The sequence below is a fragment of the Eretmochelys imbricata genome, chromosome 2 (assembly GCF_965152235.1).
Source record: "Eretmochelys imbricata isolate rEreImb1 chromosome 2, rEreImb1.hap1, whole genome shotgun sequence".
Classification (NCBI taxonomy): domain Eukaryota; kingdom Metazoa; phylum Chordata; order Testudines; family Cheloniidae; genus Eretmochelys; species Eretmochelys imbricata.
In genome coordinates, this window is record NC_135573.1 from 32891725 (window position 1) to 33035903 (window position 144179).

A 144179-nucleotide genomic window follows, 5' to 3' on the forward strand; every position below is an offset into this window, starting at 1 on the left:
AAATACCTGGAGTTTTAAGCTGCAAGCAAGAGCAGCTTGCCTTCAAGAACCTCTGCAATCTGCCTAACACAACATTTAGGGTGAAAAATTACTACTTGTAACCAATTTCTTTAGCATTAAGCTTAGCTTGCATGTTTGTTTCATTTTCTGGATAATCTGCTGTGATCTGTTTGCTACCCCTTTTAATCACTTAAAATATATCTTTTGTAGTTAATAAACTTGTTTTTGTTTTCTCTGTTTTGTTGGGGGGGCAAAAAGCTGTGCATATCATCCTCCACATTGAATGAGGAAGTGAATTTTATGAGCTTACACAGTACAGTTCTCTGTGCAGTGCAGGACAATACAATTTTGGGTTTACACTCCAGAGGGGGTGTGCACTTGAGTGCTGGGCAATTCCCTAGATGAGTCTTCCCATGCAGAGCTGATTTCAGTGTCTGTGTCTTTCTGTAGCTGGTTGTGTCCCTACCTGTGTGTGTTCTGGAGGAGGCTTGAGCGCCTGACTCAGCAGGACAGTGTAAGGCAGCCCAGGTTGGTGGAACGGGTTCAGTGGTACCCCAGTACATCAGGTGGCACCAGGGGGGAGGTAATCCATCACAACTAGTTTATAGTAATCCAAGGAATTACTGGAACACTGCAATTAACAACTCCAATACATACAGGCAGGTTTTAACTTCCTCATAGTCCCTCTTCTCCACCCAACATAACGATGGAACGCCACCTACTGACATGTTCATAGATTTATAAAGCAATGGAACAGGTAAAGAAAAATGTCCAGCAATGGACCTTCTTAAGGCATGAAGAAAACTGATCAGTACGTCAGAAGGCTTCAACAAAGGCCTCATTACAAATGGAGTCTACTGTTTATAAAGGTAAGTAACATGGGTGCGTTTAGTTTTCAAATCTGTACACGATTGCGGAAATGTACATCAAATTGAAATTTTAAAGATGTAAAATTAGAACAGCTGATCTTGACTAAATCATTTTCAAAATGGATCTTATGAAAAATCTGCTTGAATTTTTATACGGTCTCTGTTATTATTCAGAGAAAAGTCAATCTTTGCTGCATATGTTTTTTGAGCTCATATGAATAGCTTTACTAAATAGGATGTGATAGTTTGCTACTCCATTAACAAATCTTATTGCTGGCACAATTATTGGCTGTCAATAGAACACCAACAATGAATATTTAATAAGGAGAATACCCCTTACCCTCTCCCTCTAGCCAGGTCTATTAAACTAATTTATTTCAATAAGAGGAATTCAATTCCCATTAGTTCCTTTTCAATGCAATCCCTGGTTGCAAGACATCTTGTTTTGCTTTAAGTAGGTTTTTGAGGTGGTTTTTTGGTTCACTAGCACTTTGTACTTGGCTTCCTTGTGTTTCTGCATTGCACATGAGTGCATATACGTATTGTGGTTAGGATTGCTAATGTAATGCAACAGCTCTGGGTGGGTTGTTAGCAGTCAAGAATGAACATCGAATCTCTGGATCTAAAAGTATGAACCTGTGGCCCCTGTGGTAAAAGACTGCAATCTCTGTGATCCAGCCACTAGAGAGGGCCAGAGAGTAACACTATAAGTGTGGATAACACTAAGGGCTACTCTACACTTAAAATGCTAAAATGGTACAGTTGCATTGCTGCAGTGTGTCAGCGTAGATGCTACCTATGCTGATGGAAGGGGTTCTCCTATCAGTGTAGGTAATCCACCTCCCTGAGAGCTGGTAGTTTGGTCAACAGAAGAATTCTTCCATTGACCTAGCACTGTCTACATGGGAACTTAGGTTGGCTAACTATGCTGCTCAGGGGTGTGCATTGTTCACACCCCTGACTGACAGTAAAACCGGCTTAATTTTCTAGTGTAGATCACGCCAAAGAGAGCATATTATGGCTCAATTTTTTTTAGCTTTTGAATGCTGTGTATATACATGAAACCTTCCTGTCACTGGACTTTAATTTTATGTCCATCTTTCATCTAAAGCAGTGGTTCTCAATCAGGGGTACGCGTATCCCTGGGGGTATTCAGAGGTCTTCCAGGGTGTACATCAACTCATCGAGATATTTGCCTAGATTTACAAGAGGCTACATAAAAAGCACTAGCTAAGTCAGTACAAACTAAAATTTCATCCAGACAATGACTTGCTTATACTGCTCTATATACTATATGCTGACTTGTAAGTACAAGAATTATATTCCAATTGATTTATTTTATAATTATATGGTACAAATGGGAAATTAAGCAATTTCTCAGTAATAGCGTGCTATGACACTTTTGTATTTTTATGTCTCATTTTGAAAGTAAGTAGTTTTTAAGTGAGGTGAAACTTTGGGGTACACCAGACAAATGAGACTCCTAAAAGGGGTACAGTAGTCTGGAAAGGTTGAAAGCCATTGATCTGAAGGTATCAGGTAGCCAGAGGATAAGGCAGTGAGCATAGGGCACCCCCACAAGATAAACCGAACTGACTAGCTCAATGACATCACTAGCAAAAGGCTGTATTTATATTCTTATAACATTTTCCCAGAATTTTTTGGTGGAAATTAACAACTGACAAAGCACCATAGGCTGAATTAAACTTAATAGTTAATAACTGTACTTTAATGTTTGGACAGTGAATGGAAGATGTAATCTCACTATCTATCTTCAGTATTTAGCATATTAGAGTACTGTCTGGAGTATTTAGAGCCCTTTCTAACAGCCAACAGGAAGTGTTTTATGAAGATCTCAGCAGGGTGCCACACCGGGACATATTCATTGTCTCAAGACTTTAATGCTCATGTGGGAGCTGACTCTGACACGTGGATCAGGGTTCTAGGCCGTCACATCATTGGAAGGTGCAACTCCAACTGCCAAGTACTTCTCTCCAAGTGTGCCATGTTCAATCTCAAAGTTACGAACACAGTCTTCCAACTGGCCAACAAATATAAGACAACATGGATGCATCCCAGGTCAAAACAGTTGCACATGCTGGACTATGTAATTGTGTGGTCTAAAGACATCAAAGATGTGTACATTACCCGCTCTTTGAGGTGCCAAATGCTGGTCAGATATTCGGTTTGTGAGAAGCTCATGTCACTACACTTCTCACCAAAGCACCCCAGAAGATGCCTCAAATCCCGAAAGAAAATCAGTGTGACTGCCATGAAACGCCCCAGCAAACAAGCAAAGTCAGAACAGACCCTGGAGACTGCATTAGCTGAGGTCCCAGAGAATTCCACAGACACTAAGGCAATCTGGCAGAAGCTCAGAGATGTCACACATAATACAGCATCCAAGGTTCTTGGCTTTGTAAGGTGGAAACACCAAGACTGGTTCCACTCAGGTCAAGAGGCCCTGTATGTGCTCAGCACCTTTTAAAACATCAGACCACTTTTATTTATGAGCCTAACTCCAGGCACTCAGAGTGACATTGACCCCATTGCTTTCAGAATTCCGATTGACTTCAGTAGGACCAAGATTTAACTCACAGATTTTAAAACTTTGTCCTAAGGATTCATCCACACTTCAAATAAAAACCTCACGGGGTCTCAAAGCCCAGGCTCCAGCTCATGCAGGAACATCTACGCTGCTATTCCTAACCCTGCAGCCTGAGACCCGTGAGCCCGAGTTAACTGACACAGGCTCTGAGGATTGGGATCATGGGCTTTTTTTTTTTTTTTTTTTTTTTTTTTTGCAGTGTAGACCTACACAGGTGACTTATCTAGGCTACACAGCAAATCACTAGTTTAGCTGTGTTTGAGTGCTAAGGAGAACCAAGAGTAGTTTTGATTCTACTGCTCTGTTGGTTAGACCATCCCAACCCTCAAGAGGCCTCTCAAAACTTCTATTCAGAAGACATCTGAGGAGCTCTCTCCCAAACAATTATTTCACTCCTCTATCACAGGCATACTTTAAAAACCTTCTTCCTCACCTATTTAATTGGGCCAGGCAAGTCAGGTACTAACATGCATTTGTACAGACAAGCAGTAAATTCCCTTTTGTCCCTGTAAGACATCATAAGAGTTGGGAGTTGATAAGTAGATGACAGAAAAGTCTTGCTTATTAACCCAACCTGGCTTCTTGTGATAATGTTTAACCACCTATATAAAGGAAAGAAAAAAAGTATGGACAGTTAGTAGGGCTGTCAATTAATCGCAGTTAACACTTGCAATTAACTGAAAACAAAATGAACTCATTTTTTTTAATGTGTTAATTGCATACCTTTGGGTGGGGAGGAGGCTGAAGCCCCAGTCTGGAGCTGCGGAGGCAGCTGCGTCTGGAATGGGCCGAATCCCTGCACCCCACGCCCTGAGGGGGGCTGAATCCCAGAGATCCAAGCCCAAAGCCTATATTTGAAAATATAGAAAACTGTGATTAGCTACGATTAATTTTTTTAATCTTGTGATTAATTGCAATTATTTTTTTAATTGCTTGACAACCCTAATAATTACGAAACTAAGAGTTAGTTGCAATATATTGTCATGAATTTGCCATTCCATAATGCTTAGAGGGCCTTTAAAATAAAACCCCTTAGACTGTCTCACTTTAGCTTTTGAAATTTCACTCAAGTTTTCAGGTGTCATAATACTACACAGACTTTGGCAAACTGTTTATTGTGCACACATGGAAGCTGCAATTTCAGATTGACACACTAATATTTTATTGACCTACAGAATTTATTGCTATGGAATGGTTAAAACTACTGTTTCACCTGAGGTAACTGCATTTCAGTGGTGCATGAAATAATTTCTATATATTTTGTAAAATATTTAGGATATTTCATCCCAGAGAATCCTACCTAAATGTAAGATATTGCAGTCTAGATTCGTTAGTCTTATTCAGGCAAAACTCCCAGTGACTTCAAGGCAGATTTAAAGGTCTTATGAATAAGAATAGCTGGATCAGGCCACATATTCATTATATTATTATTTATTATTATCCATCACATTGGAGCCCATTTGTGATCATAAGAGTAACATGAGACATTGTTTTAACTGATAAGAAAAGTAAAATGGCAGTTGTGGCTAATTTTGGCAAATATTGCTATTAAATATGTGAATTTGCCCATCATACAGTTTCTTCTTAGCACATCTCACATGCAGCTGGAGACAGTGGGTGAAACTGTCTTCACTTATGTTGGTGTCAATTGGAGTAATTCCTCTGTAGCTAGTCTGGAGTTAATGGTCTTACTCCAAATATTCATTGGGATAAGTGGGCTATAATGATTCATTGAGCAAACTATCCCTGTTCCAGAAATGTGGAGCATCCCCTTTAACCAGAATTAAATTTCAGGGGAAAATGCCTAATTCTAAGTGGCAATGCTTACATAAGGATCTGACTTTTGATAATTTGATAGCTCGAGTAACAAATATTTGTGGGTAATTAGATAAATAACCCACCAAAAGCAAATAATTCCTACTCACCCCCCATATTGGTATAAGCAGGTAGAGGAAATTTTCATTCATGTACCTAATTGAAACTTTATTACACAGGAAGGATTTCTGCTAAAATATATATTAAAATATAGAGCCCTAAGGTACACTCTTATGGAAAAACCTGCAGGAGAGAGATAAAGGGCCAAGGATACTCTCTGTGAAGTTCATTTTTTGGAGACTCAAAGGAAAAGGGCTGGAGGAGGGCACAGAAGGTGCAGTCTCCAAGTTCAATGGATCCCAAGGAGCTGCAGGGAGTGGAAGCAATAACCCAGCTGAGAGTGTCCCCCAACAAAGCTGCCTGTCCCATACCCATGTCAATGTAGCTCCCTTAAAAGCATGTTCGCATTGGCTTGCCCACCTGCAAAAACCCACTTTCCTCTTCAAAGGGAGTGCAGATGCAGAGTAGGAGATAATGCCTTTTGGAGCAGTATTAATCTCTGCCAGGATATATGCCTGGAGTCTGTAATATGAGGAGGGAAACATGCCACCTCTAGACCCGTGGAGGTTGATAGAGGAGGGGCATTGAGGATTAGAGAGAAGTAAAACGTGCAAGACATTTCCTCCTACCACCCCAGTTTGGATGGCTTTTGCACTAGTGCATAGAAGAATATAGGGCTGATATTTTCTTGGAAGTGAAATGCTCATCACTTCATCACTGATTACTAGAGCTTTCCAAAATCCTCTGAAGCAAACCTCTATATGCTGCGTGAATTATTCAAAAGTATTTAATATGCAAAGATCTATTTTTGCTATTAAAAAAATCCTTGGGTTTCTCAGAACGATTGTTTAAATCAAATCTCTTGCCATCATGTTCCCATACACTGCTTTGACATTTAGATCAAATTTAATAAATATAGAAAACCAAGTTAAAGGTCAAAAAAGCATCAGAGAGTTTGAGAGACAAGGTGGGTGAGGTAATATCTTTTACTGGACCAACTTCTGTTAGCAAAAGTGTTGGGATCTGTATCAATATACACTGTGATTCATATATCCATGCAATATGTTATAGGACATTGAGGCCTGGTATGAATGACACGTGTTTGACATGAATACGTGCGTTGCAAGTTAGAAACCAAAGCAAGAACTTAAGGTCAAGGACTATTAGAACTATTTGTGCAAAAACAATCTTATGTTCTGAGAAAAATACGGAAAATCAGCAGAAAAGGAAACAACACCAGCTGGACTGATATAAAATTGTATAAGAATTGGAGCAAATGGCACGCCTTGGATCATGGTGGCCCACCCAGGATTCTCTCTTTAGAATTCTGTGGGTAGAAGGCCTAGTAAACAAAGGCAAAGAACTGATGACGCAATGAAAAAGACTATAAATGGTTGCCTATGATTTCTGCAAATCAGAGTAGTTTATTGATCCAGAGTCCCATGTGGATATAGACGTGGTTTTCGCCAGCTCCCTGCATCTTATGATCAGAAGGAATCTCGACTGGCCATCAGGACCATTCTGACCTTTGGACTCTGGACTATTGGAAAAAGGTAAATATAGTGCCCATATTTAAAAAGGGAAAAAAGAGAACCCGAGGAACTACAGACCAGTCAGCCTCACTTCAGTCCCTGGCAAAATCATGGAGCAGGTCCTCAAGGAATCCATTTTGAAACACTTGGAGGAGAGGAAGGTGATCAGGAACAGTCAACATTGATTCACCAAGAGCAAGTCATGCCTGACCAACCTTATTGCCTTCTATGATGAAATAACTAGCTCTGTGGAAATGAGGAAAGCGGTGGACGTGTTATTCCTTGACTTTAGCAAAGCTTTTGATATGGTCTGTCAAGGTTCCTCCCCCACTCTGAACTCTAGGGTATAGATGTGGGGACCTGCATGAGAAACCTCCTAAGCTTATCTTTACCAGCTTAGGTCAAAACTTCCCCAAGGTACAAAATATTCCACCCGTTGTCCTTGGACTGGCCGCTACCACCACCAAACTAATACTGGTTACTGGGGAAGAGCTGTTTGGACGCATCCTTCCTCCCAAAATACTTCCCAAAACCTTGCACCCCACTTCCTAGACAAGGTTTGGTAAAAAGCCTCACCAATTTGCCTAGGTGACTACAGACCCAGACCCTTGGATCTTAAGAACAATGAACAATCCTCCCAACACTTGCACCCCCCCTTTCCTGGGAAATGTTGGATAAAAAGCCTCACCAATTTGCATAGGTGACCACAGACCCAAACCCTTGGATCTGAGAACAATGAACAAGCATTCAGTTTCTTACAAGAAGACTTTTAATAAAAATAGAAGTAAATAGAAATAAAGAAATCCCCCCTGTAAAATCAGGATGGTAGATATCTTACAGGGTAATTAGATTCAAAAACATAGAGAACCCCTCTAGGCAAAACCTTAAGTTACAAAAAAGATACACAGACAGAAATAGTTATTCTATTCAGCACAATTCTTTTCTCAGCCATTTAAAGAAATCATAATCTAACACATACCTAGCTAGATCACTTACTAAAAGTTCTAAGACTCCATTCCTGGTCTATCCCCGGCAGAAAACCAGCATATAGACAGACACAGACCCTTTGTTTCTCTCCCTCCTCCCAGCTTTTGAAAGTATCTTGTCTCCTCATTGGTCATTTTGGTCAGGTGCCAGCGAGGTTACCTTTAGCTTCTTAACCCTTTACAGGTGAGAGGAGCTTTCCCCTGGCCAGGAGGGATTTCAAAGGGGTTTACCCTTCCCTTTATATTTATGACATGGTCTCCCACAATATTCTTGCCAGCGAGTTAAAGAAGCATGGATTGGATGAATGGACTAAAAGGTGGATAGAAAGCTGGCTTGATTGTCAGGCTCAACGGGTAGTGATCAATGGCTCGATGTCTAGCTGGCAGCCGGTATCAAGCTGAGTGCCCCAGGGTTGGTCCTGGGGCCAGTTTTGTTCAACATCTTTATCAATGATCTGGATGATGGGATTAATTGCACCCTCAGCAAGTTCACAGATGACACTAAATTGGGGCAAGAGGTAGATACACTGGAGGGTAGGGATAGGGTCCAGAGTAACCTAGACAAATTGGAGGATTGGGCCAAAAGAAATCTGATGATTCATAGATATTAAGGTCAGAAGGGACCATTATGATCATCTAGTCTGACCTCCTGCACAATGCAGGCCACAGAATCTCACCCACCCACTCCTGCGAAAAACCTCTCACTTATGTCTGAGCTATTGAAGTCCTCAAATCATGGTTGTTCACCAAGGACAAGTGCAGAGTCCTGCACTTGGGAAGGAAGAATCCCATGCACCGCTACAGGCTGGGGACCGACTGGCTAAGCAGCAGTTCTACAGGAAAGGACCTGGGGATTACAGTGGATGAGAAGATGGATATGAGTCAGCAGTGGTGCCCTCGTTGCCAAGAAGGCCAACGGCATATTGGGCTATATTAGTAGGAGCACTGCCAGCAGATGGAAGGTAGTGATTATTCCCCTTTATTCAGCACTGGTGAGGCCACATCTGGAGTACTGCATCCAGTTTTGGACAAATTGGAGAGAGTCCAGTGGAGGGCAATGAAAATGATTAGGGGGCTGGGGCACATGACTTACAAGGAGAGGCTGAGGGAACTGGGATTATTTGTCTGCAGAAGAGAAGAGTGAGGGGGGATTTGACAGCAGCCTTCAACTACCTGAAGGGGTTCCAAAGAGGATGGAGCTTGGCTGTTCTCAGTGGTGGCAGATGACAAAACAAGAAGCAATGGTCTCGAGTTGCAGTGGGGGGGAGGTCTAGGTTGGATATTCGGAAACACTATTTCACTAGGAGGGTGGTGAAGCAATGGAATGGATTACCTAGAGAGGTGGTGGAATCTCCATCCTTAGAGGTTTTTAAGGCCCGGCTTGACAAAGCCTTGGCTAGGATGATTTAGTTGGTGTTGGTCCTGCTTTGAGCAGGGGATTGGACCAGATGACCTCCTGAGGTCTCTTCCATCCCTAATATTCTATGATTCTATAGTATGTTTGGGGTGTAAATGTGGAGTGAGTAAGGTTTGTTTTGTAATCAATGAAGAGCATTTCGAGTATTATATACCAACACCGTCTGGTATCCTCCTGCTCCCCATCCCGTAGGGAGACTTCTATCGTGGGACTAATATGAAGCTTTTGAGCTACACAGAGCTCTTCAGGTCTTTCACCAATAGAAGCTGGTCCAATAAAAGATATTACCTCACCCACCCAGATAGTATTTCTGCTATCTTGGGACCAACACAGCTACACAACAATGAGACAGTCTGGTCATACAGGGGTTGTAGAATTTGGGCACAAAAGAGTTGCTTAAATATATGTTCAGTAGCCACAAGAAAATGATACCATTATTCAAGAGGTATATTTTATTGCTCGTTCAGACTAGCTAGTCTAGATTTTTCTGACCACCTGCACACAAAGGGAAAGATCTTCAAAAGCTTGTATGGGACGCTTGGATGACCACCTCCCATTGACTTTCAGAGAACATAGGACTTCCCTCAATTAATTCCTTTTTGAATAGATTGTATCTTTCAGAAAAACATCCAACCGTGATTTAAAGATTGCCAAAGATGGAGAATCCTCCATGACCTTTGGTAAATTGTTCCAAAACTTAATTACCCTCACAGATAAAAAGGTGCACCTTATTTCCTGTCTGAATTTGTCTGGCTTCATTCAAAATCCAGTCATTGGATTTTGCTATGATTTTGTCTGCTAGATTGAAGAACCATGTCATAGGGCACTGCCCTCCAGCATGCTCTCATGTGGCCCCTTGTGGCCCTGCAGGTGCATTGTATTCAGCACCCCCTTTGGTTCTTTCAATCAATTATCCACACTGAGGTCAGTTCAAAACAAGTACCCACTTCCTGGGGGCTGATTTATTAAGTCTTTCTACAAAGTAACTTACTTCATTAGTTGCCCTAGGTCACCCTCCCTCTGAGGCTCATATATGAGTCCTGGTCATCTCTCTCCCCCGTTTAGGAGACCCCGCAGCTCCCTTTTCCTGGAGCTGGGGTTGTACTTCCGATGGTCACTTTCTCAAATGGGGAGTCCCTCTTCCTTGGAGCTGGGTTATAATTTAGGCTAGCTATAGGGCCTTCACTAGCTTCTCCCTCAGCTGTCCCCCTTTCCTCCCTATTATCAGGCTCAAAGGGTTCAACAGGCCAACCCAGACTTCTCCTTCCACTGTCTTTCCTGCTATGAGGGAGGAGGCAGGATCTTCCCTTCTCCCAGCTCGTCCCCAATTGTTTGGGAGAGAGGGGAGCTTTGCTCCCCCACCACTCTGCAAGGTCTTGGCCCCAATCCCTTAAATACACAGTGATGGGATTGTCTCCCAAGTACCACTTATTCCTGGGACTGTTTCCTCTCTGTCATTATCTCCTAGCTCCTTGTGTGTATATATATCAGACCTTCCAAAATATTAAAGGGCCACGCAATATGATGGGGTGGCCTGACCACTAAACATTACTACCCTTAGGGAAGCAGACTACCCTGTCACAATCGTGCCCCTCTTCCCCCCACCCCAGAGCCAATTTATGCCCCAAAAGATGGGCTTGACCACAGTTAACACCGGTCATGACCTCCAGCCAGGGCGTTCTTCCTGCCCAGCTGCTGCAAGAAAGTCCATTTGCTTCTTAGCAATGCCCTTGTCTTCATCACCAAAATAAGAAAACCAGGCCCAGCTTCCTCTTTGCTACAGGTACCTCATCTGGTGAACATAGTCCCCTGTAGTCCTTGGCAAATAATAATTTATAATATGCAGGGCCTCCAGACTATCTAATCCTACAACCATTTCTAACGTCCTCAAAACTGGCACTTCATGCTGCTTAATCTGTGTTAAGACTACCTTTGATCTTTTGGAGAAGAGTGCTCCTGGTATGCCTACACACACACACACCTCTGAAATGAGGACATTTTAATCTATGTTCAAACTACTTTTGGGGTCCTAAAAACTAATCATTGCATAGTATTGCCTAAAGCTCTTAGTAGCTCACTCAGCAACACTCATTTTGTTCCTTTTGTATTCACAGTAGTTGGTGAATGATGTTCAGTATAGTGGGGATACTCTTATCTTCCTTTTTCTTTGGGGTATTTCTCATCATCTCCATTGTGCCCAATTAGGGCTTTTCACAGTATCTTACAGCCCTCTGGTCATTAAGGGCTTTTCTGTTTCCTTCTCATTCCATATTCCAATTCTTGGTCACCTGATGTTTCTGCACCCACCGTCACATCACCCTTGTCCTTAGCCAACTGACATACTTTGGTGCCTTGCTGATTCTTTTTCTGACTAGCTTTGCTCCCTCTTCACAGAATTCTTCCTGTTCATTCCTTGGGGCCACCACATCAGTGAAATTATTAATGTTTAATTTTGAACTAAATCAGAATATTTATTTTTCTATAATCTGCAGTGATATTTCTTTTTTAAAAATCTGAATAAAAACATAAAACAATGAAAATTACTGAGTAGAGGACACAAATAACTAAAATTGGTTATGCAAAACTGAGATACAGAGTTGTGGTCAAAGCTATTCTACAGCTGTTCCAACTGATTAAAAACAGAATAGGCAAAGCTTATCTTGTGGAGCTTTGAGCATGGTTGTTTATTAGCCAGTGTGCAGTATCAATTTAATCTATGGATCCTACTTCAGACTCTAAATTAGCCTTTAAGCATTATCAGTCTTAAAAAAGAACAGTGTCAACGAACCAATGCATTCAATATGATCATATTAGTAAACCACAAAAAAACATTAACTTTTAAGGGAGAAGAACTTTGAAAGCCATTTTGCATGCAAATTTACAAGTAACTTATAAGGCATCATATGGTACATGGGAAATTTGCAAACTAAATCTGAATGTAAATTTTGTGAGCTTAATATCTGTAAAATATTTGGGTCTGTTTCCTATGTATTTATGTTACCAGGTAGAGCAATCATTTTATTGTCTTGTATACAAAAAGCATTTCTATTTATGTAAACATTATGTAAATCAGTTTGCATAAAGTTTGTATTAAAGGTTATCATCAAACTCTGTGTATATATGTAGAGGTTTGCATGGGATTCAAATTTTACATACCATTATCTCAAGGCAATGTGAAGCAGTGTAGTTTATATTAAATTCTGTAATAGAACAAGGCAGGTTACGTCAGCCTGACTTTATTTCTGCTCAGGAGATGTAGTTACAGATTTTTTTCCAGTTTTTATAGCAACAGCTGTGATCACTGGACACATTTTGCCAATGGGAGGACAAGCAGTTTCCTCTGAGACCGTAACTATCCCACACAGAGGTGTGAAAGCTAGAGGCATGCATCTCCTCCCTAAGGAAGTGGAGAGTCACATTTTTGTTATGCTCGCAACTCCAGCTCAAGGGATCAGGATCTCAAAGTGTCACTCTCAGATAGCAGTGCACATACCTCTCCACTGAGCCATATGGCTGATCCAATATAACAGTTAACTTAGTGGATTTCAACACTATGGAAAAACCTAAATGAACTAGTCCACTTCCATCCTTATGATTTCCCATGTTGTTCATAGTTCAGCAATTCCTGAAGTCAGAGATGGATTACCAAATATTTACTTGAGTGATAGAGTAGCTGCTAGTAAAATCAAGATATTTATTAATCCCCTGGAGAGTGTCTGTCTTTTTAATAGAAGTGCTTTCATATTATTATTTTTCACTACAAAAACCTGTTAAGTTAAATAAGCATTTACAGTAAGTTCCAGACAAAATAGCAAGTATTTGGAATTTCAGCACAGAGGTTCATGTAAACAGCAGCAAGATATACACAGATTTCCAAGTGCATATATATCAAATATTTTTAGCCTATGGAAAGAGATTAGATTTTAGGGACTCTAAATATCCCTAAATATATTAGGGGCTCTAAATATCAGCCATCAGCACCCATAGCATATGTTTAGGAATATATTTGGTACATTTCACTGGCTACTTCAACTATTACTCTCTAGAACCAGAAAATATACTGCAATGCTGTGATGAAGATCTTAAAAAACTGTGTGCTCAGGACCCACTCCAGAGCCTTCAACTATCTGTATATGTCCATGTTCACACAAAGAGGAAGAAAAGTTCATTTTTGTTAAAGAGCTCTATTCTCAGAAAGGGGATCTTGAACACACCGTATGGGGTGTCCTGCTCTTCTTGTATGGGTCGCCCTTCCTGAGACATACATTACTATTTTAGGGCCCAATATTGCAAAGATTGAAGCATACAAGTAACTTTACTAATGTGAGTAATCTCATTGACGTAAGTGGAACCACTCATATGAGTAAAGTTACTGGTATGCCTAAGTTTGTGCAAGATCAAACTCTTAGAAGGTAACACTGTCAACAGTAGTGGTTCTATTTTTTGATAATTTACCTAGGATCCAATCCCACAGTTCTACACCCTCACAGAAAAATGAGACTGCACAGGGGTCCACATCTGCAATCAAATTGTAGGATTGGGGCCTGAGTAGTGGGTAACAACCACACATTTGAGGATCTATCTACAATTGCTAATAGTCCATGTCTGTAGGATGAAAAGGGATAAATAAAATAAATCCCCCCTGTATGGAGTTATTGAAATCCCTATAGTAGAACATTTCCCATAAAGGGCCCCAATCATTTAAAAACAATTCTTTGCTTTAAATGAAAGACATCTGCTTGAAATGGCCTCTGAGTGTAAGGGGGGAAAAAGACAAATTTAAAAATACAATCCCACCCAACAGGAAATGGTAAGCAGCCATTAAAAAACTCCAGTGAAAGAAGGCTCTGTGTGTGTTTTGGGTTTGTTTAAAGTATATGGCATCAACCAGATTTCATACTGCAAGTTCTGTGGGTTTGTGAATGTCAAAAAGAGGGAATGGAAAAATTCAGAACTCGAGAATCTCTAATATAATCTCTCTAGCAGCACTGGAAAGTGCAACCTCTTGTGAAATCCAGCCTGTGCTACTGTATGTATGCCATTTAAGAAAAGGGTATGGTAATCACCTACAACTAAAAAGTTAGGAAACCTAAAACTGCAGTGTTATATTCCTTCAGCAGAAGCTTTAGTTATGCAAGCAGTGCAGGGTGGATCCCATTTACTTTATGCTATTTAGTAATGTCAAAAGCAATTCACAATATTTTCAAAGGAACAGTGGAGCCAGTCCAGCTCCATTTCAGTCATTGAAAAAGATTCCTGTTGCCTTCAGTGGGCGTTGAATAAGAACCTATATGAATGCAATTATAATATATCTTCTGTAGACTCACTTGGGTTTTGTGCCAGAGTTAAACAGAACCAAAATCCCTAACCACCACAAAATGTACTAGAACCTACTTCTTTTCATTTTATATCCAGATATTAATCTTAAATAAAAGGTATACAATGATTATTAATATTGTATTGGCATTTTTTACCTTTTAACTATTTAACATACTTTTCCAACATTTTAAAAAAGAATACTAAACACTTGTCTATCATTTGTCAATGAAAAATTAAACTGGAGAAAATAGCTGATAAGAATACAAATATAAAACAGTAAAGAACATTTTCTCCACAAAAAGGTCTACTATAAAACCAACAAAACAAATCCATATCAACTGGCAGGGATCAGACACTAAAACTACATATTAGTTTCAATATTTAGTTCATAGGCCAAAACAGGTCTCGTAACATAAAAGGAATTCCATTCTGATTAATTGCAAATTATTCACTTTTCTCAGAAGTGCAAATGGTGAAATTCACCAAGCAGTCTATATACAATAGAAGGCCCCCAAAACAGAGGCACTATGATTCATACAAGGGGGGTGGCTGTGGAACAGACTCATGATGGACTCCACATCCCTTGTGCATAGCAGAACTAGACTTTGCAGCAGCTCCCAAGAACTAGTGCATAGGCAGGGAATATTTTAAGGTAAACCACAGGAGGGGCAAATCTGTACTTTTAGCTCCATGAGTACATGGGAAGCAAACCCATGGGCATAGTTGGGAAAGAGGTGTTGCCCCCCACCCTAACTGCTTGCCTCGGAGAGACATGGAATTTGCCCCCCTACCTGTGGTCCCATGGCCTGACTGGAGCTGCCACCCCCCAGAAATATAGACGTCAAACTATGCCTATGAGCAAACCCCTGCATTGGGGGTGCACATTGGTTGTATCCTACATACCAACCCAGGGACAGCAAATGTGTCTGCATCCTCCCCTTGGGTGGGGTAGATGCCAGAAAATGCTGAATTTAATCCAAGTCAATAAGCTTGTGTTACTCTTAACAGATAAAGAGCTTAGTAACTTAAATTAAGATTATAACTATGAATGATTATTATCACGAAGGGTTAGTTAAGAATCTAAATATTTAAAGGTATGGAAATGAGCAACTAAGAGAAGGTTGATAACCATTCCAACATGCTTCATGCATTTTCTTAAATAAATGTACATGTGTGAAATATATTGCACATTACAAAGAAACATCCTCAGCTAAGCATCAGATCAGAAATTTCCTTATACCCACCCCACATCATATGTATTTTCAATACGAGCTAAAAACCCTGACAAATCCCCACCCACCATGTGGCCCACAAACCATTCTCCAGTTTACTAACCACCAGTTATTAGCCACCATATATCGATTCTCTGCCTGCCATATTTAAGTATGAACAGTCCTTTACATTGTATTTAACACTGTGTATTTTAGTGTATGTGATGAACACCCAGACTACCATATCAGTTCACACAGAGATTTATATAAATAATGTACAGACCAGAACATCAACCCTCTCCGATCACACAAATGATCACAAAGCAGCAGATCTGATTCCGCACACTTCAGTACACACACACAATCTAGAAACAAAATCTATTTATTGTATGTCACAGTCTACTCTCTCTATCTGAACCAGATATTTCACCTTCCCTATCAACCCTCTAACAGTGTGTCAGAGACTTCCTCCTCCTCCTCCTCCAGATATAAACCATGGGCCTGATTCTCCACTGCTCTGCATCTTGTGTAGTTATTTATTATTACTCCTCCAGGCCCAGTGCATTGCACAGCTCATGAACTCCACAACATCCCTAGCTTGCTCACCTTTCTAGATAAACAAATAATATAATAAAGACATGATGGGGTGCCAGAAGGGTTTAATGGGTTTAATTACAAAGCAGTGCAATTTGTTTGCAAAAATAAATAAGGACGTATAACAGCACTTCTTTCTTGGTGGATTAACACTGGTAAGAATCAAGGAACAAGCTTCTCATCAATTATATTAAACTGAGGACCAAGAGTATGATTTTTTTTCTCCAAGAATGTGAATTGTTTCAATATCTTAAGATGTCTTCTATCCTTTACTGAAGAAACAACTTCCGTAGACTCAGTCACTATGACATGCCAATCTCTCCAGAGAATTAAGTGCTGAAAGAGAGGAGAGAAGTATGGAGCTTCAAGTCCTATTAATTCCAGCTCTCTGAGGAATCACACCAGCTGAGTTTTACAGTCTTGCGTGACTTGAAAGGAGGATATATGGATATAGATCCATATTGGGGCCTGAATATGGAACTATATTAAATGTCACTCTCATTAAAATCATATTTCCCTGCTCCTGCTCTTTGAATCAAATTTTCTTCCATCCCACGTAGAATGTTTTTCACCACTGGAAAGCACAAAACATGCCCCATAGATAAGTACATTGGCCAGCATTTTGGAGAGATGTCTTTGAGTCTTACCCATTTTTGTTTTCCTTGAAACATCAAGGGATTTTTTAGAAGTTGTATTAAATTAAAACCATGTAACCATTGTGTTGGGCTTGACAAAGTAAAATGGACAAGTAAATATAGAACTATTATAGCACAAAAGCAGCAATGATACAGAATCAGTTGTTAAACAACATCCATTTCACCTACAAGCATTCTCCCCCGAGTAGTACTTTACACTGCTACCAAAACTTTCATCTCAAAGGACCTCAAAGCATTTTTACAAACTCCACCTCTGAAATACAGCTGAACTACCTATGGGGTGATAGTCAGGTAACCAGCTGCCTCCACAGTTCTTCAGTGTACTGTAACAATGGGAAAATTTGAGCCAAAGACCCAGGGGTACACCCCTCTCTTTATGAAAAGTGCCATAGGATCTTTAGGTCAATGCAAAGCAAACAGTCCTTTATCCAGTAGACCTTGTTCACGTTAAGAGTGCTTGGAGCTCAATTTATCGCCTTCAGAGAGTAAGAGGAGTCAACCCTGCCAGCACTTGAACCACTAGGTCCAATGATCTTACATGTTCCATAATGATACTTAGACCAGAATGTTGGGATTCCCTCCGAGACATTTTCCACTCGGCTTATCCAGAAAACCATGACCAGTTCCGGGCGAACACTACATCCAGTTCTCTGGGATAAAAAAAAAAAACTCAGTTTGACTCCATATTTCATTACTCAGCTTCCTTTATTTGGCATACAGCAGAGCTATGCTGAGTTGATAAGATTCAGAAATAGGGGGCAGGTATAGAGCATCCCACAAACCTCTTCCTTTATATACATTTACACATTCCATTCCATTTACTATACATTGCATCAAATGTTTTTGGATTGGCTTGATTATTTTGCAGGAACCAGTCCCCATGCAGCATGCTTTATCCATGCTCAACCTACAGTTTACTTCATCTCTACATTACTAACTTATATTGTCCATTGTTAGTACATGGTTCCCTGGGTGTTCTCCTTCTTATCTTAACTGGCTCAGACATTCTGTCCTTTTAGCCTACTTATCTATTTACTTATCTGATTTAGCAAAAAAGTTCTGTTTTCAGCCTAATGATCTGTTTACCTCACTAATTCTATCCTCCAAGAAATGACGCCTCCCTCCATGTGTTAATTACTCAGGTCACGTCAGGCCTCAGCTCTATACAAATCCACCTTTACTAGCAATAGACATATCAAGGATACACTAGACTCTTAACATTTAATATAGAATAAATATTACAAATTATTGTAAATTCCTATTGTTATTTTGCATGCGTTCAGTTATAAATTAGAAATATTGCTCAGTGTAACCGAATTCTAAACATTTCTTTCTAAGAAAGCTATATTTTTTTACATATGCTTTCATTTCACTGCTTATTGTGGAAGAAGCAGATCAAATGTCAATAAATAAATACATCTCTTCAAATTGTTTTGCAAATGAATACTGAATAGAATACTGCCACCTTTTGGTTATTATCTGGTCATAAAATCACGATTTCCTTAGAACAAATTGTTAGTAATCTTGTAAAAACATTTAGTTCTTAAAACCTTATTCTAAGCTTTTCATATGTAACATGCTAATACTATGTTTATTGTACTATTAACTTACATTTATACAAGTATGGATAGGTTTAGTCTCAACTGCATGGTATTACATTATTAACTCATTAATATGCAAGCTGCTTCATGAGGACTTTTGTCTCCAATAGAAAGGAAGCAGGATATAGTTTTGACATCTGTAATTGACTGGATAATTGCTTTAGGTACAGGACAGATTTTGGTATTGCTTATAGATATAATAATACTTCTACAATGCCTTCCATGGGAGGCACTCCTATGCACTCTACTAATTTTAATTCACTAATCTCAGAACACCCTTCTTAGGGAATATAATTAATACTACACAGTTGATGACGTAATGAATTAATAGATCACTTCAGTATGTTTTAGAGTATATGTGACAGGACATAGACTTTTTGTTTCTAAAGGGGCGGGACCCTACACCCCTGCTACATCATGACCTCGTGGTATCCTGAAGGCAGGCTACTCTGAAGCAGGTAGGTCTGGTGGTTTTTACTACTTTTTTTTTTTTTTTGCATTTGCGGGGTGGGCTAATCTCCAGCACAGGTTCAGCACACAGAGATTCTCCCAGCTGTGAGATAATTAGGTTTCAGCTGAATTTAGTTATGCTCTGGACCTTAAAGAGGAGATTGATTCCAGCTTGTGGATGGGTTTTTTTGTTGTTGTTTTTTTCTGATCAATAGTCAGGAACCTTTGGGAAGACATAACTATTCTATTGCTTGTATATTTGTTTTGTGTGTTGTGGTTTACTGACTATAAAGCTGCATGGAAGGACTTCTGCCATCTAAGTGTTACCTTGGTTAAACCAGAACTCATGAATCTGCAAAAAAAAAAAAAAAAAAAACTTCTTGTGAACTCAGCATCTGGCTAGCTAGACCCTCTCCCTTTCCCTGTCAGAGACTCTTTAAAAAAAACAACCCATTGTTGAATTTTTGGGGATGAGGGGAATGAAGGGAGCCGGAGTTCACATAATTTAAATGAAGGAAGGGCCTTGCAAAACTCTCTACAAAATCCTAAATTCTGATATTGCAGTTAAGTGAAATAAGTTTTGCATCAGGAAATATTTGTATCAAAGATTGCTTTTTAAAGAGGTGATAACAGAACTACCTGTTTAAAAAACAAAAACCCCAACACTTTTTGTTAATGCAAAGGCAGAACAGAGAATTCTCATGTAAAGTTCCCACATCAGCCTTATGTCCCAATCTTGTAAACAAACGGTGTGTGGAAGATCTATTAAATTGAACAAGAGTTCCAGGCAAGGGGAACTTGCTAGATTGGGCCCTTGGCTTTCACCTATATGTATGACAATTTGAAATAGGCAAAAGTATGTTAGTGTGTATAACAACAAGCAGTTAATTTCATTTCAAAGAAGAACAAATTGAAAGACTGGGATACACATATTTACCACTAATGGAGTGATGCTCATGTTAATCTGAGTATCATTAAGGTTTCTGCAGTGTTTTGAATATTAGACCTTTGTTTAATGTGTTTTATAAGAGGCCACACTAATTCTCTTGAATGAAACTTTGCATAAATTCAGCATAAATTAGACAAACAATTTCAGACTATTTAGACACTCTTCTCCATCTGTTCAATTCAAAACTACATTTTACTTTAAAAAATGGAACACAGAGCTCCGAACATGATCTAATTATTCATATCTTGGAAATAAAAGTTTAAACAGCTGATATATTTAACTTTGACAAATAGTTTTCACTGACCTCTACAAATTTGCCAGTAGAGTTAGAATGACAAATTACTCTCACAATGGGACTTATTTGACTCCTAGAATATTATTATAGCATCACCCTTCAGGAAACGCTAGTTCAGATTATGTCAGCACTTCTATATTTCAGAGTTTTATAACTCAGCTGTAAAAAAAAATTCACTGCAGGCTAAAACTTGACATGTAACATCTCAGACCCTGGGTGACTTCAGTGATTTTATAAAATAGAAGCATGCTAGTTTACAATGGTTTGATGCCTCTGTGTGACTTTCACAACTTCTACTTCATGAATACATCATTTTAAACGATTAGTTTCATGTTGTTTTTAACATTTTTAATATTAATTAATATTATTTAAATTTTTAAAATATTTTTAATTGCGGGAGAAAGAAAATGGGAGAGTGATTTTTGATGAAGAATGTATAAGGACTTTTAGCATGAGGATTTAGTTCTCTTTTGCAGGAACTGCAGTGATACCACAGACCATAATGCCATCGGTTGAGTTAATGCTCAGACCCAAATCCTCATTCCGGATCTGATCCAAAAGCTACTGAAGTCAGTGGGAGTCTTTCCATTGACTTCAGTAGGCTTTGGATGAAGCTTCCTATGAGCAAATCTTGAATATAGAGTTTTGCCTACAATAATAAGAGAACCAGCCATTCTGCTATAACAGGGCTATCTGGGTTTGGAAGGACAAAATTGGTGTCTCATTGAAATTGGAGTTTTATTTTATTCAAGTGGATGAAAAAGTAAAGCGTCCCATCTCAGAGCATTGACCCTGTATTTAGCTGTGACACTTTGAATATGTTTCCCAGATCTGAGAAAGAGCTCTGTGTAGCTCAAAAGCTTCTCTCTCTCAACCATCAGAAGTGGGTGCAAAAAAAAAAATATTACCTCACCCACCTTGTCTCTCTAATTGTGAGAAGGGACATTCAGTTTTCCATTTTCCTTTCTAACAGTCCCTTTATAAAGTGATTTATATTTATTAACAACTTGACCCTGACAATCTATGTGCTCCTCATTAAAACTATATATGATCTCCAGGCTACTTTTCCTTTTAATGATTTACTTCTACGTTTGAGTAGACTGCTAGGTTTTTTGCGCTGGCTTTTTAGGGACTATTATGACAAAGCAGCATGGACCTGAGGATGGCAAGTGTAGAACTCTTCCTTGTTGTTTGGGAGGATATTCAGATCCTTGTACCTGCTGTTGAGAAGAGCATACCTCTAGTTCATATATCTGGGCTCTATTAGTCATAGCAAGATGAATGCAATGCAGTTGTAATCAATCCTTGGAATAGCATGGGCTTAGTATATCAAGGGCCTTACAGGTCGGTACCACAAACATGAAGTTGCTGCAGCAGGGATGGGGGAGCCATTGCAGACTGCAGAACGCCAACTTAGAATGCACTAATTCAAGCTGGAGGTGCTGAATGCACAGTACTGTGGCCAAGTCATTGTCCACCAGGAACAGAGTGAGTCATCATGCAAATTAAAGCAACAACAACTCCATTCTTATATAATTTTTGTCTGTTGATCTCAAATGATTTTCCTAAGGATAGTATCATTAGTCCCATTTTATGGATGTGGAAACTGAGGCAGAAAGTTGATGTAACTTGCTTAGAATAACACAGCAGGAATAGAAGCCAAGGTCTCCTGACTCCAATCTAGTGCCCTGGATTTAGTGACTTCTGTTTATTTGAGGGAACAGAGTCAAAACTGTCTAGGATTTTAACTACTGGAAGGCAGAGCTGAATGGTAGAGTTTGTCAGTTTCTTGAAGCATTTATCTCTTCTAACTAGTATCACTTCACTTGTTTCAGAGTTCATTTTGAATCAGCTGTTCTTTACCTTGGCTGCATTTTGATACATGCACGGAGATACCTGGGAGACAGTTTATGCTGGAAGGAAATACATAGAGCTGTATGTTGTCAGTGTATTCCTGGAATCACAGGCAGCGTTGTCTCACAATATTGCCTAATGGTCATACACAAATGTGAAATAAGTCATACGAAGATGACTAAGAGGGAAGAGGTGAGGAGAATCTGAGTGAGAAACAATACGAGGAATAGGCACAAGAGACCCAAAGAGGTAAGAAAGAAAAAGAAAAAGAGGGAGAATACAGATAAGAGAGGAGCAAGAAGTAAGGTAGGACTTGGAACTAACCAAGGTGAAGGCAGATAAGTAAAGGAGTCCCCTACAGGAAATAGGATCAAGTATTACACAAAACATGGGGGAAATAATGTGGGAGGGAGCGGGGGGAAATTATCAGTGGGCAGAGACAGTGACCCAGTTGAAAGTTTGAAAATATGGTCAAGATGCATGTGAACAAAATGGGGGCTATGGACCTCGCAACCCAACATGCCCCAGGACCATTGCTGCAGCTTGGGAGTACAGCAGGAGATGCTATGCACCCCACTCCACTCCACTGTGACTCCATTAGAGCTCTGTCGGGCACAAAACTTTCGGGCTTAACCTAGTCATCCACATTCCTCATCCACAGAAATCTGAGTTTCAAATCCCAAAGTGGAAACTATTAGATAAGAATTAGTTGTAGGAAATGTGCATTATATCAGTATTTCCCTGTTTTAATAAAGGGATGTGGGAAGAAAGACGTGAATAGGTTCTACTTGCCCTTCAACATAACAAGCAGGAACAATATTTTGCTGTGAGTTGGAGATGATAGTCCCTAATTTGATTGTGTGATGATAATCACAGGATGCTCCTTAATCACAAAAGGTTTAATTTTAACACTGTTAGCAATAAGATAAAACAGATCATGTCAGTGGAATGCAATATTTAAAACAGAAAAACAATGGTCCCCCACTTCTTGAGAGGAATTGGGAGGAAAGCAACAAATAAAAAATAACCACCCAGGGCAAGATGTATATTTGTTGGTTTTCTTCAGTTTGAAGATTTTTTTTTCTTATGACAGGTTCTAATTAAATGACAGAGTTGGTGGAGGAAACTAACAGGTGCTAAATATGCAGCAACTGAAAAACTGCACTCCAGAAGTGAGGCGGAACATGTGTAAATGCACTGTCTTTTTCTTTCTGGATATCTGGATTCAAATCTGGTTTGATGACACAAAGGACAATAAATTTGATCTTTAACAGGTGTGGTGCCTCACAATAGGGTAGGGTTCACTCATCAATCCACAAGTCCTACTGCCTAACAAAATTCCCTAGTCAGGTATTTACACTAAGAGTTCAAAATGGTTTCAGTGAGTCTGGTTTCTAAATGAATTTATCTGAAAAGCGTGGTTGTGTTTAAATCTGTTGCAAAAGAGGGTTTTTCCAGATAACATTTTCCACAACAGAGGAGCTGGCACCTAATGTCAGCCAGGCCTATGCCTCCTGATGTGCAGAAAGAATAGAAAATATGGCAGGCGACCAGCTTGGCTTAACAGTGAAATCTTCAGGGAGCTTAAACTCAAAAAGGAAGCTTACAAGAAGTGGAAATTTGGACAGATGACTAGGGAGGAGTATAAAAATATTGCTAGAGCATGCAGGGGTATAATCAGGAAGGCAAAGGCACAACTGGAGTTGCAGCTAGCAAAGGGTAACAAGAAGGGTTTCTACAGGTATGTTAGCAACAAGAAGGTGGTCAGGGACACTTACTGAATGGGGGAGGCAACATAGTGACAGATGATGTGGAAAAAGCTGAAGCACTCAATGCTTTTTTTGCCTCGGTCTTCACAGACAAGGTCAGCTCCCAGACTGCTGCGCTGGGCAACACAGTATGGGGAGAAGCTGAGCAGCCCTCAGTGGTGAAAGAACAGGTTAAGGAATATTTAGAAAAACTGGACATGTACAAGTCCACGCGTCCAGATCTAATGCATCCAAGGGTGCTGAGGGAGTTGGCTGATGTCACTGCAGAGCCATTGGCCATTATCTTTGAAAATTCGTGGCGATCAGGGGAGGTCCCGGATGATTGGAAAAAGGCAAATATAGTCCCCATATTTTAAAAAGGGAAGAAAGAGAACCCGGGGAACTACAGACCAGTCAGCCTCACTTTACTCCCTGGCAAAATCATGGAGCAGATCCTCAAGGAATCCATTTTGAAGCACTTGGAGGAGAGGAAGGTGATCAGGAACAGTCAACACGGATTCACCCAGGGCAAGTCATGCCTGACCAACCTGATTGCCTTCTATGATGAAATAACTAGCTCTGTGGAAATGGGGAAAGCGGTGAACGTGTTATTCCTTGACTTTAGCAAAGCTTTTGATACGGTCTCCCACAGTATTCTTGCCAGCGAGTTAAAGAAGCATGGATTGGATGAATGGACTAAAAGGTGGATAGAAAGCTGGCTCGATTGTCAGGCTCAACGGGTAGTGATCAATGGCTCGATGACTAGTTGGCAGCTGGTATCAAGTGGAGTGCCACAGGGGTCAGTCCTGGGGCCGGTTTTCTTCAACATCTTTATCAATGATCTGAATGATGGGATTAATTGCACTCTCAGTAAGTTTGCAGGTGAAACTAAACTCAGGGGAGAGGTAGATATGCTGGAGGGTAGGGATAGGGTCCAGAGTAACCTAGACAAATTGGACGATTGGGCCAAAATAAATCTGATGAGGTTCAACAAGGACAAGTGCAGAGTCCTGCACTTAGGAAGGAAGAATCCCATGCACCGCTACAGGCTGGGGACTGACTGGCTAAGCAGCAGTTCTGCAGAAAAGGACCTGGGGATTACAGTGGATGAGAAGCTGGATATGAGTCAGCAGTGTGCTCTTGTTGCCAAGAAGCCAACGGCATATTGGGCTGTATTAGTAGGAGCATTGCCAGTAGATCGGGGGACTTGATCGTTCCCCTCTATTCGGCACTGGTGAGGCCACACCTGGAGTACTGCATCCAGTTTTGGTCCCCCCACTACAGAAGGGATGTGGACAAATTGGAGAGAGTCCAGCAGAGGGCAACAAAAATGATTAGGGGGCTGGGGCACATGACTTACGCAGAGAGGCTGAGGGAACTGGGTTCTTTAATCTGAAGAAGAGAAGAGTAAGGGGGAATTTGATAGCAGCCTTCAACTACCTGAAGGGGGGTTCCAAAGAGGATGGAGGTAGGCTGTTCTCAGGGGTGGCAGATGACAGAACAAGAAGCAATGGTCTCAAGTTGCAGTGCGGGAGGTCTAGTTTGGATATTAGGAAACACTTTCATTAGGAGCGTGGTGAAGCACTGGAATGGGTTACCTATGGAGGTGGTGGAATCTCCATCCTGAGAGGTTTTTAAGGACCAGCTTGACAAAGCCCTGACTCGGATGATTTAGTTGGTGTTGGTCCTGCTTTGAGCAGAGAATTGGACTAGATGACCTCCTGAGGTCTCTTTCAACCCTAATATTCTATGATTCTCCTCAGAGCACAGGCCTCTTATAATATAATGTGCTTGGGAACTATTTAATTCACCACAGCTGGCCAAACCCTGATGCCCTGACAATTTCTGCACTTAGGGTATGCTGCTGTGATCTTTCCATGTTTAAGTCCAATTCAAATGGTTTTCAAACATGTTTTAAAGCCCAACGCAGAATGTTGTAAGATGCTGTTACCCTCTCTCTGCCAGCATGCCCACGCCCAGCCAGGTTCTTTACGTCTCTTCATATGGGCTAGTCCCCCAAGAAACATTAATCCACATCATAAAACCCACCATGCAGTTCCAGACAACGGGCAATTTCTTCACTAAAAGGCACCAGGAATGGTAAGAGCAAAAGTTATATGGGTCAGGACTGAAGTACTTTGGCAGAGCTGTGTCTGGATCCTTGGTTTGGTGATATTATATTGAAATTTTAACAGCTGGTAGAATTATAGAATTCTTCTGTGAACACGACTTCAGTCTATTGTGTGCTTTTATACAAAGTGTCCTTGCTTAAAAAGCTTTTTGGAAATGTCAAACTGTCTCAGGCATTAAAAGAAATTAAATTCAACAGCTAAATGTCCCATTCTGTATTCTTCTTCACAAATCAAATTATGAAAAATTTTAAAAAACTTACTGAGATCCAAAAATGGTATGGCCACTGTGCAAAATTTAGGGTCCTCTTGTAGATATATACAGATTAGTTTTCACTGTTTATTAGTGTCTGAAAATTATACCCACAGGGGACAATATATATATATATATATATATATAAAAAAAAAAAGAGAGAGAGAGAGAGAGAGACCGAGCGCACGCAGAGCTTAGACCTTGTCCCCATGGGTCCCGTGCTTCCAGGCAGTTTATGCTAGCCTCAGAGGCTCACTGCAACCCTCCACATAGCCCTTCTCTCTCTAGGGCCAGGATTACAGTCTACTGCACCCTTTTCCTCATAAGCCAGCAAGGAAGTTGGTGAGAGAACTTCCACAGTCTCTGTTGTCCCTAGGGGCTTATTCCATAATAGTTTAGCCTCCTGTCCTGACAGGGACCTATCTTCCCCTCCCAGGAGGTGTTTCTGTAGTGGTGGCTTGGGGGGAACCCAGGCCCACCCTCTACTCCGGGTTCCAGCCCAGGGACCCTAATGGCAGCAGCTGTTGGCAGCCGACCTTTCACTGCCAGAGTTGCTACATTTCCCTGGGCCACTTCCCCATAGCAGTCCCGCTTCTCTTTTCTTCACCCTTACTTTTGGGCTCCCCTACCAATGGCTTGAGGGTGTCTTCATTACTTGGCCCTTCAACCACACTTCCTCTCCTCTGGCTCCCTAGCTCTCCTCAGCCTGACTGGAGTGAGCCCTTTTATAGTATCAGAAAGGCCTTAATTAGAGTCAGGTGTTCACATTAACTTAATGGCCTCACCTGACTCTTTGCAGGTTAATTGGAGTCAGGTGTTCTCATTAGCCTGGAGCAGCCCCTGCTCTGGTCAGTCAGGGAACAGAAAACTGCTAATCCAGTGGCCAGTATATCTGCCTTCTACTACTGTGTTGTACCTAACTGGCCTGGGTCTATCACAATAGTAAACATGCTACGTCCTGTATAGAAGAAGAGATAAACTGCAGTCATGTGAAAAGTTATATCATGCACCTTTTACTCCTCACACAAACTTTCCCATTAATTCATCTGTGGCAGAACTAGTTCTGTCATTCAAACCTCAGAGCAGCTTCAAACAATTGCCTTTTAAAAAAAATATAATAAACCTATGGCATCCCGAATTCTACAGTGGTGTTTATGTTAACCTGTTAAGGCAGAGGGTTCCAAACTGTGATCCATGAAGCACGTGCTGGTGGTCTGGTTCCAGTGTACTAGCTCTCCTTCTATTTCTAGCTGCTAAATTTCATTTAAAGAAGCTAAAACAATACAAAGGCCCAGATCCATAAAAAGACTTCTATGCTTAAGTCCAAAATCTAGGCACCACTGAAATTCTCAACCCTCCAGCTCAGTTGCCACCTAACTCTGGAGGTGCTTAAAATCCTCAGTGCCTAAATTTTCACCAAAAAAGTCCCCAAGGTGCCTACGTTTCTGTTGCTAGGGCATACACACAACACTTCACCGTAGGCACTTGGGCATCTATCTCATGCTTGAGGTCCAGCATGATCCTCAAACCTGTGGACCTCAAAATGGTAAGTGTTCTCAAAGCACATCTAACCCCACCCAAAATGGCTGAGAAGACAGCAGCTACCACACCCTCCCATATAACCTCTAGCACAGAGGTTAGGGCACTCCCTCATTGTTTGGGAAATCCTGGTTCAATTCTTCCCAGTGCTGGATTTGAATATGAGTTATTCTCATCTCTCAAGAGAGTGCCCTAACCATGGGGCTCTGAGATATTCTGATGTAGGGCCCTCTCAATCTTTCCTGTTGACACGGTTTCACTGTGTATAAATAAATAAATATGGACTGGGGGAGAGAGATTTTATGTAATTATGAATAAGGCTATGTTTTAGTCATGGGTATTTTTAGTTAAAGTCATGGACAGGTCACGGCAGTAAACAAACATTCACGGCCCGTGACCTGTCCATGACTTCTAATATATACCCCTGACTAAATCTTGGGGAGGAGGGGCAGCCTAGGGGTGCTACAGGTGCTCGGGGGGGGACCAGGGCACCGTGGGTGCTAGTGGAGGGAGAGGGGGCGCAGCGGTGCGTGGCCTGGGACCTCACTGGTTGGGGAGGGGTAGTGGCATGCAGCTCAGGACCCCCGCTGGTGCTGGGGGCTGGCGGGGCCAGCAGACTCCCTACCTGACTCCGCGCCTCCCTGGAAGCGGAGACATCCCCCTCGCTCAGCTCCTAGATGGAGGCATGACCAGGCAGCTCTGCACACTGCCTCTGCCCAGAACACCAGCTTTGCAGCTCCCATGGGCCGGAAACCGTGGCCAATGGGAGCTGTGGGGGTGGTGCCTGCAGGCAGAGGCAGCACGCAGAGATGCCTAGCCATACCTCTGCCTAGGAGCTGAGCGAGAGTGAAGTTGCTGCTTCCGGGAAGCCTCCTGAGGTAAGCACCATCCAAAGCCAGTCTCACCCTGTCCCATGCCCCAAGCCCCTGCCCACTCCCACACACAAACTCCTGCCACTGCTGGGCGAAGAGCGTGTGCTGGTCCGAGACTGCCCCATCAGCGGCTAGTGCAACCGCTAGATCAGGCACACTGGCCGCTGTAGAAGTCAAGGAGGCCATGGAAAGTCACGGAATCCGTGACTTTCCATGACCTCCATGACAAACTCACAGCCTTAATTATTAATTCTAACCATGAGTGGGAGGGAAATTGATCTACCAGGTGACCCTTCCATTTAGGTGTTTTCTACCTAATGAAAAGATTTTAAAATCTCAGGTGTTAGAGAACTGCTTGCACAGAAGCTCTCACTGTTATTCAAAAGATCAGTCAACATAAGAACTCCATCCCTGTAATCCTGTCTTAAGAAGACATTTCATTTTTAACTGTGTCTTTAGGAGAGGAACAATGTCTTAATATTCTTGAATATCACTGAATCGTTTATGAAATCATGTAAAAGTGAGCTGCTTTTCATGCTGCAACTTAATATAGGATGGTCCCATAGCTTCTTAAAATCCCAAATGTTTGGTTGATTCCATAGTATAGAGCATATGAGTAACATCAGAAAAAATAAGTCAGCTACTGTAAAATTCACCAATAAAACCAAATGTTAACTTTTTTGAACTGTGGTTCTACTTTGAAAAGTGACAAAACAAAAATTCCATTTTCTTACTCAACAGATTTGTTTCTCATGTATATTTAGAGTCCTATTTTGCTTTCTTTAGTGACAAAAATAAATTTCTATTTGTACTGCAGAGCTAACATGGCTGGATTTTATTCCTTCATGTGAAACAATAGAATTGTGTATCAAGTTCTACACAGTGACATCAATGCAACCCCATTAAAGGTAATACAATTGCACAGATGTCAGTTGGGGCATAATTTGAAGACAAATGACAGGTGTAACTAAGGTCCAAATTTGGGCTGCTGAATGTGTATACTTGAAGCATGAACCAAAGCCCACTGAAGTCAACAGAAAGACTCCCACTGCTATCAAGGGGCTTGATCCAGCCCTTGATCCAACCAAGACTTCAGCTTGACTATCAGAACCCAGGACTGCCCCTCTGTGCCAGATGCAACAGGTGTGGGGCAGGTAGGCTCAACCATGCAGGATCCAAGTGTGGAAGGGCTCAGTGTTGGGGGATCCTGGTGTGGGGTGAGAGGATTGTGTGTGGAACAATCTGGGTGCAGGCACCTCAGTGAGGGGTCTAGGTGTGGGGGGATCTGGAGGCACAGAGGCTTATGGGGGGGTTCCAGGTGCAGGGGCAATGGGACTCTGCAGGGGCTTCCAGGTGAAGGTGGTTGGGGCTCAGAGGAGGGGTGTGGAGGTCTCAGCAGGTCGTCTCAGTGCTGGGCTGGGGGAGTGGGGCTTGTGAGGTGGGGGTCTGGATGCAGCTAGTTGGGGGTCAGTGGCATGGGAGTCTGGATGTGGGGGCTCAGGGTGGTGGGGCTCATCAGGGTGGGGTTTTGAGTGCAGGGAGCTCAGTGTGGGGGGGTGGTCTGGGTGCAGGGTTATGGGTTCAGAGGCAGGGGTTCTGGGCGTAGGGCGCTCCAGATGTAAGGGCTGAGATTCAGTAGGGTGGGGTTCAGGTATGGAGAGCTAGGGGGGTTCTGGGCATACGGGCTGAGGCTTGGAAGGGGTGTCTGGGTATGGGAGATCCAGATGCACATGGGTTGGGTGAATGGGGGAGCAACTCCCCATACAGTGACCCTTCCCCCAGCAGCTGAGGAGCAATGGGGGCAGGAAGCAGGGGAGGATGGTGAGCTTCCTGCAGCTAGAGGAGGTTTCTGGGGGTGGGTCTAACACAGGACTCAGGATAGGAGCCACTGGCTGGGGTGTCCCCAGCCCTGTGGTGATTTACCTCTCCACCAGCTGCCCTGAGTGCCTGAAACAATGTACCTGCGCAGCTAGGGAATGGTGTGTAACTGCTCTTGCAGCTTCCCTTTGCTTCCCTGTCAGAAAGCCATTTTTCTGAGGGGAAGCAAAGAAATCTACGGGGGACATGAATTCTGAGCATGCGCAGTGGTACAGAATTCCCCCAGAAGTATTTTTTCTTTTTGCCTCTGAAGTTAGCAAAATACAAGTTATCTTCATAAAGCTTGGAACAGCACATGGAAAATATATCTGATTAACATTTTGCACTGACTACTTCTTAAAACAAAAGCAACTCTATATAGAGAGAAAAATAAGGAACAACTTTTCAATAACTGAAAAAGGCCCCACTGATTGACAGCAAAATTGTAAGCAATTTGTCATACTTGAACAAAATGCCACACTCTCCCCTGCCCCGTTCAATCAAAAATATAATGTTTGGGGAAGTATTTCAAGTCAGTCAGTGCATTTTCAAGTTTGATACAGCTGAATCCTAAGTCACATTCTATGGGAACATTTACTCTGCTTAATAATGGGCGCTGTCTTCCTTCTCAAAAATCCATGTTAACTTCGGTCACTGACCAAAGTTCAGAATCTGCAAGCTGCGGAAATCAGAAGATTCTCCTTAATTCATTCACACCCTTTCTCTAAGTAAATATAAATCTAAAATCTGAATTGCGAATGGCTTAGTTAACTGTCTTTCAATCAAAATTTTCCTGCCATGCAAAAAAGAGAGACTAGAATCTTTGTCTCATGGAAATTAAAGACTTTATTGGCAATCTGTGTAATGAAAACAGTCTGCAATAATATACAGGAAGGGCCCTATTCAGACACTGTATGCTGGCTTCTGTTCTGTGGAAGCCAATTAAAGTCATGGATTTGGCTTCTAAACACATCCAGTCCATTCAGAAAAAAGTTTGGTTGAGCCTTGGAAAAGTTCTGAGATCTATCCCATGTGGAGAGCTGCTCTAGGATGGAGAATTTATTTTAATTATTTTCCCACAAAGAATATTAATCCTGATGCACCAGAACCAAATATTATTTTTGGAATGTCATAAAAGTACAATACATTGCCCTTTTCAATCACACAAAAGACATGGTCCCTGCCTTGAAGCTCTTTCAGTAATTCACACAGGCAAATAACATACACACTATAACGTTTCACAGAAGGTATGGTGTGGACACTGGCAAGGAGATTTTACAACAGATGTGTGTGCTTTTAAGAAGCTGTTCCAAGCATAGGGAGCAGCATGGAAAAAGGTACAAAACTGAGAAGGGGAAGGGAAGAGAACAGAGGGAGAAACTAGGAGGAAATGAGTAGAACTGCATGGGAAGGAGGAAAATGTGTACACGATCATTTCTCCAAATGTTTTATTCTGTGGACTGATTCATAAAGGAAGAATGGACAGTTGCCCCACTACATCTAAACCAAGTAGCAAGGGGGGAAGCATGCTTTTTATAAGGAGACTGGCACTTTCATGCTCACTATAATTTATTAAATTTCTTCCTTTATGTCCAAGATCCTTGCAAGACCGTGGCTACAAAAATAATTTTTGCTGCTCATCTCTGACCTTCCTTCAAAATGGTGTCCATGTGCAGCTGTACCAAAAATTTAGTTAATTGGGACTGTTACCTCACTACTCAGTGACATGATGCCTTGACTCATAGACTTTAAGGACAGAAGGGATCATCATGATGATCTAGCCTGACCTCCTGCACGTTTGCAGGCCAGAGAACCTCAGCCACTCACTCTGTACCAAAAGATTTTGCTTTTAGCTGCTTTGAAATACCTTACAGCACCTTTAATGAAGGCTTGCAGAAAATCTCGGAAGCGGTTTATATATCGTAAAATTACATTTCTCTGAATTGGACATAATTAAGGTGGTGACAGTATCAGGACACTTTAGTTTGCGTGAAACAGTAATTAGTTTTAAGATAAAGGCTCTAATTAAGTAAAAATTAATGTTAGTTTAAATTTAGAAAGTCCAACATGGCTGACCAAAATGGCGAAGATAGGGATGACGTAGGTAGTGGAAGATTCTAGTAAACAAAGTGGCATCAGGAGGAGGAGCTTAAAGATGATGCCATAAAACAGCAACAGACAGTCACATGTAGGTACATGTGACTAGGAGGGACTTAAACATGACATCATAAGAGAGCGACAGACAAAGCACATGTAGGTACATGTGACCAAGCACATGTAGGTACATGTGACCCTATGATGTCATAAGGACAGGGCTAAATTCTAGGAAGCTGATTGGCTGAGAGCAGATGATGTCATGGGGGGGGGCTGAAAAGCTGGAAGCTGATTGGCTGACCTTCAGAGAGCAAACAGTATATAAGGCCAACAGCCAACTGGCTAAGAGTGTAGTGGGTTCAGCCAGCAGGCTGAAAGTGTAAAAGGCTTCCAGCGAATAAGCAGAAGTTATCTGAGAAGAACCGAACTACCTGAAACGCAGCTACCTGCAAGAAAAATTAGCTACCTGGAAAAGAAGGAGCAGCCACAGAATTCTAATGATTGGCGCAGCAAAGAGCAACTGCCTTCAAGCAAGCTACATTCTCTTCATCAACGAACTCGCAGTTAACCACCTCAAGAGCTGGTGGGAAGCAGTCGCAGAAGCCACGACCTCCAGACAAGATTTTCACATCAGCTTGCGGTGACAGAACAGAAGGCCCATTCTACCCGTCAGAGGGATTTTAGTACCCATGTAAGTTTGATCTTCTTCCTATTATTCAAGGAATGTGTGGGTCTTGCCTGTCAATAAAGCTGGATGCCTCTCTTTGAACGAGATCTCCCCTACCCATTCTGTGACAAGCCTGATCAGCCTTCACAAGATGTTAACATTAACTATTTACATTAGGTATTAAATGTTAAATGTCAAATGTGAATGTTAGTGCTACGTAAATGTCTCCTTTAAATCTGGGGCATTATACTGGTTTCTCATATGTGTATACAGAAGTCACGCATACTACATTGTATTAAGTACAGGAATAAAATGTAATACTAGGAGTTTCAGAGTAACAGCCGTGTTAGTCTGTATTTGCAAAAAGAAAAGGAGTACTTGTGGCACCTTAGAGACTAACCAATTTATTTGAGCATAAGCTTTCGCTTCTCGGCCTTTTGGCTAAGATCAAGTATAGTTCCACTCACTATACTCCGCACCTGAACACAGCCATTATATGGATAACTTACCCCCGTATCTCAATGTCTGTACTCTGACCGGTTAAACTTTTACCCTCAGTCGGGGAGATTGCAGATTATTATGTAATCTTTACTCCACCAGCTCCTAAATCGAATTTCGCACCCCTTGATAATCTGTACCTTATTCCCTGACAACCAGAAACTTCTATGCTTGAACTCTGTACCGTTTCTTATTTCAACATTATCTTAATAAAATTATTAAATCTGTTCTTATCAGTTTAATCTCTTTCTATGAACGGTTGCAACACGTGCGCCGAAGATGGATTCTCCGGCTGCCATCTTTGAAAAAATCGATGCTGCTTTGAAGGTGTATTCTACCACTGCTGCCTTGGAAGAAAATCCTCCTTCTGCTCCTCAGACAGCCCCAGCTGCTCCGTGTACCACCGCCGCCGCTGCTCCACAGAAGGCCTCTCGAGCAGTGACTACAAAGAAGGTCCTCGGTGCCTCCAGGACATTACAGACCAGCAGCACGAAGAGGAAGACCGGTGGCTGCTCGAAGGACCCCCTCCGAGATGCTGTTCCAGAAAGATCCTGCATTCGGAGGCTAGCCTGTCAGGACATCACAGCCAGAAGGAACATCCCCCCCGCTCCCCAGCAGCCAGCCGCCGAGGGTAAGCCCCCGCGCCTTAGAGCAGCTGCTGACCAAGAGCGCCCCCGCTCTCCAGCAACACCAGCCGCCATTGGAGACCCCCCCGACTCTGCCACTGCAAGAGGCTCTCAGGCAACCACCTCCCACCCCCGCAGCTGCCCAGATCCCTGGCGCTGATGGTGCTCTCACTGCTCTACACACCGTCAAGAGAGGAATCTCCATTGATGGGACCAGCATTTCTTCAGAGACCACCCAGAGGGTCACCAGCGCCTTGCCAGATGCCTGCCCAGCCTCCGAAACCACCCAAAGAGACCGCAGGCCCCTGCCAGATACCTCTCGACCCCACCCGCCCACACCAGGATGAACCAGCCAGAGATACCGCTGGTGCTGCTGGCACCTCCCCGCTGCAAGGTAATGAGGACACCATCTACCTGTAGTACCCCCTCGCGGCGGAAGTGCACATCTGCCCCATCTGCTTCCCTCCCCAAAGCTTTGTGCTAGAAATGGCCCACCTTGATTATCATACACATTGTAAGGAGAGTGGTCACTTTACATAAGCCATTACCAGCAGGAGAGTGGGGTGGGGGGAGAGAAAACCTTTTGTAGTGATAATCACCCATTTTTTCATGGTTTGTGTGTATAAAAACGTCTTCTGTACTTTCCACAGTATGCATCCGATGAAGTGAGCTGTAGCTAACGAAAGCTTATGCTCAAATCAATTGGTTAGTCTCTAAGGTGCCACAAGTACTCCTTTTCTTTTTGCAAACACTAAGAGTAAAAATCTTTGTGTATGCTACAGTTACACTGAAACTACTGTATTTCTTAGATGTGATAGTTATCATATTTAGTATGTGTCTTATTCTGTTGTGCCGTTTTAAATATAATTCTATTGTATTTTACTATACCTTATATCTCTTCTTTGCTTTATTCTGTAACTATTTACTTCTTTAAATAAACAATTATTTGTTTTGAAAGAAAGGCTGCTGGTGTGTCTATCCTTGAGCAGAAGGCTGTATCCTTTCAGGGCTTAGTGAGACTAGCTTGCTCTGGAGAGAGCCCTCTACAGGTCAGAGACAAGCCCCCTGGTAATACACTGCTAATTCCTTTAGGGCGGGCCACACCCTTGTTTACCCTTTAGTTGAAATTTAGACAAAAGCTGTAAGCACCATAATTGACATCTAAAATCTTAGGGTAACAACTCCTGTGACAGACCCATAACCTCCGGCTGACTTACCAAAGTCCTCAGAGAATCATTATTTTAACGACATCAAGTTACAGAGAATCCACCATTTACTCTAGTTTAAACCTGCAAGTGACCCATGCTGCAGAAGAAGATGAAGACCATCCCAGGGTCTCTGCCAATTTGACCTGGGGGAAAATTCCTCCCCAACCCCCAAATATGGCGATCAGGTGGACCCTGAGCATGTCAGCCAGACACCTGGAAAAGATTTCTCTGCAGTAACTCAGAGTCCTCCCCATCTAGTGTCCCATCTCTGGAAGTTGGGGATATTTGCCACTAGCAGTTGCAGATGGGCCACATGCCATTATAGGGAGTTTCATCATACCATCCGTTCCATAAATCTATCATATGCTGCCAAAAACTGCCTCAGATTGTGCAGTTCAACCACACTGTAAACCCCTGTTTAATTTCTTCATTTTCATTCCTAGATCTCTTTTGGCTTTACTGCTGCCCAGATTTCTCCTTCCTATGGTATATCTGTTTTAGGTTCCCCCCCGCCCCGATGTATTAGTATGTATTCCCTCACATCCCTTCCCTCCCCTCACCTACATTGAAACTCGTTTTATTTTCTGCCCATGTTTCTAATGTCTTTTCCTCTATTGTGACTAGATTTTTAGCACCTCCAATTTAGTATCATCCGCAAATGTCAGCAATGTTGCCTTTAAATAAATGCTAAATTAAGAGATATTCTAACACTAATCCATACAATACCCAAAAATACCAATACAATCTCCAGAAATAAATGCACTGCCATTTGTCATTAGCCTTTGTCTACAGTTGTGTGTGCATGTGTATTGTATTTTCAATTCATGACGGTGTGGCCCATTTGAATTCATTTTTCAATGAAGATTTTGAGTCTGTATCAAATGTGTATTTTCGGATTAGTTAAGACACTCATGTCAGGAAGTTTGTCTGAAAGTAAGAGAAGGAAAAGAAGGCAACTATACCCAGAAAAAGGAATGCAACACCATTACTTACACAATAGCAATAAACAAGACAATGCCTTTATACAGGGATGTCACCTGTGGTGAGGTAAGTTTTGTTTTTACAGAAGGATAAACTAAGGCCCAGAGAAGTAGAGTGATTTGTCCAAATTTACATAGCATGTCATTGGCAGAGCTAGGAATAGAACTTAGTACTAATTCCCCACTTCATACTCTGTCTCAACAATAGCTCTGTGAGGAAAAAATAGTAAGATATGACCCCACTAGTTACAAGAACTCTACCACTGAAGTGAAATAATTCAACCCAGCTAAGAAAGAGCTCACTAAAAATTAAGGTTTCCATGATAACTTAATAAAAAACTCCTGGTCAGCCCAATCCCCTGGAGAAATGGAGGCATTTTCTGCCAATACCTTGAGCAAACCAAAATGTATGAATTTATGCTGCGGCAGAGAGTTGCACCCTTGGCAGAATAGTCTTTGATCAAGACAAATGCTCTTAATGATATTTTGCAGCTGGCATGCCAATAATTTAGCTGAGAATCTTAATTTTAAAAAGAACTGTAGGGTTTCTATAGATCTGGATCTACAGCCTCCAAAATCATTAAAGTTAATTTTGCTTATAGGCTCTCTCTCATCCCTTTGACTCACTGGGATATTTCCACATATTGAGCACATAGGGTATTTAGAAACTGACATACCTTGCAGTATTCAGGCATGAGTCTGTCTGGATTCATTTCAATGCAACTGTAGCTGCTTCTGTTACAGGCAGCACAGCAATTTTACTTGAAATCTAGATTTTAAAAAGTACAGTGTCAGTTGTGAGTTTAAGTTGTGTTGAGCTTTAAAATGTTTAAAAAAACAACCCTGCCATTTCAGCTGCCCCTAAATTTTATCCTTGTTTTCATGTCAGAACTGTCAACTGCAATTGCCAGGTAAATTCAAAGTTATGAATCAAGAGATCTGATTTGTTAATCAAGCATATTTTTCTAATATACTTTAGAAAAGAATATTTTCTATTTGTAACAGTGTATTATTTTTTATCTCCCTTGTTGCCTCTGTAACCCAGGCAGCTGCAGAATTTAACTAGAGGTAAGAAGGAGATTCTACATTTTACAAGGCAATAATCTAGTTCCTGAGTGGATAAACTACAAGGCTTAAGGCCAAATAAGTTATCCTAATGAGAGAACAGAGTATGAATTAATGGTTGAGGAAAATGGACATTTCTCCAATATATCACATTTGATATCATTTGACTATAAATGTAATTTCCTTCATTCCTTTCTCTCATCTCACATCAGTGCTTCCCTTCCTGCACCCCCCCCACACTTTTTATTTATTATTATTATCTGAATGTATGGGACACCCACCATTGTGATGTCTGGCTACCTTGATAAGCCTTAAGTTGAATCATTACTGAACCAAATAGGAGAGACAAAACACCATCATCTGCTACAGTTTTAAGGTTCAGACCAACTTTTTGTTTAAAGCGCAACTCTTCTAAGTGTGCTAAATTCTACAGTTACTTGGAGTGCCTTGAAATTTGCTGTGCTGCATGGGGTTCTGTTAGTGGTCCGGATCTGGGGACATTTGATACAGCCCCTTTCCCAAATAACAGCTTTTCTTAAAGAAGACAGATCCTAGCAACCTTTTTTTGGTCATAGGTAGTGATCAAACTAGGGCTGAGATCATTGCACCAGGGCGTCCAGCACTCCAAAGTTACCCCAACAGCCCTCTGGGGGAAATCAAATTAAAAGTTTTTTTCAAAAAGATTTTGTTTTTCTTGTCTAGCACTTCGCACATCTCATAAGCTAACTGACTCTCGAAAAGAGTTAGAGAGTAATGTGCAGGGATAGACGTTAACAGGACAGTTTTCGGAGTAGCAGCCGTGTTAGTCTGTATCCACAAAAAGAAAAGGAGTACTTGTGGCACCTTAGAGACTAACAAATTTAGCTACAGCTCACTTCATCAGATGCATGCAGTGGAAAATACAGTGGGGAGATTTTATATACACAGACGACATGAAACAATGGGTGTTACCATACACACTGTAACGAGAGTGATCAGGTAAGGTGAGCTATTACCAGCAGGAGAGGAAAAAAAAACTTTTGTAGTGATAATCAAGGTGGGCCATTTCCAGCAGTTGACAAGAACGTGTGAGGAACAATAGTGGGGGAAAATAAACATGGGGAAACAGTTTTCCTTTGTGTAGTGACAAATCCACTCCCAGTCTTTATTCAAGCCTAATGTAATGGTGTCCAGTTTGCAAATTAATTCCAATTCAGCAGTCTCTCCTTGGAGTCTGTTTTTGAAGATTTTTATTGAAGAACTGCCACTTTTAGGTCTGTAATTGAGTGACCAGAGAGATTGAAGTGTTCTCCGACTGGTTTTTGAATGTTATAATTCTTGACGTCTGATTTGTGTCCATTTATTCTTTTACATAGAGACTGTCCAGTTTGGCCAATGTACATGGCAGAGGGGCACTGCTGGCACATGATGGCATATATCACATTGGTAGACGTGCAGGTGAACGAGCCTGTCATAAATATAAAGGGAAGGGTAAACCCCTTTGAAATCCCTCCTGGCCAGGGGAAAGCTCCTCTCACCTGTAAAGGGTTAAGAAGCTAAAGGTAACCTCGCTGGCACATGACCAAAATGACCAATGAGGAGACAAGATACTTTCAAAAGCTGGGAGGAGGGAGAGAAACAAAGGGTCTGTGTGTCTGTCTATATTCTGTCTTTGCCGGGGATAGACCAGGAATGGAGTCTTAGAACTTTTAGTAAGTAACCTAGCTAGGTACGTGTTAGATTATGATTTCTTTAAATGGCTGAGAAAAGAACTGTGCTGAATAGAATAACTATTTCTGTCTGTGTATCTTTTTTGTAACTTAAGGTTTTGCCTAGAGGGGTTCTCTATGTTTTTGAATCTAATTACCCTGTAAGCTATCTACCATCCTGATTTTACAGGAGGGATTTCTTTATTTCTATTTACTTCTATTTTTATTAAAAGTCTTCTTGTAAGAAAACTGAATGCTTTTTCATTGTTCTCAGATCCAAGGGTTTGCGTCTGTGGTCACCTATGCAAATTGGTGAGGCTTTTTATCCAACATTTCCCAGGAAAGGAGGGGGTGCAAGTGTTGGGAGGATTGTTCATTGTTCTTAAGATCCAAGGGTCTGGGTCTGTAGTCACCTAGGCAAATTGGTGAGGCTTTTTACCAAACCTTGTCCAGGAAGTGGGGTGCAAGGTTTTGGGAAGTATTTTTGGGGGAAAGACGTGTCCAAACAGCTCTTCCCCAGTAACCAGTATTAGTTTGGTGGTGGTAGCGGCCAATCCAAGGACAAAGGGTGGAATATTTTGTACCTTGGGGAAGTTTTGACCTAAGCTGGTAAAGATAAGCTTAGGAGGTTTTTCATGCAGGTCCCCACATCTGTACCCTAGAGTTCAGAGTGGGGGAGGAACCTTGACAAGACATTTTGCGTTTTGCTGAATGTGACATTCTGGAAGGGCCCAATTGTCAGAGGACAATCTTAACGGTGTATTAACTAATTGTTTGCCATTTAATTATCTTTTTTGTTAGGCATTAAAATGGGAGCTGCATTTTCTGTGTTATCATCTGATTGTCAGACAATACACATCTGTGCCAGTGTCCCACAAAGCAGGTGATCCAAATTTGTTTTAATATTTGTGATTTCAAAAACAATTAAGCAGTGATTCATCTTTGCTGTTAAGAAAAGAACCAGACTAATTCTCATTACCCTGGATTTTTCTTTTACTGAAGTATCATCTTTGTTTGTGTTGTACACAAGGACACAAGTTGCTGTATAGACATGCTCTGGAAAACACTTATGGACATGCTTAATTCTTAACTGAGTTCAATGGGACTGCTGGATCCCAGCCCAAGAGCTGTTTTACACAATTGGATCACTGACATAAATTAATGCATATGAGCAGTCCCAGCATTCTGTGCAGACCTTACAGGGACAAGAGCCCACGGGACATGTTTCAGTGTAACCCAGTAGTGCAAGCAGAAATAATTTCTTACCGGTACTGCACTCATGGGAGGGACACAAAGACGGGGGGGCACATGACCCTTCATGCGACTCCTCCTTGCCCTGCCCCCAGCCCAGGGCCCCCACGCTCTCCCCATCCACTCCAGTACCTTTGTATATACAAACATCAACATGCTTAACTACTCACTTTCCCCCCAAATATGTAGTATTCAGTCTGTTTATATGGAAAATGGAAGTTGGGTGAGGTGCCATTTCAGCACATGACTTATTAAAAGACAAATTTTAAATAGAACTGTATCCTAAACTGCTTTATGGTATTGTACCCAAACATTGCATTTTAATGGGAGATTCAACTTCCTTTACAGAAACAGACTCCTGAAACTATTACCCGTCCACGAAAGTGGTCCAAAGTCCCATTGTCTTCAATGGGATTGATCAAATGATTAAGGGTTTACAGGATTAGGTTCCAAATTTGTAAATTGTTGTGAACGAAACTGACAATGCCTGAGATGTCAGATCAGAAGGAACTTCATTCAAATAAAGATGGGCAGATGTGTGATAAATCTTAGCTCTGTTGCTAAGATGAGGAACATATTTTCAGCAAAGTTCTTGGCAGATTCCTGAGGCAGCTGGTTTAAGGCTATCAGTATCTGGCATCATAATCTTCACTTACAGTTCTCTCACCCACAAGCTGGAAAATGAGGCACTTGTTTTCTTTGTTTTGCTGCTCCAATTCCAGTTAACAAAATGCATCTTAGACTAGTTTGGCTACAAAAAAGAATTCTATGTACACTGGGGAAAACACCTAATTCCTATCAGGCTGCAGAAGTGGGCTAACATCAGAATACAAATATCCCTTGGTCAGTGCAAGCAGAAGCATTCCTCTAATGATTGGACTTGATGTGATGGAGTATGGATGTCATGGATAATTCAGACCAATGGTGAGAAGCAGAATTAAAAACACTGTTTAAACACCTTCCGTTCCCCCTCCCCGCTTCCCCTCTTAAGGACTCCTGACCAACGTAACAGCACAATACATATGCTAACAAATTTAAACAAAGCCTATGTTTAAGCCTGCTAGCACATATATTGTGCTGTTAAAGAATGGACACCCTCCCTAACCATGTTCTGCTCCTTTAAGGAACAGAGCGCAGCCCCACCCACCTCCTCCAAAGAAGGGGGCTAGCTGATCTGGAGGATGGCATGGACTGCACCTTTAGCAAGTTTGCAGATGACACTAAACTGGGAGGAGTTGTAGATACGCTGGAGAGTAGGGATAAGATACAGAGGGACCTAGACAAATTGGAAGACTGGGCTAAAAGAAACCTGATGAGGTTCAACAAGGACAAGTGCAGAGTCCTGCACTTAGGAACAGAAGAATCCCATGCACCGCTACAGACTAGGGACCAAATGGCTAGGCAGCAGTTCTGCAGAAAAGGACCTAGGGGTTACAGTGGACAAGAAGCTGGATATAAGTCAACAGTGTGCCCTTGTTGTTAAGAAGGCTAATGGCATTTTGGGATGTATATGTAGGGGCATTGCCAACAGAACAAGGGACGCGATCGCTCCCCTCTATTCGACATTGGTGAGGCCTCATCTGGAATACTGTGTCCAGTTTTGGGCCCCACACTACAAGAAGGATGTGGAAAATTGGAAAGCATCCAGCGGAGGGCAAGAAAAATTATTAGGGAACTGGAACACATGACTTAGGAGGAGAGGCTGAGGGAACTGGGATTGTTTAGGCTTCAGAAGAGAAGAATGAGGGGTGATTTGATAGCTGCTTTCACCTACCTGAAAGTGGTGGTTCCAAAGAGGATGGCTCTAGACTGTTCTCAGTGGTAGCAGATGACAGAAGGAGGAGTAATGGTCTCAAGTTGCAGTGGGGGAGGTTTAGGTTGGATATTAGGAAAAACTTTTTCACTATGAGCGTGGTGAAGCACAGGAATGCGTTACCTAGGGAGGTGGTGGAATCTCCTTCCTCAGAGGTTTTTAAGGTCAGGCTTGACAAAGCCCTGGCTGGGATGATTTAGTTGGGGATTGGTCCTGCTTTGAGCAGGGGGTTGGACTAGATGACCTCCTGAGGTCCCTTCCAACCCTGATATTCTATGATTCCAAGTCTTTCTGGTACCCCATACCCGCTAAAAAATACTTGCCAGTACTGCATACTGGAGGGTACCACCCTACTCGCCCTGCTGGTGTAGCCAGAGCGGTTTGTGTTCAGTAACTTCCAGGCAGGGCTGGGAAATGGTTTGCCCAAGGCAAGACACAATTAACAAATGAAGCGCTTTATCTCTCCACTTTGGCAGCGGTGCGAACCGACCACCGCACGCCAAGCCGCAGCCCCGTGCGCTCCGATCCAGCGTTTAGTGCGAGCCCGCCACGCGCAGCCTCCATGCGCAGCCGCGCACGTGCGTCCTCACGGACACGAGGCGCTCTCAGCACGCTGCCAGCCTCCTTCTTCACTAAGCCCTGAGCGCGAGCACGCCCAGAACGCCCGCACGTGTCCCAGCCATCACGCATGCGCACAGACCATCTCTCCCGCCGGCGGCCAGCCCACATGCGCGCGCGCGCACTACGTTCACTCTGACCACGCCCCTTTCCCCATGACGGCGCCGCGGCCGCGTCTCTGTGCGCGTTGGTGAAGCGGCCCCGGCGCGGCACCGCCCCCTTTTCCCAAGATGGCGGAGTACGACCTGACCACCCGCATCGCGCACTTCTTGGACCGGCACCTGGTCTTCCCGCTGCTCGAGTTCCTGTCCGTCAAGGAGGTACGTGGAGACCGGGCCGCGCCCCCGCCCCCCCCCGCATCCACCCTCGGCCGACACGTGGGAGGCGGAAACCAGCCCTTGGGCCTGCTCCTTCTCGGGGGGAGGGCGGTAATGAGGCCCGGCCCGGGGCTGCCGGCCTGAGCGATGGGCGCGCCTCACGGGCAGCGTTGCAGCTGGGCGGGCCGCGGCGATGCGCTGGGAGGTCGGGAAGAGCTGCCTGGAGTCCAACGGCCTGTCCCATGTGGGCCGCTCTGCGCGCTCCGGAGTCACTGCGGAAAACGGGGGGTGGCTGGAGGGCAGATTCGGAGCTGCCTGCTCTTCTTCCCGTCCTCTCCCTAGGGGCTGCAGGGCATCCTTCTCCAACTGCCCTCGGGCCTGCGCCCCGCGTCCCCTCACCAGGCGGGGTGGGGGCAAGCTTGAGTCCCGTTCCCTACCAAGGGGGGCGGGATCCTTCCCCAGCTGCCCGCGACCGTGGACCCTGTCACGTGGCAAAGTGAAGGAACTTCCTCCCCATCTGTCCACGGGTTTGGGGCCTGTTCTCCAGCTGCTGGTAGGCGTACCACCACCCCCGCCCCGGTAAGGCGAGGGAACCTCCCCCAGATCCTCTTGGACCTGCACCTGTGTAGGCATGCCTTCCCGTCCCATCACTCTCTTATTCCCTTGCCTTGTGTCTCCTAAACCTTTTAGTATTATTGAGGAGCCTTGTGGCTCCAAGGCCTTGTCTGCATTACAGTTTAAACCCCTGATTCTCCAAAACTGTTATAGGTGAACATAATTTGTTGGGGAAGCATTCACATGGTTTTTATAAAGGGAAATCATACCTTACAGCCTACTAGAATTCTTTGAGGGGGTCAGCACGCGTGTGGACTTGGGTGTTCAAGTAGTTAGAGTGTACTTAGATTTTTAGAATGCCTGTGACAGGGTTCCTCATCAAAGGCATTTAAGAAGAGTAAGATGCCATGGGATAAGAGGGAAAGTCCTCTCATGGATCAGTAATTGTCTAAAACATAGGAAAGAAAGGGTTGAAATAAAAGTTCAGTTTGCACAATGGAGAGAGGTGTATATAGTGCTGCCTCCCCATAGTGTACTTGGACCAGTACTATGCAACATATTCATAATGATCTGAAAAAAGGGGTAAACTGTGAGGTGGCAAAATGTGTATCTCATACATTTTGACTTTAGCAAAGCTTTTGTTACGGTCTCCCATAGTATTCTTGTCAGCAAGTTAAAGAAGTATAGGCTGGATGGATGCACTACGAGGTGGGTAGAAAGTTGGCTAGATTGTCGGGCTCAACGGGTAGTGATCAATGGCTCCATGTCTAGTTGGCAGCCGGTATCTAGCGGAGTGCCCCAAGGGTCGGTCCTGGAGCCTGTTTTGTTCAGTATCTTCATTAATGATTTGGATGATGGGATGGATTGCACGCTCGGCAAGTTTGCGGTTGACACTAAGTTGTGGGAAGAGGTAGATATGCTGAAAGGTAGGGATGGGGGTCCAGAGTGACCTAGACAAATTGGAGGATTGGACCAAAAGAAATCTGATGAGGTTCAACAAGGACAAGTGCGAAGTCCTGCACTTAGGATGGAAGAATCCCATGCACTGCTACAGGCTGGGCACCGACTGGCTAAGCGGCAGTTTTGCAGAACAGAACCTGGGTATTACAGTGGATGAGAAGCTGGATATGAGTCAACAGTGTGCCCTTGTTGCCAAGAAGTCTAATGGCATATTGGGCTACATTAGTAGGTGCATTGCCAGCAGATCGAGGGAAATGATTATTCCGCTTTATTCAGCACTGGTGAGGCCACATTACATCCAGTTTTGGGGCCTCCACAACAGAAAAGATGTGAACAAATTGGATAGAGTCCAGCGGAGAGCAATGAAAATGATTAGGGGGCTGGGGCACATGACTTAAGAGGAGAGGCTGCGGGAACTGGGGTTATTTAGTCTGCAGAAGAGAAGAGTGGGGGGGATTTGATAGCAGCTTTCAACTACCTGAAGGGGGGTTCCAAAGAGGATGGAACTAGGCTGTTCTCAGTGGTGGCAGATGACCGAACAAGGAGCAGTGGGGGAGGTCTAGGTTGGAAATTAGGAAAAACTACACCTCTACCCCGATATAACGCTGTCCTTGGGAGCCAAAAAATCTTACCGCGTTGTAGGTGAAACCGCGTTATATCGAACTTGCTTTGATTCACCGGAACGCGCAGCCCCATCCCCCCGGAGCGCTGCTTTACTGGGTTATATCTGAATTTGTGTTGTATCAGGTCGCGTTATATCAGGGTAAAGGTGTATTTCACTAGGAGGGTGGTGAAGCACTGGAGTGGGTTACGTAGGGAAGTAATGGAATCTTCATCCTTAGAGATTTTTTATACATGTAAAAAGATGGGGTCTAAATTAGTTGTTACCACTCAAGAGAGAGATCTTAGAGTCATTGTGGATAGTTCTCTGAAAACATCCACTCAGTGTGCAGCAGTTGTCAAAAAAGCTAACAATGTTGGGAACCATTGAGAAAGGGATAGATAAGACAGAAAATATATTGCCTTTATATAAATCCATGATATGCCCACATCTTGAATACTGTGTGCAGATGTGGTCACCTTATCTCAAAAAAGATATATTTGAATTGGAAGAGGTATAGAAAAGGGTAACAAAAATGATCAGGAGGATGGAACAGCTTCCATGTGAGGAGAAATTAATAAGACTGGGACTTTTCAGCTTGGAAAAAGAGACGACTAAGTGGGGGGTGGGGGGAGGAATATGACAGAGGTCTATAAAATCATGACTGGTGTAGAGAAAGTAAATAAGGAAGTGTTATTTTCTCCTCCTAACACAAGAACTAGGGGTCACCAAATGAAATTTAATTGCAGCAAGTTTTAAGTAAATGGAAATATTTCTTCACACAATGCAGTCAACCTGTGGAACTCCTTGCCAGAGAATGTTGTGAGGACAAAGACTATAACAGGATTCGAAAAAGAGCTAAATGCATCCTTGGAGGATAGGTTCATCAATGGCTGTTGACCAGGATGAGCAGGGATGGTGTCCCTAGCCACTGTTTTCTAGTGGGAATGGGCGACAGGAGATGGCTCACTTGATGATTACCTGCTCTGTTCATTCCCTCTGAAGCACCTGGCATTGGCCACTGTTGGAAGACAGGATACTGAGCTAGGTGGCCCTTTGGTCTGACCCACTCTGGTTGTTCTTATGTTCTTACACATTGGTGTAAAGCTAAACTGTGACTTGCAGGCTAATCTAGAGAAATTTGGGGCCTTAGTATGTTGTGTGTGTTGGGGCCTCACTCCCTCCTATTTCACTTTTATTTATGCACTTTTATTTATGCAGACAATAGAGATTTTGGGTAGGTTGGCCGGTCTCAGTTCTGGTACTTCCTGGGACAGGCCTGAGGGTGTGACTTTGCCCACCTCTGCATGATGTCACACCCAGAGTGCATGTGAGGTTATGCTACATGAGGGAGTAGGGGGCTGCAATTTTGAAGAGCATACTTCCCAGCCTGCATGACCTTGCATGCACAGAGTAGCACGCTTTTCATTATGGCGTTCCCCCATCAGGTACCAGACAAAAACAAGTGTGGCTTTATCTGAGTACTGGATCTCTAGCCAATAATATTAATGGCTAATGTTAGAAAACCAAGACTACTGAGTTTAACATTGGACAAACGGTGTGTCTAGTTTTTGGGGGGGCCGTGAACTCAGAGCACCAGTACAAATGTCCTCCCTTTTGGCTGCTCATGTCAGCTCTAGTGACTGCACTAGTGTAGCTTTCCTAGACAGCACATATGAATCTAAAACAAAGCTACAGCTACCCACAAAACTTTCTAAAATACTTGTTGAAACCTAAATAAAGTAGGCTTTTCCTGCATAGAGATCTGGTTATAGTTAATCTCATCACAAGCAAATTGGCAGACTCCACAGAATAAGGAAGTACTCCCATTGTAGTCAATGGGAGTTTTGCATATACTGAATGTTTTTTATTTTTTAGAAAAACCTAGTTTTTAAAATAATACAAAAAGCACACATTTTGTAGTTGCTTAATTTGTGAAAAGTAAACATACATATAGTCTAAATGCAAAGCTTGCAGTTCTGTAGGGTAAAACACCACATAATAATCAAGTTCACAGAGGAGTAACTGGTTAGTTACTTACTACTCTTTTGTGTCTACTCTTAGATATCAATGTATTTTGTCCAAATTTATTTTTTTTAATGCCTAGCCTATTAGGAAATTGTGCAGTAGACCAGGGGTTCCCAAACTTGGTTTGCGGCTTGTTCAGGGTAAGCCCCTGAGGGGGCCGCGAGACGCTTTGTTTACCTGAGCGGCCATACCTGCGGATGCTCAGGTAAACAAAGCGTCTCGTGGCCCGCCAGGGGCTTACCCTAAAACAAGCCGCAAACCAAGCCCCTGGCGGGCCGCGAGACGCTTTGTTTACCTGAGCAGCCATACCTGCGGATGCTCAGGTAAACAAAGCGTCTCGCGGCCCACCAGGGGCTTACCCTGAACAAGCCGCAAACCAAGTTTGGGAACCCCTGCAGTAGATGAATCCAAATACAGTAACTCCTCACTTAACGTTGTAGTTATTTATGTTCCTGAAAAATGCGACTTTAAGTGAAACTATGTTAAGTGAATCCAATTTCCCAATAAGAAATAATGTAAATGGGGGGGGGTCAGGGAATTTTTTTTTTGCCAGACAAAAGTCTCTGTGTGTGTGTATACACACACACAGACACATACTATAAGTTTTAAACAAACAATTTAATACTGTACACAGCGATGATGATCGTGAAGCTTGGTTGAGGTGGTGGAGTCAGAGGGTGTGATATTTCTCAGGGAATGCCTTACTACTAAATAATGAACTAGCAATTGGCTGAGCCCTCAAGGGTTAACTCGTTGTTGTTAATGTAGCCTCACACTCTACAAGGCAGCACAAATGGAGGGAGGGAAGACAGCATGGCAGACAGAGACACACAACCTGTGTGTGTGTGAGAGAGAGAGAGAGAGAGAGGTGCATTTTGCTGACACCACTCTTAAGTACACTACCTTGTTAAGTTAATCAGCAAGCTGAGACTGCAGCAGCTGCTGCCAGGAAGCTCCCTCCCTCCTGAGCCATGTCGTGTGTGTCCCCCTGCTCTATGGAGATGGGGTAAGTGGGGTACAGGAGCAGGGGGAAGGGGGACACCCTGACATTAGCCCCCCCTCCTCCTCTCCCAGCAAGCAGGAGGCTCTGGAGAGCAGCTCCAAGGCGGAGAGCAGGAGAAGCACATGCAGTAGTGGTTGGGACAGCTGAACTGCCAGCAATTGATAGCCTATTGGGCAGCTGTTGCACAGGGAACTTAGGGGAACGGGGAGCTGATAGGGGGCTGCCGGTCCACCCTGGTTCCAAGCCCCTACCAGTTAGCTGCAAAGGGCTGCTCTTCCTGCAAGCAGTGGACAACTCAGGCGGCTGCCAAACGACGTTATAAGGGAGCATTGCACAACTTTAAACGAGCAAGTTCCCTAATTGATCAGCAACATAACGCTGTTAACTGGGACAACTTTAAGTGAGGAGTTACTGAACTTTAAAAACATGCTCAGTTGCTCCTAATGTGGCTGGATAATGGGACACGTCTCTTTAAAACTATATAAATTTTGAATTTACTGTTCAGTTGTTTTTGATGTTATTTCCACAGTTCACCATTTTGATGCAATGAACTGCAGTGTAGCTGTAAATTAGTATAGACAGGAAATTTAGCTCTCCAGCTGTTGCTGAAAGGTATGTCAGGCTGCATACGGTTTCTGACTGGAGTTTTGCTGCAGGCAATTCCGAAGTAGGTAAACAGGCTGCCAGAATACCAAATAATTTCTTTTACTTAAATCCAACGTGGAAATATTACACTAATTTTTACCACAACACTTCTGCCATATGGTTCTTACTGAGTGTAAATTATCAAACCAGATACAATTTTAAGGGTCATCCAGCTGAATGTTCTTTGATGTTAAAATATTTAACATTTTACAACTATAATACAACATGCATAATGTATCATTGTCATCATAGGAGATACAAAAAGGCTATCAACTCTCCCACTAGTGGAAAAGAATTGTGGGGAGTTTTGAAAAGCTACGTAATGTCAAATTTAAGGTCATGTTATTCCCAGCTTATTCATAAATAAGCAGAGCTATCTTTAAAAAGTAATCAGATGCTTTATTTAAAGAATGTTTCAATATGTTATATGAAATCTTTTTAACTTATTGTTTCAGATATACAATGAAAAAGAATTACTTCAAGGAAAATTGGAGCTTCTTAGTGATACCAACATGGTGGATTTCGCTATGGATGTGTACAAAAACCTTTATTCAGATGAGATTCCTCATGGTAAGCTTGGTCATAAATGGGTCTGTGGATTTTGCAGTCAGTTTTCAAGTAGATGCTTGAGTGAATGAAATCGTAACAATCCTTTCCAACAGCTGCCAATTTTACAGTCTTAAAACTGTCCCTGGTGGTGGTTTTTGTTTAAAACATTTGTAATTTTGTCCTCCTTTCCTTCTGACCACTGCTCGCTTGGCACCGTATTCTGGTATGGTTGTGAAGAATACACTGATAGTTGGTAATAACGTGTATGCAGTACTTGGTACCTATGGAATAAAAGTATCAGTATTAAGTTTAAGGAAAGATGATTAATGAAAGCAGGTGCCTTGTTCAAAAAAAGGTCATTGTCACTAATCTTGTAAAATATTTTCTTTCATTTAAAAATTTAGTTTCAAAGTGGTATTAAGAGTACTTCATGACCAATAACAAAGACTTTGGGATTACCATAACTCCCCTGATGCTATATTATTGGTTACATATTCCTTGCCTGTGAAAATATAATATTGCACACTTAGAAGTGTGTGAGGGGGAGGGTGGGCTGGCTGGCTGTGTTAAAACTTTTCTTTAAAGCATTCAATCTTGGAAACCATAGAGACAAGATATTTCCATTTTAGTACTGCATATGAATTTCAGGTCAGTTGTGATTGAGGTTTAATCATGTGTGGAAGTTCAAAGTTATGGTTCCTATGTCATGTATAAAAACATAAAACAACAGAGAGGTCAAACGTTCTGCGACAAGGGGTGAATTATCCTTTCACCCAGAGTCTAGGCATTGGGGCTACAGGTAAATTAGTATAACTTTGCACCTAATGTTACTTACAAAAAAACTGTTTAGGGATCCTTAAGGTTCCAAAGTCAGGTACTCAAAAGTTAGGAATGACTTCTTTAGTCTTTACAGGATCACATAAAGCTTGTTCTACAAGACCTCTGCTTCACTGATTGTTCAAGATGAGGCAGTGAGTAACAGAAAGTTCTCTTGTGTTTAAAGCAATGGGCTGGGACCAAAGAAATCTGGGTTCTACTCCTGGCTCTTCCACAAACTTTCCTTTTGATACTAGGCTAGAATGTTGTTACACAAACATGCCCGGGGAGCAAATTAATGTACAAGCATTCAATTCGAGCATTTCCTAACTTTTGAGTACCTGCTTGGCAATCTTAACATTTTTATTTAAGTTTTTTTTCAGTCTTACAGTAGACCATTTCAGCTGATGTGCAGTTATTTAGTTGGATAATGTTTCACTTTAATAGCTTACATATATGTAGGAACAATTCCTTGAAGTTTGAGAGTTCATATCTGGAAGAAAGCTGAGGGAATAAGTCTGGTTATTGGGACACCTCTGCCTGCATTCCACACACAATCCAGCTACATTCCCCCAAAATTATCCTTTTTTTTTTTGCATTTTCTAGAGCATGTAATTTATTCTTGAAAAATAAACTATTCTGTATTATTGACAATTTGATACCTATTCAGCTATACTGCTATTCCATATTTCTTATAATAACTTGCACTACAAAATTTCTTCTGTACATGATGATTCAAATGTTAACCATCATTAACTTTATTTAACAGTATAAAATAAAGTTTACTGCAGGTAACACTTTCAGAGTCAAATACTATTCAGGACTATTTGCTTGCTTGGTGCTCTGTGCAAGAATCTGACCTATGGCGCACTTCTGTCCACTTAATTTTCTCTCTGTACAGACTACTTTTATACACATAATTTATAAGTAGTGTAAATTATTCTTTTTACCCATACCATGAAGATTTACGTATGGGCAACTCTCACTCTTTCTGTCAGCTGAATAACTGTTGCCAAGGTTATAGTTGAGTTGCATTCTTAAGAAACTTTACAGTATTAACTAGTTAAAGCTAGAAATTTAGTGAAAATACATTAAACAAATGCATTCACACACATTTAATAATTATATTTTCTTCTGCCTTCCTTACATTTAACTTGTTCAACTGCAGGAGTCACAGAATAAACATGTTTCAGAGCAGTAGTCGTGTTAGTCTAAATCAGCAAAAAGAACCAGGAGTACTTGTGGCACCTTAGAGACTAACAAATTTATTTGAGCATAAGCTTTTGTGGGCTAAAACCCACTTCATCAGGTGCATGCAGTGGAAAATCCAGTAGGAAGATATATATGTATGCATATACACAGGGAACATGAAAAAATGTGTGTTGCCATACACACTATAATGAGAGTGATCAATTAAGGTGAGCTATTATCAGCAGGAGGAAAAAACCTTTTGTAGTGATGATCGCGCTTTCATATAATCAGTAAGGTAACTGAATGGTTTCTCCTTTTGCCCTCTTCTACCCCCACCACCTTCATTTTTGTAATCACAAGAGTCAACTGAAGGTGTGGATAGTTCCATCATATTGAAGTACCACTTATCAGGCAAGTGATTCTCAGGTTTAGACTGGCTTGTGAATTACCATTACCAGTTCGTCCACTAGAACTCGTTCTCAAATTTGTGGTGTGATTATGCCCAGGATCATTCTTCTGTGGAATTAATACTGTAGTTGATTGCAGTGGTGGTTGGGACAACTTCATTCTTTTCATTACCTTTGGGCATGGCTACACTTGCAGATGTAGAGTGCTGTGAGTTAAACCAGCCTTCGGAGACTGCAGCAGGGAAAACACTGCACTGTGTTTACACTGTCAGCTGGAAGCGCCCTGGTGTGGCCACATTAGCAGCTCTTGCAATGCCACAAAGAGCAGTGCATTGTGGTAGCTATCCCAGTGTGCAAGTGGCTGCAGCGTGCTTTTCAAATGTGTGGGGGGTGTAGGGGGTGTGGAGCATGTTGTGTGTAGGTGTTGGGGGGGGCTGAGAGTGTGTCAGCATGCTGTCTTGTAAGTTCAGACAGCAGCAGACCCTCCTCCCCCACGCCTCTCTGTCTCGCACACTCACAGCAAGCAGCATTCCACAGTAATGGTTGCTTTGTCCCGGAGCAGATAAACATGCTGGCTGTCAGAAATGGAGCTTTGAAAGGGCATATCCGCATTCCTGTAGCCGATTTCAAAACAATGAAAAGAGTGGCCACTTGACTTCAGGGGATTATGGGATGTTTCCGGAGGCCAATCACAGCGCAGTAATACAACACCTCGTTCACACTGATGCCTGGATATTTCAGCCGGGGCATAGCAAGCTTTATGCTTCTCGTGGAGGTGGATTACCAGGAGCGCCCCAGCTGCAGAGTGCTTTATGTGCCTTGCCAGTGTGGACACATCAGGAGTTAGTGTTCCTGGGGCTGCTTTAATGCATTCTAACTTGCAAGTGTAGCCACGCCCTTGGTCTCCTTGCAGGATTGGTTGGCGGGTCCTCTTGCTCCATTAAGTTCTATGCTCAAATAGCAGATTTTTCTCACTTTGGCTGTTCTCTGTTCCAAAGCATGGTTTCTTCAAGTTGATATTTAAATGTTTCCTCTATCACACATAGTAGCACTAGATGTAAAACTATAGGTAGTGTTCCTTACTATTTCTACCAGCTTGAAAGTTATTTTGCAGATTAGGCTGCTTATAAGCATCCTTCTTACTTTTCAAATACGTTTTCTGTCAGAGTTTGAGTGCTTGCTGAACAAAAATCTAGCCTAGATTTGTAGAAGATTTTTCGTACAGTTTCAGTTCAGCAGATAATTATTCCATTCCCCTTGAATATATGTAGCATCTTCCTTTCTGTTGCTTTTCACCTTTGCAACTTTGTCAGAAGCAAGCAAATGTATCCAAAATATAGTTTCTTCCTTCATGATGAGTGAGAAATCTTGTTGTTCACGACTGTGCTGTAAAACTCTTCCATAGAGATAGTGACTTTTTATTAAGCTAGTCACTTGTATAATAAGTCATGGATTCCAAGTCCAAAAGACCAGTGTTGTCATCTAGTCTGACTTTCTGTATAATGCAGGACATAAATTTCCCCAATAAGTCCCAAAACATATCTTTTTAGAAAAAACATCCAGTCTTGATTTAAAAATTGCCAGTGATGGAGAATTCACTAGAGCCCTTGGTAAGTTGTTCCAATGATTAATTACTCTCACTGTTCAGAGTGTGGAGGTACACTTTAGTTCCAGTTTGAATTTGTATAGCTTCAACTTGCAGCCGTTGGATCTTATTATACATTTCTCCGCTAGATTGAAGCGCCTAATATTAAATATTTGTTCTCCATGTAGCTACTTATAGACTGTAATCAAGTCACCCCTTAACCTTCTTTTTTGTTAAGCTAAATAGACTAAAGGAACTCTAGCACTGAAAGGCATGTTTTTTAATCCTTTAATTATTTTCATGGCTCTTTTCTGAACTCTCTCCAATCTATAAACCTTCTTCTTGATTTGTGAGCACCAGAATTCGACAAAGTATTCCAGGAGCAGTCAAAGCCAAATCCAGTGGTAAAATAGCCCTTATTCCTACTCAAGATTCCCTTGTTTATGCATCCCGGGGTTGCATTAGACCTTTTGGCCACAGCATCTCACTGGGAGCTCATGCTCAGGTGATTAGATAGAGACTCCCATCCTATAAGCATGCTTTGTGTTCTTTATTCCTAGATGTATACATATATATTTAGCCGTATTAAAAATGCATATTGTGTGCTTGTCGCCCATTTATCAAACAGTCCAGATCACTCTGTATCACCGACCTGTTCGCTTCATTATTTACCATTCCCCAAATTTTTGTGTCAGCTGCAAACTATCCATGATTTTGTTTTCTTCCAGGTCATTGATAAAAAATGTTAAATAGCATAGAGCCAAGAACTGATCCGTGTGGCCCCCCCCAGAAACACTCATTCAGTGATGACTCCTCTTTTACAATTATTTTGAGATGTATCAGTTAGCTAGCTTTGAATTGATTTAATTTGTGCCATGTTAATTTTATATCATTCGTTTTTTTAATTCAAAATGTCATGTGGTACCAAGTCAAATGCTGTACAGAAATGTTATCTCAGCACTGTTACCTTTATCAGCTCAACTTGTAATTCATCAAAAAATACTAAGTTAGTTTGGCAGAATCTATTTTCCATAAAGCCATGTTGTTTGGCATTAATTATATCACATTCCTTTAATTCTTTATTAATCATTGTGGCAGTTAATGTGGCTTGACTGAGGGGACAAATGAGCTGAGGTTTTTGGATACCAAGGTACTCAGCACACTGCTGATTCTACATCAGATAACTACAGGCTGCTTGCGAAGATGTTAACTTTACATTGTACTCTTTCTTTATCTAGCTTTGCGTGAAAAGAGGACTGCTGTTGTTGCACAACTGAAACAGCTTCAGTTAGAAACTGAGCCAATTGTCAAGATGTTTGAAGACCCAGAAACTACAAGACAAATGCAATCTACTAGGTAATATTTTCTTTAATACTCTAGACATTGCAGGAGTTCATCTTCCCAGATGCCTTGTTGGACCAGTGTAAAGAGGCTTTCTAATTAACAGTTGTCAGTTTAAAGCTGAAAATCTTTGCTCCCTTTGCCTGTACCGGATGTTAATATTTATGCTGTGATGTCTTGGCCCCCATATGATGATATTCTGCTTACCATTAATAATGTCTCCATGAGGGAAAGCTTATACTTCAGGATGTTGACAACCAAAGTGGTTAAATATAAAAATAAATCCTCTTGTAAGAAATGTTTTGTCATAATTTAAATATTGTTTGTGTTTAGGTGATGAAATGGTTAGAAAGGCCTTTGAAGTCATCCCTGAAAAGCCCAAGTGATATGTTAATTTTCTGCTGCTCTTTTCACATTAACACCTTCAAAGTAGAATGTTGAAGTATCATCTTTCCAGGCGCATAATTTGCTGTTGTAATCACCTTCAGAGGTAACGAAAGTAACTTCGTAAACAGCTAGAAGCATCAGCAACCTGAGGCACTTTCATAGGCCTGCCAATTCAAGAAGCGAGTCTGAGGGCTTGTCTTCACTACAGGGGTAAGTCAACCTAAGTTATGCTACTCCAGCTACGATGTAGCTTAGGTCAATTTACCCCGGTGTCTTTGCTGCACTGTGTTGCCAGGAGATTCTCTCCGGTCAACTTCCCTTACTCTTTCAGAGAGCTGGAGTACTGGGGTCGACCAGAAAGCGCTCTGCCATTGATTTAGCCTGTCTTCGCTAGATCCGCTAAATCGATCTCTGCTGCATTGACTTTTGATCTCCCTGTAGTGAAGACCAGCCCTGAGAATTGCAGCCTGTTTTCTCCTTAGTGCAGAATGTTATATTATGTGCAACACCTGAACCAAGTTGTTCAGTAGCTTTTATCAGAGAGTTTCAAAAAATGCCGTACCTGAATTTCACCCCCCCTCCCCCCCAAGAAATATTTTTTTAATGCAGCATATCATTGCAATTCCTTAATATTTGTAGTACTCATGATAAATGGCATGGACAGAATGGCAAGCTAACATTTCAGTATTCTGATAAATTTTGAGTTGTTCAAATATTTCTGGGCATAAAATGTAATTAATATAACCAGTTGCAAAGAAAGCACAGTTATTCCCATTAACCCATATGAAATGGGCTTATTTCTTAAATATCTTAAATTACGTCCTGCCAATACACTACAGTGAACAATGAAAATAAAATATATTGATGCATCTAATTATTAAGGTCTTCCTCCTGCAGTTGAAGCCATGTGGGAGTAACCTTGCACCCACATGGAATCCCCTTAACCTCAGTGAAGCTCAACATGAACATGTATTCCTGCATGGATCTGCTTGCAGGACCATGGCAAATATTTATAATACATAAGGCTGAAAGAAAATTGTGGGCCATGATTTTTGTTGTAAAAACTTCAACTTTCAACACTCACTGCAACTAACAACTCTCACCACAACTTTTGTACAATATCACTCACTGAAACCTGGTCATGATGGAGGGGTGGCAGGGCCAAATTTCGGTGAGTGGTGTTGTGACTTGGTGAACATGTTGGGGGCAGAGGTGGAAGAGGAGGAGGTGGGGTTGGGGTTGTGTTCCCTGGAGGGCTCAAACTTTGCCCAGGTGTGGTTCTGCCTCTGCCAAGTGGCGCAGGTCAGGCCTGCTGAGCCTCAGTGTCTCCTGCATGACTTGAGCAACTTTGCCTCTCATGGTAAGTGGGGCCAGGTAGGTGTTGGGTCTTGTGCCTTCCACAGGATGTGAAGCTGGGATGGGGAGCCTCCAGGGATCTCTGCACTGGGGCCAGCTCTAGGATACATGGGTTTGGGTGTGCCCCCCCACCCCGGAATTGGAGGAATGCATGGGGAGTATCCAGCTCCTGATAAAGGACCCTGATGCCAACTTGACATCTACCCAGTTACAAACAAAGAGTTTGGGTCCTGAATCCCTCGAGCTGCCCCCACACACCTGCACCGTCCACACCTCTGCCCTGAGGGACCTCCACACCTTTGTCCTGAAGGCTGCCCTAACCTGCAAACCCTACCACATCTCTTCTTTGAGGGCACCTCTGCACACACTTTGTGTGTCCTTGTGGTCTTTTTTATGGTAATTGAACTAAAGGCACTAAAAACACAACTGTAACAATTGTGGACAACTTCTGAACCAAAAAAATCTCAATTTTCTTAAAGCCTTAATAAGTAATGCTCAAGCTAAGTTATTCTAAGAATTCTAGGAAAAAATAGGCTGTAAAAAGTATAGTTAATAACAGTTTACTGGAAGTGAAATTTTGTGGTGTCTGATATTCCAGAAGGAATAGAATTTTGCTTTTTGAGTCTGCTTTTGTTCTCACATTATACTGAGACAGGCTGTATTTTGGGAAATGGCAGACTAAAATGATTAAAATGTATTTATGTATACATAAATTTTACTGATTTGGGGTTTTTTAGAACTATAAATTACCATATGACATACGCAGTTCCATATTCAGAGATGAGAACTTACAGTAACTTACTTCATAGTAACTGTACTGCTCCCCAATCTTGGGTCGGTGCTGCGCAGCTGACTAGGACCCCCACGTAATTTGAGTTTTGAGGGCAGCAGTTCACCTCATTTCCCAAAAAACCCACAGCAAAGGGGTATGTTCTGTCTTCTGTGCTCATCTTTTTTTTTTTTGCTGATGATATAATTCTCTATGCCTGTTGCGCGAGTCATAAAATCAACTAAAAGCAGTTAAAATAGAAATGTCCTGAGGCTTTCCTTGGGACTTAAATTAACTAAATATATTTTTTTGCTTCAGTTTGTAGTTTAACAAGTAGTAGGAAATAGCTTTGTGCTGATTAGTACCTCAGGCAGTTATAGCTGTTTTGTTTAACTGTCACCGTCTTGTGCATTCTTTTTTCTTTCCATTTGTCAGATAAGACATCTGCTGTTCAGTTTGAATCTGCTTCATGTGTGACTTGCCACTAAGCCATAGGGATAAGCTCCCTATGGTATATCTGGTTAGGACTCTCCCAACTTGTGAGCTGTCACCACATCTTTAGGGAGTTCGCGTCTCTAAAATTGTATAAGGACTACCCTCCTCTCTTGATAAATCTGCTGACTAGAGGTTATAATGGTAAATGGTGCTGTCTTTTCCTTCTCTACTTGCACAGCTTGATACAGTGTTTGCACTTGATAAGCTGTGAATTGCTGCACACCATATCTGTACTGTCTTGAAGGCAATCCTGTTTCTAGTAATTCATTGCCTGAAGTCCCTCACTGCTTCAGAGCTGTTCTGAGGGATTTCCTGCATACCTCAGATGTTGGAAGGTTGGTCACCAGGGTACCTGACTACTTAAATGTTCCCTTATGATGTATTCCCATCATGAAAATCTATGGATATTTTTTGCTGTCTTTTCAGTTCACACATGCATTCTTGCGTGGACAGAAAGGTATCTTATGACAATACAAAGACTTTAAGGATGCTCTTGTTCACACAGGTATCTATGATTAAGAATTGGTATAAGAACAAGATACTGTTAGAAGATGCTTACAAGAGCACATACAAGTGTGGCCTTGGGAGCCACAGGCTCGGGCAGCCTCCTTCCAGAGATTTTGTGGCAAGGTGCACAATAGGAACAGAACCTTTTAATTTATCTCAAGACACTTAATATCATTGTTTGATTTAGTCAGTTACACAAAATGCCTTACTGAGATCAGTTAGCACTCAGTAAGTTGGGGATTCAGAATGACTTATGTTTTTCAAGGTCTCTTGCTTAGATGTTTAAGGTTGGCACAAAGTGAATTGAAAGCAGCCAGATATTTACGCTGGAAAACTTCCCTTGTCTAGGAGGAATCTGTGTGAGAACTCTACCACGTCCTGTGTGAGGGGAGGCAGAAGAAGAGGCAAGGGGATGTGGTGGATCAAAGGTCTGCTATGTCTGATTTCCTGCTGGCTTTAGGCATAGTTGAGAATCAAGCCCTATGTATCCTGGAAAGCCACACAAGAGATACTTGCCAGGGCCGGAAAAGGCTCATTTTACTGACCTGAAAACCTCAGAATACTGTGACATAAGTTGTTGAAGCTTTCAGCATGGATAAATGCATCCATATTCTACTTGGCTAATGGTCTTACAAACTGCATGCTAAAATGTGATATTGTCATCCTTCCTCTTGTGGAATTCAGTACAGTGTACTGAGTTGGTGCATATATCAGATTTTATTTTTTACATTGGTATTTCCTTAATATGATGTACAAATATACTGTTGTGTTTCACACATGGTTGTGAAGGGTCTGCTCTTATAGTTTAGGCTTCAAAATTGTCAGCAGCAACTAAGGGGAATTTTCTTGTTTCATATAGGGATACAGTTCACCCACTAGATGTCTTTTTCTTATAGTATATGGCACTATTGATATTCACTGCTGTAGTTTGAACTGGTGGAAGTCTCATGTAAAGAAGAATCATAATGTTATGAGTACTCAAGATGGGGAGAGTGTTGAGTTTTTTGTAAATCTGAAAGTTTGACCAAACAAGGGAGATTTCTTTGAGGGAGCTCAGGGGATCGGTCCTTGTTACCTTGTAGATGGTGAAGTGATCATGGCTGTTTAACCAGTCTAAGTCTCAATTTTGAAATATATATTCACATGGGTATATGGGATTGTAGTAGCCTTCCAGGGTCTTGAGTGTTTCATGATTTCCACGTTAGCACAGGAGATGTGTAAAAAAGCTTTTTCCCACAAGGGAGGAACTTGTAGACTGAATCTATGACAGCTTTATTCTTCCCAGATAAATATCTGCTTATAGTAGACGGCAAACTGTATATACTTACTGACTTTGACGAGGCAATGAATTTTTAATATGTAAAACTGCTTAGTTCGGCGTCTGGGGAGTACACAACGAGACTAGATTAGAACTTAATTTTTATTAAAAAAAAAATCCCCATTTTTGAATGAAAACTCATGAGTGAAATTGTTAATCTTTTTCCTCTGTATTTGATGTTTTTAACACTCTTTATCAATTGAAACTTCTTAATTGTCAGTTCCTTCCGTGTTTCAGTCTTTGCAGTGGGGTGTTTCTCGTCTCCATGAGATCTGTAGGCAGACCAGTTCTTTGCTTTGAGCCTGGGTTTTGGACCACATTTCAGGAAGATTTTCTTCTCCAAGCAGCACATATGGCAGATTGCAGATCTCTTTGTAGCAGAGCTTCCACAGGATTGTTAACAAAATGTTTCCTCATCAGTTTTGAGGTTTTTCTCCTCAAAAACTGCTAAACTTCAAAAAACATTCTTCTGGCCTCCTGAGGAGGGTTTGAAGAACACTTCTTCTAGACAGACAGTAGGCCGCACAAACTCAGCTCTCCGCTGCTATGTGGGTGAGGTCTATGCTGAGATGGTTGAGCAGGCCACCCGAAAGCTCCCTTCCCTGAGACAAGGCTGGAATCGGTAGCATTGAACCAGCATATATTTGTAAACCGCTCCCTGCTTCTCACCTACATATTGGACCCCTGTTCCCATAGCTTGCAGAGCAAACAGGAAAGTTTCACTGGAGCTTTTCTTAATCACTGAAGCTCACAGAAGGAAAAAACTCCTGCTCCCAGCCAGCATGTAGACAAGATCTGTGCTGAGGCAGTTGAGAACGCCCCAGAGCACACCCTCTCTCCCACAAGCTATTTTACTTGTGAGGGCTCAGCTGCATAAGAGATACCAACCAGTTGCTGTGACCTCTGATACAAATGATTTAGTTGTCTGCAGTGACTATAGCTTGCTCAGTCTGTGCGGTCAATCCCGTTCCCTGGAAGATGGGCTTACCTTCTTTCCCCTTCCAGGCATCCCACAGGAGGGCATGAAATGGCTGTTTTCTTTAGGAAGGCATGCAGGACACATGCCTGCAGACTGTTGTTTCAGACTCCCAGGTAAAGCACTCTCCCCCTCACAGGAGCTCCTTACCCTTTGTCTCGGGGTTTGGCCCAGGGACTGGTGACTATGTTGCTCACAATCAGTTAAATGAAGGAGAAATCTCTAAAAATGGGGCTTTGAGCATGGTACCTCAGACTTGGCTAACCTTCCCAGAATTAAGCACACAAATGAGGGTCTAACTTTACAGGTGCTTATGTTTTTTAGAGAATGAAAGACCTGTTTGGTTTTTTTAACTTGGAAATGGAAGGAGAGCTTTAGTTTTTTCTCACCTGTTTTGAGGGTGCGAGTAAGGTGATGTGAAAATTCCTTGGACTAAGGACTAAAAGGTCTTCATTAATCTGCCTGCTGCAACTTCCTTAGTAAAGGGCATAATCATATCAGCTGACAGAGTATTCCTGCCAAACCCACAGACTGGAGAAATAAGATCATCACTCAAACTCAACTTTTATACATCCACATAAGCCTTGAGAGTATTCTCTTGTCTGCATTCTCTTATCGTGGAGGTCGTTATTCAACTCGGAGGCCATTGTTGAGCATGTTCCTAAATAAATAAATTACATAAATCTACCTTTAATGAGATTTCGTTAGCAACTTTCCATGACTGATGCATCACCTAAGATGTGCTGACATTCAAACTTCCAAAGACTTTTCTGGGGACAACTGTTGCGCCATGGTAAGAAACCAGAGTTGCAGAATATCACCTGATATCCTTCCAAATATTTTGTTGATAAGCTCTTTGGGGAGTGTAGAGACAAAGCAGTCACTGAGCACTAATGCTTTAGACACTGGATTAAGTCCCTCCCTCCTTCCAGTGGGAGAGTCTTCAAACAACCGTATCTCTTTGTTCCCTTTGAAGCCATTTTTCTTTCCAGTATAAAGATTGCCCATTAGGAGGAAGCCATTGCTCATTTTTCTGAGAGTTGGAATACCACGGCTGGGATTCTCTGGAAAACCATCCAATCCTTAAAGTTTCTCTCTTGAGCTTCCAAAGGTGGGGAAGCTTTCTCCTCCCAATGAGGGGTGCTTCTCATGGGAGTAAACTATCCAAGCAAATGGGTGCTTGACACAATCAGGGAAGGATATTCAACAGAACTCACACATTGTCCCAGGAACAAGATTATCCTTTTCCCAAAAGTAAATTAAAATAAACCATGCTCAACAAGAACCTTTGTATCTGAAGAGGAAGGGTTCAGTAGTCCATCTCCTGCACATTAGAGAACTAGAACCATAGAGAGAGAGAGATTTTGAAAAGGGCACAAAATTATTTGTGGTACAAAGAGAAACAATGGTATACAGTCCGGTTTTTTATATCTCAGGTCTCTCAACAAGGAGATTGATATTCCAGGGGAAATACTCTAATGCTATCATTACAGCATTGTTCCCCAAACTTCAGAATATGAAAATAAACCTCTTAGAGATCTATTAAGGATATGATTGAGGTGAGTCACATGGATACATCAGCTTCTGCTACAGTAAGAAGCATTTTCAATAGAATACATCCCTTTTGGACTTGTAAATTCTGCCTGGGTATTAATGAATACCATGTGATCCCTCCCTTCATGTGAAAGGGATACTACCCTTGTCTGGCCAGTCTTCTCATTATGTTACATAGGGCCCAGCCACCATTGATACCAATCTTTAGAAACATGGCAGTGTTTGGAAGAAATGTGTAATGGAACAGGGTGCCCCAATAGCCCTTATGCTTCTTTCAATTCTCTGTGGGTAAGTTGAATTCTCCCTCCCAGTGGATTATTTATGGCTTTATACAGTCCACTGTAAAGACTGTCTGATGTGGAGAGAACTGAAGGAAAATTTTGTTTTGTCTGTGAATTTTCATTCTAGGACCTTTTGTGTCACAGGCAGTCTCTCCCACAGAGGACTGCATTATGTCCAGGGTTTTTTCTAGCTGTTGCTCACATTTGAAAGGAGGAGGGTTTTCCTCTGAGAAATCCCTACATTTCATGTCAGTGTGCTGCTGCAAATCATTTGAGTTGAATAACAATATTAAATTTTTATATAGTATGTTTCCAACGCTGAAAAATATTATCGTTTGGGAGAGTTCATCCTGACTGACTGTCCTAAGCCCAGGCTTGGAACAAAAATCTGGCCTGTTTCCAGTTGCTGTGGGATTAGGAAATGATCCATTGTCAAGATTGTTTGATGTTGAGGACCCTAAAATGAAAATTCACAGCTAAGTCAATTATCCTTGTCCCCGTTGCTCTTGTAAATGAAGTATCAATAACTGCACAGTTTTGATCAATTCCGTATCTTTATTTTTTCAGCTTTTAAAATGTTAATGTATATTCGACCTTTTGAGTAAGTCTTTGTATATAGTCCGAGTTTAAAAAAAATATATTTTTTAAATCTGTTTTGCACATATCCAAACTGTAGTTGCTCTGAACAAGTCATGGCTAATTTCTGGTACAACACCAAGGATAGTAAAAAGTCCTTGGCTTGTTTATAGTTTCCTGGAGATCCTTGAAAAATACTGGTGGTCTCAAATTTGTAAATTGATAAACATCCTGAATGAATATTAATTTGTCTATAAAGTGCTTTAAGATCCTTTGGAAGTAATTTCATAAATGCAGTATAATGTTGTTGATAATTGATTTGAATGCAAAACTCCCCCATGCCCAAGTTCTTAGTATGCAGTGGGTTGTTTCTTATTAACGGCATGGTTGTTTTTTCAGCTAACAGTGGCAGTAGTGCAGCGCACAGTAGTGCTCCTTAAAAAATGCAAGTCCATTTTTCTCACCTTCTAATAACTTGCTGAGAAGCTAAGCTGTTTCTCTGCATCACTCTTTCCTGCAGTGGATATTAGGGAGCTGTCTACATTGGACCTGCTCTCTTTCTGGTAATAAAGATGAAGTGCTGCCAGAGATTGAGGTGTCGGAAGTAGAAGTGCTGGAACAAATTGATGATTTAACAAGTTGCCAGACCCAGAAGGTATATATTAAAAAGAGTTCTGAAAAATCTGAAACATGACCAGCTAGCAAAAATGTACAATCCCATTAAGAAGAGCTACTGTATTGGAGGGTACCAAATGTTGTACCTGTATATTAAAAAAAAAATAGTTCTGGGGTGATCTGGGGAAGACCAGTAAGCCTTGCATCTCTTCTTGGTAAATTGATGGAAACAAGGGAGTTCCGAGAAAGGTGATGAGAAAGATAAGAGTAGGGACATGGAAAACTCTCCTGTATAGAACAGTTGAAAAGATTGGGGTTGTTTACCTAAGAAATCAGATTAATAAGAGGGGACATGATAAAAGCTTATAAAATCATGAGTGGTAGAGAATGAAGCTTGGGTGCTTCTCTTCTCTTTGTTGCATAACAAGGGGACACTCAGTGAAATGGAAAGGTGCAAATTCAGAACTGACCAAAGGGAAATATTTTTTCACCAGCTGCATAATTAGATAGAACTCAGTTGACATAGGATGTAATTTGAGTCCAAAGGCGAATGGCTCCGCTGTAGTCCATGGTAGTTTTGCCACTGAGTTCAGTGGGTCTGGGACATCATCCCAAGAACTTATCAATATTTGGAGGGATTGGACATTTATATGGAGAACAAGAATATCCAGAGTTGTTATGGTGAATGCGAAATTCTTTTAGTTTGTTTGACAGCACATCATGGCTATTCAGATTCACAATTTATTCCGTATACTCAGTCCCCTGGGTTTGTGTGGGCCTTTCACACAGCAACAGATTATAGGGATACTCAGGAGAAGTTTAAAAAAGAGACTGTTGTGTGTTCCTTTTAATAGCTTTATTTAGTATTACACATTAACTTGTGATGGTCAGCTTAAACCTCTTTTACAGATCTTTATTTTTGTTACAGGGATGGTCGAATGCTCTTTGATTATCTAGCTGACAAGCATGGTGTAAGTTTTTTTTTATTATTATTTTATTTTTACATTTTTAAATACGTAAGAGTAACAGGCTAAATTATATTCAATCCAACAGTCCTGCAATATCAAGAACATGGCATCCTGGCCTATCTCTCTAGTTTAAATGTAGCTGATGTGCAAAACTTCTTGCATGAAAATGTTTAAAAGCTTAAATTGAACTAAATGTGTTACAAACTTATAAAAGCAAGGAAATCTGGATATTAATTGCATCCTTAAAACTTGTGGTTATGCTTAATTATTGTAGTACCTTCTTCTAACATTAGTGTTATTACTGTATTCGGCAGAATGGATAAAGGATGAAGTAATTATTTCAGTTTCAGTGTTTTAGTTTCTCTGGTCACTGCTATCATTGCACTTATCATCCAAAGACCCTGAAGCTCTTTACAGGCTACTTACGTATCTGTAATTAAATGTGACTACCCACTATTGAGTCATTTCACAACCCATTGCCATTACATCTCTTTCATAATGAAGACAAACATTTTGTATTCTTTCTCAGTTTAGACAGGAGTACCTAGACACTCTCTACAGGTATGCAAAGTTCCAGTATGAATGTGGCAACTATTCAGGAGCTGCAGAATATCTCTACTTTTTTAGGGTTTTGGTAAGTAGTTGTTTTTTTCTTAAGTATTTAGGCCACTTTGTTTTCTGTAAAAATTCTAAATATCCTGATTATAAACTTCCTGAGACAATTATTCAGTACAAGAGGAATACTGAAAAGATACACAAGCTCAGAATTAGTGATTCTAATTAGTTATTTGCTAACAGTTTCGTATTCTGTTTGTGATTATAGGGGGAAACTCTGGTCTGTGTAAGTAATCTATTTAGATTGCAAGATCCTTTTGTCAGGGGACATGTCTTCATTTGCATCTTGCACAATGCCAAGAGCACAAATAATATGATACTGTGTAGTAACTGTTGGGAAATAACTTTTCAGTCACTAAGTCACGTTCATCGGTTCTGTTCTTGAGATCAGATAGCACATTCTATTTACAAGAATTCTGCTCTGCTAGAAGTAAATGTAAAACACCTGCCTAATTTCAAGAATGGAAAAGTGAAACAGAAACGTTTCTCAGTATGTCATATGCATGAATAGACCAACACCTAGTTTGTATGTTTAAGTCTTATCACACCTCACTATGATCTTGAGAATTGCAATGTTAAAAATGAACAATTAGCAAAATTTTCAAGTGCTAATTTTTGTTCTAATTTAAGTTTTAAAATTTTAAAAGTTGTAACTAACTGTATTAGATTCTTCCTGTTTCTTCCTATAAATCTAAACTGGAAGAGTATTATAAACTGTAACAACTAAGCATAAGCATTTGCAATCTAATTCCTGTGCACAAAAAGTGGTGGTGAAAGGTTTACAGGTAAATTGAAAGTAATCAGTGATTACAGCTTCCTATCGAGAATTCCATCTGTCTTCCCTTGAATATTATGGAGGATTTAGAAGAGTAAAAGTTGTGCTTTAGAAATGTTAACAGCTTAAACAAGGATTGTAGAACCAGAGCCATGGTTTCATTACAACTACATGAAAAGAGTTGGTTATTCATATCATTTGTTAATGCTGGGAGTGAATTTTGAGAATGAAGATTTAGTGTCTTGTTAGAATCCCAGCACAGTAAATTTATTGTTGCTGGTCAGTGAGTGACTGTGCTGTTTTGCTAGCAAATGGAAATTTAAGGTAACTGCTGGAAAATCCAGATATTGAAACTATTCTAGCATATCCATCACTGAAAGCCGTTCTCTATGAAGAGCCAACTGTAATGACATGGAGTTGAGCCAAATAGTGCACATGAACCTTAGCAGCAAAAAATTCCTGCTAAAGTGCAGCAAAAAGCTTTTCACATTGGCACTTGGAGCATGTGTAGTTCTAATAACATGTCCCTTTCTAGAATGTATGAATGGTATTTGCAAAGTAATTCGTAGTAATTGTGTATATTTACTGTATTTTATTTCTTGCCGTTAATCTATATTTCTGTTTTATTATATTCTATATTTTATTTAATCTTTTGGATTCAATTCAGTGGTTCTGGAATAAATCAGACACTGCTTATTCTGTTAATTGGTTACAATTAGATGTTAAGTGGGTTCCAAAGCAAATAACTAATAGTTTTCACAACAATAATACAATGTTCATTCATCAAAATAAGGCTGAAAGAGTAGGGAGAACATATTTCAGTATTGAGATAGCTTTTGACAGGAGGAATCTTATGTGACCCATTACTCATCAAACCTTTTTATACAATAACCTGTTCAATGAGATGTACATTTTATGTGTTTGCAGAGAACTATTTTTTGTGTTTTGTTTCGGATAGAGATGCTATTTCATGGGCAGTTGTCCTAAATCCTCTCCTTTGTGTTTCAGAATTTGAGCATGTTAAAAATAAAATGCTATAATTCGTTCTTAAAAATTAGTCTTGAAAGCAGTTTTAGTAAAAATAATGTGTGCTTCTGGTATGTTAGTACCTTGAGCGGATACTTATGTTACTCCTTTTGGTGGGAGAAGATTCATTTAAAGTAATAGTTAGTGAAACATAAGCCATGAAAGAACCATTGTAACTATGATCTGAGATTAGAATTTGACACTCTGAATGACCTAGTGTAGTTCAGTATTGTATAAACTAAACCTGATTGACCCCAGAACTACCCTTACTTGAAACAAACTTGGTGAACTGCTCTGAGAAAAACAGCTTTCAGGGGGGTTGGATATGGCCAGGGACATACTGCCTAATTTAGTAGGACATGTTTCTTTTGCCACATGATTTTATCTGAAAGGATTTTCTACTTCTTTGTGGTGGTCTTTGCATATTCTCACTTGGGGGATGTGGTTCTCTAAGGGCCATTGAGTTTTGGGAACCTCTTCTAAAAGCATTGCTTGTTAAGACTGCATGAGCAGCTCTGTATGGCACCAAACATTTGGAGCTAAAGTTATTAAAGTGCCAAGTGGTCACCAACCATTTCAGTTCTTTTTCTGGTTTGCTGTCATTTTGGATACCATCACTGTGTGCCTGGAATCTTGCTTTTTGTGGTTTTTTTACCAGACTTTTCTGTTTTATAAGGAGCAGTTTTAATATAGTTAATAGTTTTGTTAGTCCTGAAATGGTTTTAGATCAGTGGTCCCCAAACTTTTTACCTCGTGCCCCGCCCTTCCCTGAAGCCAGGGCCAGGAGTGGGGTCATGACTCCAGGAGGGCGGGATGTGGCTAGGGTGAGGGGGGGCTCAGGCTGGGGCCACAGCTGTGGATGGGGCCCTGGGTGCAGGGCCAGGAGTAGAGCTCAGTGGAGCTCGCTGTCCGCCCATTTGGGGGCTGGCCTAGCCCCCAGTTGCACCCCCGTGAATGGCGCGATATTTTTTATTAACCAGTTTTGTTATTTAGAAAAACTTAGGCCAAGTGAGTGTGTGGAATTTGATATTTTAAAAAATCGTACCAGCAGGTATCTAATACATTTGACCAAGTAAAAGTGTTAAATTATTGTGCTTATTGTAACTTTGTTTACTACTTTGAACAGGTTCCATCAACAGATAGAAATGCTTTGAGCTCACTCTGGGGAAAACTGGCTTCTGAAATTTTAATGCAGAACTGGGATGCAGCCATGGAAGATCTTACAAGATTGAAAGAGACTGTAGATAATAATGTGAGTTAAAATTTGAGCATATTAGTAAATTTAAGGTGAAGGACGGGCAGGCTAAGAAAAAATGAAGAGATTTTGCTATTTAAAAACACTATCTTTTTTTTTTGAGCTTTCTCATACTTTGCTCTGAGGAGAAGCTATGGTTGACATTGCCAAGAAGTATTTGCATCGTGAGCCTTGTCCAATCCTCTTCTGTTGGAGAGAAGATCACAAGTGTGGGCTTTTTGGGGGCAGTAGAAAAGGGGAAAAGAGCAAAAGGAGTAAAAGAGGTCCTGGAAGACTCCTTGAGAAGAGACTGTAGCGACTCAGACATACGTGGGATTTTAGTACAAAATCTAAGCCACGAGGAAGAAATAAATGAATTTCAGGAGATTGTTTGTATAGACACTGATTTATTGAAATTAGTGCGATAAAATATTTTATTTGAATTGTCATATAACTAAAAATCTTACTCCTTAAAATTGTTCACGCTTCCCTTTCATCCAATTTGAAAATGTTTGTGAATTTGAAAGATGCTTCCCTTAAACTAAAATTAAGATAAATCCCTATCATACAGGCCTGTCTGCAGCCTCCAGAAGGATTAAATTAAGCGTGGGGTATCGTCTACATGCTGGGGCATCACAGCGTGTAGAAGTTGTTTTCTGGTTGAGTACTGAATAGTATTACTATTTCCTGTCTCCATAAGGCATGACGATGCATTACAATTTTCAAGGCCACTTTGGACACAAAAATAACATCTGTCTGAAAACAGTATAAACTAATCTGTGTTCACTACCTGATAAAGATTTGAGAAAATTTCTTTATTTTTGTTTTCAATATTTGTCATAACTTTGTTCAGTTAGTTTCTTCTGTCTTTTGAAGAAAGGGGATCCTGGCGTTAGCCTCTAAGTAGCTGTTGTAATCTCCCTAAGAGACTGGGCTTTAAGGAAGTCAATCAGTAGTTCTAACACTAATATTTCAAGAGCTATCTGGAAGTGCTATTTCTGCAAATGATGACAAAAATATAGTGTAGTTCTGCAGATTGGGAAATCTGGCACTTAATTTTACCTATGTTACCTGTAGTTTGTGGGTATCCATCACTGTTATGTTTGAATTGTCACAAGGATATCTGTTGTATTTGATTTGCTATTGGGAATATGCTGTCCATCTTGTCTTAAGAGATAGGATTGATTGGGCAACTTCAAAGGGGCTTGGATTTTTCCTTAAGTCAGAGTTGCATTTATATGTCATAGCATGGAAGAATAGCTCTACTATTCTTATAGCATAATTTGACTTCCACTACAACACAGTTAACACTTCGGTAACACATTCCTTTAAGAAATTAATTAACCGTGGTAACTAAAAATATATGAAAATTGTGACAGAGTACAGGAAACTTGTTTAAAGTATTTGTTGGGAGAAATATGGAAAAAATTGTAGTTTTCTCTATAGTAACTTAGTAATGTGGAGTGGTCATAAGTGTGTGTGTGTAAGTATGTAGATGGCGAAATGACACTACACAAAGTTTGCTATGTTACTACAACTATGCCACCACAACATTCACTCTTGAAGTGAGCAGTATTCACTCATGATTCTGGTGACTACCATTGTTAGTCTGAGGGAAAATCTGGCTGCTGGACTGTTTGTCAGATATCTACTACTTCGGTTTCTGACAGTGGCACTGATTGCCAAAAAATGACCTGGGAAGAGTGGGTTGATTTACGGTGTCCTTTCTGTGATTCTGAGAGAGAAACTATTTCAGAGCTGGCTATTTTTTAAGTGATTTACCCTCTAAATGGAAATCTTGAAGGTTTTAGTACATTTTTAAATGTGTTATTCATTGTCTAGGTGGGTGGCAGCTGATGCCAGGCAGGTTCCTCTTCCTCATCTTCTAACCCCCCCCCCCCTCCCCTTTTTAAAGCTTCTGAATCTACATGGTTACAGCAGGTTGTGCTAGACTTTGGTAGCTAGGGGAAATTTCATAAGGAAGAATATCCATGCTAGTACTGTGATCATACTTTTTAATGCTAGGATCACTGGTCTACTGTGCATGGTCACAACCTTGTAGCTTCCATTGTTTGCCAGTCTGCTGGAGGTTGTTGAGTTAACCAGCCAATGAAGTGGTGCTGATGGTGGGAGCTGAAATTCATTATTTTTTTGCAGGTGGGGGAGTTGAATCCCTTCCTCTGGCAGATCTGTTACTTAAGTTTAACAATTTTTATTTTATTCCTGGGATAGGGTGATAATGTTGTATCATCACCCTCTAAGAGTATTGCAGAGCTAAACGAAGTATGTAAATGGCGTAGTGGGGAGCAAGGCTAACAGTATGGGAAACACTTGTTCTACACCATCAACCCCTATAAAAGAGGGCCATGAACCAAATGCAGAATGCTAGAGGGGAGATGGAGCGTTCTAGACATTACCATCATGATCCAAGGAGAACTTCCATAGTATTGTCATGTTTTCATTGCATCTTATCTGCACCAGTTTAAAATTTTATTTTGTCTTGTTTTCAGTCAGTCAGCTCCCCACTCCAGTCTCTTCAGCAGAGAACATGGCTAATCCATTGGTCTTTGTTCGTGTTCTTCAACCACCCAAAAGGCAGAGACAACATCATTGATCTCTTTCTCTATCAACCACAGTAAGTTGCTTGTAGTGTAGACATTAACCTTGTACTGAGGCAGAAAGTGGGTGTAGGACAAAAATATTTAACAATGGTATGTTCAGCCTTTTCAGCCGAAGGGCCAAACATATTTCAAAAAGATCCAGAGGCTGCATTAAACACTTTATTTGCCTAGGTTCCATCAGAGCTTTTTGAATGCCTAACTTCTTTTTCTTAAGACTGACAGCCCAACAGGGAAGCCAGCAATGGAGCAGCAAGAAAACTATGCTGCTTCCTTCCGTTTTCCCTCCCCTTTGATGCAACAGGTTGCCAGTAGGGAAGGGACAGCAGCCATTCATAGCACTCTTATTTCACCCAAACCTTCTGCTAGGGTTGCTGAAGATGTGGTATCTTCTGCTTCCCTCCTTCCCTGCCGTAACTATAGGCCTGATTAACAATTTCATGGTATGGTTCACTTTCAGTTCATAATTATGTACATATTTTCTTGATGGTCCTTGTCAAGGGCCACAGTTTCCCCTGAGCCACAAGTTGGATACAGTTGCTTTAGAATCATAATGTGTGTCTGAGCTGAAGAATGCAATATTTAATATAGACACTGTTATTAGACGTAATGTTTAAACATGTACTTATGTGCTTAGTTTTGTAGAGAAATATTTGCTAACTTGGACATAAAGCCTCCTGAATGAGTTTAGTTATTTATTTTAAAGTAACAGGCCTCTGACTTGAGGCAGCTTCTCCTGCTGGCAAGCTTCCCCTGGTTTGCCATCAGGGAGAGGCATCTGACCAATGTGATGTCCTTCCATTTGCTCTGAGCCACAGAAGAAAGCGGTAATAGGTAGCACACAGCACTACGTGCTGCTGATGAGTCTTGGCACATATTCCACATCATTGAGGTGGAGCTGGAAAGCTAATTGTGGATTTGGAGAATGCCTTCATATCACTCCAACCGTTCCTGAAACGCTCAGTGGTCAGTTTGGGGAGGAGTTAGCCTCCGTAGCACAGATGCCACTCTGCGCCTCTTCTGAGACTTGTTGTCAAAGAGCTTCAAGTGAGCCAGGAGAGCCTAGCAGGGAAGAATATAGACTGGGGGATATACGGAATTGCTGTGGCAGTCCAGCTGATCCCCACACATGTTATTTCTTCAGCTAGGCACAGGGAAGGCAGAATCTATACCCTCCTCAATTCCCTAGGTTGGATAATTCTCTTCTGCACAGTAAAAAGCATCACAAGCCAAGGAGTCTCAGTAAGTCCCTCAGCAGCTCATGTACAGGTTAAAAAAGAATTGGTGAAAAAAACTTAGTCCTTAGAGGTATGTCTACCCTGCAGTAAAAGACCGACAGCTGGCTTGGGTTAGCTGACTCAGGCTCTCAGATCTTGGATTGCGGGACTATAAAATTGCAGTGTAGACGTTTGGGCTCGGGCTGGCCCCCTCCCTGCTTGCTTGCGGCGTCTCAGAGCCCGAACTCCAGTCCGAGTCTGGACATGTGCACTGCAGTGTTATAGCCCTGCAATCCAAGCCCCATGAGCCCAAGTCAGCTGGCCAGCCCAACCATGGGTCTTTTATTGCAATGTAGACATACCCAAGGAAGTCCACATGAAAGCCCTCTTAATAGATGAACTGTCTGGGATCTCTGAGAGAATGTGAGAATCAACATCACTTTAATGGTCAATAGTATTAAAGACTCATAATATATTGGAAAGAATTGGTTTCGTCCCCTAAGCGGCAGTGTGAATCAATGAATGCTGTTTTATTTGTTGTTAGCGTTAGTACAGTCTGCCAGATTGTAACCGTATTTGGTACAATAAAAATCATTTAAAAAATCATAAAATGAAATCTTGGTTACATAATAAAGCTGATATAAGTTGTATCAGTGCAAGTAAAAACTGCGATGATTGCTGGTTTTAGGTGTGGACTTATTTTGATATATTTCTGAAAAAAGGTCTCTGGTACACCTCTGGTAATCTTGGATGTCATGAATGTGTAGTAGAGCAAGGGGGGTGTAACCTGTTTCCAAGGTCTGTATCACTTTACAGATTAAATCCAGGACCTTGAATTGCACCCAGGAGCTGATGGGAACCCGTTGAAGCGAATTGACACAGGCATAATGAGCTCACATGGGCCTGCTTTTCTAAGCACATGGACCAATGCATTCTGCTGTCCCTTATGTAGGACTATCTCATTCCTCTCTGAGAAAAAATGAGGCTGCACTTTGTCAGCCAATCTAATAGGTTGATGAAAAATCCTTTACCTATTAACTTAAATGTCTGGCTCTCCAAGTGCTGGGAGTATTGTTTATCCAGCAGGCCCTCCAAACTGTTGCTCTTTGGCTAAATCTAATTAACATTTTTCTTAAAATTTCCCATCATTGGTGTATCAGCGGTGGTAGCAATTTTGGGAGAGCTAATATAGACCTACTGCCAGCATTTTAACCACCAGCTCTGTGGAGGAGGCTTTAGAGATGGCTTTTGTTAGTTTTCATTCTTACATGTAGAATGCAGATTTAATGTCTTGGAGTAATCTAGCTGGGATAATTAAACATGGTGTTGTCAACTAATTTAACTCCAGGTGAATCATCCCAAACCCTTATTTGGCTTAATCTAATCAGTGACCATTAAATTAACCCTTTCACTCTCCGTATCAGCGTGTTTGTTTCCATCTCAAACAATTACAACAAAAAATTTAAATTGCAGAAAATATACCATGAAAAGAGATTGTGTCGTGTTAATTGTATTTGGGCTTTATGATGTGGACAGCTGTCCATTATGAACTGCAGACCTCCAGCTAACTTCTCTTATAGCCATGAAACAACCATCATATGGTAACATTTTTCAGTCACTACTGATAAGGAGGACTTGAATTGATGCTTTCAAATACAATTACATTATTTTTATCTTTTGGTCTTGTGATTTACAGTATTTCCTGATGTTAGAGTAATTTTGTGTGTTTTTTATCGTCTATTTCTATTTTAATATTTGTATTACCATAGTACTCAATGTTCCACTAAAATGTGTAAATTAGTAATAATGTTACATTGTGTTGTACAGCCATGAAAGGAAATAATGTAAAGAGATCAGAAGAGTGTAAGGAGATGCCTAAGATTTCCACAGTTGTGAAGTTTACTAGTTTTACGCACTTAGTTACTGATTAATCTAATATTACTGTAAACGAGCATTAAGCAACAAAGGGATAGTTAATTTAGGAAGAATTCCTTTTCTGTGGATAACAAATAAAGCTAATAAGTATCATATTTGCTACCGTAATATAAATATAGAATGACAATGCACTTTTAAATTGGTTACATCATATGCACTGATAACATTGCCTGATTTCACTTTGAATTTGTAAATGGAGAGAGCTTGTACTTTTGAATCTCGTCAAGATGTAAAACAATATGTAGGCTATCAAGTAAATAGATGCAATTAGAGATGAAACATTGCCTCAGTGACTTAAGATACAGGTGCTATTGAAAGAATGCATTTGTAACATAATTCTTTGGATATTACTTTTCTGAGTCATAGCAATGCAATCAAATTTTTTTATTTAGCAATTGGATTTTTAATCCTTTTTCCTTGTAACAGCATTATAAGAAATGGACTTAGTTTTCTAGAAAGTTTTCCATTAACTCTTTTCATATGAAGTTCTTTGGGTTACAGGAGCATTTAAAGCTTTTCAGTTTGTTAAACAGTAAAAGAAGGTAGTCTTGAATTAATTAATCTTTTAAATCTTTAATTTTCTTCTACCTGATCAAGGTCCAATAAAGTATAATTAAAATGCTGCTTAGAAAAGACAGCTGCACATCAAAAGCTTTTTTTATAATAAGTAGTTTCTGTCTTGGAGCCTCCAGTTTTTGAACATCTGTTTGCAAGCCACATTTTCATCTCAAACAAAAAATAACAAGACACTCTTAAATTCTCACACTGAAAACATTAAACACATTATGTTCATTCTCCTGACTTTGGGTGGTTGTTTTACACATCAGTGGTTGATGAGAATGGTGTCATTTTCAAAGCTTTAAATATTTAGAGGAGTTTTGATCCTATTTATCTAATTTTATTGATTCATAGGTGACCTGAAAAAGTTAAAACAAGAAATTGCTATGTCTTTGCTAATGTTTACTTATTTTCCCTAATAGCTAAATTAAACTGGGCATTCCAGAACATCATTAAAACAAATTTATTTTGGGGAATCTAGTCACAGCCTTAAATACTTTGGTTGGCCAGTCTCCCTATCTAATATGATGCATTCATCAGCACGCCAGCCTCAGTTTACAGAGTTTTCTTAAAAACTCATTTGCTTTATTACAAGTAACATCTAAGATTACTATAACTGAACGACTAGAGAAATTTTATATATTTTTTTTTCAATTTTATTTTATTTGGTAGAGCTTTGAGCGTAATCACTTTCACGGTTTTCCCTGCATGTTCAGATCTGACTAGATTGTTTTAAATTGCATTATATGTTTTGGATTTAGTTATAGAGAAGTTTTACTTGTTTGATTTCAAGCAACGAATGTACTTCTGGAGTGCATACATGAGTACATCTTCCTAGGAGAACTAGTTAATATGTGAGGGTTGTGGGGGGGAAACAGTTTTTTGGAGAGAAAACTGAGTGTATTTACATATTTTGAGCTTGTAACTGAAATATAAATATTAAAATATATTTGAAAGGCTTTTTGAGGCTAAAAATATTACCTATTCTTAAAACTTAAAAGGTAAATGAAAGTATCAAAGCTCCTGTTATTCCTATTAGGAAACAAAAGTTATAGAACAGTCTTGAACCCTGAAATTGAAGGAAAATTGGAAGAGTTGTGAATTATTCAGGGATCTTGGTTTGCTGAATTTTAGAAACTTCTGGAAGGCATGCAGATCATTTAATAAAGCGGTTCCATGTAAAGCTATATAACACTCACCCTATTTTTCATTCTTCAAAGAGCTGAATTTTCTTCAGGTAGTTTTAGACCTGCTCTACACTAGAAAATTAGTTCAGCATAACCTCATTGCTCAGGGCTCTGAGCTGCATAGTTAAGCCGACATAAGTCCCTATGAAGACAGTGCTGTGTTGACAGAAGCATCCTGCCATCAACACAGCTTCCACTTCTTGGGGTGGTGAGTTAGTTATGTTATGAGAATTCCTCCTGTTGGTATAGGTAATATCTACCCTGAAGTGCTACAGCTGCACCACTGTAGCGTTTTAAGTGTAGACAGGCCCTTATTCTAACCGTTGTAAACGTGAAAGCTACTGATGAATGGGTGTTAAATTCATACACTGATGTTTGGTGAGGATCCGTCTTTCTTAGCATGCCTAAAATTAAAAGAAAGTGGTAGGAAACCAGCAGTTGAATGGACTGAAATTATAAACAATTCTGAAGCGTGTAAATGTTGTCGAGGTAAAAAATAGCAAGCTAGCACAGATACATGCCGTCTCTAAAAGTGCTGAAAGCTGCTTCAGCTTCAAAATCAAATGTACCATTGAATTAAACTTTATTGAAATAAAAGAGCAGAGCATTGGGATTAATCCTGTAAGTGAGTCATTTTCATTACATTTGTAAAAGAAGTGTAGCCATGATAATGATTTGCTATTCCAGGCCTCTTACAGCTCTTAACAGTCACTTGATTCAAGTCTGCATTTGTCAACCCCCCGAAATCAGATAACTGGCAATGGTATTGTAAAAACTAAACGGCACAGACTTGAACTTGATCAGCATTCAACTTTGTTTACATCATTGCCTTCACTGTAGCACAAAATAATCAATTTTAAGAAATTGCAGAAGTACTTTGCCTTGGATGTATTTGTCCTGAAAGATTTAAGCTCTACTTCTAGGTACTGCAAATAAAGAAATACAGGCAAAATTAAAGGAAGAACTGAAAGTCACTGTTAACATTGATGCAAAATGACCCAATAATGGCTACAAACATTTATTCAGGGAAAAGTGTGGTCTTAATTTAGTGCCTTCTGTTCTAAATATGAAAAGAAGATTTCAGAATATTGTGTCCAGGTTGCTGAAGGTGTATTCCAAGAGTTCAGAGAAAGTATTCCTTTTCGGTTTTTGTATATCATGCCCATTCCCATGGAATTTGATCATCTTTGCCTTTTGATCAGACAACTAACATAAAATGAAACTGCTGCTAGGAGCAGTCACCCTAAACTTCTGTTGTGTAGGTTTTCAGCATGCTAAAGCTTTTTGAATTGGTAGTAAAAACTAGCAGTCCTAAAATACACTGTGAAGTTTAAAAAAACAAACAAACAAACAAACCTTTTGCAATCATCTTTAAGGGTTCCTCCTTTGAAAAAGGATTGATGTTCCAGCTTCCTGAAGACTCTAGCACTGAAAGGAAGATATTCTCTACATTTACATGCAATTACCAGCAGTATGTTGAAGTTTGCGCTAAACACGAGGAGTACTTTTGGTGAAAAAATAGTGTGCTGTTTGTAGAAGGAACTCTACAGATGGGCTCTAAATTTACCAAAATAACGTAAAGGAAGCTTTGGAGAAGCTACAGATTAGAGGTGTGGTGATGCTATTCTTGTCTTATTGGAGTTCTAGCTTGATCTGATAATAACAAAACTGGAACTACACAAGAAGGTTGAAAATCAAGATGCTGTGGACATTTTCAGACACTGGCCCACATGAGTGATCTCAATTATCTAACCTAATAGGCTGAGCCGGGAACAGGAATATGAGGCTGGAAAATGCCTGATGGATCATAAAGTTAGGTTCTTTACTCTTTCCTGTCATTTAAAATTGAAGAGGCACATTTCTAGTGCAAACGTTTATGCGAAGGAGGTTGTCAGTTTGATGCATCATAATGGTAAAAAATAGAGGAAGAATCAGAAGACAAAGTGGTTGGATTGTTGAGTTAACACCTGCATTTCTGTCCATCCAGTTCAGTATCAACAGAGCACATTTTGGGTTTATTAAGATTAGCTTGGCCAAAACGTCATAATAACGTTCAGAAAAAACAAACTGGTAAAGGTATATTGGTGTGAAAATGTAGATGAGGAGTAGACTTAACTCATTAGTAGACTGGGATTTCTTTTATTGTCCAGGGTTTTTTGTTTGTTTGTTATTGGGGTTTTTTTGTTTTTGTTTTTGTTTTTTGTTTTGTTTTGTTTTTTTGAATAAATATTCTTACAAAGGTAATCATATGGTATGTTGGATGCTTTCCATTTTATAAATCCCTTCTATGGGTTTATTCACTGGGTGTTTGGAGTGAGAAAAATTGCAAGCATGTGTGATGATGATATGAAATGAAGTCCAATTTAGCATAATTCTCTGAAAACATTTTATAACTGAGAACTTCAGTTAACCTAAATAATAAAAAGAAATGTCTACTTTATTGGTATATCTACACACATTTAGGAAATAGTACAACATTATATAAAGTTGTCAACTGTTTTTATCTTCTGATGTCACTTAGATGCAAAACTGCACCATTAAAATTAATTATTAAATATATAAAAATTACAAGTGAAATATTTTCTTCAGGTATCTTAACGCAATACAGACTATGTGCCCCCATATCCTTCGATATCTGACTACAGCAGTCATAACAAACAAGGATGTTCGAAAACGTAGGCAAGTGCTGAAAGATTTAGTCAAGGTTATCCAGCAGGTAAGAAATAAAACCCCTTTTATATGTTCGATCTTACTAGAAAAAAATTTTCAGTTTCATGTTTTTCTTGGTGTGTACATTTTTCTGAAAATACACTTGAATCCTGTGCTTTTACTTTTTGCTGCTTCCAGTGCACCTCTTCTCGTTTGGGGTTCTATTTTCTCTTTAAAAATCAAGTGGGATGAATTGCAAGAAGAAAGAATAATTATATTTTCTCTCAATCCCCCATTTCCCAAATAAAGATGAAAGGCTTTACTGAGAGATTAGGGGACAAAAAATAAACATGAAAATATTTTGGACCCAACTCTGTTGCTCCCTCTCACATATCCTGTACTACAACTCTTGTTAAAGTGAACAGGAAACTTTGCTTACCCAACAAGTTTAGGGAATTTTTAAGCCATCGAGGCCTGGTCTACACTATAAAGTTAGATCAACCCAGCTGTGTCAGTCAGGGGTGTGAAAAAATCCTCCCCCATAACCAACGTGGTTAAACTGACTTAATCTCTGGTGTTAAACATATTCTTCCATCGACCTAGCCACCACCTCTCAGGGAGGTGAATTACCTGTGCCCGTGGGCGAACCCCTCCTCTTGGCATAATTAGTGTCTACCCTAAAGCACTACAGCAGTACAGCTATAGATTTTCAAGAGTAGACAAGCCGTGAGCCAATATACACTGACCTAAAAAGCATTATATCCCTTGTATCAAGCTTCTTCCCTAACAACATTTGCACCAAAGTGGCTATTTCAAGATATTTTTAGTCCATGTTTATAATGAAAGAATCAAGATACTTACTGAAGGAACGTTTTGATCCATTGTTGGAGTCCTTTGTGTCTTTCGTAGGAAAGATGGCACCTCAAATCCACATGACTGATTGTTAAACAAACCTTTGTCTTTTAGGCATGTTTGAAAATAATGTTAATATGTCTGATAGTTGTGCTACACATACTAATGAAATCGGGGGCATATAACTGATTTTTCTAAATCTAAAACATAAGCTTAGTTAACTATGCACAACAAAATGTAAAAATTGAAGTATTGCTACAGGTTTTCAAAACATTTGATATTAGTACCTAGAGAACTTAATTTCTATCAATTTGAAATGTTAATACTATACATTAAGAACCAGCTTCTACCTTGGGTTCCAGTACATTTGAAATCTTGATGCAGTAATGAAAGACAACATAAAGAAATGAAGCAGTAGGATCAGCATTGAATTTTACAAGCGTTAAGAATTCTGACATTGTTTGGAACAATTTTTTATGCATGGAAATTTTTTATCTATATTTCTTATTCAAACTAAATAAAGATTGACGTAAAATACATTAGTAGAACATATTTTATGTTACCAAACCAAAATATGTAGGATACATAACAAAACCTCTCAGTACCATTCAGGGAATAAGTATTCCAACAGTCTTTTTATGCTGTTAAGTCACTTCTGTGTTTATAATATTAGCTCTGAAGTAATACTTTTCATATATAGATTTCAAAGCAGTTATCCTGCTTTGACAGATGGGGAAGACCTCTAACTGGTGGACTACACTTGAAGGTTATAGAATTATCAGAAACTGATATATTGGCCTCCAACTGTTGTACTTCCTTAGATTGCAATACCACAGGACTCTAAGCTTTGCTAATTACATGATGGGCATCAATAAATTGATTAACAAATGTAGTACTTCACAAAATTTAATAGTTGTGAAACAGGATTGTAAATGAGAAGATTTATTATTTGTTACACCCAGTATTGAGAATTTATGTAGCTTCCTTTCAAAGAAGGAAAGTTTTATTTATTTAGTATTACAAGTTGTACATCTTAGTTACTGCTCACTTAAACTGCCAGTTGTCTGTAATACTTAAGTATCGTTTTTCAAGTAAACAAGTTGCATGGTGCCTTTCTATGTTAAAAGTTAAACTTCTTATTTGAGAAGTACTTGAAAGTGTTTCGTAATTGAATTATGAAAGTCATGGATTTAATTTCAGGTCTACTATCATCAGGTTATTTCCTTGTAATTAAAGAAATTATTTTTGTAATGTTTCAATATGAAAAGTAATTCTAAATATTTAGTTTATTAAAAATACAAAATGGTTTTGATTAACATTTAGACACCATCTCATTTGTAAAATGGGAGATCATTCCTAATCAAATATCCTGTATCAAACTATGGTCTGAAATGAAAATACAGCAAATTCAGATTTGTTCCCAAACTTAGATTTTGAAGAAACTACGTATTTTGAAATGAAACAGAATACATAGTGTTTTTTTAATGAACATTTCAACTGAAGTATTACCAGCCCAAATATTGCAGCACTGGTTGTAAAATTGATTAATTTTCATTGTCCAAGGTGTGATAGCTGCAAAAAATAAACGAGGCATCAATAGTAACAGTTCTTCCATTTCTAATGATCTTAGGTGGACTTAGTTACTAAGTTAAATAAAATTGTTTAATGATTTTAAATTGACAAGTATTCTTTTAAATAAGATATTTAAATATTTATCTTAATTGGAAATTGTCAGTGCTGGTTCATTTAAGAAATGTAAAATATACTCTTAATTGATTTTGTGAATATTATGAAGTGTTATTTCTTGAAATATCTAATATTCTTGAATGACTTTGACAGGAATCCTACACATACAAGGACCCCATTACAGAATTTGTAGAATGCTTGTATGTTAATTTTGACTTCGATGGTGCCCAGAAAAAACTGAGGGAGTGTGAAGCGGTAAGATTTTTAGCTTGTGTAAACTTAACAATTTTGTAAGTTTCAGATGTTGGCAACATAAATATACTAAACATAGTCTTACAAAAATTCTTTCAGTGAATCTGGTGGTAAATAATCTTTCACCTTTCTTAAATGAAAACTCCTGTGACTGATTTGGACCCATTTTTTGACACTTTTTGAAGCAGCTATCACAGATACAGCTGTTTTTGTCATGGGGTGAGAGGCCATCCAGGTCTGCTAGATAGTACAGGTTGAGAGAAACATGGGTCTGCCACTTTGAGAGGAAGCTAGCGCGTCCCCGTCTCCCCCCCCCCCCCGCAATAGGGCCACTATCCCATGCAGTTTTGGGCACTCTGGTATGAATGTCTGCTTTCCATAAACAAAGAATGATTTTCTTTCAGAAGAATTTAAAATATTTAAATAATGCAAAATATATATTTCCACAACAATAATGTCTCTGCTTTTGTTTTTTTTGCACTACTCTGGGGTTTTCAAGCTGGTTATCAGCCGCAAAGATGACTATCTTAGCTTCTCACTCTCTATAGATCATATAAAAACTTCCAAAATTAATAGGAAAGAAGAAAAATACTGAAAGGTAGTAAGTTTAGCTGCCAAATTGGTCAGGCTGGGAAAAAATCCTTTTTCTCAGAACATGAAGTACAATCTGATCAAGTTATTGACAAATTTCCTGACCACCAAACACGGACATCAGAGGAGCCTGAGAGCAGTTGATGGAGCAAAACAGCACTGAGCTTGACATGTGGAGGGAAGAGAACATATGAATAGAACAAAGATTCCACTCAAGCCTTGTCTATATATGGAACGTGCTTTGTATTAGAAAATGTGATTTTTGCCTTGAGTGTAGACAAAGATAATTGTGTAGCGTTAACTACAGCTAGCTAACATTTTTAAACACAGCTGCCCTTGCAAACAATAAAGGAAGACTCATGTTTAATGTTAGTTAAAATATTTATAATACATTTTCTAGCCCAGTGCATTTTCCAATTTATAAACAGCCTCTATGATAGGAGAAGGGGCTTAGATGATATCAACCACACAAGTAATGCATTGTCAGGTGGGCTTATCAGGAGGAAGTGTACTACTGAGCATGATCAGAAATCTGTGGTGATTGCAGAGAGAAGAGATGGGCTGTGGGCTTTTCACCTGTAAAGACTGTCATTTTTACTAAAAGGATAAGCAAAAGTTCATAAGTTCACAATTTCATATGACTCAAGTATACCAGGGTTTAACAGAGTGCAGCTGGCCCTCCTGGCTCCTGCCTCTGCTAGGCTCAGATAAAGTCACTCAGAGACCCTTGGGTTCTGCAACCACTGGTGTTTTTATTTACATGTTTGTGCTTTCACCACCTTCTCACCATACACAGTTCTGTGTCTGAACCCAGGAAGGAAGGGCTTTCTCCCTGCCTGCACTCCCTTGCTCTGCTCTGTCTCACCATCCTGGCTTCCTTCTTCCTAACCTCTTATATAGATCTGGGCTAATTGGTCTGGCAACTGACTCTCATTCCCCAATTAGGGCAGGGTCTTTCCAGCCAGCTCCACTTTATTCACCTAAATGGGGCTGGTGTGGCAGGAGGCTGATTCTGCAGTCTTGCTGTTCAACACCCTGTCACACAGGGTAATTTAAATTTTGTATTCTTTTGGGATTTGTGGCTAGTTGCTAAAACTGAACTGTGAAATTTCTCCGCTATTTTAATGTGTAGGTATTAGTATTTAGTACATGTTATGTTTTTGTAATTTTTGTGCTACATAGTGTGTGGCATATTTTCACATATGTATCTGCTAAGGTTATTGCAAAAAAGTAAATTTTATATTGTCTGTAGAAAGAACTGAAGCAGATTATTCATAGAGAGATCTTGTAATGAATCATCTGTGATTGAGTCTACAGTTCTGAAACTTTGGTTGCCGTGGAATAGCATAGTTATAAATATTTTAAGAGAAATAGGTATAGATTCTGTAACTATGTTATTTTACCTTGGTTCCTCCAAACTTGGTATTAGTAATTTTAATATGTAGCTGCAAAATAACCTCATTCGCTCTGCAGAGTAATCTGCTTTGTCAGTAGAGGTTATAACTCCTGAAACAATGTACTTAAATTTCAGTGTTGATACATGGATGGGATGAAAATTCCTATAGTTACAAATTTAATCTATTACCATAATTATCTGATGGAAAATCTAAGGCTCGTGTAATAGAGAATGGAATATTGTGTTCGTGCAATTGTGAACTGCCTCTTGATGGCACTAGAGTCAATATAGCTGTGGGAGAATGAGCTAGAGTCTGTTTTGGCATGCACATTAGCAGAATTGTTGAGGTCACTGTCCACTCAATATTGTCCCAGAATTGCAAAAATGGAAGTGGAAATAAATACATTGTTTTTACTGCTGAAGAAAGCTTTTATTAAAATCTTGAGAATTGGAGGACTAATTGTCCCCTCACTGGAAGAAGACTTGGATAGAAATTGCACATATACAGTGGACAGGATAATTGGGTTTTAGCAGATTATGTTCTGCAAATTTGTGTTAATCTGTAAAACTCTGGGTATGTTTTAAAATATTCCAGAAACTGCTTCAGAAGACACTAATCACTGGTTTTAGTTACTGAGGCAATCTGCATGAGTATGTTTACTTTAGATATTGTTTCCATCATTATTCTCTTTTCCCCTGTTCTTACAGGTGCTTGTGAATGACTTTTTCTTGGTAGCATGTCTTGAAGACTTCATTGAGAATGCTCGTCTATTTATATTTGAGACTTTCTGTCGTATTCATCAATGTATCAGCATTAGGTAAGAAAACCATAAACACACGTAGTAATGAACTTTTTTTAAATTTAACCCATTAATTTATGTTTCAGGCAATTGAGGTCTGTTTGTGTTCCAATAAGAGTCCACCATTGTCAGAGAAAAGGAAAAGCATTATCTAAAATAAATACAAATGGAAAATTCACTTCTAGTTTGCAATAAGTTTTGCATTTATATTTAGATATTTATAATTCCCTGTTTTTACATGCATTTATCTTTTTTTGAAAAACTTTCCTATAAAGCTGGTCTCTGCCTAAAGGTAAATAATTTTTTTTGGCAGTATGGAAGCTTTCAGAGCCCATATTGAACTGGTAGGGCTGGCAGCTGGAACCAACTTTTACTCATTAGTGGAACAAATTTGATCTGAAAGTCACTGTATGAAAGTATGCATTCTTTGTATTTTTTTTTTTTGTATTTTTTTTTTTAAAGAAAGTTTTTAAAACTTAGCGGTCTAGCTACATGTGGAGTAGCCTTTTTGCTCAGTTTGTTGTGGGCGGGGGGGAAGAACCACTGAGCATGCCCTGTAGACATCTTCTGATTTGCCAGATCCTAATGAAGTTGTGCTGCTTGGCATCACCACAGAAGTCTTGGAGATATACACACACTATCTGGCCTGCTGCTGACTGTCTTCACTTCCCTGTCTACATACACACTGTGCCTAGCTTTTTATTAGTTCATCTAATGAAATCTTTGTTTTCGGCTTTTGGAGGTAGTAGTACCTCAACTATATTTCCCATACTCTGTTATAACCAAGGTAACTTCTTTCACAGCAAAACAGATCTGTTTATTCCAGCACAGTTCTGTTTTGAGTGGATTAATTTTTATGTAGTATATTACCAGGTAGATTGTAGCACTGAGCTGATGGAGTTTATTATAAACACGATCACTAAATCCTCTTGCCACCATCAGCAACATTCCATATCATATCAATTGTATAACCTCCCTTGAGGTCTCAAGTGATACTAGTATCTCTAGCACACAGTTCCTGGTTTGAATCTAATCTTAGCCCCTAGTTTACTCTCCAACTAATGTTGAGGCAGAAGGCTGGGGTTAGACATAGTTGTAACCAGGTCATGGCCAGTATGGTTAAGTTGTTGTGTAGTTGGAACCTAACCATGTACCCCATAACCATTTAAAAATCCTCTGTAGTTCAAGGCTTTTGAACAGTTTGTTTGTTTGGGGGGGAGGGGGAATAGTAGGGAAACTGATTTAAAAAAGAAACAAATGTTGAGCCCTGTTTGATGTTACCAGTAATCTCTGTCTTTTGAATATCATGTGGTTCCCAGCACCAGTGATGGAAATTGGAACTATATGTACTAGTGGACCAACATCCATAGACTGATGGTGTTTAGGATATACAGATTTTCATCAAAATGTATTCTAGCAAGTATTTTTTATGTAGCATATTTTCAGGATAAATTAGAAATCAGTTTATTGTTAGGGAAATGTTTGCCAGAAATTATTAATGTAGTGGTACAATGCTAGTGAAGCTGACTATTTTGAGATATATCATGTGTTTTTGAAATGTAAAAGCAGCTCTAAAATGAAACTTGGAAGAATTCTCAACTGCAGATAAAGACAGAATATGGAAGTGGTATTTAAGCGCTTATCTGAAAATATGCTTCTGCATCCCTTTGTGTCACTCTGTTAAAGAAACAGTTAAGATGTTTAACTTCAACAGAGATGGAATTGGCAAAAGACTCTTTTTAGTATGTTATGAAGTCAGCAAAAAGTTCATTTTCCTATTCTTGTAGTTATAGTAGATAACAGGACAAAAAGTAACTTTTATTCCAGCAATCTCTGCCTAAATGCTTTTCATCACCTATTTTTCATTATTCAGCATAATTTGTCTTCATAAACTGATTTTGAAAGTGTTTTTAAATGTCTGGAATTCATGTTTACCAGATAATTGCTGCCTTTAGTATTTATTTTATATGGATTCCTTATTAGTCAGATTGAATGAAGTCTTTAACAGATTGTGATGAAAGTTTAAAATTAAGAATGTGAAGATTAGTGGGGATACTGTTGTTTTCATTTGCCTATAAATTAGGCATAAGAATTTTAATCAGCCCTACTTAATGATGCATATATTAATTGCAAAGTTGTAATGCTATTAAACTGCACTAGATGCTATGTATCAAGTTAGGATTTTTATTTTGCTTCAGTATTTTCACATCAGTTATGGCTGATGTAGGAGTATAAAAGTTTTTAATGAATGCTTAAAATTCCTTCAAGTGAAAAAATAAATAAAATAATTTGTTGTAAAGTACTACACTCTTAAGGATTAGCTCCTGCTAAATATAGGATGGTTTATGGGGCTCTGCTAGTGGCTGCAAATTTTCAGTACTGTAAAAGTTGTACATTTGACAGATCTTAGCTTTGTATTTCTTAAAATCCTATTCCGGAATGTTGGTGTCAGTTGAGCTCTCTTGATGACTTTAGAGAGCCTACTTATATCTAAATGTTAATGATTATTAGTAGGATCAAGTTAGCTCAGAGTTCAAGGACTAAGCAAAGAGTCTCTTCTCATTAAAGATACTCTACAGGACATTTTATTTAGCATACTTCAAAGAATTTTAATATTTACGTTTATAAAAAGGATTTAACTATTGATCACTCGTGCAAAAGTAGCTGAAGGTTTCACTTGATGGATCAGTTATGTTTTATGATATGCTGGTCATATTTAATCTAGCATTTATGTTCTCTTGTATATTCACATTTTAAAGTGTTCGTTCTTCATATGCCGTTTTTTTATTTGGAGAAGCAAAAGAAATGTCTTCTATAAAGTGTAGTTCCACTCTAGTGCCATCCTGACCAAAATAGCCAGTGCATCAGTGAGTTAAGGAATCTTCCCTTTCTCCTTCTCAAACACAATAGTCCAACCAACGTTGAAGAAACCCACTCTGTTCATTCTAGTCCATTACCACCTGGTGTCAAACCTGAGCAAGCTTATGGAAAAGATAGCCAGTCTTAACTACAAGCTCAACTGATTGAAGATAAAAGTTTAGACCTGATACAATCTGAATTCTGGCCAAGACATGGAACTGAAACTGTTTTAGGGGCACTGATGGATGATCTCCTCTTGTCAGCAGATAGAGGGCAAACATCCATTCTCATCCTCCTGGACCTTCTGCAGCATTTGACACTAATCATGAGATGATGTCTCACCTGAGAGGTGGCAGGGATCCAGGGAAGTGTGCCAAAGTGTTTTAGTGCTGGAAGGCGTACCCAATGGCTAGTGACTGGAAATTGCACCTCTACCTCTGGACCTTTCAAGGGTCAATTCTCTCTCCAGTCTTTTTCAGTATCTACATGTAGCCACTAGATGAACTTGGCAGATGACATGGACTCAAGTGCCACAACATACAGATGAGACACAGCTCTACCTTTCCTTCTCCACATAAGACTGGACTTGGCAGAATTGGAATTTTTTTATAATTTAGATGGATAATATCGGTTTGTTTTTAAGCTTTTTTTCAATTTTTGTATATTCAGATTTTTTTTAGTTGCACAAAATTATGGGAGGGATCAGACCATAATTTATTTAATGATAGTAGACATTGAGATTCAAAAAGTTAAAGCTTTATAACAATAAAGCAATAAAGACATTGTCATCATCACATATCAAAATATACAAATATACAAAGTGTAAACATCCTTAAATCAAACTAGTAAGTTCTCAAGCAGCACTTTTCTTTCTTTGCCTGTCTAAATTTTAATTATTGATGGAAATATTTTTTCATCGGTTTTTGTATGGCAATGAAATTGAAGTTTACTGACCTGTATCGATACAAATCTAATCCTTCCAAGCCTGCGTTTGGCCGTGCCACTGGTACCAAGATGGATCAGTGCTTGGACAAGATCAGCTCATTGGTGAAGAACAGCTGGTTGAAGCTAATCTAGGCAAGACAGAGGTATGGTGGGCAGAGGAAAGCATTTGAAGAGTTTGCAGCCACAGTGCAGTCTCCTTTGGTTAAAAGTACACATACACAATTAGTCAGTTTGGTTTGTAATTCAGATGTACTCTTGGATTTCTTGCTAACACTAAGCTTTTACATGGCAGTATCCTCAGTTGACCTAGAGGCTCCTTCCCATCCTGGCAGACCTGTCTTCAGTCATTCATGCTTATGTTATCTCTTGGCTGGATTACCTGGTCACAAAGTCTTCAGCATTTAGGAAATTCTAGCTAGTACAGAATGCTGCAGTTTTTTCCTTAGCAACACAGGCTACTGCAAGGTTATTAGACATGTCCTCTTCTCTCTATGCCTGCTTCCCATAGACTTTAAAATCAAGTTCAAGGTCTTAAGAGCTGCTCATGGCTCAGGCCCAGGATATCCAGAAGATCACATAAACTCTGGGTTGAAAACCATGGTTGAAGATTTCTGTAGCACAATGGAGCTCTCCAGAAGGGTAAAGCTTGTCTTTGCAAGAGACAGAACTTCCTCGGGGCTGCTTTGAGACTGTAAAATGAACTCACCCGAAAACTGAGGACCATCACAAACCTCACCACTTTGCACTCCAACTGCAAGGCACATTTCTTTGACCATGTCTTCTCTAACAAATACACAGCGGTAGATGTATTTAAAAACAAACCTCCTAAATCCCTACCAAAACATGATGCTCCACTGCACATACTTCTCCCCCTCAAGAAGGGGCTGAGAGAACAAATGTGACATGTAGTCACGTTATTAATGCACTATTGGAAGGTGCTCAGATACTATAGTGATGAGCATTGTATAAAAACCTGTATTGAGTAGAATACTACCAAACTGAGCTTGTAGTTAACAGGCACGTGGTTGACTCTGCTTGATGTGAGTAGATGAGTCTTAAGTTCTTTATATTGGTTGTGATGTGTGTATGTGTATATATATGAGTGCGTGTGTTTATACTGGAAGACTAGCATTTTGCTGTCTTAAGGGTGAGAAACTTTCAGAATTTAACTAGAGAGGATCATTTTTGTTATGTTGTCCAGCAGCCTTTATTGGCTGGGGGAGATAGACTAATTGGGTCTACTCAGTTTTTTATTTTGGAGTCTGGACGTGGATTTCCTTGTCATGTGTTGACCCAGGCAGTCACCTCTTCACACACCTCACTGCTTTGTTCAGTAGGTAATCATTTGTTAGTCCTACTCCCATTTTGAAGCCCAAATCTCAACTCTGCGTACAGCATAACAAAACTGATTGTGGGCTTCTTACAGAAATATGTAAGTGTTTCATGTATGGCAGACTCCATAGTTCCGTGGATTGGTCAGCTAAGGGATTTTTTTTATTGAAAGGCTGACCATTTTATTTTGGAGTCCAAAGACAATGACTCCAAGTGAATCCCAGTGCTGTTCCTGGACCTGAGAACTACTTACCCACACCATATTGCTTGGTAGTATTGCTTAATTATACAGAGCAAATTTGAAAACAATTAGTGGGAAATCTGTTTTTCCATATGTTAGAGAAAAATAGATGTCTTACTTAAAAAATTAACTGTTATTTCCATCTGTTGGGCAGCTGACATTTCCAAAGGATGCAATTACTTTGTTAGTTGTAACTTAAATTTTACTTCCTAAATCATCCTGCAATCATGCCTAATGGTGAACAATGGATTAAATTAATTCAAAATGTGGGTGGGTTAGCTTAAAACGTATGTCTTTATTTAGTAGAGGAGCTGAATACTAGTGATTTAGTCCCCCGTGTTCTCTCCAGGCCCCACCCCCCACTATAAACTTCGTGCAAAAGAAACCTGTTTCAATTGATCTGTGTATTTTAAATATCTTGAATCCTTAATTCTATATCTGCAATTCTGTAAACTGTTTAAATAGGGGGAAAGCCTTCAGTGTAAAATGAACAAATGGAGTTGAGGTTGTAAGACACTTAAATTAGGCAAAATGATCTGAAGAGTTGCATCTTGAAGCTGTTTTAGTCAAAGTCAAAGTTTTTGTTTGAGACAAAAGAGACAGAGAATATGAATTTACATTTTCTAAGTATTAAGTTACTTACAATAATAAAACTTTTATTAGCACTTGCAACTGTGGGCACTTTTAAAAATGATAATCTAGAACCCACATTAGTTTCAGTTCTGCTCTTTATTAGAGCAGGGATGGCTTATAATTGTGAATTAATTCAGTTGATCATATCAAGAAAAATACCCCCTTTGAATCTCTGGGCACTTTTATTGAGCAAGGTGTATTATTGTCAGTAGTTTAGTTTCATTTCATCTTTATTCTCTGTAGTTACCCTTGAATTATTGGCTCTAGCCACACGTTCAGGAAAGCCATAAAACTGACCTCTTTTGCTAATCTTAATTTTCAAGTTTACCTTTAAAAATATGCTTAGTCTTTCACAATGATCATTCCTTTTACAACCAGCATTTGCAGCTGGTGCTGAGGTGTGCCCAATGGGCAGGAATTCTGTGCTTTTGGCTTGAGAAATTATTAAATAAAAAATCAGTTTGAATACATTGTTTTGTTAGCAAATCTTCTTGTTTGCTTAAATTGTATGTGTGTTTTAAGAACACTGAATTGAACTTACTATGGTTTCTTGATGTTTATTTAGGAGCAGCTTGCAAATTGTTTTCTCTTAGAGGCTGCTGAGCCAGATGCCTGGAAAGTTGTAAACTAGAACACTGACTACAAATTTACATCACATTTGAAAATACTCAATGTAAAATGACTGTGGACAAGGTTAGAAGTGCAGTGTGATATAAAGCTTAAAAAAGACGTGGACTAATTAAGTATCAGAGTGATAGCCATGTTATTCTGGATCTGTAAAAGCAGCAGTCCTGTGGCACCTTATAGACTAACAGACTTAGTGGAGCTTAAGCTTTCGTGGCTGACGAAGTGGGTATTCACCCATGAAAGCTTATGCTCCAATACGTCTGTTAGTCTATAAGGTGCCACAGGACTCTTTGCCACTTGGACTAATTAGATGTTTTTTGCAGCCATTCTGCAGTCAAATGTGTTTTCTATTATCATAATGCAGTTAATGGAAAATCAAATATAAATGTTGATTTGTAATCATATACATTTCACTTTTGAAATGAAACTTTTTCTGCATGTTCCTCATTAAAGCACACTTTGAAACTAGTGTTTTAAAGAAAACTTAATTTTTTTGCATTTAGCAACAGGCTTCAAAAGAACATATCATTTTGAGCTTTAATTTTTAAATGTGACCTGCAAATATATTTCAACAACAAAAAGACAACATCAGATATATTTTGTAAATGTCTCAAATAAGTAGTGTAAGAACAACATTGAGCATGTAAGTAAAAAAAAATCTTGTTTTGGGCCTTTAGCAGTAGGCCTACTGTAGATAGACAACACCTGCTCTGAGTAAAGCCAGCTACAGACAGAATGTATCATAAATCAGGAAACTCCATTGAAAAGCCTGGACCTTACCTGAGGAATGTAAATATTAAGATGTCATTAAGATACTGGAAAATCTCTCAGAGCTTGTCTTAAAATATTTTTTTACTCTTTGGCATGTAGTGTTTGAAAATATACACTATTATGTGCCTTAAACCTCTTCCTTTGACTATTGTTGACACCAGCACTTAGAGCAGGGTAGAGCTGGATATTAACAAATTCAAAAAGGTTTTTGTTTGTGTTTTTGTAAAATCCACCTATCACATGAATTGCAAAATGCAAATTATAGCTTAAGTACTATGCATATGAGACCTATAGAAAAAACTAAGATAGCTAGCACACATGTTAAGAGCACTGCTCTGTTAAAAGAACAGGTTTCAGAGTAACAGCCGTGTTAGTCTGTATTCGCAAAAAGAAAGGGAGTACTTGTGGCACCTTAGAGACTAACCAATTTATTTGAGCATAAGCTTTCGTGATCTACAGCTCACTTCATCGATGAAGTGAGCTGTAGCTCACGAAAGCTTATGCTCAAATAAATTGGTTAGTCTCTAAGGTGCCACAAGTACTCCTTTTCTTTTTGTTAAAAGAACAGTGTCAAATTGTAGTAGATAAGGTCTGAAGTGTGTTTTTGTTTTTTATTTTTAAGCACAAATATCCTGATTTCACTGAAGTGTGGTTGTTTGCTTGCTGTATTAGTACAGTGACTGAGATTCCAAAGAAATAGTCATTCCAAGACTGGAAGAGACCTTATAAGAAAACTTGTATTACAATAAGTACACACAGTTTGCTTGCCATATAGATCTTAATTCAGGAAAAGACTTCAGCTTGTGCTTAAAGTTAAGTGCTTTCCTGAATCAGGGCCTTATACAGTACAATCTTTTTAATTCTGTTTGCTATTAGATCTTTGCTAAAAGGTGGTGAGAGTGGTGTTGCCACTTTTAATAATATTTTCAGTCTGCAGAATATGAGCTATAGTGAGGTTTTGTTGCTAAATGTCACTAACTTTTAAACTATGCTACAGTACATATATCCAAGTACTTACAAAAATAAAGTTCTTTGTGGTGCATTATCCTTGACATTTTATTTTAGTTATTTGCTAACTTGAAGTATTTGCAAAAAGAAGAGGAGGACTTGTGGCACCTTAGAGACTAACCAATTTATTTGATCATAAGCTTTCGTGAGCTACAGCTCACTTCATCGGATGCATTCAGTGGAAAATACAGTGGGAAAATTTCCTTACCTGATCACTCTCATTACAGCGTGTATGGTAACACCCATTGTTTCATGTTCTCTGTGTATATAAATCTCCCCACTGTATTTTCCACCTAATGCATCCAATGAAGTGAGCTGTAGCTCACGAAAGCTTATGTTCAGATAAATTTGTTAGTCTCTAAGGTGCCACAAGTCCTCCTTTTCTTTTTGTGGATACAGACTAACACGGCTGCTACTCTGAAATTTGAAATATTTGGTAATCTGCATTGCAGATACCTAGTCAGTGTGAATTGATGATCTGTTCCACAGCAGAAGCTTTTTTTAAATAAAAATGAATTATATTACTGTGGCCCAAAGTAAGTTACTTAATACACTGCATATTTTACCCTCTTAAGTTTTCTAAAAACTGCATGTCAAAAGTGAATGCCATCATCATGTTTGTCTTTTTCTTTTGTGCTTAAGTTAATATGTTTAGTGTGAGTTCTATTAACTGGCTTCGATAGAAAGTTACTGACTACTCTTTTGGCAATTAAAAGATGAATTGCTTGCAACAGGAAGTGGTAAAACAATGAGGGGGGGGGGGCCTGTTCTATAACTTTGTTACCCATTTGCTTTTGGGTCAGAAATGTCAGGTAAAAGCATCAGACATTAGCCAAGTCTGGAAACTGATAGAAGCATGAGATTTATAAGCCTCCAAAATGAGCCAAGCTCCAGCAGGAAATGCAGGGAGTTTATTGGAAAGCCACAGGAAACACCAGCTGGAGGAATTATGGCTGGTCAAAACAGTGCCTGTTCCACTAAATAAAATGACACACATCCCCACTTGCGTTTTTCCTTGAAGAATGAGAAATTGCAAGAAATCTGGGGATTGCTCAAATAAATTGGTTAGTCTCTATGGTGCCACAAGTACTCCTTTTCTTTTTGGGATAAAGTGTATCATCCTCAAGAGGGTGATGAAATTGTCACGAATCTTCTATATTAGAAATCCTCTGAAGTTCAGGAACAAGTGTCATGACACAGCACATCAAAGTGAACTGCCAGCTGTGTGGTGCTTTACTGCTAATTGAGTTAATGTGAAACACTTCCCTGAACCAATTATCTAAACTGTATTTAAATCCAGCCAGCCTTCAAGAAAAGGAAAAGCAGCTCAGATGGTCTCTTTATAGTGTTAGTTGCCGTTTTATGTTGTGGTGAGATTACTTAGGCGCCTAATCTTATTTAATACCTTTGGTTTCTGGAATATATAGTCATGATATAATAAAATTTTGTAACTGTTCATCAACATTGAACCTTTTCCATTTATGAAATGACATTTGGATGACTAAGCATGTGGAATGTAAAATCAGATTTTAAATAATATATTAAATTATTTATTACAGCATGTATCATTCTTGGCTTTTTAAGTGTCAAACAAACTTAGGGGCTTTCATCTTACAGTGAGTGTGTTTGGCAGTAATTGTAGCATGTCAGTAAGTGTTGGGTTGGTTGTATGGGGTAGTCTACTATAAATTTTTTTCCTGTGTATTTATTTCCATTCCTACAACTGAGTACGACTGACTGTGTCCTGAATGGTATGAGTGATGGAACCATAAAGCAAGGGAGTCTTAGCCCTGCATGTGTCTTAATCAGTTAAAAATCATTATTTTATTTCATGAAGGAGGGTTTGTGGTAGGTATATCTGTATTTTTGTTGAACGTACTGTTTAGATTATTTTTGGATTGCACACACACTGTCATATGCAATATTTGATTGCTGTCAACCAGAAACCTCACAAGCCAATCAAGATTTTCAAATTGTTCAGGTTCACGCTCTTGGCTACTGTATGCTGATTGGCTCCTGAAGAAGAGGCCCTCTTCATTAAGAATGTGGCTATAGTTTAGTGGTTAGTTTTGCATACTATGAGCCATCTTCTCAGCTATTTTGGAGCAATTTTATGTCATTCTATGGGATAGAGTTGCCGCAAAACTGATTTACCTGGTAGCAAGTTGCTTATATGCCATAGACCTGCTGTAGCTGCTACACTGCTCCTTCCCCTGCGACTGGCATAACAATGTGGCCAGAGCATCTATAGTCTATAGCAATCCCCAGCTCCTAAGAAGGCTCTTTGGGGCCATAGGCAGCTGGTGCAAATTCAGCCTTTGATCTGCTCTAACTTTTGTGCCATTGAGAGGGAGATGCGTGGCTAAAAGTTTAAAGCAAACAAAAAAACTGTTCTAGCATTTCTTATTTCTACACAATAATATATTCCACACTATTTCAGAAATTGGATCCAGTAGGTGTCCACATAAAAGTACAAATAAATCTTAGATAATTTTCAGTTTCATGCCAGTATGCTGAAAATTAATTATCTAGAGACAAACATGTAAAATAGTATAGTTTAATTCATAGGACCGTGCTTGCATCTTGCTTGCATCTGATTGAGTATACTCCTGCTTAGACTTCGTGTAATTGCTTGTGCATACTATAGAAAGTTATGACTATACTCTTATGACAAAACCTGTGGTATATGAAATTATTTCAAAGTCAAATGAAAACATGATTCCCAAACACACAAAACTTAGCACATGATAAATGTTTTTGCTAATTTGCATCTTCTTGTTGTTACTGAAATTGTCAGCTTACCTGATCACTGTTAAGTGACCCCTGGTGCTTGACATGACAAGTATTACACTAACACGAGAGGTGATGATTATTTCTGTCTTTTGAGAGCAGTCTGTTTTTTCCTTTCGTCAGTATGCTGGCAGATAAACTAAATATGACCCCTGAAGAAGCTGAACGATGGATTGTCAATCTAATTCGAAATGCAAGACTTGATGCCAAGTTAGATTCAAAATTGGTAAGTTTTGTACTTCATTGTGTAGAAGAGTCCAGCTTGATTTGTTTTATCATAATTTTCTTTCATACTAGTTGCTAACAGTGTTTGTAATACTAATATATCTTTACATATTTTTTATTCTATTGATTCTGAAGTATGGTGTTCTTCCTTTACCAATTTTGGCACTGCACAGACAGTTGTTGTTGTAACAGGTATAGAGGTCATTAATACTAGTTCTGAGAGCAGGAGTTAAGCCTGTTTGTCATGGTATGCTTAAAGTTACATTGTCTCAGTTGTAAATCATACTTTTTTGTAATCTTGGATATGCTCACAGTGGCTTGTAATATTTTTTAATCCTTTATAGTTAACTGGACTATGAGTGAAAATTTAAAATACACCTCTACCCCCATATAACGTGATCCGATATAACACGAATTCGGATATAATGCAGTACAGCATTTCTCCTCCCCCCCTCCGTCCCGTCCCCCCGAGGCTTGCTGCGCCAAACAGCTGATTTGCAGCAAGCCTTGGAGGGAGGTAGGGAGAAGCGGGGAGGAGGCGGAGTGGAGGTGAGCTGGGGCGGGGAGCTGCTGGTGGGTGCCCTGCACCCACCAATTTTTCTCCATGGGTGCTCTGAGCATGTGTTAAGGGGGCTGGGCCAGGTTCAAGGGGTTGGATAAGAGGTAGAGGGTCTCGGGACAGGGAGCAGGGGGGTTGGATGGGTCGGGAGTTCTGAGGGGTCAGTCAGGGGGCGGGAAGTAGGTGGGGGTCGGATGGGGGCGGGGCCAGGCTGTTTGGGGAGGCACAGCCTTCCCTGCCCGGCCCTCCATAGCAAGTTCGATATAATGCGGTGAGATTTTTTTGGCTCCCGAGGACCACATTATATCGGGTAGAGGTGTAGTTCGTCAAGTAAAGTACGGTCCTGCACTTAATGGCATTTCTCTGTTTGTCTGTTGTAATGTGATAATTTGTGTAAAACACATCTGATCAGTTCCAGAATTTGATATCAATGGGTTTCCATCCCTTTTTGATTTTTTTGGTAAAAACAGAAAAAGCTGATTTCCGCTAAACTCAGGCTAATTGGCTGACTTGCCTTTGATGTCACAATCCCACTAAGAAGCTTCTGAATGCTGAGTGACTTTGAAAATCTGGCCCTTATTTGAGTGCCTAAATGGGAGCTGAGGTCTTTTGCTAATCTGGTGACAATTATTGTGGATGCTGAGGATTTGAAAAGCTGGCCCAGAGATTTTTGGCCTACCTCCTTATTCACTTCTATTGTGGCGACTCCTTGCAAACCCTGCTCTCCACGGGAGGGGCGCTGTCTCCATTTCTCCCTCCCCCACATACATCTACCCTCATGCCAGCAGCTCTGAAACAGAGGGGGATGGGTGAGAGTGGGACAAAAGGGCTTGTGTGTAGAATAGAATGGTGTAAGTAGTACCTGATGTGTGCAATGAACTTGGCCTACATAAGCAGTGGATTGTACAGCTCTCTAGTATACGTATACAAGAACAAAAAATGATTTACACAATTGAATGAAGACGACTTTGGATCTTAGAAATACTCTCCACTTGAATATGTGTGTGTTAAGGGCAGAGTTAGTTGTTTACAACCTTAATTTTGGCATTTCTTATCACTTTTGAGTGGTTAAATGTTTTTGCATATTTGGTAAATTAAAGTATGATCCCTCATGAGTGTTTTCTATTTAATTTCTAGGGCCACGTAGTTATGGGTAACAATGCAGTCTCACCCTACCAACAAGTGATAGAAAAGACCAAAAGCCTGTCTTTCCGGAGTCAGATGCTGGCTATGAACACTGAGAAAAAATTGAACCAGAGCAGTAGGGCTGAGGTAAGTACCAGTTACACGAGTCTGTATTTCCATATCCTCTTCTAACTTGGAGAGAAAACTACAGACTTTTGTTATTGTCACTAAACATACACTGTATATTCTTTGCTTCTCACTCCCTCAGTGACATTTTTAACTGCTGTGTGGCACTGGAATTAAATTGAAAAGGATTTATTTTGTTGCCATGAGTTTACAAGTGGGCAATAGTTCCTGCTTTCTTTCATCTCTTATATTCCTACTTTATTCTTCTAGCTCTTCCTTTCACCCCTCACATAGTTCCATATCCCTCTTTCCATTCTCTGTTTTGGTTCTCATCCTCCTTTAACAATGCCCTCTTGTACTTTATAGGGGTATAGGCAATTCATTAAACTGATTCCTGATGTGGCATTACAGAAGCATCTATCTAACATGAAAAGGGATGGATATATGCTAACCTAAATATATTTATACACTGAGTTAGCAAGGTCATCCTGGTTGTGAGATATTATTTGCTACCATAGTGGAGATGCCAGTTCTTTAGTAAGTCATGCCTTTGCAGTCATGTCACTCAGAGGATGTCTACACTGCAGTTAAAAATCCACAGCTAGCCCGTGCTAGCTGGTCAGGCTAGGGGTCTGTTTATTTGCGGTATAGAAGTCCAGACTCGGGTTGGAGCCTGTGCTCTAGGACCTTGCAAGATGGGAGGGTCAAGTCAGCTGTCGCGGGCCAGCCACGGGTGTCAGACTGCAGTGTGTAGACATACCCTAAGTTGATATAGTTAGAATACAAACCTCCCTTAATCTATGGGCAGCCATGCACCTGAAGAAAAAATGAGACTGACGTTAAAACGTGGAAATTGAATGGTTGTGTAAAATTCTAAGACTGTCTGAATCAGTTTGTTTAAGGACTAGAGGCTGTATTGATGAGCTTAACTACATGGTTTTCGGTATAACCAGAGTGAAAATAAATGATTAGTTTAAAAGGAAGGAAACGTCTCCTGCCCCAACATAATACATATACGTAGAGAGAGAGAGACTCTCTTGGCCTCCCAAGCATAGGCCTCGACTCCATGGGTGCTCCAGCCCACAGAAAAAAGTTAGCACCCACCAGCTTTCTTCCCATCTTCCTCCCGCCCACTGTTCCCCGGCATATAAGAGGCGCTAGGGAGGAGCGGGGACAGGGCACGCTTGGGGGACGAGTGGGGTTGAGCACCGCCGGGGAAAAGAGGAAGCCAGTGTCTAAGCTCTTACATTGAAGGAAGAGAGAAAAGCAGAAGACTCAATGAAGTCCACCAGGGATCGTGCTATATTGATTTAATTTACCTGAGACATTCTTACATGATATGGTTATGTTCTGGGGAAAACCCATAGATAAAACAGATTTTTTGAAAATTTCTACTAAAGTTTAAAAAAAATACAAAATAAAATTTTAATTGGCATTTATCACTAAGGCTGAAGGGACCATTCTGACAAACTAAGGTAGATAAGTTTTTAACACAGTAGAAAATCATGTAAAGGTCAAGTAACAAAATTTGGAAATAGTGTTACTTTGAGACACTTCAGGACTGTTCAAAAATACTTTGTTTCCTGCCTTTCTGAACCGAGGGAAAATCTTTGTGGCAATGTAGCTTTGTTAATAGAACAAGAATGTCACAACAAGTTTACTTTAACTTTAAAAATATGGTATGTGGGAATGAATCACTATTAAACACTCTGATGCTGATAAATGTTTAAGCAGTTCATTTATCCATGTATTATGACCTGATTGATTATTAAACTGATTCCTGTTGGGTGGTATTTGCAGAAGCAGCCATCTAACTTTACGAATAGGTTATTTTAAAAAGTTATTACAAATAATAATGTGGTATATGCTGTTAACATTTCAGTGGCTAACATAAACAAATGGCTTTCTTTTTTCCTGCTGATCCTTATTTTTTTGTTTTATATATTTTTAGGCACCTAACTGGGCTACTCAAGACTCCGGCTTCTACTGAAACAGTTCTGAGGGGGAGAAATATCAAATTTTCATTTGAGAGGAGAAGATAAATATATTGTGTACCTTTTCTCAAAGAGCTAATTCTGGGAATTTGTAATACATGATGAGTTGAATAAAATTGGGTACTTTTAACTGTGTAGCTTTATAATTTGAGTAGTTACACATTTAAAAAATTTGCTACAATATAGTTCAATTCTCCATATTTTTAAATTAAAATTTAAATGTTGACTGCATTTTTACAATAGGCCACAAGTTCCACTTGGTCCAAGATCAAGTCTGTTTTTGCATCCATCTCTGCTTGGAAACATGGGAATTCTATTTCTAGCTATTTATTTCTTTGTATATTGCCAACAGCCACATCATCAGATAAAGTTGTGGATTATGGGTCCAAGACAAGAGAATGTTAGAAGCACGTTCCTGAATGGTACAAACTGTTGGACAACCTTAGAGTACATTGCCTATATTCCATACCTGACATGACGCTTTTAGGCAGAATGTTGACTGAGGGTTCATATTATATAGGAAGATACAGTGAAATTTCTGGGGGATCATGGAACTGGATTTGAGTTAAACTCTAATACTTCTAGGAGTAATTTAAAGATAAATTATCAGTTCTCTGCCTTCTAGAATAAAAGCAGCATTGTTATGCTATGATTCTACTTACCTGAAAAGAGGAGGGAAGACCTCTGTCACACTTCCCAATGTAAACATAAGCTCTACCCACTCTGCTCTGTCATCTTACTTCCTGCACATGTAATGTGCTGAATCCTGTTAATTTGCTCTAGCTTCTAATATGAAGCAAGAACAGAATCTTTCAGTTCTGAAGGGGGAGAGTAAGCACCACTTGAAGCAAATAACATGTTTTCTGTCTCGTCACCTATTGTCCCTCTTCACAGCAATACCAGTTTGCCCCTTGGTGTGTGTGACGGGCAGGGAGCTATTATCTTTTGGAATGCTTTTATGGCTGCCTCAACCTGGAGTCGTCGTCTGTTTTCTTGTGCTCTACCCTTCTTCCCTGGGTTGGATATGGTTTTCATGCTTGCAACTTTCCATATGCATGGCTTGACTATCTAGATTTCTTTATACTCTAGTGAGTAGTATTAGTCTTACATAACGTAAATGCAAAATGGGCTAAGTTCGAGCTGTGGAAATAATTGATTCCCCCCCACCCCCATTGGCCATTCTAAAAAATGGGAAAAAAGTGTTTTGGGTCAAATTGAAATTTTTTTTAAATTTTTGGTGAATTAAAAAAGAAATTATTTCAGATTGAACAGATATTTCAAAACAAAACATTTCATTTTGATTTCAAGCATTTTTTCAAATATTTTTGAATTGTTAAAACTGAAGGCAATTCCTAAAACAATTTGTTTTGAACTAAAAAAGTTTATTTCAAATATGCCAAAGCATTTGGATGTTTTCTGAAAAGTTCTAGCTTTTTGGCCAAAACAATTTGGCAAAACTTAGAATCACAGAACATTTTGGTATTGCCAAATATGCTTTTACGCTCTACCTCAATTTCTAAAAATTTTTCATGTGTCCCTAATCTCATCCATGTTTTTGAATTAATTTATCTCTTGGAATTGTGTCTATGTAGGTCATGATCAAGAGCTTCAAATATCAAAATCATAAATTCGCTCGGAGAGTAGCTAGTGAGCAAAGCAAAGTGATATACTCGTTAGTTAGGCTACAGTTTATTCATGGGTATTTTTATTAAAAGTCATGGATAGGTCATGGGCAATAAACAAAAATTCATGGCTTGTGACCTGTCCATGACTTATACTATAAATACCCCTGACTAAATCTTGGGTGCTTGCGGGGCAAGGGTAGCCACCCGGGGCCCTACCAGTGCCTCTCAGGCAGCTGTGGGATCAGCTGCACCAGAGGTCCCAGAAAGTCACGGAATCAGTGACCTCTGTGAAAGACGTGCAGCCATCTCATTAGCCTGTGCTTGCTGCATGGACCCTCTACTTCAGTGGTGGGCAACCTACAGTCACAGGCCGAATGCGGTCCATCAGAGTAATCTGATAGCGGGCTGCGAGACATTTTGCTGATGTTGACCGTCTGCAGGCACAGCCCTCCGTAGCTCCCAGTGGCCGCGGTTTGCCGTTCCTGGCCAATGGAAGCAGAGGGCCACTGGGACATGCTGGCTGCTGCTTCCCGCAGCTCCCATTGGCTGAGAACAGTGAACCCGCGGCCACTGGGAGCTGCGGGGGGCCGTGCCTGTGGATGGTCAATGTCAGCAAAATGTCTCAGCCCGCAATCAGATTACCGTGATCAGCCGCATGCGGGCCGCAGGCTTGCCCACTGCTGATCTACTTAGTTCCTGCTCTTCACCCAGTTGCCAGTCTCACCTCCTGCTTGTGTAATGAGGCTGCTCTTTTCTTCTGATCCCTGTCCTGCTAGTCATATGTACACCTGCCTAAAATGGACCTTTTCAGGAGTCGCATCTTCTTCCCTAATCCATTGCAGCCATATTCTACCTGTAAGCTTAGTGGAAATTTCGGATGGCTGAAGAGTAAACAGTTTAACATCCTGTCTTCGTTAGGAATCAGATATTGATGGTTGAAACCAGTGTTTGTGTGCATAATTTCTGTCCTTTATTTTTTAATGAGGTGTAAACATTTCTTTCTCTGGGGCCTATTCCTGATTTTTGCTTCAGTCATGGACACAGGTTTGTCCCTTTTCTGATGCTGCCAGAAGAAGTGGAAGACATGGAGATCTCTGCAAACTTAACTGAAATGTGCTAAATGTAATCCAGGCAAATAGTGTGGTTCTGTCGCCTTCTGGTGACTAGATCACATACAGAAGCTTGTCTGCTGCGACTGTTGAGCTTTAGCTCAGGCAGCAGAATTTCCTGTTTTTCAATCCAGATGTCATGCATCGGTTCAATCCCTGCTGCCACTACCTGATCCAGGAATGATTGTTACAGGTGGGACCTGTATGCCCTGGGAGGGTTGGCTGCAGCAGGCATTCAGTCAGGACTTCTGGATCTAAAAGTATGAGCTCATAGTGCCTGAGCTAAAAAATACCAAGTTCAGTAGCTCAAGTTTACAGCAGACGCAAATCTCTTTAGGTGGACTGTCAACTAAAAGGAGGGAGAGAGAGCCATACGGCCTGGCTTATATTTGTATACAGCCTTCTCCCCTGCTTCTGGGGCCACATCATTTGGAACATTTAAAAATATATTCTTGATGAACCAAAGTAAACTGCTTTACTGAGACACAGGAGGCACAAGTGAAAACAGGAAGATAGAGGAATCAGAATGTGATCGGAGAGAGGTATCTTCTGCAAAGTTTTAGAAGCCATGGACCCTGAAGGAGTGGGATAAAGACAGGGTCTTGAGGTCCTAATATTACACTATGGTAACACCTTATATATAAGAATCTCAAAGCACATGTTGCTAGTCTTATATTCTAATTAGATCGTTGTTCTGCAGAAGAGGAAATAATATGCGTATACCTACTTCTACTGCAGTAATAAAGTAAATATTAAAGTAACTGTATAGGTGAATAGACAGCTCATTAAACTGATTACTGATGTAGCCTTACAAAAGCAGCCATGTAGCATGAAAAGGGTGGATTTATGCCAACCTAAATATATTCACACACTGAGCTAGCAAGGTTGTTCTGGTCACATGATGTCAATACCATGCTGGAGATGCTGATTCTTGAGTAATTCCTGCTCTTGGTGCACGTCCCTAGTCACTACGTTGATATGGCTGGGATACAAACCGCCACTGAACTGCTGGTACACGTGCACCTGGAGAGGAAATTGGCAAACTTGTAACTGTTCTCACAGATGGTCCCAAAGATGCAGAAGGGAAAATCATTCCAATCTTGGTAGATAAAGTAAATAAACCAATATCTGGTAGGTGATTTTAAAACTGAGGCTGAGGCATGTGCAGTTTGGAATTTGAATAAACATGGGTGAGTGGGGGAGAGGTGGTTAACAAGTGATTTCAGGCTTATTGCTCCTACTAGCAATAAGCTTGTGTCAATGACCTTAGTACAGAACAGACTATTGAACAGGGCACCCAATCATGCAAACAATTTCTCACAGGCACAAAAGTTCACCTTTGCAGAACGGCTTATAAATTTGGGGCCTATGATAAAATCAGAGCCTAGTCCCACAAGCCTTACTGAGTGGAGTAAGGCTTTGCAGGACTGGGTTCTCTGGTGTTATTTTTCCCTGTATCCCACTGCTTCTTGTGGTTCGAAGTTTTCCCTTGAGAAATTAATTAAATCTCAGCCACTGCTTCATTCTGTATCATTATAATCCAAAATACTAGCTGTAGAGCAATCCCAATTGCATAATAGCCATCACTGATGATTTGTATCATTAAAGCATTTTTAAGATAGAGATTAAATTGGATTTTTTTTTTTTTTTTTTTTGGTAAACAGCAGGGAAATAGCCAACATTTTTCTTCCTATCAAAAGAAAACTGCTTATCTCTAAAAATATTCTCCCTCTGGTGACAACCTTTTTGAACAGTTTTGTTGTTCCATCTCATAAAAGAAATGCTGTGTTGGAGGTATTGTCTGGCTATACTGAAAGGAGGACAGGAGACACTTGATGTGGCCTTATTAAAACCACAACTTTATTACTAGATGTCTGGGACTACTTGCCTGATAAAAGGGTACAATGCAGATAACCCCGCCTGTGTTCATTCAATATCTACCTGGGGGGCTTCCACCAGCTTCTCTTTTTTTCCATCTAGGACCTCCAGCCAACCCATTGCTGGGACCTTATCATCCATCCACCCCCCTCATATGAGGGTTATGGTGGGCTATAAAAAAGTGGGGTGAGCTCCCTGCCATACCATTAATAGGAGCCCTGAACACTCCCCACCTCTTTTTTGTTCCTTTAACCAGTACCTTCTTTTTAAGTCCCTTACCAAGCCATTTAGCTGGTCACGGTATCCCTTCCCTACCTGCACTGGACATCCACCCTACACTTATGTAATAAATTGCGAGGTAGAATCTACTGCCCTACACACCTCATGTTAACAAAGCTCCCCCAACCCCCTGTGGGGAAGGGGAAACACCCCCCCACACACATACCACCTAGGCTGATCTGGTGGTGAGGGAAATATTCCTTCTCAGCTCCCTTAAAAGGGGTGCTAGTGCAATTCCCTCAACTGGTCTTGACCAAACTTGGTATTTTGCCATCTAAAGCTTGGAGGCTTGGTGCCGCCTCCCCTGCTCCATGGAAAAAGGGCTTCTGCTAGACCATGTCTTAGAATTACTCAGTAATACCCTGTACATCTGTCAACATTGTTATAACATAATGGGCTCCAAACCATGCGGGAGGCCATATAAGCCTGCATGGAGTTCCATTGAAGTCTGTGGTACTCAACACAAGCATAAGGGTTTGCCTGTGCAGATCTGATTACAGGAGTGACTCCTGGGGGAAGTCTGTGTCAAAAAATTAAAAATTCTGTTCACAATATTTTAAAATTCTGCAAAATTTTGCATATTTGTCAAAATAACCCATGCCAGTTTCAATTATTTTGGTAATTTATTTCAAAATACCTGTTAGCAACTATGTCTGTAATAATGTGGATATAACAAAATTCTCCCAGGAGTCGAGAGTTAAAGAAACCCTTATGACAACCCAGTTCCTGTTTCTCTGTGTTGTCTCCACCACAGCCCAGCCGGAGGCCCAGACACCCACATGCCCTCCCCCCAGAACCCAGCCGCTGGGTGCCCCCTCAGCCCACACACTCATACCTCCTGCCCCCTAGAGCCCAGCCATGACCCCCCACAACCCAGATGCTCGCACCCTCTAGCCCCCAGAGCCTAGCTGCAGAGCACCCCACAGCCAGACACCCACACCCCATTCCCCCAGAGCCCAGCTGCAGGGCCTCCCCAGCCCAGACACTTGCACGCACCCCCTACCCTCCCAGAGCCTAGGGATCCAGAAGGCAAAACAGTCTCATGCAGAGCCCCGGGCTTGTGTGGAATTTCCTGTGCGCTACCTCCTTCCTTCAGGGCTTGCTGGAAATGACAGCTGCTGGGAACTCTCCAGTTGCTGGGATCTCTCCAGCTCTTTCCCTTTCCCCCGGCAGTGTCTTCTATTTGCCAGCTGGGCTCTGCTGATTCCAGCGACCCCTAGTGGTGGCCAGCAGCTCTGCAGCCCATTTCTATGGGGCTGAGGGAAGGAAATTTTGCACAGAACATTAATTTCTGTGCAAATTCTGCGTTGCACAGTGGTGATGAATTCCCGCAGGAGTAAGGAGCAGAGTCTTATGTTTACAGTGTCTTACATACATTGTATGCCTAACAGTTCTTTACAGAACTAATTCAGTTACAAGGTTAAAATATATGAGAGGCAAGGGAGGGAGCATGTTTTCAGCTGAGATTTGATGTTACGTGGAAGGTCGTTGAGGTGGAGGAATAATAAATAGTACAGTCAACTCAATGTATGAAGGGTTTTTAAGTACAACAAAAAATTGAAAACTCCACCATAAAAACTTGCTATTTGTCTAAGCTTATTAGACAGCCACTGACTAGCAATAATTATTTGACAAATATCCAAGAACATATGATCTGATCATTTAAATTACATCCACAGAAGATCAGTTTTGGACATGTTTGTATTCCTGACTTAATTTCCAAGTAGTTTTGCAAGTAATTAGTCAAAGTGGAATAAACCTTTGGTTGTGTGATTTTTTTTTTTTCTTCCCAGAGAGATCTATTTAGTGCATACTGAATATCACCCATCCAAATACTAATGTTCACTTGTAAATGCTATTGTTCTGTGTGTAAGCAGGCTGAACAGCTTTAATATTAGCAGTCCATTAGCGACTATTACCTTGTGCTATCTTTGTAGCCTAGAACCTAGTTTTTAGTAGTAGTTAGTCTAGTGTCTTTTATTTTTGTCCTTATATTTTAAATATATATAGAGAGAGATACGGTTTACTTTCTTTCTTCCTGCCTTTCTTGTTAGGGGCCCTTCCTCCCCAACAGAGCATGCCCAGTTCTCCAGGCTTCAAGAAGTGCCTATCCCGCAATTCATTCCCTCAGGAAAAGACACGTTCCTCAAAAGTGCACTTTGTCAGCAGCTTAGACCTCAGTCTCGCAAGGACAGAGAGCTAAGGCAGAAGATTATATTCATGGAGGAGGCTCTCAGACCTTCTCCAGACCTGCCCCAAAAGTCTCCATGCAGACATGAGTCTTCCCCACAGCCCTCAACATCCAAGAACCATGGGGTGAAGAAATCAGCCACTTACACATCTCACAAGTCGAAGAAGAACGGGAAGTCCCCCAGTGAGCAATGAGCTAGCTGCAAACGATCCCTGGCACACTAAGTATGCTCGGTACCATCCGCACTAAGACAGGCCAACCTCAGTACCCACGGCTCAAGGAAGACTATGGCAGCAGGTACCACTGACATGCCCACAGATGCAATGGGCCCGGGTGCTGAGTAAACAGTATCTAAGAAGAACAGCAGGAGCAAACACTCCGAAGGCACCACCAACATGCAGTGTCCCATTGGTACCAATGCCTTATCCTGTACCTGAATGGCTGGTATGGACTTCCCCCCCGCACCACCACTGGCACTGAGCCAGTTGGCACTGCTAGAATTCTGGCACTTGAGGGACCTCCATTTAACTGACCAGAGTCTCCTCCTTGGCACCAAGTCCCCACCCAGCATGGGAGTCTTCCTTGCTGCCTTACCACGCTTCCCTGTTCTCCAGTGTGGACTCGGCTAGTGAACCAGAGAAGGGCATATCCCAGTACTCCTCCCAAGCCCCCACTAGTGCCCAATACCAGCAGGGCCCACAGACATATCCTCAGATGGCCTCACTGCCGCCATCCTGGTACAGCCATCCATGGGCACCCACCACAGGCTCCATGCCACTGCCACCCCACTGGCCGTACTGGGACCCCATGGCTGCATATTGCCCCCATGCCTCTAAGGCTTCTAGTCCCACCCAGGAGCCCCGAGACACCTTCGGCCACAGCATGCAGGGCTTTGGAGCCCCCAGAAGGAGACTTGGAGGAAGAGTATGAGGGCAATGTTGAAGAGGAGGTAACCCTCAAAACTATATCCTCCTCCTCCACCCAGATGAGGCTGTGATGCCTCCCCCACCATCCCTGGGGGAAGATTTTTGCTTGTTCCAGGACCTCACTAAGAGAATAGCTGGCTCTCTCCAAATACTTCTGGAGGAAGTCAAGGACATGCACCACAAGCTCCTGGACATCCTCCACTAATTTTCCTCCTCAAAAGTTGCCCTTCTCGACCCCACAAGAACAATATAATGACCCCCAGCATCAGTCGCACCGACTTGCAAGCAAGCGGACAAAAAGTACTATGTCTCGGCAAGAGAAACAGAGTTTCTCTTCTTCCACCCTCCACCCTACTCCGTTGTGGTAGACGCTGTCAATTCTTGTGGCTGTCAACACTATATGAGGCCCCACTCTCTATGATAGGGACAGGAAGATCAGGACTTATTTGGCAGGAAGGCGTACTCCTTGACCACGCTTCAGTTTTGAAACTCCAACTACAAACTACTTACAGCAAAATTCCATTCAGTGCGTTACTCGAAACTGAACAGTTTTATTGAGCAGCTGCCCGAGTTGCATCACAAGCAATTTAAGGCCATCATCCAAGGGCTGCTAATAGCAAAGAGAATGCTACAGTCTACCCACAACATTGCTGATACCGCAGCCAAATCCTTCTCCACAGTGGTGGTGATGTGATGTACCTCTTGGTTCCACCTGTCAGGTTTCCCAAAGAAGGTGCAGGCAACAATTGAAGAACTGCCCTTTGAGGGCACTAAGCTCTTCACAGATAAAACCAATGACTCCATTCACACTTTGAAGGATTCTCGGGCCACTCTCCATTCACTGGGCATCTACACACCAGCGCAAAAGAGAAAATTTAGTCTGCAAACCCAGCATAAGCCACATACTTCCCAATACCCAGCTCAATTATACTATGAGCCACAGAGAAAGAAAACGAAATTCTCCAGACATAAACTGTCTGGCTAGCAATCCTCCTCGTCCCAGCCTTCTATGTCTAAACACCAGTTTTGACATGTTGGTTGAGGTGCTTATAGATCACTCCCCACAACTACTGTAACCGACAATGGCTACTTATCGATTTGGCCACCATCAGGCAGTATTCTGCACCTGGGAGCGTATATCATCGGACCGATGGGTCCTAGAGATTGTTTGCCATGGTTACTCTATCCATTTTACCTCCCTGCTCCCTCCGTAACACCCTTCCCCATCCCTCTTTAGGGACCCTTCTCATGAGAGTTTATGATGACAAGAGTTAGACCGTCTCCTCCAGTTAGGAGCCATAGAACCACTACCTGAACATCTACTAGCCAAAGGGTTCTACTCTAAGTATTTCCTAATAACCAAAAGGAGGGGGAGCTGGAAACCCATATTAGATCTCAGAGCTCTCAACTAGTTTGTCAAAGCTCAGAAATTCAAGCTGGTCACTTCAGCAATTATCATTCCAGCGTTGGAACAGGGAGACTGGTTTTTGGCCTTCGACCCCCAGGATTCACATCTCAATCTTACTGGCTCTCAGACGATTTCTCAGATTCACACTGGGATAGGATCACTACCAGTACAGGGTACTTATCTTTTGGTTATCTTTAACCCCAAGAGTATTTTCCAAGGTTCTCTTAATAGTGGCCACCCACTTACATTCCCAAGGGATCATAATTTACCCTTACCCGAATGGTTGCCTCCTCAGAGCACGGTCTCTCCAGGAGACTCATGAGTCACCAAAGCTGCAATGCACTTGTTTACGGAGCTGGGTCTGCAGATCAATGCCCAGATATCAACCCTCATTCCAGTGCAGCACCTGGAATTTATAGGCACTGACCTCAACTCTCTACAGGCCAGAGCCCTCCTACCTCAGTACAGATTTCTGTCTCTGACTACACTCACCAAAACCATCCAAAACAGCCCACAAATATCAGCCGGATACTGCCTACAACTCTTGAGGCATATGGCAGTGGGCACAGCAGTAATACTACATGCCAGACTCTACATGTGGTGCCTTCAGATGTGGTTCTGCTCAGTTTACAGATCAAAGGGTGACAGACTAGAAAAAGCCCTGTCACTATCCACCAGGATAAAAACTTCCCTAGACGGGTGGAAAGACTCAGCCTCCTTGAGCTAAGGGTGGTTAAGAATGCCTGCGCCCATTTCCTCCCACTGATCAAAGGGTCACACACGGAAGTCCTAACAGAAAATGTTGCCTGTATGTTCTACATTAACCAATGAGGGGGAGCCTGGCCTTTCCTCCTCTGCAAAAGCGATGAAACTATGGAACTGGTGTATCTCCCACAATATCACACTGTCAGCAGCCTACCTCCTGGATACACAGAACTAGATGGCGGACAGTCTCAGTTGCAAATTCCTGCATGACCATGAATGGGAGCTAGATCCAGTAGTACTTCACCATCTATTCAGGCAGTGGGGGACACCAACCACAGACTTGTTTGCCACATACCTGAACAAGAAATGTCCACGCTACTGCTCCAGAGTGGAGATAGGACATCACTCCCTAGACAATGCTCTCCTCCTCCCCTGGGATGGGGACCTCTTTTATACTTTCCCTCCTTTCCCCCACCTATTGAAGGTCGTACTGAAGACAAAAAAGAGATGGAGCACACATCATACTGATCACTCCAACATGGCCAAGACAGACTTGGTACCCTTACCTGTCAGAACTTGTGATGTGCCCACCGATCTGTCTCCTGGTCACTCCTCATCTTCTCTCACCGAACAGAGGACATACATTTGATGCATTCATGGGGGGTGGGTACATCGGTGGCTGTTGGCCAGGATGGGCGGGGATGGTGTCCCTAGCCTCTGTTTGTGCTGGGAATGGGTGATAGGAGATGGATCACTTGATCCATCTTTAAAAAGGGGAAGAAGGAGGATCCAGGGAACTACAGGCCAGTCAGCCTCACCTCGGTCCCTGGAAAAATCATGGAGGGGGTCCTCAAGGAATCAATTCTGAAGCACTTAGAGGAGAGGAAAGTGATCATAGAATCATGGAATATCAGGGTTGGAAGGGACCTCAGGAGGTCATCTAGTCCAACCCCCTGCTCAAAGCAGGACCAATCCCCAATTAAATCATCCCAGCCAGGGCTTTGTCAAGCCTGACCTTAAAAACTTCTAAGGAAGGAGATTCTACCACCTCCCTAGGTAACACATTCCAGTGTTTCACCACCCTCCTAGTGAAAAAGTTTTTCCTAATATCCAACCTAAATCTCCCCCACTGCAACTTGAGACCATTACTCCTTGTCCTGTCCTCTTCTACCACTGAGAATAGTCTAGAACCATCCCCTCTGGAACCACCTCTCAGGTAGTTGAAAGCAGCTATCAAATCCCCCCTCATTCTTCTCTTCTGCAGACTAAACAATCCCAGTTCCCTCAGCCTCTCCTCATAAGTCATGTGTTCCAGATCCCTAATCATTTTTGTTGCTCTTCGCTGGACGCTCTCCAATTTATCCACATCTTTCTTGTAGTGTGGGGTCCAAAACTGGACACAGTACTCCAGATGAGGCCTCACCAACGTCGAACAGAGGGGGACGATCACGTCCCTCGATCTGCTCGCTATGCCCCTACTTATACATCCCAAAATGCCATTGGCCTTCTTGGCAACAAGGACACACTGCTGACTCATATCCAGCTTCTCGTCCACTGTCACCCCTAGGTTCTTTTCCGCAGAACTGCTGCCTAGCCATTCGGTCCCTAGTCTGTAGCTGTGCATTGGGTTCTTCCGTCCTAAGTGCAGGACCCTGCACTTATCCTTATTGAACCTCATCAGATTTCTTTTGGCCCAAACCTCCAATTTGTCTAGGTCCCTCTGTATCCTATCCCTGCCCTCTAGCATATCTACCACTCCTCCCAGTTTAGTATCATCCGCAAATTTGCTGAGAGTGCAATCCACACCATCCTCCAGATCATTTATGAAGATATTGAACAAAACCCGCCCCAGGACCGACCCCTGGGGCACTCCACTTGACACCGGCTGCCAACTAGACATGGAGCCATTGATCACTATCCGTTGAGCCCGACAATCTAGCCAACTTTCTACCCACCTTATAGTGCATTCATCCAGTCCATACTTCTTTAACTTGCTGACAAGAATACCGTGGGAGACCGTGTCAAAAGCTTTACTAAAGTCAAGAAACAATACATCTACTGCTTTCCCTTCATCCACAGAACCAGTAATCTCATCATAGAAGGTGATTAGATTAGTCAGGCATGACCTTCCCTTGGTGAATCCATGCTGACTGTTCCTGATCACTTTCCTCTCATGTAAGTGCTTCAGGATTGATTCCTTGAGGACTTGCTCCATGATTTTTCCAGGGACTGAGGTGAGGCTGACTGGCCTGTAGTTCCCAGGATACTCCTTGTTCCCTTTTTTAAAGATTGGCACTACATTAGCCTTTTTCCAGTCATCCGGGACTTCCCCCATTCGCCACGAGTTTTCAAAGATAATGGCCAATGGCTCTGCAATCACAGCCGCCAATTCCTTTAGCACTCTCGGATGCAACTCGTCCGGCCCCATGGACTTGTGCACGTCCAGCTTTTCTAAATAGTCCCGAACCACCTCTTTCTCCACAGAGGGCTGGCCATCTATTTCTCATGTTGTGATGCCCAGCGCAGCAGTCTGGGAGCTGACCTTGTTCGTGAACACAGAGGCAAAAAAAGCATTGAGTACGTTAGCTTTTTCCACATCCTCTGTTACTAGGTTGCCTCCCTCATTCATTAAGTGGCCCACACTTTCCTTGGCTTTCTTCTTGTTGCCAACATACCTGAAGAAACCCTTCTTGTTACTCTTGACATCTCTCGCTAGCTGCAGCTCCAGGTGCGATTTGGCCCTCCTGATTTCATTCCTACATGCCCGAGCAATATTTTTATACTCTTCCCTGGTCATATGTCCAACCTTCCACTTCTTGTAAGCTTCTTTTTTATGTTTAAGATCCGCTAGGATTTCACCATTAAGCCAAGCTGGTCGCCTGCCATATTTACTATTCTTTCGACACATCGGGATGGTTTGTCCCTGTAACGTCAACAGGGATTCCTTGAAATATCAGGAACAGTCAGCATGGATTCACCAAGGGCAAGTCATGCCTGACTAACCTTAATTGCCTTGTATGATGAGATAACTGGCTCTGTGGATGAGGGGAAAGCAGTGGACATGTTATTCCTTCACTTTAGGAAAGCTTTTGATACGGTCTCCCACAGTATTCTTGCCAGCAAGTTAAAGAAGTATGGGCTGGATGAATGGACTATAAGGTGGATAGAAAGCTGGCTAGATTGTCAGGCTCAATGGGTAGTGATCAATGGCTCTATGTCTAGTTGGCAGCCAGTATCAAGCAGAGTGCCCAAAAGGTCGGTTCTGGGGCCAGTTTTGTTCAATATCTTCATTAATGATCTGGAGGATGGTGTGGATTGCACCCTCAGCAAGTTTGCAGATGATACTAAACTGGGAGGAGTGGTAGATATGCTGGAGGATTCAGATAGGATACAGAGAGACCTAGACAAATTAGAGGATTGGGCCAAAAGAAATCTGATGAGGTTCAACAAGGACAAGTGCAGAGTCCTGCACTTAGGACGGCAGAATCCCATGCACTGCTACAGACTAGGGACTGAGTGGCTAGGCAGCTGTTCTGCAGAAAAGGACCTAGGGGTTACAGTGGACAGGAAGCTGGATATGAGTTAACAGTGTGCCCTTGTTGCCAAGAAGGCTAATGGCATTTTGGGCTGTATAAGTAGGGGCATTGCCAGCAGATCGAGGGACGTGATTGTTCCCCTCTATTCAGCATTGGTGAGGCCACATCTGGAGTACTGTGTTCAGTTTTGGGCCCCACACTACAAGAAGGATGTGGAAAAATTGAAAAGAGTCCAGCAGAGGGCAACAAAAATGGTTAGGGGGCTGGAACACATGACTTATGAGGAGAGGCTGAGGGAACTGGGATTATTTAGTCTGCAGAAGAGAAGAATGAGGGGAGATTTGATAGCTGCTTTCAACTACCTGAAAGGGGGTTCCAAAGATGATGGATCTAGACTATTCTCAGTAGTACCAGATGACAGAACAAGGAGTAATGGTCTCAAGTTGCAGTGGGGAAGGTTTAGGTTGGATATTAGGAAAAACTTTTTCACTAGGAGTGTGATGAAGCACTGGAATGGGTTACCTAGGGAGGTGGTGGAATCTCCTTCCTCAGAGGTTTTTAAGGTCAGGCTTGACAAAGCCCTGGCTGAGATGATTTAATTGGGGATTGGTCCTGCTTTGAGCAGGGGGTTGGACTAGATGATATTGTTCCAACTCTGATATTCTACGATAACTTACATGCCAACCTGGGCTTCTCCTCCTCCAGGTATTGATCCTTCTTTGTTCTAACATCTAGAGAGCTCCTGTTCAACAGAGGTGCAAGAGGTATTATACCACAGAAAATCCTCAACCCGGAGTACTTACCTGCAAAAATGGTCCAGATTTTGGATTTGATGTACGTCCCAACAAATCTCCCCAACATCTGCAAGTCTTTCACACGTCCTAAACTATGCACTGGCACTAAGAAGATCAGGGCTGTCCATAGGCTCTCTTAGAGTCCACCTAATGGCTATAACAGCCTTCACCATCCAGTGGAATGGTACTCAGTGCTGTCACACCCAACCAGCAGAAGGTTCCCCAAGGAACCAAAATTGTCAGACACATAGATGAACAGAATTTGTTGGGGAAGAGTCAATATGGTTTGTGTAAAGGGAAATCATGCTTCACCAATCTACTAGAATTCTTTGAGGGGGTCAACAAGCGGGGATCCAGTGAATCTAGTGCACTTAGATTTTTCAGAAAGCCTTTCACAAGGTCACTCACCAAAGGCTCTTCAGCATGGGATAAGAGGGAAGGTCCTCTCATGGATTGATAACTGGTTAAAAGATCGGAAACAAAGGGTAGGAATAAATGGTCAGTTTTCAGAATGGAGAGAGGTAGATAGTGGTGTCCCTCAGGGGTCTGCACTGGGACTAGTCCTAGTAAACATGTTCATAAATGATCTGGAAAAAGGGGTAAGGTGAGGTCGCAAAATTTGTAGATGATATAAAACTACTCAAGATAGTTAAGTCCCAGGCAGACTGTTAAGAGCTACAAAAGGATCTCTCAAAACTAGGTGACTGGGCAACAAAACGGTAGATGAAATTCAATTTTGATAAATGCAAAGTAATGCACATTGGAAAACATAATCCCCATATAAAATGATGGGGTCTAAATTAGCTGTTACCACTCAACAAAGAGATCTTGGAGTCACTGTGGATAGGTCTCTGAAAACATCCACTCAATGTGCAGCGGAAGTCAAAAAAGTGAACAGAATATTGGGAATCATTAAGAAAGGGATAGATAAGACAGAAAATATCATATTGCCTCTATATAAATCCATGGTATGCCCACATCTTGAATACTGTGTGCAGATGTGGCTGCCCCATCTCAAAAAGGATATATTGGAGCTGGAAAAGGTTCAGAAAAGGGCAAAAAATGATTAGAGGTATGGAATGGCTTCTGTATGAGGAGAGATTAATAAGACTGGAACTTTTCAGCTTGAAAAAGAGACGACTAAGGGGGGATATGCTTGAGGTCTATAAAATCATGACTGGTATGGAGAAAGTAAATAAAGAAGTGTTATTTACTCCTCATAAAACAAGAACTAGGGGCCACCATATGAAATTAATAGACAGCAGGTTTAAAACAAACAAAAGGAAGTATGTTTTCACACAACGTACAGTCAACCCGTAGAACTCCTTGCCAGAGGATGTTGTGAAGGCCAAGACCATAATAGGCTTCAAAAAAGTACTAGATAAATTTATGAAGGATATGTCCATCAATGGCTATTAGTCAGGATGGGCAATGATGGTGTCCCTAGATTCTGTTTGCCAGAAGCTAGGAATGAACGATAGGAGATGGGTCACTTGATGATTACCTGTTCTGTTCATTCCCTCTGGGGCACCTGGAATTGGCCACTGTCGGAAGACAGGATACTGGGCTAGATTGACCTTTGTTCTGACCCAGTATGACTGTTCTTATGTTATTAAGGGTATTGTAACCCTCTTCCTACAACCTCGGCTTCCTACTCTCACATGGGACTTAAATCTCCTACTGACGGGACTAACTAGGCCCCCCTTTCAATCCATGGCCACCTGTTCAGTCACTTACCTCTGGATGAAAATGGTCTTCCCAATAGCGATTACTTTGGCCAGGAGAATAATGTAAACAACAGCTCTGATGGCATATTCCCTCAAAACAGTATTCTTTTGTGACAAAGTTATGCTCAGGCCACATCCAAAATTTGTTCCCAAGGTAACCTACTGTTTCACATAAACCAATTGATTCATCTTCCAATCTTCTATCCCAAGCCTCACTGAGGCAACAGAGAGGCTAGATTAAATACTGTAGATGTCAGAAGAGCCCTAGCCTTCAGAATGTGTGCCAGACTTTTCCTCTCCATTGCAGAAAGATCCAAGGGCTTGGCAATATCAATCCAAAGACTTTCCAAGTAAGTGTCGAACTCAATGTTACTAAGTCGCAATAACACCCCTCCAGATACTGTTCATACACACTTCGTAAAGTTGATCTCCTCATCTGTCACCTTATTCAAGAATGTCCCTATCTCAGAGATCTGTAGAGCGGTGAAATGGGCATCAGTCCACATCTTCACAGAACATTACTGGGGACTCTGCTTCTGATGCCATCTTCAGCTCCACAGTGCTGTCATCTGTAACTGACCCGACTCCAAAGTCCCAGCCCTCTAGAGGGGATGCTGCTCAGGAGTCGCATACAGTGGAGCACCTATAGGGATACTATTACTTCTCAAAGAAGTTACGCAGGTTGTGCAGTAACGATGATTCTTCAGGATGTTTGTCCCTATGGGTGCTCTGCTATCTACCGTGTTCCCCACTACTTCACAGAGTTCTTGTTAATGACTCTGTGGTAGAGAAGGAACTCAGGGGGTTATCCCGTGTGCACTGACTAGCCTTGTGGCAGGGCCCGAGGAAGGACCGCACTTGTGCGAGCCTAACAGACACTTCTACTGAAGTTCTCCGATCAGCAGTGCAGGGATGCAAGCACACCTACAATGGAGCCTTCACAGGGGGACACATCTCAAAGAACCATCGTTACTGCACAAGGTGAGTAACTCCTTCATTCCCCAGTTGAAGAAGGGAAAGTGGTGTGGGAATTGCACCTTTCACAAAGACAACTCTTCCCACAAATAATTCCTTGCTCTAATAATAAGAATATAGCAGTAGGGATACATTACCAACCACCTGACCAGGATGGTGATAGTCACTGTGAAATGCTCAGGGAGATTAGTAAGGCTATAAAAATGAATTCCCCCATTATTATTGACTTTTTTAACTATCCACATATTGACTGGGTACATGTCACCTCAGGACAGGATGCAGAGAGAAATTTCTTGACACCTTAAATGTTTCTTGGAGCAGCTAATCCTGGAACCCACAAGAGGAGAAGCAATTCTTGATCTAGTCCTAAGTGGAGCACAGGACCTGGTCCAAGAGGTGAATACACCTGGACTGTTTGGTAATAGTGACCATAATATAATTAAATTTGACATCCCTAATTGATAATGATCCAAAGCAAAGCCAACCTAAGCATGTTCATTTTCATCATCTGAGTCAGATGCCACCAGCAGAAAGTTGATTTTCTTTTTTGGTGGTTCTGGTTCTGTAGTTTCCACATCGGAGTGTTGCTCTTTTAAGACTTCTGAAAGCATGCTCCAAACCTCGTCCCTCAGATTTTGGAAGGCACTTCATTTTGGAAGGCACTTAAACCTTGGGTTGAGGGCTGTATTGGTCCCTTCTTTGCATTTTGTCAACTCTGCAGTGAAAGTGAAATGGTGGCCTAAGCATGAAGGAGCATACAACTGTTTAGCATATCTGGCATGTAAATACCTTGCAATATCGGCTACAAAAGTGCCATGTGAATGCCTGTTCTCACTTTCAGGTGACATTGTAAATAAAAAGCCGGCCGCATTATGTCCCGTAAATGTAAATCAACTTGTTTGTCTTAGTGATTGGCTAAACAAGAAGTAGGACCGAGTGGATTTGTAGGCTCTAAAGTTTTACACTGTTTTGTTATTGAGTGCAGTTACATAACAAAAATATTAAAAAAATCTACATTTGTAAATTGCACTTTCACGATAAAGAGATTGCATTATGGTATTGTATGAGGTGAGCTGAAAAATACTATTTCTTTTGTTTATCATTTTTACAGTGCAAATATTTGTAATAATAAAATAAAGTGAGTGCTGTACACTTTGTATTCTGTGTTGTAATAGAAATCAATATATTTCAAAAATGTAGAAAAAATCCACAAATATTTAATAAATTTAAATAACAGTGTGATTTAAAACTGATTAATTTTTTAAATTGCAGTTAATTTTTTTGAGTTAACCACGTGAGTCAACTGCGATTAATTGACAGCCCCAGGAAGTACTATATATAGGAATTCTACATTCCCCTTCTCCCCCAACCTTTCCAACAGAAAAAAAAATCAAACTGAGAAAGTTATTCTGACAGGATTTAAGTATCATAGGTCTGATCCAAAGCCCAGTGAAGTCAGTCTAAAGACTTCCACGGACTCCAATGGACTTCCTATCAGGTACTGCGAGTGGCCCTGAAAGCGTCCAATACAAGAGAGTATTCATGCCAAGAACTCTCTTGTTATGTCTCTTGTTATGTGAAATGAATTATCTGGTTTCCAAAAGATCCCTTTACTCTTTTTCTCAAATCTTTGCTATTTTCTCTCTCATTTAGGGGACATTATCATTAATCATAACTCCAGAAATAAGCACCATCAAAACCTTTCAAAGGATACAATATCCTTGGTGCATTCATAATGTAATTTGTATTACCATCATGCATAGAGGACCAGGACCTCACAGTCCTAAGTTCTGTGTAAACTCAGAATAAAAAGATGGGTCCATGCCCCAGAGAGTTACAATCTAAGTATAAGACAAAATGGAACAGTTGGAAACAGCCAGCCATGGGGGAGTACTAGGAAACAATGTCATGCTATTGGTCACAGGATAGGCTGTGGTTTTAACACAACAGCAGCCTAGCTATTGTTACATTTTTGTAGGGGTCACAGAAAAGGAGAATTATAAGAAGAGATTGGAAGGAGGACGACGAGTTAGTTTTTGTGGATGTTTCCAGGGAGCTCCTCTCAAGTGTGAGGGGCTTCATGGCAGAAAGCGTGAAGGTGCTAGCTTGAAAATTTAGTAAGTGGGTCATGGAGGGTGGTATCATGGGCTATTCTGCCTACAACATATTCTTGGTTGTAAAGTCCCTGTCCTATGGATGCTATGCAAATAATAAGTAGAATAGTATTATACTATGACAGATGGAATGTAAGGTTTTTATCCTAAATAGTCTTTAAAAATAAATATTTGACACACAAGTTAAAATTTATTTGTGTAACCTGAATTATTTCAAGTTCCAGCCAGAGGTTAATATTTTATGAGACAGGTTCCATAGTAGCCATTGCCTAGTTAAGAGTTGATAATGTCTGCTCAGATAAATGTAATGGCCTCATTTTAAAAAATATTGATAACTACTGAGAAATGTATCCTTTTAGCATGAGGACAAAATCAAAACAATTTCAGGGGATACCACCAGAAATGTTTATAGCATCTTTAGAGCAGTGATTAATGTCCTAGTCTGTTTTTAGTATTGTTCTGTTGGTGGCTGCCAGCAAGTGGCTTTGATCTATGAACAATCAAAGATCTTGCTGAAGTTCATGGACGTGATAGCCACCTTTCCTTCAGGTGCAGTAAGGGAGCAATGAAATGCCCCTTTGTTTAGAGATAGCTGAAGCCAAGAGAGAGACTTTTTTTGGGCAGAGCACTGGCTAGAAATTCCTTGGATTTCTGAACGAGGAAGCTGCCTGGTACTTTTTCTTGCTATGTTCAGGAAAACAGGATTTTGTATGCATTCTTTATAAATAAACAGGAGTGCATCCAAGAAACACCTGACTCATATAATCAATTTCCCCTTCTAATGGTAACAACCCAGCAAGGCCCCAAATATTTGCTATCTGCTTGGGCCAATAGGCAACAGCATAGTAGGGTGTCTAGTGCAGAGGATAGACTGCTAATACATTTTTATTATGTATGTGATTTCATTCTAACTGGATTCATAAGTTTAGTCTCTTTAGAAGAGATTTACTCAGAATGAAGAACAATAAGAAAAACAGAGACATAAAGCAAATCAAGTTCCTCCCCAGATCGAAGGAACTAACTCTGGCCTTATAGAGAGAGTCTCTCAAACAGAGGATATTAAAACAACAGGCTTCTTTTATTAGTCTAATGAAGTCTTAAATTAGTGAAATACAATTCTAATATACTAAAATGAAGAACTGAATGTATGATAGGAATACACTCAGTGGCTATGACAATGTCTAATGCTTTAGCCACTACTCACCGTATGGGATTTAGTTAGTGCAAACAAGATATCCACAGCACATTTGTCCTGTTTGTGAGTCTAAACACATTCAAAGGAACATAATTTAAGTTACATTGAAAATGGTTACCCTTTCTATGTGTGTGACTAGGTTATGATATGACAGCTGCATCCCCAGAACTGACTTATGATGGTACCATATATACTAAACTTGGACATTGTAGTAAAAGGAAAATAAAAGTCTGAAATTGTTTCAGTACGTTGCAATTCTGGGAGGGGTGAACCTCCACATATAAGAACAAATTCTGGATGGGAATATACCCAAGAGCCTGCCAGAATTCAGACAACCAGCAGCAGAAGAGTGGAGTGGATTTGGCCAACCCTGTTCAAAGCCCCTCTGCAATGCGGTGAAGAGGTCACTCCATAGAACTTTCACAGCAGAAGTTTTCAGAGACATCGTCTGGGGCATATCCTAAGAGTGAGGGGGCATGTACACCCTTGCCAAGACCTTTAACCATATACACCCATGCAGAGTATTTTGCTCTTAGAAGAAATAATCTGTGACAAGTGGTTGTCTATGGTCCCTATTGTATTCCACTCAGGATTCTGCATGTGCTTTATGCTTCTGGAGCCTATTTGGCGGTCCGCACATACCTCAGGTGAGACCACCAGGTGGCACAGGGCACAATAAAGGGAGGGCTGGACCACTGGCATCTCCAGTTCCTTCTTACCGCCGCATGAGCTTCTACTCCTATCATCCTTGTGATGCACTTTCCAAAACTTTTAAAAACTTAGTACAGTTCATAGGTTAGATTTCCTATTTGTTCTGCATTTATTTTATTTTTTTTTGTTTGATTCTTCCTTTTGTACCTGATTTAGGACTTTGAATGCTGCTTCAGTGGTGTTTCCCACCAAGCCTTACCCCTCTCCACAGTATCTGGGCCTGGGTACTGAATTATGCCAAAGACATCAGGGTTGAAAACCTGAGCCTCCTGCCTTTGCTCGTTTTCCTTCAGGGCCGAGCACCAGCGCTCTTAGCACTGCTTGGGGGAAGCCCCCATTGCATTTAGTGCAGTATCTGTCTCTCCTTTCCTGCCTGTACGTGGGAGAACCGGACTCACCGCCTCAGGAAACACCTTATGGAGGCTGCCATGGAACTGGTGCTGGACCCTGGCTGGGGAACCCTCCCATACATCGATCAGAACAGGCAAAGGATGCCCCCATGCTGCGTAACCACCATCGGCCTCTGCCGGGATCAGTGCTAAAGACCCCATGCCAGGGCCTAGCCATGAACCAAAGAAGCATGCACATAAGCATGGCAGTAAGTCTTCCTCCAAGTCTAAGAAGGGCGCCGCACAATCCATGAGTTCCGGCCACGAAGGAACCACATGTTCCAAATCTCACAAGACCAAGAAATGGCTGTTCCGATCGCCAGATCCGCCAGTACGGATTATGGACCTGGCAACTCTGCTGGCATCCCGGGAACCGCTGGTCTCCAGACAGATGCAATTCCTGATACTGACTCCTCCAGCGGAATGGATACCATTGACCCCTGGGAAACTTGGAAGCATCTCGGGTCTCCAGGAGTTATTCATGCTGGAGGGACTACGGTCTTCATGACCACTAATCCAATTACTAAATCAAAGGGACCCTTCACCTGCTAAATTCCAGCAGCCTCCTGTTCTGGCAGTTCCAACAGCACCGCCATGTAGCGAGGTTTCTGACTCCTCTGATTTGGAGATATGGATGTCTGACATGGTCCACCGCTCCCATTCCAGAAGCATGACGTCCGGAAGGCTCCGACATCACTGTGGCAGTTCCCCACCTTGCCTTACCCACAGAGTTGGTCACAGGCTATGCAATAGCAGGGTCAACCGAGCTGGTCATACTGAAGCTCGTGGCCCCAGTATTCACCTTGTGAATGATCCCACTTATTTCAGGAGGACTTTCCCACTTCTTCACCACAACCTTCACCAGCTAGGTACTCCAACATAGTTCTGGATGAGGCACTGATTAGCCTGACTTCAATGGCACCAATGGTTCCAAAGAGGCATCCCTTATCTTCTGCAGATGCAGCTGCCTCTTCAATCCCCTCCTCCCCACCGGACGACAATTGCAAGTTCCAGAAATTGCTGTGGAGAATAGCCAACACCCTAGAAATTCCCTTATTGGAGGTACAAGAGATTCAACACCTGCAGCTTGACATCTTGCACACTTTGGTACTGTGAGGGTGGCCCTACCAATCAATAATTCCACCAGCACTCACTGTATGGCACATTCTGGCCACACGTGCACCCACCCCGAAAGGGGCTGAGAAGAGAACTTATGTCCCCACCAAAGGGTCAGAGTTCCTGTTCTCTCATCCTCCACAGAACTCACTGGTAATCCAGGTGGCTTCAGAGTATTCCAAGTGCAACACCGACAGGCCCCAGTCATCGGCAGGTGGGATCGAACCTGGGACCTCTGGAGCTTAGTGCATGAGCCTCTACCACATGAGCTAAAAGCCAACTGGCTGTTAGCTAAGGCTGTAGAGAAGATTCGTTTAACTCTCTCTTTAAGTGGTCTCGGTGCCACTAGATAGGACAGAACACCACACCCAGAAGGTGTGTGGATTACACAAGCACCAACGACCCCACTCCCATCTGACAGAGAGAGTAAAAGGCTAGACCTCCTGGGCAGAAAGGTCTTCTCCTTGGTGGGCTCCAATTTTATATTTCAGATTACTTAGCTCTGATGGCTAAATATTATTTTATTAACTATGGACAATTGGCTGAGTTTGCTGACAGACTACCCTCACAAGATCGCAACCAATTCCAGGCATGAAGGCAAGTTACTCGCTAGGTCCATGCTATAGGCCACAGTGGGGTCTGCAGACACAGCTTCCCATATCCTGGCAATGGGGATTGTCATAAGGAGGGAATCTGGTTACACTCCTCTGACTTCCCCAGGGAGGTGCAAAACACTATAGAAGACCTCCCATTTGACGAATTGCATCTCTTCAGTCAGAAAACAGACAAGTCCCTACACTTCCTAAAGGACTCTAGAGCTACTCTAAGGTCTCTCGGTAACTACACACCAGCACCCAAGAGGAAATTCTACCACCCGCCCCAATCATATCGTTACAGGGCCTCACAGCTATACCACCAATGTACCTATGAGCTTCCTCAAAAGCATCCTAGGGTTCACAGACCCCATCAACCTACGTCAACTACTGAGTCATCAGTGCAACACACTCAGGCTGTATCCATAGAATCATAGCAGATTAGGGTTGGTAGAGACCTCAGGAGATCATCTAGTCCAACCCCCTGCTCAAAGCAGGACCAACCCCAACTGAATCATCCCAGCCAGGGCTTTGTCAAGCCGGGCCTTAAAAAACTCTAAGGATGGTGATTCCACCACCTCCCTAGGTAACGTATTCCAGTGCTTCACCACCTTCCTAGTGAAAGAGTTTTTCCTAATATCCAATCTAGACCTCCCTCACTGCAACTTGAGACCGTTGCTCCTTGTTCTGTCATCTGCCACACTGAGAACAACCTAGCTCCATCCTCTTTGGAACCCCCCTTCAGGTAGTTAAAGGCTGCTATCAAATCCCCCCCTCACTCTTCTCTTCTGCAGACTAAACAAGCCCAGTTCCCTCAACCTCAGCCAGTATTTCTGAGTGCTAGAGAGCTGTCAACCACTCTGTACACCAATGACCATTTTGTTTACCTCCTTCAGTGTGTTGCCTCAAACTCTTTCTGCCAGCATGGAAAGCCATAGCAACGGAAAAGTGAGTCCTAGATATCATCCAGAGCTGCTATGTCAGAGTTTATGGCAATGTCCCCATCTCGCCCTCCTCCTCTGTCCACACACATAGAAGATCCATGCAACGACCTCCTCAAACTCGAGGTTGACTTCCTATTGCAGAAAGGAGCTGTGGAGCTAATCCCATACTCCTTTCATGGAACAGGGTTCTACATGAGCTACTTTCTAGTCCCCAAAAAGACTGTTCGATGGAGACGCCTCAACCATTTGATTTCCAGATCAAGATTTTGCATGGCCATGCTTGCAGCAATCATTCCCTCTTTAGAAAAAGGCATGTGGTTTATAGCTCTCAATATGCAAGACTCTTATTTCCATATTGATATACCCACAACACACAGAAGGTTCCTGAGATTCAAGGTTGGGCATCTTCAATACAGGAGCCTACTGTTTGGACTCACCGCTGCCCCCACAAGTATTCACAATAGTTTTCCCAGTTGTGGTAGCCCATCTCAGACATCAAAAGATCCTTGTTTTTCCATATGTGGATGACTGGCTGATAGCAGCCCAGTCCAAACAAGAGGCCCGGGAATCAACGTCCCAACTGCTTCTACTCCTCTCTTCCCCAGAGGTCAGCATCAATGTCAAAAAATCAACTTTAAGCTCAATGCAATCCTTGGAGTTCATAGGAGCTTGCATAGAAGTGATTCCACCCAAACTTGTGTACCAAGACAATGAGAGAACTAACCACTTTGGCGTCTTCCAACCCTTCACTTTTGGCCAAAATCTGCCTTTCTCTTGGGACACGTGGCGGCCTGCACATATGTCACACCCTTCACTTGCCTACACATGCTCTACATTCAACTCTGGCTACAAAGAGTCTACTCCCGCAAGCATAAATAAATGCACACACGGCTCCACATGCCACCAGAAATTCTCTCCTCACTCCAATGGTGAATGAACCTGCTATGAATCTGTTCGGGGATGACCTTCCTCCCATCATTCCCCACCATGATGATCATAACATGGGCTCGGGTGGCTACATTGGCAACTGCATGACACAAGGCACCTGGACAACATGAGGGGCCTGAATGAACCTAAACATAATGGAACACCAGGCAATATGCAAAGCTTGTCAGGCATTCCTACCAACCATCCAGGACCAACATATTCTTGTCATGTTAGACAACACCACCAGCCTACCTACCGGGCACCCAGAACAGGATTGCCAGTGCTCTCAGCAGAAACTTTGCAACCAACTACAAACGGGAGTTGCACAACTCAGCAATTGCAGACATCTTTGGCTGATGGGGAACCCCAGTGAGGGATCTTTTCACATCCCACAACAATACCAAATGCACCCAATATTGTTCAAGGGGCAGGGGTTGGAACTCAATCAGAGGGGGATGCCCTAGTCCTTGATTGGTCAGACCGGACGAATTATGCCTTCACCCCCTACCTTTCTACCACAAATAATCCACAAGATCAGATGGGAGAAAACAACAACCATCCTGATCACCCCCTTCTTGCCTCGCCAATTTTGGCTGCCGCTTATCCTCTGCACGTCAAAGGACCCGGCATTCACTTTGGACGTTACCGGAGCTACTGACCCAACATAACAGCAGACTCAGACTCCCAACCTGCACACGCTTCACCTGATGGCTTTGTTTTTTGAATGGACACCTCCACTAGCACAGGAATGTTCTCTGGCAGTGTGAGATGTCCTCTGAAGCAGCAGGAAGGAGTCCATAAGACGCTTGTATCGAGCCAAATGGATGCATTTCACTGCCTGGGCTACCCAGCAGGGCCTTGTCTCTGAAGCAGTGGGCATCCCACTAGTCTTGGATTATTTTCTTTATCTGAAGGACTCGGAACTACCCCTCAGTTCCATTAAGGTGCATGCAGCTGCCATTAGCGCTTTTCACCCAATGGTGGACAGCCAGTCAATTTTTACCCACCCTTTAAATGTATGACTCTGGAACAGTCTTCTGCAAAAATACCTTCCTACTCAGCCTGTCGCTCCCCAACAAGACCTTAACCTACTCCTCAACTTGTTGAAATCTACCCCCTCAAGCCTATCGCCTCATGCTCATTATCTCTCCTTTCCTTGAAAATCGCTTTCCTCATCGCCATTACATTGGCTAGGACAGCTGACGAACTGGCAGTCATGATGGCTATTACCCCCACTTCAGCATTTTCCATAAAGACAGGGTCTCTTTACATCTTCACCCCGATTCCTACCCAAGGTGGTTTCCCAATTCCACCTCAATCAACCCAAACATTTACCTACCTTCTTCCCCAAGCCTCACGCCTTGAATGAGGAAAGAAAGCACCACTCAATAGATGTTCAAAGGGCATTGGCTTTTTATCTTGAGTGGACAAAGCCCTTTTGGAAATCTCCTCAGCTTTTCATTGCCCTAGCAGACAGAATGAAAAGGCAAGCCATTTCCACTGAGAGAATCTGACAGTGTGTCTCAGTGTGCATTATGCGCTGCTATCAATGATGGGGGCAATCCCCGGTTGAAGGGATTGGGGCCCATTTCACGAGAGTGAAACCTCAACTACGGCCTCACTCCACAACATGCCCCTCCCAGACATATGCAAGGTGGCACAGAGTTCAGTATACATCTTTCTCAGACTCTTCACTCTAGTGCATGATCCCACAATGGACACTTCATTCAGAGCAACAGTCCTCCATTCCCCACTCTCCTCACACCATCCTGCCACATAGGTATTGCTTGTTAATCACCCTCAGTGGAATACAATAGGAACTATCACTCGAAGAAGGAAACAAGGTTACTTACCTGTAATTGAAGGTTCTTTGTTCCAAACCCAACCTCTGTCCCCTCGGCTGCAGAGTCAACAGCTCTGTAGTAGGGAAGGAACTGGAGACGTTGGCAACCTTGCTGTGCCCTTTATCGCCTCAGAGGAGACCATGAGGCATCACAGGGTGCATGTGCAGATCACCAGATAGTACTCCTTTCAAAAGCTCCTGACACATGTTCATAGCCCTCAGTGGGGACCATACACCTTGAAGAACCTTCAGTTACAGTTTTTTTTGAGTCATCTCTTTGCACCCATTCTGGGAACATTCATTGGTTGTCCCATAATGAAAAATGTTCTGTGATGGAAATGACTTTAGGTAACTTGTGCTGCGTGAGGTGGTCATTTTGTTTTAACTGAGAGAAAGATGGGCCTCTTGTAAAGCACAGGGGCTGGGAGACAGGTGATTTGGATTCTATTCCCAGATCTTGCATGGATTTTCTCTTTGATCTTGGGAAAGTCACTTAACCTTTGTGTATCTGTTATGACATTTATAAAATAAGATTACAAGTAATTCTTTGGAGTGCTGTGAGGGTTAATTAATAAACATTGTAAAGTGCTTTAAGATCCTTGTAGAGCAGGTACCATAGGAGTGCACATTATTGCCTTTTCTAAATGAGGTTTGGAAAAGGAAACAAGAATATTCATTAGCAAATATAGGAAAATACTGATTTTTGAATAGTGCATTGAATAGAGAAGTTTCAGAGTATGGAAAATACCCATTGCAGGGTAACTATCATAAAGAAATCAGATTTGACTACGAAGGAGAGTTTCAAGGAGAGGAAATGTCAGAGGAGACTTTCAGAGTCAATAGGAGGCTGAAACCAGATTAAAAAGGGCAGCGTATGGGTTCACTCACACACACTACCTTTTAACATGGCTAGAAGATACTAACGATTGGCCACTAGTACTTTGTCATTGGCGCAGAGAGAAAATTTGACCAAAATGTTCAAACATAAGAACCTAAATTTCAGGATCCAAATCTAAAATTAGACACTTAACTGCTTATTCTCTGCAGCTCCCTCTAAAGTGGACAGCAGCTGTTAAGTGTTCAAACTATTTTGAACATTAATCTATTTATTTTGGTCTCCAAATAGGGATCTGGGACCGTAACTTTAGACATCCCTTTCCTTTAAATCTTGTAAAAAGCCTTAGGATTCTTTGAGTTAAAAGGTGCTTTATAAACAAGCAAGAATCCCCATAGTACTAACTGAGCCTTGAATTTTACTTACTCAATCCTCCCTCCCCCAAAAAATTATCCAATTGCATCTTGTTATATAACTTAGCTGTCAACCCTGTCAAAAAGGAGACTTGTATTACTTGGAGGGCCTGCATGCCAAAATGAAAAGCAATGCACCCTGCCAACGGTGAGCTTGTCTTCAGGCTCATTGAATTTCTCTCTTTATTCCCAATCAATGCTCACCACCAAAGGCAGCCGAGGAAAACAATGTTCCAAAAAAGGCTTATCAGAAGGCAGCAAAACTAAACTCTAGGGCTGAGATATTATTAAAAACAGAAATTAGGATTAAATTGTACATTACTTGCAACATATTAATGGAGCATTGTATGTATACTTTATAAACACATGGAGCCAAATTCAGATAGCAGAACAAGGTCGTGAAGTCTCAAAAGTTCAGGATGGTAACTCTGACGACTATAATTCCTTTACTAGATTAAGGGGATTCATTTTCATCCCTTGACCTACAAGTCGCCTACTTCCATTAACTGTACACCCACTGCACAGGAAATTCCTATGATTCACCATAGGCCAAGATCATTTCCAGTACCAAGTGCTCCCCTTTGGCCTATTCTTGGCCCCAAGGGTGTTCTCAATGGTTCTAGTGGTAGTGGTGGTTTACCTTTGGCAGGAAACAATCCTGGTCTTCCCATACTTCGACAACTGAATACTGAAGGACTGTTCCTTCAAAGCAGTGTTATTGTCTGCCCAGAAGGCCCTTGTTCTTCCAAGAGTTGGGCCTATAAGTGACTGGAAAGAAATCCACGCAAGTACCAGTACAAAGGATACAGCTTATAGGGGTGTACTTGGACTCACTGACAGCCAGAGCGTACCTCCCTTTAGACAGATTTGTGACCTTGTCAGGATTAGTAGGGACAATTCAAGGAGGCCCTCAGACCATAATAAGGAACTGGCTTTAACTCTTGCACCTTTGTGACCACACAAGACTGCCTCTTCTGCTTCCAGGGTTGGCTCAGAAAAGCCTAATCTCTGAACAGGAACACATTAGACAGGGAGGTGATGATCCCCTTCCACATAAAGAACTTCCTGAACTGCAACTCTGCATCTGTGCAGGCATCCCTTTCTGTCCCCCACCCCCAACAGTGACTCTATCAACCAATGCCTCCCTGTTAGGATGGAGAGCCCACCTTGACCCCCTCATGGTTCAGGGCAGATATACATCCCATGAAACCAGTCTCCACATCAACCTGTTGGAGTTCATGACATGCAGGAATGCTTGCCTCCATTTCCTTCCCCTCAGCAAGGGCAAAGCAATCAGGAGCATGACAGACAACAAGTCCTGCGTGTTTTATATCAACAGGCAGGCAGGAGCAAGATATCACTCTTTGTGTGCTGAAGCTATAAAGCTCTGGAACTGATGCTTAGTCCACTATATCCAGATTTCAGCAATCTACCTCCCAGGCATCTGGAACACTACAGCCAATGCCTCAGCAGACACTTCTCCCGTGACTATGAATGACCACTGGACACCCAGGTTCTCCACTGCATATTCCAGAGGTAGGGACTGACAGAGATCAATCTTTTGCCACCTCTGAGAACAGGAAGTGTCCTCTCTTCTGTTCGAGTGGGGACATATCTGCTTCACCACTCCCTGGGAGACCCCTTCCTTCTAACATGGAGGAAGAGTATGTTCTTTGCATTTTCCCCACTGCCCCTAATTCCAAGGGCATTGAACAAGATCAGGCAGGGCAAGGCCAGAGTTATTGTCAGAGTACTTACCTGGCTGAGACAAGCTCACCTGCATCCAACCATCAATCAGACTACCAACCATTCCTTATCTCCTGTCTCAGGATGCGGGTCATGCCTTCACCCCAATCTGGCAGTTCTTTTACACCTTGGGGCATGGCTTTTGTATGGTATTTAGGAATAGAGGCTTCCTGCTGTATGGAGGTACATAAGGTGTTATTAAACAGTAGAAAAACATCAACCTGCATTTACTTACCTGTTGAAATGGAAGACTTTCATCCATTGGTGCAGTCATCACTACCACCAGCCGGAAACAGTTTTCCTTTCCCTCATCCTAGATTACCTGCTGGATCTGAAGATCTCTGGGTTATTCATCAGTTCTCTCAGTGTACACCTGGTTGCCATATCAGCTTTTCATCCCCATATTGAGGGAGTCTCCATTTTTGCTCACCCACTATTATCCAGATTGATTAAAGGTCTAGATAATCTCTTTCCCCACATTAGACACCACACCCCATTTTGGGACCTCAACCTGGTTCTCAACCAACTTCACAAGACCTCCATTCGAATCAGTGGCAACCTGCTCCCTACTTCATTTTTCTATGAAGATGGACTTTTTGGTTGCCATCACCTTGGCCTGTAGGGTCGGGAAGATTGGAGCCTTCATTGCAGATCTCCCCTTTACTGTGTGTTTTTAATGATAATATCTTTTTATGTCCATATTCTAAGTTCCTGCCAAAGGTGCCTTCAGTTCTGTCCCTGCCTTCTGATCATTGGCCATTAACAGATTTTTCAGTTGACTTATAGGAAAAAAGCTCTGGGGCTTTTTTCCTACAAGTCAACCCCTTCTGCGAGCATAATTATTCCAGGCTTTCTCCATCAAGATCTTCATAGGATCCTTGCTCACTTATTGTAACTGCTCTTTAATCACTAAAACTCTCAATATCAAAATTCAAATTTTGAATAGCTTGGGGATTTGATCCAAAACTTAATTGATCTGGTTCTGTGGATCCTAGACAGCGTATGTCACTGTAACTGTGCCTTTGTGGGTCACAACTGAGCATACCAAATTCAGGACAAACTGCTGAGAAATAGGGCAGACACACCCCAAACTGGTGGTTATTCCTCCATAGGATATACCAAACCAGCAACAAAAGGAAACTTCTGTTTCACTACACTGGCTAACAAGAAGTCATAAAAGCAGTTTCCTTAGATATTCCACTCCTTGTATCACCCATCAAAAACACTGGATTTAAAGATGAGTGGTTCTTTAAAACCAATCTCCTCAAATAAAAGGTTCTTCTGATCCCAAAGGACCAGTCACACACCCAGGTCAATATACAACTCAGATCTTACTCAAAAATCATGTTGTTGCCAATCCTTTAGTATCTAATATCTAAAGGTTTATTCATAAAAAGAAAGAAAGAAAGGTGAGTGTTAAAATTGGTTAAAGGAATCAAATACATACAGTAATTGCAAAGTTCTTGGTTCAGGCTTGAAGCAGTGATGGAATAAACTGCTGGCTTAAATCAAGTCTCTGGTTGCTTCCAAATCATTGGAAGGACCTCAGTCCCTTGCTTAGAATGCTTCCATTAGTAAAAGTCCATAGTCCAAAGATTTGAGCAGGAAAGAGGCAAAATGGAGGTGTTTCCAGGGCCTTTTATGAAGGCCCTGGAAACACCTCCATTTTCCCACGTGGAGGGAAACATTTTCCCACATGTTTTAAACAAAGCCCTCAGCCCAGCCAGTGGAAAATTACAGGTAAAAGATGGAGTTTGGAGTCACATATCCCTATATAATTTCTCTTAGTCATAGCAGGAAAGCCCATGATCTGTAGATAGGCATCTCCTATGGTTCATTGTCAGTTAAGTGTTCCTTGATGGGCCACTCAACTTGAATAGTCCCTCCAAGGTGTGCAGGCTAAATACCTTGTGGGCGTTACCCCTTGAGCAAACATTTGAAATCCAGTTATAGGGCCAATACTCATAACTTCAAATACAAAAATGATACATGCACACAAATAGTATAATCATATCAGCAAATCATAACCTTTCCATAGACATCTTACATGCCACATTTTGTACAAGACTTGTTGCAAATATATAACAGTGGTTGCAACAATGATCTATATCAGTGGTTCCCAAACTGGAGTTCGTGAACCCCTGGGGGTTTGCAAAATGTTACAGGTGGTTTTGGGGAAAAAAATTCCCTAATGGCAGACAGAGCTGTCCCTAGGGACCCCGGGCCAGCAGCCTGGAGCCCCTGGACTTCCAAGAGCTAAGCAGATCAAAGCAAGCATATCTATCACACTGAGGAGATTTAAACTTCAAGACTCCTTATAAGAAATGGAAAGGGAGGTGGATATTTTTTGCTGTTTTTAAAATTAAATAGGCAGCTGGTGTTGTTTTTAAAATGATTATGAAGAACAAGTTTAAGCTTTGTTGTAATGGGCGTTGTTTGCTTGGACTGCTCAAGACCTGAATGTTTGTGCAGGAGGAACTCTTTGAGTTGGCTTCTTAAATCCCTTCATGCTGTTTCACATCTGATACTCCTTGATGAAACATAGGAGCCTTGTCTTATAACAGGCTTATTCAAAGTGATACATGCTCTGAAAGTGAAATCTTGGAAGAGTGTTGCCATTTTCATAATGTAATAAAAATACTGTAATGATAAATAATAACTAATAATAAATAGTGTGTAATAAGCATGTCATCAAAACAAATTTGATATTTCCAAGATCACTGCTTTTATAATTTATACTCAGGTAAAGGAGAAAATCCCTGGAAATGTTCATTTTTAAGAGGGGGTTTGCGAGACTTGACATTTTAGTGAAAGGGGTTCACAGGTTATTAAAGTTTGGGAACCACTGATCTGTATGGTCATATTTTAATCAGATAATGTCACAGAGGCAAAGGACTCTTCCTCTTTTTCCAGCAGGGCCAGGAGATCCTGGTGCACTTCAGAGAAGGATGGCTACAGCAGGCCTTCAGTACTGTCTGTGGAGGAAAGCCCTGGGACATACAGTACTCTAAAATAGCAGCATCTACATCAGACTTACCATAGGTGCCTTCTCACTTGGCACCAGCAAAATTGAAGCACCAGACACCTTTGGCCCTGGTGCCTAGGTGCTCCGGTTCAAAGGTACTGTCCACCTCAGCTCCTGCATCAGTACCAACACAGTCAATACCACAGGAATTCCACTACCCCAGGGACGTGCCAGTTTTAGCTGAGCTGGAGTCTCCACTGCTTATGGATACTGACCGACGCTTAGTACCAAGACTCCAGTCTCTGGATTACCATTGCTTCCTGGTACTCCAAGTTTCTCTGCTTTTTTCTCCTGGGCCCCCCTTTTGAGGACATTGAATGTCTCCTTCATCCTCCTCAATCAGTCTCCTCTTTATCAGTGTGAGGTGTTCCCCGCCCCATCAGCACAGGAACCCATACTTTGACAAAGATCCTCACCCATGACAGAGATGGTGGGATCAGTCCTGGGTTCCACCCTCCCTCCTGTATGGTCCCCAGTGGCCATACTGGGATCCTTGGCGGTGTATAGGCAGCAATTTGCCAGACCTCCAGCTCCATTGCACTGAGAGGCTAGGGTTACGCAGTCTCCTCTACCAAACCCCCAACAGGAGAAGGGGGCTAGGTAGGACAAACAGGCCACTGCTCAAACTCTTATTTTGTCTTTGTCTCTGGACGAGGCAGTCATGCCTCCACCACCATTGATGGCCTGTGATTTTTGGCAGTTCCAGGATCTGGTAAAGAATATGGCTGACCCTCAGATAACGCTTGAGGTTAAAGACTCACAACACAAGCCCCTGGACATTCTCCAGCCAGCAACACCCACCCAGCTTGTGCTGCCCATTAATAAAGCGCTCCTAGAGCCACCAAAAACTGTGTGGCAAATTCCTGCCACCATCCCACAAACTTTCAAACAGGTGGATAAGAAATATTATGTTCCTCCCAGGGACTCAGAATTTTTGTTCCTCCCTGCCCCTGCCCCCCACACCTAATTCCCTGGTAGTGGATGCTGTAAATGAAATGGGTTTGCAAACTATCAGGCGATCATGGCCAAATATGACTTCACAAATTTGCAGCCTTTATTGAATATATTCCATAGAAGCATAGAGAACACTTCCAGGCCATCATCACAGATGGTCAATGATTAACCATAACCTCTCTACAAGTCTCCTTATATGCCAAAGACACCACCAGCAGATCCATCTTCACAATGATTGTTATGCACAAGACATCATGGCTCTAGTTGTTGGGGTTCCTGAGAGAGGTTTGGAATACTGTTGAGGACTTCCCATTTGATGATCTGCAGCTCCTCTTGGGGATGACAGATGAGCCCTTACACACACTGTGACTTCAGGGCAATGTTGAGGTCTCTTGATATACATACCCCAATGAACAAGAGGAGATTTAGCTAGACTCAAATTGCCCAGAGATTGCACCCTGCCCAGTTCTCTGGATTTCACAGAGCCATTGAACCCGCGAGAAAGAGAGACAGATTCCACAGGATGAGAGCACCTCACCCTCCTTCAGCAAATACCCAGTTATCATCGAAAAAACAATTCTGATGGGTTGGTCGAGGGTTCAATTCCTCCTTCACATCTAGATTGCAAGCTGCAATCTTTCACCCACCTTCCCACTTTCAGAGACTGCCTTTCCTATTTCCAACAGACTTGGTGGCATATTACAACAGACGTTTGGGTCACGGAGGTTATAACATCAGACTACCCCATCCACTTTACATCCCTCCTCCCCAACCCTGTTTCCTGTTCATCTTCAGGTATCCCTCTCATTCATTTAGGAGCAATAGAACCAGTCCCATCCCCTCATAGGGGGAAAGGGTTTTACTCAATGCATTTTCTCATGCCAAAGGAGGATGGAAGGAGGAGACCAAGCTTAGATCTGAGATGACTGAACAAAATCATAAAGTCTCAGAAGTTCAGGATGATTCCTTTATATTTCTAGCTATATATCCAGCTATAATTCCTTTTCTGGAGGCAAGAGACTGGGTTTTGGCCCTGGGCCTATAGGACACCTATTTCCATATAGCAATGCATCCCACACACAGGAAATACCTATGTTTTACCATGGGCCAGGAAGATTTTCAATCCTGAGTACTTCCCTTCAGCTTCTCTTTGGCCTGAAGGGTGTTTGCAAAGGTTTTAGAAGTAGTGGCTGTTTACCTTTAGTGGCAAGTGATTTTAATCTTCCTGTATCTCAATAACTGGCTACTCAAGGGCAATCTTATGAAGCAGTACTAACTTCCACCCAGACAGCCCTTTCTCTTGTCCAGGACTTGGGTCTTCAGCTAAATATAAAAACATCCACATTGCTCCTGTGCAGAGAATACAATTCATAGGGGTGTACTTGGACTTACTGGCAACCAGGGCCTTCCCTCCCACAGACATATTCATAACATCAGCAAATCTGGTCAGGACAATTCAAGGGAGCCCCTGAACTACAATAAGCAACTGTTTACGGCTACTGAGTCTTATGGCAGCTTGCACCTTCATGACCCAGCATGCAAGACTACGTCTTTGCTGCTTTCAGGGCAGGTTCAGAAGGATCTATTCCTCAACCAGAGACAGCCTGGACAAACAGGTCATGGTTCCCCTCCAGGTGAAGAACTCCTTAGACTGGTGGAAAGATCAACGCAGTGTCTGTACAGGCTTCCCTTTCATCTGTCCAGCTCCAACAATAACTGTGACAACAGATGCATCACAGGGTGGGGAGCACACCTCAGTACCCTCACAACTCAAGGTAGATGGTCACCTCTGGAAACTGGTCTCCATATCAAACTGTTGGAACTCAGGTCAGTCAGGAGTGCCTGCCTTGAATTCCTGCCCTCATCAAGGGAAATCATAATTGTGATGGACAATATGGCTTGCATGTTCTATACCACCAAACAGGGAGTAGCAAGATCCCCTTCCCTGTACACTGAAGCTATAAAGTTATGGAATGGTATATATCTCATCAGAGTCCAATCTCAGCCATTTACTTTCCAAAATGTCACAGCCGATATACTCAGCAGGCACTTCTCCCAGGACTGTGAATGGGAGTTGGGCTCTCAAATTCTTCATGTCATATTCCAAAGGTGGAGACTTTCTCATGTGGACCTAATTGCCACATTCAGCAAGAAGAAGTCCTTGAGAGGAAGCCTGGGTCACCACTTTTGGGGGACACTTTTCTCCTTCCCTGGATGAAGGTCCTTTTCTAGGTGTTCTCTCCAATACCACTAATATTAAGAGTGATGAACAAGCTCAAACAAGACAAGGCCAGGGTCATCCTTATAGTATCAACCCCTTATCTCCTCTCCCAGGATTCAGGTCAAATGCTTCAGCCCAATCTAGGGGTCCTCCACCTCCAACCCTGACTCTTAGATAGTTCACAGGATTAGAATCCACCTGCTTGACAAGAATACAACAGGTGTTACTAAACAGTAGAAAGGAGTCAACTCGAATTACTTACCTTCAGAAATGGAAAAGGTTCAACCACTGGTATCCCTGAATCCTGTCTTGTGTCTGAATCCTGTTTGCTCTTAGCCATCGCGGATTATCTGCTAGACTTGAAGAAATCAGTGTGATCAATTAGCTCTATTAAAGTTCATCTGGCCACAATATCAGAATTTCATCCCCCACTAGAAGGGTTTTCCATATTTACTCACCCTCAAGATTTTTTAAGGAATTAGGGGAACCTCTACACCCAGGCTAAGAATCTTTCTTCTTCTTGGGATCTCAACTTGGTACTTAGATACCACAAGGGACCTCCATCTGAACCTATGGCACCCTGCTCCTTGCTTCACTTATCTATGAAGACAGCCTTACTAGTAGCTATTACATCAACCTGTAGGGCTGGGGAGGCTGGGGCCTTGAAGGCGGACCCCCTGTTGGCCTCTTACCTAGATTTGACCAAGCAATTTTGGAAATCTCCTAGGCTGTCTCCAATGCAGAAAGATCCAAAGGGTCAATGATCTCTACACAGAGACTTCTGAGGTGGATCTCTGAGTGTACCATCACTTGCTACAATGCTGCTGGTGCTCTGCCTACCCAAAGGATTATAGCACACTCTACCAGATCACAGGCAACTTCCACTTCTAGCTTTATGCAATGACAGTCCCATGTCTGAAATATGAACAGCTGCTACTTGAGCCTCAGTGCATGATCTTTCTAAACAGTGTGCTGTAAGTTCTGAGACCTTTTTCTTTAGTAAGCAGCAGCAGATACATTAGGACAGCAGCAGCCATGAGCTAAGAAGTAGAAAGCCACATCCTCAAGTTCCATCTAAATGACATCAAAACAATGTAATATCGGGCTGTTAAGAAGGTGCTCCTGTCCTAATAGTACCCAGCATCACCCGATAAAGAAACAGATCTTAAGATGTTTAAAGAAAACTTTGTTTGGTAGCATTCTGTCTGACAAGGAATCACTTATCAACAGTTGTGATTGTGAAATCTATACTTCTATTGTTTTGTCTTTATGGTTCCTACTTCTCCATTGTTTAACTTTACAGTTTCTGTCTGATTCTTTGATTGTTTCTTTCTGTCTGCATAACTAATTTTGCGAGATTTAAATCAACTAAGGTGGTGGGGTATGACTGGGTAAAGAATTGTTTTGTAATGGGTTAGGATTGGTGAAAAATACTGTTTTGTAGTACTTTAGTTTTAAATGATCGGTTAAGGTACAGCTAAGCAGGACTCAAGTTTAACTACATAAACTGGGGTCCAAAAGGAATTTCTTTGGACTCTAACTCAAAGACACAGCCCAAGATCAGAGCTGCCAGACCTCAACACCCTGCCAACCATATCATTCAGAAGCTGGAGGAGCCCCAGATGACCTGATTCTGACTGGCCACCAGGAAAATGTCTTCAGTCTTGGACTCAATTATGAAGCTCCCTCTTCCCTGTGAGGATCCTGCTCCGGAGTCCCTCGAAGTGAAGTGCCCATAGAATAAGAGGTTATTCATCATGTACAGTAACTGTGGTTCTTCAAGATGAATGTCCCTTTGGGTGCTCCACTACCTGCCCTCCTTCCCCTCTGCTTCAGACTGTTATTCGTTGGATATTTGGATAGAGAGGGAACTGAGGGCGATTCACTTGCACAGCTCTATTTACCCTCGGTACGTGGCACAGGGTTGTTTCGAACACATGCATTGGCCAAATGGACACTGCCAATGGAAAATCTCTGATCAAGGGCTTGACGGATGCATGTGCACCAGAAGTGGAGCACCCATAGGGACACACATCTCGAAGAACCACAGTTACTGCACAAGGTAAGTAACCTCATCATCCCCACCAAACATTTAGGTGTGGCTCAGTGATACAGCTGGCCTCACAGCTAATGAATGACTAGTGTTCTGCAGAAGGGCAAATTGGGCAGACTTTTCAGAGGTCTTCAATTAAGGTGGACCCTGAAGATAAATATGTCATTCCTCTCTCCTCCCTTTATCCTAACCCTATTTACTTGGTGTATTATAATGAATCTGGTATTTTTTTTTTATTTTTATTTTTTTTTTGGAAAAAAGAAAAAGAAAAAAAGGAGAGGAGTTTGAATTTGCAGTGAGAGACAGCAAGCCAGTGAAAGGGTTTGAGCTGCACTTATTTCCCAGCTGTTGGTGATTCAGTTAGTGGCAGTAGTTGGGAGGTAAGTGCTGAGTCAAGCAAAATGGGAAAAAAGAAAAATGGTGAATGGTTGGTCTGTTATATAGCTTAATGTTGTTTTATTTTTCTGTTTGCTGTTTTTGTTGTTTATTTTTCCGTTAAATATCTAAGAACTGTGCTTATCAGTGGAGAAAGAAGCCATTTTGTTTTCAGTATTGTTGCAGACTGTTACAGAGGAGATGCACGCATAGTGCTCTCCATAGACTTTTGTTCTATTTCCTTTCTCTAAAATAAGGCCTTTTTGACAAGGTATCTGTTTTACTTTTTGCTGGGAACATAATAGCTGAGGGAGCTAAAGGGGAGGAACAGAAATGAAATATTAAGCTTGAGGAAGTAGCTTCTTTGGCAGCCCGTTGTAGTTTTTGGTTAGTAGCTGTAATCCAAAGGCTTCTAGTACCCAAACTGCTTTCTTTTTGGTTTATTTCTGATGAGAGAGAAAAACAGACAAGATCCAATTTTAAATTTCCAACATAGTTGAATGTTTTCTCTTGTGTCTGAAAGGATGATTTATTAAATACTGCTGAGGTAGGCTTGCCATTGAGGGAATGGACGTACCAGCACTCCTGCAATCAATTTAAAAAGTATTCAGAACTAGCATTTCACAGAAGAGCTCCTAAAAAGAATGCCATGAAGAAATAAAGTGATTTCAGGAGGACTGAAAGCAAGCAGTCACAGCAACCTGAACTTCTCACACCCAGGCTGACAGGAACTTTAGGAATCAATTTGGTATTGCTAGACTGGTCTTTGTCTACACCGCAATCACAAAGTGTGTGCACCTCACATATATATGCCTGAGCTAACTTTAATCTAGATAGCTCATGTTCTGAGTGCTTCAGTGCGAGCTAGCCCTGAGAGTAATTACCCAGGGTTCCAGGCAGGCTTGTAGATCCTGTGTTGAAGCCTATTCTGCCGCAGCTTCTCTTCTCTTCTCTGGAACCCAAGCTAGATACATTAAAGCTCACTCAGCTACGTCTACACAAGGTGCAATCATACCTTATGATTGCAGTGTAGACATTGAGACTTGGATACAAAACTTAAAGGGATTAGTTGTTTTAGCCATCAATAGCTGATCATTTGTGTCCCCTGGACACAATCAAATTGCATGAGCTATTAAACTAGATAGTAGATAGTAACTTTAGCTTGATGCTACAATGAGGTCCATGTGGGAAGACCACTGTGCTCAGTGGAGCCTCATTGAAGTCAATGGGGATTTGCCAATATGGGGGTTCACCACAGGACTGAGGCCTCGTATCTGTTATTTTGACCCTGTCTGATCTGTTTTTTTTAAATCTAATAAATAGTTAATGTTTGCAAAGTGGTTTGAAAATATAAAGAAAGCCTACACCACTGCATGGTGTTTTATGCTTGCTATCGAATATACATGATGTGCAATGTAGCTGAGCTAATGTTGCTGTTGGACTTTAACTTAGGCATTTCCTGACTTTTTTCCACTATGCAGCTCTAGCTTTATTAATAAAGCAATAAGCCAGAAAAGGTATGCATTAGTTGCTTCATCTTCTTCCAAGCTGGCCAATTTTGGACAACCACTATTCATAGACACATGCTAATGTAGCTTTCGAATTTCCTAACAAAAATTCCCAAGAAAGTATTATTTGTTATTTCAGGGGTTCCTAAAGTTTTTCATAGCCTGCACCACATTCTAGTAACAAGATTCTCATGCCCAAAAGCTTATGCCCAAATAAATCTGTTAGTCTTTAAGGTGCCACCAGACTCCTTGAAGATTCTCATGAACTACCTTCTGCTCATTGACCACTTCACTTTCCACGGACAATCCCTGAAGCAACTACCACAAGGGCTGACATGGGAAATTAATATTAAAAAAATATTTAACCTTTTAAAATTGTCTTCTGATGCAATTTAGCAGGTGGAAACAAAGAGGAGTAGCCAGCATCATGTACCCAGCCAGCTCTCTGCTATCAACCAAGCAACAAATGCTCTGTGCTTTGTGGTTCTACAATGTACTAGGCACGGCACAAACACAAAACAAAAGATGACCCAATCATTACCCCAAATACCTGGTCTTCTAATAAATTTTAAATACCCTAATTGGGGTCTGAAGTTGGCACCTCATTAGAGTGTCTGACTTAATAAAAGATGAGTTTACCTCTTTCAACACTATCTCATTTGAGGTTATCACAGCAGCAGCAGCTAGCCATGCCTATCAGGCTGGTTTGGGGAAATATGTAGTATGATGCCACAATGACTTCGTTAGGGGCTGCTTACCACATAAAACACTATTTAGCGGGAGTAAGAGTGGTAGAACTGGGCCCAATATGATTATTGACTATATTCAGCCAGCCAACTATTAATCAGAAAATATTCAGCTGCCAGCTACTGGGGAGTATCTGTGCCAAAGCAGGCTTAGGGACCAAAGGAAGGTTTCCAAGTGTCATGAGGGCATTCAAGACAATCAGTGGCTGGATTTAGTTTCAAAGTCATCTGACTCAGTCATTTTTTTGTCATTTGAGTACGTCACGCGTGATGACTGGAAGCACAAAACCTTGTACTGTCTGCAATGGAGGAGCCTGTGTTTAACGATGAAATAGTCAACGTCCCAACAAATTCTAAAATACCAATTAAATGATACTACAGGTTTTATTCTGGTTTTGAGTGGGGGTGTGGAAAGCTGAGTATGTGTCTGGGAGCAAGGGTCTTGCTAGCTTGCTTGTGTAGTGCTTAATATGGGGAGGAAGAAGTAAAATTGAGTCTGAGAAGAAATAGAATTTAAGGATGGAAATCACCTACTAGCTCACCTAGTTTATCACCTGCCAGTGCAGGAATGTGCCCTGCAGTATGTATTAGAGCCTTTGTATCCGACTGGTGAGTGTGTGTGACAGTTCCTCCTCTGTGCCAATCCACAAAGGACATGAGGGTTTGCCGCCCCCAGTTAAAGATCCTTGGTTCTTTAGCTCAGACTGAAGCAGCTCATGCTTTTAGCTCTGAAGGTTTCCAGTTCAGTCCAATGGATTGGCCAAGATGGTGGCTATCGCACCGTGTCCAGGCTTATTCTAAAGTATGGTTCTACTCTGAAGAATGACATTAAAAATGGCACCTTCTTACTTTACTTAGTAAAGAACACAATTATTAGGCACATAGATGAACATGATATGTTGAGGAAGAGTCAACATGGCTTTCGTAAAGGGAAATCATGCCTCACCAATCTATTAGCACTGTTTGAGGGGGACCAGCAAATGTGGACAATCCCACAGACATAGTGTACTTGGACTTTCAGAAAACCTTTGACAACATCCCTCACCAAAGGCTCTTAAGCAAAGTAGGCAGTCATAGGGTATGAGGAAATGTCCTGTCATAGATCAGTAACTGGTTAAAAAATAGGAAACAAAGGGTAGAAATCATAGAATATCAGGGTTGGAAGGGACCTCAGGAGGTCATCTAGTCCAACCCCCTCCTCAAAGCAGGACCAATCCCCAGTTTTTGCCCCGATCCCTAAATGGCCCCCTCAAGGATTGAACTAACAACCCTGGGTTTAGCAGGCTAATGCTCAAACCACTGAGCAATCCCTCTCCCTGCTATCCCTGAATAAATGGTCAGTTTTCACAGTGGAGACAGGTAAATAGAAGAATCCCTAAGTATCTGTACTGGAACCAATGCTGTTCAATATATTCAAAAATGATCTGGAAAAAATAGGTAAACTGTGAGGTGGCAAAGTTTGCAAATGATACAAAATTACTCAAGAGAGTTAGGTCCAAAGCTGACTGCAAAGAGTTACAAAGGGATCTCACGAAACTTCATCGTGTAGCTCACGAAAGCTTATGCTTAAATAAATTTGTTAGTCTCTAAGGTGCCACAAGTACTCCTTTTCTTTTTTCAAATACAGACTAACATGGCTGCTACTCTGAAACATATGAAAGTACTTCTTCAGACAGTACATAGTCAACCTGTGGAACTCGTTGCCAGGGGATGTTGTGAAGGCCAAAAGTATAGCTGGGTTAAAAAAAGAATTACATAAGTTCCTAGAGGATAGGTCCATCAATAGCTATTAGCCAAGATGGTCGGTGATACAACTTCATGTTTTGGGTGTCACTAAACCTCTGGCTGCCAGAAGCTGGGACTGGATGAGAGAGGAATGGATTACTTGATAAATTGCCCTGTTCTGTTAATTCTCTCTGAAGCATCTGGTATTGGCCACTGTTGGAAGACAGGATACTGGTCTAGATGGACCATTGGTCTGACCCATTATGGTGTTCCAAAGTACTCAATGATTCTACTCCCTTATTGCATTCACTCACATCTGCTCACTTTAATGACAGAAATAAGAGAAAAAGTCTTGCTCCAGAGTGGATGGTTCTACAGATGTAATACTACAGAGCTAATGCAGCTATGAGATAGAGCGCAAGAGCGAGCTGGCACTTGGATAGGATGGTGATTGGCACAGTATAAGTCTAGGATTCTAGTCTGGTTTATGCATCATCAACACCATGTTTAACTAAGGGCCAATTGTGTGTTCCCTAATCAAGGGAAACTCTCCTGAATTTCATTTGCAAGACAATTCTGCCCTCAGGTACATTTGTGCAATCCCACTGAAGAATCTGAAAAGCAGCCTATTTTCTTTCCCCAACAAATTTACACCTTCATTCTGTGTTTAGATTTATGTCCCACTTCCTATGAAGTGCTCTCTATCTGAATTGCAGAGAGGTGAAGCACCCAAGTTTGTTCTCTCTTTGTGTCGTAGGCTGTTGATCTTGTGATGTAAAACTCATCTGTTGAGGATAGGCTTTCTCTCCAGCTAAGAGAGATGGAAGTTTTCAGTGAGAAAGGCCATAACATTAATAATGAGTTAAGTATGTTTACATTTTTGCACATGAGCTTTGTTAGATAAATAAGACAATGAATAATCAGATTATGGAGCAGCATGCACTGTAATGTTCACTGATTATGCCAATGCCACCTGGTGATATGTTCTGATTTAAATGGAGATTTTAACTCACTGAAGTTGTAACTAAAAAATGTTAGGACTTTGAGTAAGGTTAACTGTCCAAGATTCCTTTCAAACTCCCCTCTTTATTATCATTTGGCAGACATAATCCTTGTGTAGTCCAACAAAATACTGCAACTACTCTATTGCAAAATTGCTGTATCTGACTAAGCATGTGCTCAACATCATAATACTTACTGTACATTTTCAAACCACTGTATGAACCATTAACTAATTATAAACACATGCAAACCCTCTTATATAGGGCTTCTCCTCAGCAAATCTCAAAGCACTTTACAAAGAAAGTTAGTATAATTGTCACTATTCTTTCAGATGGGGAAATTGAGGCAAAAAGAGGTACAGTGATTTACCCACAGTCATCCAGCAGACCAGTGGAAGAGCCAAAAATAAAATCCAGACCTCAGTCCAGTGCTCTATCCACTCCATTGCCTCCTCCATGGCCTAATTAAAGGCCTCTGAGTCTTGACTGCAGACAATCTCTGACAATCAGTTACTTAAGATAGGTGGTTATGCAGTTGAGAAGTTGTTGAGTATATTGTTCCAGCAAAACATCTCTGTGCTGAGCAACACTTCTTCCACAGGAAAGTAATTTACTAAGGGTTTACTTTAAAGATCCATTTAAATAAAGGCTTAATTGACTCGCTTTTCTCTTTAACAGGAATTGTCTTCCCAGCCAATTCTGGCCTTCAGGGGCACCCCCATGATGGGAAAGGTCTCATGTTTGCAGGGTTATACTCAGGCTTGCTCCTTACTCCTCCCACAGCCCATGTGAGGAGTGAAAGAGTATGGTGTCTTGTGGAGGGTGCTGCAAGATATTTTGCTTATTGATGTATTTTTCCTCTTTCTAATGTACAGATGACAACAAAGACAGAGAATGAATGTGAAGTAGAAATAAAATCTAGCTATAGATATACATGTGGGTTATTGTGTAGGTGTGTGGGAGACAAAGGGCCAGGCCTGCGGCCCACCTGAATTGCAAGTAAGGGCAAGTAAGAGGATGGAGTGCAAAAATAGCTCAAATATC

General features: G+C 41.3%; 1 protein-coding gene across 1 annotated transcript; it reads left to right on the plus strand.

Moving 5' to 3' along the window:
• The first annotated feature begins 43288 nt into the window (after positions 1-43288).
• EIF3E (eukaryotic translation initiation factor 3 subunit E) lies at positions 43289-99678 on the plus strand. Its single transcript, XM_077809880.1, has 13 exons — positions 43289-43442; positions 49687-49801; positions 55018-55135; positions 64883-64925; positions 65452-65556; positions 68465-68590; positions 71083-71207; positions 78677-78803; positions 81428-81529; positions 84222-84331; positions 95643-95745; positions 97441-97575; positions 99506-99678. Exons 1-13 carry the CDS (start codon positions 43353-43355, stop codon positions 99542-99544), a joined length of 1338 nt encoding a protein of 445 aa, XP_077666006.1. The 5' UTR covers positions 43289-43352; the 3' UTR covers positions 99545-99678.
• Positions 99679-144179: the final 44501 nt, after the last annotated feature.

Bases quoted from the DNA above. Each gene is read 5' to 3' on its own strand.
- EIF3E (XM_077809880.1), top strand. From the start codon at position 43,353: ATGGCGGAGTACGACCTGACCACCCGCATCGCGCACTTCTTGGACCGG. The intron at 49,802-55,017 runs GTAAGCTTGGTC...TTCTTTATCTAG, and splicing joins TTCAGATGAGATTCCTCATG to CTTTGCGTGAAAAGAGGACT. The intron at 78,804-81,427 runs GTAAGAAATAAA...TGACTTTGACAG, and splicing joins TAGTCAAGGTTATCCAGCAG to GAATCCTACACATACAAGGA.